At 35.0% G+C, this 133,655-nt stretch overlaps 7 protein-coding genes, 1 long non-coding RNA gene and 1 other non-coding gene across 9 annotated transcripts; 4 read left to right on the top strand and 5 right to left on the bottom strand.

Annotated features, from left to right (window-relative positions):
• Positions 1-46,953: 46,953 nt before the first annotated feature.
• On the bottom strand, positions 46,954-47,026 carry Trnaa-agc. Its single transcript has one exon. It is a non-coding gene; the product is annotated as a tRNA-Ala (tRNA).
• A 7,470-nt stretch (positions 47,027-54,496) lies between these two features.
• LOC123658478 lies at positions 54,497-64,844 on the top strand. The gene is made up of 3 exons (XR_006743883.1): positions 54,497-54,586; positions 64,386-64,396; positions 64,832-64,844. It is a non-coding gene; the product is annotated as an uncharacterized LOC123658478 (long non-coding RNA).
• Positions 64,845-67,408: 2,564 nt separating this feature from the next.
• On the top strand, positions 67,409-73,698 carry LOC123658530. Its single transcript, XM_045593924.1, has 5 exons — positions 67,409-67,494; positions 67,778-67,813; positions 70,640-70,782; positions 72,312-72,449; positions 73,154-73,698. Exons 2-5 carry the CDS (start codon positions 67,811-67,813, stop codon positions 73,329-73,331), a joined length of 462 nt encoding a protein of 153 aa, XP_045449880.1. The 5' UTR covers positions 67,409-67,494; positions 67,778-67,810; the 3' UTR covers positions 73,332-73,698.
• A 160-nt stretch (positions 73,699-73,858) lies between these two features.
• Positions 73,859-75,316, bottom strand: LOC123658616. Its single transcript, XM_045593984.1, has 2 exons — positions 75,241-75,316; positions 73,859-74,984 (listed from the first exon to the last, which is right to left on the bottom strand). Exons 1-2 carry the CDS (start codon positions 75,314-75,316, stop codon positions 74,272-74,274), a joined length of 789 nt encoding a protein of 262 aa, XP_045449940.1. The 3' UTR covers positions 73,859-74,271.
• Positions 75,317-91,869: 16,553 nt separating this feature from the next.
• Positions 91,870-93,772, top strand: LOC123658614. Its single transcript, XM_045593983.1, has 4 exons — positions 91,870-92,117; positions 92,218-92,363; positions 92,454-93,172; positions 93,224-93,772. The coding sequence occupies exons 1-4, from the start codon at positions 91,870-91,872 to the stop codon at positions 93,770-93,772; spliced, it is 1,662 nt and encodes a 553-aa protein (XP_045449939.1).
• A 3,710-nt stretch (positions 93,773-97,482) lies between these two features.
• Positions 97,483-98,936, bottom strand: LOC123658613. The gene is made up of 3 exons (XM_045593982.1): positions 98,688-98,936; positions 98,323-98,373; positions 97,483-98,076 (listed from the first exon to the last, which is right to left on the bottom strand). Exons 1-3 carry the CDS (start codon positions 98,727-98,729, stop codon positions 97,483-97,485), a joined length of 687 nt encoding a protein of 228 aa, XP_045449938.1. The 5' UTR covers positions 98,730-98,936.
• A 1,889-nt stretch (positions 98,937-100,825) lies between these two features.
• Positions 100,826-107,631, top strand: LOC123658572 (superoxide dismutase [Cu-Zn]). Its single transcript, XM_045593948.1, has 4 exons — positions 100,826-101,129; positions 101,944-101,994; positions 105,072-105,242; positions 107,151-107,631. The coding sequence occupies exons 1-4, from the start codon at positions 101,064-101,066 to the stop codon at positions 107,325-107,327; spliced, it is 465 nt and encodes a 154-aa protein (XP_045449904.1). The 5' UTR covers positions 100,826-101,063; the 3' UTR covers positions 107,328-107,631.
• A 1,452-nt stretch (positions 107,632-109,083) lies between these two features.
• LOC123658321 (ribonuclease P protein subunit p40-like) lies at positions 109,084-110,326 on the bottom strand. The gene has a single exon (XM_045593759.1). It carries the CDS (start codon positions 110,106-110,108, stop codon positions 109,086-109,088), a length of 1,023 nt encoding a protein of 340 aa, XP_045449715.1. The 5' UTR covers positions 110,109-110,326; the 3' UTR covers positions 109,084-109,085.
• A 675-nt stretch (positions 110,327-111,001) lies between these two features.
• On the bottom strand, positions 111,002-133,115 carry LOC123658612 (circadian clock-controlled protein daywake-like). The gene is made up of 11 exons (XM_045593981.1): positions 133,049-133,115; positions 129,582-129,801; positions 126,295-126,419; positions 125,584-125,736; positions 121,914-122,053; positions 121,716-121,753; positions 119,767-119,831; positions 118,847-119,066; positions 112,719-112,849; positions 112,420-112,575; positions 111,002-111,408 (listed from the first exon to the last, which is right to left on the bottom strand). Exons 1-11 carry the CDS (start codon positions 133,113-133,115, stop codon positions 111,260-111,262), a joined length of 1,464 nt encoding a protein of 487 aa, XP_045449937.1. The 3' UTR covers positions 111,002-111,259.
• Positions 133,116-133,655: the final 540 nt, after the last annotated feature.

Genomic DNA, 133,655 nt, shown 5'->3' with positions numbered 1-133,655 from the left:
TCCCAGGTTGTAAAAGGAAATTCTGACAATTTTTTTTTCTGTTGAACAATTATACGTAAGATTTATCAACAACCGATAGACAAACCCATAGTAAGATAACATAATATAATATAAACGCTTCATGCCCCCAGTAGCAATTTATCATTTGTCGGGGGGCTGGAAATACACAATACATAAGCACAAACGACCAGACAAACGGCAAACATCTGTATGACTAATACAAATATTTGTCATGATATGAGATCGAACGTGCAACAGCCAGTGCTATGACTTATACCCGTTACGCCAACGTATGAACATTATAAGTTCGGATATACTGCGAAAGCTACAGAACCGATCGGAATAATACTTATACCATAAGATGCAGCGTGTTTCGGAGAAGGTTTTAGTATATAATATGTTGCTGATTACTTATCGTGTAAAACATATGGACGGACAGAGTTCGCGAATAATATATATATCATAGTACGATGGAATAAAATAGCACCTAAAAATGCTTTGACGTGACCGCCTACACTACAAACGACATAGATTCAATGATTAATGCCCGGCTCGTAGTACCGTGAGATCATTGCCAAATATATGTATTTAGTATTTGGTTAAATTAAAGTAAATTTATAACTGGATTTTTCTTGATCTGTGTTAGTCTATGAAAATTTAGCGACACGAAACTGGTTTTTGCTTGCAGACAAGAATGGATTTTTGTTAAATATTCTGTATGTGTGTGTAGTTTTTTTACATTATTTTTAACATTAATTTTGTGTTTTTTTTTTTTTTTTTATAAATTTGGACGTTTCCTGAAGACAGTTTTAATGAAACTTTTCTGGAAAGAAAATATATATTAAACTGAAAATAAAATTTTGCAAGGATATATTAAAGTTTAGATATAGGTAGTAACTTTGTTCAGTTTAAAATATGGGCTATATTTTATTTCTATTAATAACACCACATAGCACTAGCTTTCGATAAAGAAATTAACATCAAAACCAGTACATCTGTAAACAGTTATGAGGTAACACTTAAAAAAAATAACACAATCGAATCGTAAAACTTCTTCTTTTTTTAAGTCAGTTAAAATGCTGATTTAAAAAATTACGTCTAGGTCGGTCTTCGGCTGGGGTCAAAACTTGACCCAGTACTGTCACGCTGTCGATAGAAATCATTTTACATTTAAACGCTTCTGACTGTTGTTTTTTTTTTACCTCACGAAGGTCATTTATAAGGATGGTGTTACACTCAGAAGGCGAAAGCTATGAAATTTAAAAAAAAATTATTTCATAATTAGCTTTATCATTGAGTAATAATGAATTTTCGTTTTATTTATTTTTTTTCTTACTTACTGTCGTGTTAATTTTTATTTTCAAATTCATTATATCTAGGCAAGAGTATCTTTGTCTGATTTCTTTCTGAGAACATAAGAGATTTCTGCCGTTACGCTCCGTAAAAAAACTACTGGATTATTGGTACTACAATTATTTTTACACCCCTTACCGCTTACGACCCTCGCCATGCAGGAGCCATAGCAGGATGTCCATATCTTCCAAACTACTGAATATTTAAGTTTGAAATTTATGTATGGTAAAGTTCAGGACATAAACTATCTTTCATATGTTTCGAAAACACGATTCCATAAAATTTTCTCGATACAAAAAAATCGCAAAGTTACCTCTATTTTTGTATTAAAACCTTAATATCTCAGTAAATATAGAAGTTATGGACTTAAGATTAAGCATGGTAATTGAAATAAGTGTAAAGAACATTTTATATGTTGCGTTTTTAAAAAAATAACTATTGATAATGTTTGATGGGAGAAAATACATATAATTCGCGCGATGAACAACCACAAGCGCTCTCAATTCTCATGTGTATTTAGTACGGGTGAAATCTGAATTCGAGCTGAGGTAGTGTAGCCCCTTAAAATATATTGCAATATCTTTACGATCATTTTGAACGTATTGGTTTTTTTTTTGTTTAGTTAATTATTTAATTTGATTGCTTAACATAACATTTCCTTATTATTGACATAAAAAAATAATTTAATGTAATCTGTATAAAATTTATGTATGTTGTTTGATTTCGATTTCTCGTATTTTATAGTTTTATTGTTTATTTGTGTTTTTCATTGTTTTTTTCGGTTTTTCTTCGTTTGCAAACAAACACAATTATAGTTAATATTTCCTTTAATATTTTTTCGCTGTAGAAATAACACATTATTAAATTATGAATATAATAAACATAACACACGAAGCGATAAGTACTGCGTATTTTTTTAATCAAGATAATTTTTTCGTGATTATATAATAATAAATTTAATTGCTACTTCCATACATTTACGATGTATTGTCAGTTGAGGCACAAGAAGCGAATGAAACAACATTCTTAGAGCTCCACAATTGTACCCAAGAACGGAGGAAAAACGTTAATTCTTCAATGTTTGACGTACGTGTGTGTACATTAGGGGGCGTCCATAAATTACGCGAGGTCTTTTTTTTTTAATTTTCTGTCCGTCCCTCTCTGGTGAGATGTCATGAGATTTTATTCAACCCCCTACCCCATCCCCCAATCTCACGTGAGGTTTCTCAAAATGTGGGTTTCTTACGTAAACGCGTTGGATTGTTATTGTTAAAAGAAAAAAAAATTGCTTCGTGCTTTTATTTACGACTAGTTAAGACTAGTAATCAATATTGCTGAGAGTTTAAATATAAGTGTTATAAAAAATTAACAATAGAATACTTAAATAATACTTTTCAATCACAAAAAAAATGCGTGATATTTGCCGAGGCCCTTTCTCCGAGATTCGACGAGATTTTACTCGACCCCCTTCCCCCCTTAAACATCTCACGTATTTTATGAACGCCCTTATGTTTTCTTATCATGATTACTGAATTCTAATTGTAAACATTATAGTAATTATTGCAATAAATAATGAAAATACATTTTTTATAGAAGCGGAGGTAAACGGTCAGTTGGCTCACCTGGTGTGTAAGTGAAAACAGAGACACCGCTACATCAGAGGATTAGCAGGCGCGTTGCCGGCCTTTCAAATAGGAATATGCTCTTCTTTTAAAGGTCAAACATTGATTAATTATTAATAAAATGAATGGCTCTTTGGCTCAGTTGGCAGTGAATTGTATTTCCGCTCTACCTCTGGTCTTTAGCTTGATTTCCGTCCCGTGTTTTAACGATATTAATTTAAATTTATATGATGAATATGTATATATATTAATTGTTTGTCACCTTAAACATAAGCATTAAGTTGCCTACGTTAGGAACAGTGGACTGTTTGTGTACTATATGTTAAAGATATTTATTTCGTTATTTTAATCGCCATATATGACTTTTGGATTTTGCCTTTCGAAACAATTTTAAACAATACATATTTTTAACACGTCACAGTTTTACAGAAGTCTACTTAAGAAGTTCTTTCCTATTTTTTACGAGATATGTTGTAGATAAACTTGAAAGCAAAATAAATACCGAAAAAAATTGTTTTTAAAGAGTACTCAAAAGGCGGACAGCGGTCAATAAACTTGCTTTGAAAGGAAAAAAAAACTAGGTGATGAAGCAGATTCGATATTATTGCTCAAGATTTTATATATATGTAAAATAGCGATGGGATGATGCAGTATACAAGTTAGTATATCATACGATAGGGTACGAACAGTAGGTATGTGTTGGACACCGCTCTGGCGTAGTGGTGTGTCATGCATCATCATGGGTAGATAATTTGTACTTGTAGAAAATTTGTTTCGGTAATCGTAGGTCTTTACCGAGTCTCGAATGATTTGATAACGATAGTTTCTCATTATAGGGAATGTATCCTCTAACGTAAACATATAAGTTGTTTATCAATTCAACTCTACGTTCAATTGATTGATAGTCTTTTGAACTATTTTGAAATTGCTTTTAATTGTATTTATATTAATATAATTTCCGATTATAGTCTTTATGTATAGTGCTTAATTTAATGAGAAGAATGAGTGTAACACCTATAATTAAGAGAACGCTTAGCTTTTGAGATCGTCTACTGTCAGTGTCTATCTTATATATGGTGTTAAATAAATAAATAAACGCAAAGTGGAGCAACGTGGTGTAAAACTCCGATCCTTTTCCTATATGGAGAAAGAGGCCTATGCCCAGCTGTGGGATGATACAGGATGAATCAATCTATATACAATTTTTTCCTAAGTAACACTTATTTTCACTTAATATCAATAAATACATTTCCAATATATATTTTGAGTCAGTACAAGGCATATACATTTACGAAGTACGCTAACATCGTGACCGGTCGGAGATGTATCTTGAAACGAAAACGCGCGAACATATGTCAAATAAGTCGCATTGATCAAACAGATGTTTTTAAGCCTTTACATAAATGTAAGTCATATGTTGAAAAATGACATTTATTATATATTCTTATGATAAAATACTATTATCATATTAATTGGCCTGTTTTCGTCTGTTATTTTAGTTTAAAGACAAACAAAATAAGATCAGGCTGTAGGCTTGTTTACCAGCTTTGTAGTATAAAAATAATGTTCAGGATAAATGTATTCAGTTCAAGTTTTCATACGAATACAGCATTGGCAATGACATTGAAGCGTGTCTGTATATTAATATGCAAAACCAAAACTATGTAGCCCTTTATACGAAAATTTCGCGGACGAAGGATTAATTTCGCACACTTGTAGTTGTAGTTTATATAGAGAAGGAGTGCAGAATGCTAATATTTTTGACTATTTTGACTAGCCCGTTGGCGCAGTTTGTAGTGACCCTGCTTCGATTCCCACTCCGAGTCTAGGTGTAATATAAATATTTATTTATATATTCATATATGTATTATTTATAAGTATGTTTATCTAAGAAAAAAAAATGTAGCTATACCAGTCGGCTGTTACCTATAACACAAGCATTAAGTTGCTTACTTTAGGAACAGACGACCGTGTGTGAATGGTGCAAAAAAAAATTTTTTTTATTATGCATAAAAAATACATTTAAACATTTAAAAAAAAAAACATTATACATACTACCATGTGTTTGACACACACACGCCTATATACTCTTTTGTTTATTTTTCTAGAAGTACAGTCTTTGACAACAGAACCTTAATAATGTTCAAACTTATAATTTAAATTAATTATGGTCGAATTTCGACAACTGGGCGGACACAAATTTAAAAAAAAAACCAATGACATCAAAAATGCAAAATATAAATATTAAAGTTAATAAAGATACAGTTATAAAAAATGGCTAAACGATTTCCTCAATAATCAAAATAAAATTAATATCAAATGGACAACCGATTAAGGATTGTCGGAGTTTCAATTAAAGATTGATATTTTTATGATATTTGTTTATATTTGTAAACTAGCTGTGCCCGCGACTTCGTCCGCGTGGGATTTAACAACATAGTTATTGTTCAGTTCACAGAGTTATAGGTAAAATAAAAAAAAATCTAAAATAAAAGTAGCCTAAGTTACTCCTTATTACATTAGCTATCTGCCAGTAAAAGTCCCGTTAAAATCGGTCCAGCCGTTTCAGAGATTAGCCGGAACAAACAGACAGACAAACAAAAATAATCAAAACTGTTATTTTGGTATATACACCGTGTGTCAATGTATATATTATATGTATAAATTTAGTACAAAGCGGTTATTCCAATATTACAAACAGACACTCCGATTTTATTTATTTGTATAGATATGTTATAATTTAACATGTATAACAATATCATCTTTATTTATGGGATATTATTACAATGAAGTAATTATTTTAATTTCAGCGTATCCTTTCAAAGTAACAAACAATCTGATTTTTTTTTTTTCTTGGATTCTATTTGGATAAAACACATGAGTTCACGTTATTTTTGGCGTAAACTTGTGGAGGCCTATGTCCAGCAGTGGACTTTATAGGCTGTAATGATATTTGGATAATTTTACTGTTTCCTATAAGTGTGAAAATGGCTTGTGTAAAAAAATATATTTTATAACATTTTCATCGATATGCGAAATTATCATCATTACGTTGAGATTCGCAATATTTCGGTGCCGTTTAACGCCACGGTCACCAGGACCTTTGTATTTATACCTTATTTCAATCCCCTTCTACTAATAAAAATTTTACTACTTTGTATTTATAAACCGCATTGTCTATCTACACTAATATTATAAAGAGGCAGAGTTTACAACTTTGTTTGTTTGTAGGGGTAATCTTCGAAAATACTGATCCGATCATGAAAATTCTTTCGCTAACAGAAAGCTACACTATTCAGGAGTGATATAGGCTATATTTTATTGATATTGAACAAATTTACTGAAAATTAATAGTACATGCAAAAATCAAGTCGGAGAAATGCGAGCGAGATGAAAACTTTACTATATATTTACATCACAAAAATAATAATTAACTTCCAACGAAGTATGCAAGGGGTGGCTAGTCTGTTTTAAAAAATATGTGTTTCATACATTTGAAATATTTAAAGAATACGTGTAAATGTGTTCGCTATGACATGTTATAAAAATAAAAATATAAGAAACTTGTTTTCGTCCTTTTTTGACGTTTTTAGCTACATCTTTATATTGTTTGAAGCTTAATCCGTCACGCTGCTCGAACGCGGGTGGCAGATATTTTTTTTACAAAGAGTAACGATCATAATTAAGTGTTTATGATTGCAACCGAGGCTGAACGCATGACGTGCTTCCTGAGACACGGCAGAGAGACCTACAAACAAATTTTTGAGTCAAACCTTCAACCGTCGATGTTAATAGAACTTTAGCAACTTAGCAACACTACAGCTATTTTGAAAGTGCAAACAAACGTACGGTCTGCACGATGGCAAGCGATTACCGTAGCCTATAGACTCCTAGAACACCAAAAGAAACACAAGTGGATTGACGACCCTATCCCCAATCCCCTCAGGAGCTCTGGTCGCCTACCTCACCAACAGGAACACAACACTGCTTGAAAACAGTATTATTTAGCTGTGGTCTTCTGTAAGGTCGACGTACACTCCAGTCGGGCTGCTCCATATTTTGAGCAGGAAATTGTCTGCTGTGCCCTACCTCAGTTAAAACTATAATTCTCATTACAGTTACTCATTAAAGTACTGGGATATTTTTTTTAAAATTCAAACAATACTCGCCAATTTTAAGTGAGAGGGATTAGAAAGTAAATCTAGATAATGAAGATTAATGTCAAACACTAAAGTGACCATTCAATGATTTTAATACAATAGTATTATTATTACGTAAAACTGTGCGCTGACAGTTAGGTAATCTGTGGAATTACTGCAGAAATTATTCTGGGTTTTTTAGAATTTATTCTGGTGGCTATACTTACTAATAAAACATAATGGAGTATATCTACGGAAATATATAATTATACTAGCTGTGCCCGCGACTTCGTCCGCGTGGAATTTAACAAAAATGTTATTGTTCAGTTCGCAGAGTTATAAAACAAATAAATTTCTAAAATGAATGTAGCCTAAGTTACTCCTTACTACATCAGCTATCTGCCGAGTTGCCTGTTTCAGAGATTAATTTCCAAACTCTTGATTGTCAAATCATATAAAAACGTACACAATTCTTAAATTTAAAACAATACCTCATTTGTCTTCACTCTAATTATAAGAAATTGGTCCACGTCGTGAAATGTTAATCGAAAACAAAACGATGGGAATCGAAGTCGTGTTCACGGAATGTTATATCGATATAATCGTCATTCGTGTCACAATCGAGTAATAATCGATTGAATTGATTGAAAGATTTTGTAAGCAAAACGGACGATGTTGCTTTTAGCTCTATTCATCAAACTTTTACTTATACTTAGAAAGATACATTAGAAAGAAATAAAGAAAAGAGCAGTCCGTACTGAGGAAGTACCTCGACCTTACAGAAGATCACAGCTAAATAATACTGCTTTCAAGCAGTGTTGTGTAAAGTGTTGTCCTGCGGTGAGTAAGGTGAGCAGAGCTCCTGGAGGGAATCGATGATAGGGTCGGCAACGCGCTTGCAATGCTTCTGGTGTTGCAGACATCTATAAGCGGCGGTAATCGCTTATCATCAGGTGAGACGTACGCTTGTTTGCCATCCTAGTTGTTTAAAAAAAAGAAAGAAAGAAAGCTTGTTTATTGGCCATTCACATAAACAGTTTACAAATAAAAAAGTAAACTGATAGGTACGTTAATAACATAAAATGATATTTATTTATTTATTTATTTACACTTTCACACACCAATACAAGGTTTTAACAGTATTAAAATTGATATATAAAAATACAATTTGCATTAGTTGCAACAGGCGGCCTTATCGCTAATACAGCGATCTCTTCCAGGCAACCTTTGGGCAGAGGACTAAATAAGGAGTGTGGGATGGGAGATACAATAAATAATTGTGTTTGCAGGCAAACGAAAAAAAAACCGACTTCAATTACATCGACAAGTAATACAACGTAGATCGACGAAAAAATAGTCAAGTAACAACGCGTTATCAAAGATTACTCAAAAAGTAGTTATTAGATCTCGATAAAATTTTAATGTAACCACATGATAAACATCATCTTTTGATTAAATTAAAAATTATCAAAATCGGTACACCGAGTAAAAAGTTATTGCGGATTTTCGAGAGTTTCCTTCGATTTCTCTGTGATCCCATCATGAAATCCTGGTTTCCTTATCATGGTACAAAACTAGGGATATCTCCTTTCCAACAAATAAAGAATTATCAAAATCGGTACATCCAGTAAAAAGTTATGTGGTATTATAATACAACGTAGGTCGACGAAAAAAGCGTCAAGTAAAAACGCATTATTAGATAGGTATAACTCGGAAAGTAGTTGTTAGATCTCAAATAAATTTAAATGGGACCAATTGACACACACTATCTTTCGATTCAAAAAAATATTGTCGAAATCTGTCCACACGGTCAAAAGTTCTGATGTAACATACATAAAAAAATAATAATAATAATACAGTCGAATTGAGAACCTCCTCCTTTTTTGGAGGTCGGTTAAAAAGAAAAAAATGACAAGGAACACAGATAGCAATAGAAAAGAAAAGGCCAACTAGGTAACAAACATTTGCCGCCAAAAACCCTGTTATTCTGGCAGAACCTGTAGCGGTAACATTACGGTGTAATACAAACAACAATGTGACAGACAACACATACATTTATACAGAGAAGTAAATGGTCGTAATAGATGCTTATCTTTTTTCGGTGTTTTAGAATCGATAAAGTTATGTGGTGGTCCGATGGAAGCCGACGTGTGACTCCATTACTCCGTTTCAGGGTTAGGCTCCTTTTGGTTATCTGCAGCCTAATTCTCTTTTATTATTTTAATATGAAATATTAATTTAAAATATAATTTAAGATCTAAATATTATAGCCTTAAACAATATCGTGATAACAATATCTACTAAGTTTGTAATATCAAAATTACCCGACAAAGCGCTATAATTTGATAATTGTGTGTTATTCGAACGTTTCAAACAATCAGCGTCACTTGAGAGATTATAAAGCGTTTTATTTCGTCACACCTAAAAACCGTCCTCATGATAAATTTAACTTGTCATATTGTAATATATTTATTTTGGAAGAACTTTTTAAATAATATTAAAAAATAAATATATTAAATAAGCACACAGAGTCGTCTGCTTCTACTATCATTCTTCTTAATAATAATAATAATAATAATACTCTTTATTGTACACCATTAAAAGAAACAACAGAGAAAAAAAAAACATAAAACGAAAGATGTACAAAGGCGGTCTTATCGCTGAAAGAGCGATCTCTTCCAGACAACCTTTGGGTATAGGACACGAAATAGAAACTGCAGTTAGGAAGTAAACAAACGATTGGTGTGCAATTAGAATACTCGAACAAAGTACTAATAGACAATATATAATAATAATAAACATACATAACACATACATATATAAAATACACATATTATATATATATATATATATATATATATATACACATAGTAAATATATATTATATCATACAAAGACGATATAGGCGATCATGACGTGCTTAGTGACAAATAATGTAGTTTAAGGTATTTTTTGAAGGAGAAGAGAGATTGAGCTTGTCTGATAGGAAGAGGAAGAGAGTTCCAAAGTTGGACAGCTTTAACGGAGAAGGAGTTAGAGTAATAAGAAGTGGTATGAGACGGAATTTTAAGGATTAAATTGGTGTCAGATCGAAGGGAACGATCATGGGTGTCGCAAAGAAACTCAAAGCGTTCCTTGAGGTAAGAAGGTGAATCAGGACGAAACAAAACGCAATATAGCAGTGAGAGGATATGAGTATTCCTGCGGAAGCGGATTGGGAGCCACTTGAGTTGATTGCGGAAATTGGAGACATGGTCATATTTGCGAAGACCAAATATGAACCGTATACAGAGATTTTGGAGGCGCTCAAGTTTATTTAATTGCTCCTCCTTAAGGTCGAGAAAGCAAGTATCAGCATAGTCAAGAATTGGTAGAAGGAGTGACTGTGCTAACGCAATTTTGGTGGGCAGTGGAAGGAAATATTGTAGTCGACGAAGTGAATTGATTGCAGCAAACACCTTACGGCTCAACTCGTTCACCTGAGGTGTCCAGGAGAGACAGTTATCAAAAATGACACCGAGATTTTTTACTTTGTCACAGAAGTTAATAGCAGTTTTGTCAAAGATGACAGGTGGAACAAGTGACCAATCTATTCGACAAGCTAGTTTTGGACTGCCAATTACAATTACTTGACATTTTTCAGGATTAACCTTTAGTCCAAATGAGGTACTCCAACTATAGATTTTAATAAGAACTATAGATTTCTTCTACTATCTTCTACTATCAAGTCATTGTTTTAGGCGATTACCGTCCTTCTTGAAAACAGTGTTATTTTGCTGTGATCTTCTGTAAGGTCGAGGTACTCCCAGGTCGGGCTGCTCCATATTTTGAGCAGGAAATTTCTTGGTGTGCCCTACCTCTGTTGAAAAGGTCTCGCGCTAATGGAGGCAAGGTTCTTATGGAACGAAAAGTTATGAAAATAGTACAAAAAATTCAAAAAAATTCGAAAAACTCTACGAAAAATCAATCGTTTGACAGTTTGTTGTTTCGCAATTTTTCGACACTCGACTAATACTTTTCTAATCTAAACGTAATCAATGTCATGTATTGTCAATAGAATAAGTAACTCAGAGGATTGTTTATTCGTCATTAATCTGTTTTATTAGCTAATCTTTATATATATATTTCTTGTGTGCCTGTGTATGTCACTGAACTCCTCCTAGACGGCTGGACGGATTTTGATGAAATTTTTTGTGTGAGTTCAAGGGGATTCGAGGATGGTTTAGATTCACAATTTGGTTGACTGGAAAATGTTTATTTAACTAATTAAGTTGTTAATTTTGGAATGTTTTACATTGGATCCGGTAGACTGCGCTACCATCGCAACATCAAATATTAAATATTATTCTATTTTAATTTCAGTTTGTCCCGACAGTTGGTGCTGCGATCAAATTGAGAAAAATATTTGAAATTTTGTGTTATGGCAAACAACGTTTGCGGGGTCAACGAATACATAAAACAGGTTAATGACGAACAAAAAACAAAGGATTCAGGCCGTAATATCCCACTGCTGGGCATAGGCCTCTTTCTCCGTGTACTGCATATGTATACATACACTGCGAGTTGACGGATAGATTACCTAATATGAGTAACATTGGCTATTAGGTATTTATGATAACAACCGGAACCGACAGCTTAGCCTGCTCTCCGAGGCACGGCGAGGAGACACATAAGAACAGACCCGTAAGGACAGAGCGACAGTATTACATCTGTGATGTTATACAGAAAAGAAAAGAGTAACAGTTGAATTACTTGCCAGTGTCTCTCAGCATCTTTATTCCAAACCAAATTGTAGAGGGTAGTAATGGAGTGGGAGGTATCACGTTTTCTGTACTTTGTTGAAGTAAAAATTCTTTGGGCACGATTGACTTGGGAAGTAAGCTGGTGAATGCGAGACGAGATTTTGACACGGCTCCAAGAGCACTTTCGAATCGTCATTTTACAAATTAAAACTTTAAAAATAAATTATTATTTTTGTAAAGGTAAGCTACCACCGACTCGGAGTGTGCGAGGCGATCGGAAGTTTAGAGGGAGATATAAGTTATAAGGGTGATTAAGGTAGTGGAGATAGAAAGAGATAGAAAGAGAGAGAGAGACGTATATACTTTCGTAAATAGGAGTAACTAAAGAAGTTTTACTTCGCACACTGGTTTTTTTTTTGATTTTTTGAGAACATACCTATGTATCAATTATTATTTTTTTAAGTTTATTTCATCCAAACCTTATCCGGAAATAACTAACACAAAAATGAAGAATTATCCAATTTAATGCATAAGATCGGAATAAGTGCGCATTCATAGATTCCGGTTGTTAATTTTTATTTATATAGATTTACATCGTGACTTCTAGTACTCGTCTCTAATAATAAATTAGGTTACACGATAACCTCAGGTCACGTAAATAATACTGTTTATATGTTTTTTGATCTCAATATCGACAGGTCAATAACGTTGATAGATTGATCAACGAAACAAAAAAAAAATAACAAATAATATTTTAAATAAAAAATAAGCATGAATAAAGTATTTACCACAAGGCATCAGAAATAAACTCTCTGGTTCATGAAAGTTAAATCTAATATACATACATATAAAATTCTCGTGTCGCGGTGTTTGTAGTTAAACTCCTCTGAAACGGCTTGACCGATTCTCATGAAATTTTGTGTGGATATTGGGTAGGTCTGAGAATCGAACAACGTCTATTTTTCACACCCCTAAGTTATAGGGGGGGTGAAGGGAGTTAACAGCATATATGGCAAAACGTTTGCGGGGTCAGTTAGTTAACTTATAAAATTTTTAAATTTTGACGACGTAGGGCACATCAGGAAATATCCAGCTCAAAATCTGAATCCCGACTTAGGAAGTACTTCAGCCTTACAGAAGATCACAGCAAATAATACTGCTTTCAAGCAGTGTAATGGTGAGTAAGGTGACCAGAGATCCTGAGGGAATTAGGGGTAGGGTCGGCAACGCGCCTGGTGTTGCAGGTGTCTATAGCCTACGGTAATCGCTTACGATCAGGTGAGCCGTACACTTGTTTGCCACTCTAGTTGTATAAATAATTGTGTTTGCTCGCAAACGAAAAAAACCGACTTCAATTACATCGTCGAAAAAATAGTCAAGTAACTACGCGTTATCAAAGATTACTCAAAAACTAGTTATAAGATCTCGACACACGATAAACATCAGCTTTCGATTAAATTAAAAATTATCAAAATCGGTACACCCAGTAAAAAGTTATTGCGGGCTTTCGAGTTTCCCTCGATTTCTCTGGGATCCCATCATCAGATCCTGGTTTCCTTATCATGTTACCAAACTAAGGATATTCCAACAAAAAAAGAATTACCAAAATCGGTACGTCCAGTAGAAAGTTATGCGGTATAATACAACGTAGATCGACGATAAAAGCGTCAAGTAAAAACGCATTATTAGATATAACTCAAAAAGTTATTGTTAGATCTCAAATAAATTTAAATGGGACCAAATGACACACATCACCTTTCGATTAAAAGAAAATTTGTCGAAACCGCTCCACCCAGTCAAAAGTTCTGAAGTAACATACATAAAAAAAAATACAGTCGAATTGAGAACCTCCTCCTTTTTTGGAAATCGGTTAAAAAATACTTATTATAACTGAGTGAGTAGGCAGTAAAAAGTCTAAAGCAATTGAATGTACTAAACTGAACTGGAGCAACCAATAAATGTAATTAATGGGTTATTAACTGTTACAAATAATGCTTAATACAACACAATGCTACACTTCTAATATGTACTGTAACAGATGGTAAAAGCCATGTTTCTGTTTAAAATCTATCTTTAATTACATAGAAGTACACCAACAAAACACCCAAAAAAAAATTACAATTCTTGTTTATTTTTCGGTTTTTTCCTTACTTTATATTAGTCACCCTGTCTTGAAAGTGGGACGAAATGAGTCAACTGTCTTGAAAACGCATTAAACTGACCTCAAATTATAAAACATTTTTCTTAGAAAAATCTAAACGCGAACCGGAAACGACCCGTCGACCTACGAGCAACAGATGGTGCAAAGTTACGTGACGCGATAAAAAAGATAAGAGAAAAATGAAAATAATGTAAAAGTATATCTATATAGATTTTAAAATTCTAATAGTCATTACTAGCATGATTTATATTTCAAAAGGAATATTTATGTTACCTACATTGAGTGCTTCCCGCGACTATGGCGCGTTCAACAGTTCTAAAATATCAGGGAATAGCTATGCACCGGTCTTTTACACGAGTTTTGAGTAAAATATAACTTTAGCTTTCCTTGGGATCTGGTCTATCCAACACAAAAAGATTTTTTTCAAATTGGATCAAAAGTTCCAGAGAATTTAAATTTAATTTTGCGCGTTTATACAATCAAACATACTTTTCCGCTTTATAATATTTAGTATAGATTAAAAATGACTAACAACAAGCGTGGTATTTTTAAAATCTGTCAAGAAATTTAAATTTCATTGAAATTTCTGACAAGAAATTTTAATTTAATTTAAAAAATGGGTATATTTATATTACAAAAAAAAAAAACAAAAACTTTCGAAAATAGACCTGAAAAATAATATCAAATTTTATCTATTTTTTATCTTAATGACCGTCTTAGAATTAAATATTTAACTTAAGAAATAACCGTCATGTACAAAATATTATTAATTTATTTTAAAAAAAAAAAAATTTAACACATCAAGGCCACATCACATCAGGCCGAGAATTTAATCATTAAAATTGGACAGCATTTTAAAAAGTAATGCGTGGCAAAAATAGTATACGACAAATAGAAAACCTCCTTTGTTTCATCATCAAGATTTCTCGCCTTATCTTATCTATATCTAGAGTTACAAAAAACAATGTTGTTAGCAAATAAAATTACCAAAGATAGACAGATAGGTCGCTAATGATCAAGAGTAGCAATTTATTTCTTTCGCCATTTTCAATTTTGAATTAATAAGGTTCAATTTACGTACATATTGTACATCATTGGGTGATACATTACTAACACATTGATTTAAATTAACGAATTTCGAGATTTAACTTCTGTTATTTCAAACAACTTTGTCTCGCGGGTTCGATTCCCGCTCGGAATAAATATTTTTTCCGGTTTGGGTGTCTGTCCTTGTGGATCTCGCCACCGTGCCATGGAGAGCACGTTAAACCATCGATCCTGCTTGTTATCATAAATACCTGATAGCGATCGTTACTCATAGGGAACGTATCCTTCAACCCGCAGTGGAGCAGCGTGGTGGATTAAACTCTGATCCTTCTATTCCATGGAGAGAGAGGCCTATGCCCAGCCGTGGGTTGTGTAAAGTTAACATGACTTTGTAAACGACGAATAGAATAAAATAGAGGTTCAAAGAAAAACAGAACCTATTCTATTCTGTTTTATATATGTGATGATTGTGTTTTTATACATATAAATAAAACGCTTTATACTCAACGACAGTTCGACAGCCCATAGGATGAGCAATGACCTCAGAACACGGCAAAAAATCTATATAACCTGTACAAATATACGTATTTGTCAATTGCAGGAATTTGACAGTTGCCACAACAGTTGCGCCAACGCGTCGTCAAATTTCAGTACCTAATCATCTTAAATTTATAATTCACGAAGGTTCAACAATTCATTAACTGACAAACGAGTATAATATGCCAATGAATGTATTAGTAGATGTGTGCCACACATTCTCCTCTTTTGATGCGGTATTACGGCAAATAAATGAGTAACTGAATCCGGCCTGTTTGAATTTGCCTTCATAAGTAACGACATTGTGTCAGAAACGTGCTTTTCTTATTAACTTTCATAGAAATACTGAAGCCGTTATGATCAGTAGATAAAAAGATAGAAAAAACATCGCGAGTTCCAAACCCGCCTATGTAGTACCGTTGCGTTTTTACGTTATTATATTTTGTATCTAATAGCAGTGCTAAATGTTCCAGCATAGTTTAGAAGGCCTAGACAATTTGCGTGGGTTCACCCGTGTTGAATTTTACTTGTCCTCTAATATAAGTAAAGTTCACGTTAGCCTAAAAAAGGCGTTTACCGTAGCTTATAGACGCCTGCAACATTGGAATCAGCAGTGCTATTTAGCTGTATTCTATAAAAATTAAACTAAACTCCGGTCAGTTTAAACCATCCATAACATAATGACTATTTTTTTAACCGACTTCAAAAAAGGAGGAGGTTACTCAATTCGACCGTATATATATATATATATATATATATATATATATATATTATGTATGTTCGGGGATAACTTAATCGTTTATGAAACGATTTTGATAATTCTTTTTTTGTTGGAAAGGACATATCCCTGCAGGCCTAGCATGCACGCCACGACAAAATTTTGTCTACCCCTTTTCTCGTATTATCTCTCTATGTCTACAGTAGCTAACATGCGTGCACGCGACACTCTTCTCGTTACGTCAATAGAAGAGATAATCATTAAATTTTAGTGATCTGTGATATTTATCTCTACGGAAGCTAACATGACATCGTAATTTTGTCGAATTTTGTCGTTTTAGGAAGAGAAACTTCTCGTCTTCAATATTATCGACGAGAAAGACGATAAATAAAAAATAAATAAAACCGGGTGCCTATTTTTTGTATACCATGGCGTTTCCCTATTATAATTATATAATTTCGGTATACGAAGAGCGGGAAATGCGAAAAGTCGAGTGAAGTGTGCCATATAATGACACAAAAAACGTATTTGCGCCCTGTTGCTTCTTATTCTAAATAATAATACTTTATTTCAGACCAAAGTATAAGTCCATATTGGGTTAGTACAACAAGACAAGACAACATTCAGAATAAAAAACAAAACAAAATTATATTAAAAACATCAATAAGTAAAAATAAAATTAAATAGAGTAAAAGTAAAATCAATAATCAAAAAAAAAAAAAAAAAAAAAAACAAAAATTCAAAAAATTTTAAAAATTAAAAAAAAAATGCGTGATAGAATTACAATTATCTAATGTGCGACAAGATATAAAGCACAACACGAGCATATTGTTTTACATATATAATTAAATTCATTTACTTACGCCGTTTTATTTTCCATATTAGATTTTTTAAATTAGATATACACTTTTTATCTTAGCCAAAAGGCCGAGAACATTGTTAACCTTTAAGTATGGACGTCATTTTTTCTTAACACTACTGTGGACGTGTAGTCTCACAGGCTCCTATATGCACTCATTTTTTTTGGAGAATTTGATATAAGATCGCTTTAAAACTAATTACATATATAAGTTATGTAGTTTAGCAATTAAATAACGTGCTTATATAATCAAATTTTATTTAAAAAATTATAGAAATATTAAAAATACAAAATTATGGCTCTTTTCAATCGAAATCTACTTAGGTTACATGTTTAGGTAATAAAAGCAGCCAAACTTATTCCTATAACAAAATAAGTCTTTTTTTCTCAAAATATAATGTATAACAAACCAAAAACATAAAAGAACTACTTCATATAACAAGTATAAAAAATTTTGACAACAGTCAAATAACGTAAATTTATTGGCAGTCAGTGCACAAAGGTCTAGAACATTGGAGACACACAGGTTTGTTGCACCCAATACAAACATGGGTAATCATCCTATGTTTTTTCGTGGAACAGATTTTATATGCTCCTCTGGTTCCTTGACTGTTTCTTGATCCTATACATCTTCTGTAACTATATCATTACCTAAAACTAGAGTCATGGTCAACCTCAGCTCTCCTGGCAGTCGTGTATTTATAAAACGCCTTTGCACATAAGGCACCACAAGCACATGTGCTAATTTTTTAAATCTCTTTTCGCAGCTTTTGTTTGGTGCATCTTATATAAAATGTACGCATTCATGCTACTCAAGTCTAGGACACGATATAGCAACACCATAGGCTATCTCTATCACTACAAAATTCTTCTCCTATGTCTTGGTACTGGTCATCATCACTGTCACTTTCATGATTTTGTATCAGTTTGGACTCCAATATAAAAAAAATCTTCAGTACTCTCTTCATTGTCAGACTGATCCGAAGCTAACAACAACTCACCCACTTTACCACAAAGGTGGATCTCCTGCACAAAAATTTTTTCTCACAGGGCCCTGAACAGAACTCGTAGATGGTCGTTTTGATTTAAAACTATCGGCTTTATTGTTTTTTGACATTTGGTACTTCAAAATCTGATACAAACGTAATCACTCTTATAAAACATATCATAGGGCAAAAATGGACGTGTAGTCTGACAGGCTCCGGTCAATATTTTGATGGTCATTACTTAGGTGATATTCATTGGAAGATGCAACCTCCTCTCTCGTTGGTAGTTTTACAACTAAAACAAAAGCTACTGAGCCGCTCAACCGCTGGGAGTTAGGGCAATTAGGTGAAACTAAGAAAACGAAAATATCGAGTAGCCTGTGAGACTCCACGTCCATACGTAAAGGGTTAATAAAACATGTGTCACTCGTTTGAAATTATACAAACGTTGGCTCATCCCGGTTTGGCACGATTGGTCAATAACCTTGTAAATTCAACTTTACGACATAAGAAATAAGAATGATATTCAGTTGTGATTATGGTTGATAATGTTTCTCTACTCGACAAGGCGAAGTCTTCGGAAGAGAATTTTGTCTCTCGTAGTGCGCATGTTAGGGTAATCGAGAAAATACTCGATGTAGACATTATCTCTCTCTCTCGTCAAGAGATATCTCGTTGTACGCATGCTAGGCCTGCAGGTGTGCTACCATGATAAGGAAACCAGGATCTGATGATGGGATCCCAGAGAAATCGAGGAAAACTCCCGAAAATCCGCATAGCTTTTTACTGGGTGTACCGATTTTGATAATTTTTAATTTCATCTAAAGCCGATGTTTATCATGCGGTCATATTTAAATTTCATCGAGATCTGATTACAACTTTTGGAGTAATCTTTGATAATGCGTATTTACTAGACTATTTTTTCGTCTGTATTACTTGTCGATATACCTAATTGAAGTCGGTTGTTTTTCGTTTACCTGCAAACACAATTATCTTTGACTTGTCTGATATTGTACTCCTATTTATCTACTAATACGGAACGATTTAATTAATCTAACACAAAAGCAAAATCAGAAAGATATATAGTTAGAATCGTCTGTAGTTCTGTACGTCAATATTGTTTAGTTCCAACTTCCAACATATCTCTATGGTTTTTGTACAATTTGTCTACTAAGAAGATTAATAAATAGTTAAATAATTTCTTTTATCAATTTGCGTTTTAACGCAACTATACGCTGACAGATTGTCATTTGTTTTAATTTTTAGAATATTTTTTAAGTTATATGTTATCATTATATTTACGAACTTACTTATAACATAATATCAGCCTAAACATTTGTTAAAATTCAAACTTACCATTATTAATATAATAACGAAAACAAAATAACTAAGGATAAGTGAATTATGTAATTTAATTGTAAATGTAACTTCGATCGAATATTCATTAATTCGTTTCTTAAATTATTTTATATTTGGACTGGCCCTACGTATAATATCGAAATTTAAAAAGGCACTTTACATTTTTTACGCTGAATGATTTGTTAAGTATCGATATTGGGTATAAGCTCATGAAAAATGTGATTGTGTGTGTATTTTATAGCAGTTTCTCTTTTTTCTTTGAAAATATACATAAAAAGTAGTTTTTTCATGAAATCAAAAAAATAGAAAATTTTCAGTTTCGATACTGTACGTAGGGACAGTCGATTTAATTTCCACCGTAGCGGTATAAAATACTTATTTGCTTATAAATCTATTCATAAAAATTTCTATCAAAAATTTACCTTTATATCCGAATATACAATGTCCGAGTAACAAACAATTAGACGCATTTATTGTAGCTATATTCAACGCTTTTTTTTTTTATTAATTAAGTACAGTTTCGTAACAAGTTACTCAAGATAAAAAATGTAGTCAAAGTTTTCTAACCTGCGCTCCAGCCACTAGACAGCTTAGAAATGTCCCACACCAAAATAAGAAAAGTTTACGATCCATGGCGACACAGCATTGATTAATAACAGTCAAATTTTCATCACTCCGACCCGCAATGTGCACTTATGACCTGAAAATTTCTTAACACTAGAAACCTTAGCCATTCTACGTAGAAAACATTCAAGAACTTAACAATACATTTATTTTGTAACCAATTGACGTATTTCTATATTTATTTATTCAAAACTGAATGATCATACATTTTAATGATGTTTCTTTCGCATTAAAATGACGCGATTTGATTTACGTAAATTTATTCACTAATTCGGTGATATATGACCAAATAATCAACACTTCATTCATAAATATTATAATTGACCTAATTTAAAAAAGATTTTAAATATCATTATTGTTTTGAATTAAACTACTGTTTAATTTAAGCTAATTCTATGAATATATTTATGAACTTTACATAAATTAATCATAACAAGTTCAATATACAATAAGAATTCCTATCAACGAGGGTTCCTGTACCTTCACTAACCTTTGTAAATGAGAAATAAGGTAAATGCGAATGTTTATCGTAAACGGCACTAGAAATATCGGTCATTCGTTAGTTAAGTGGGCTCCGATTTATGGGGTGAAATGGGGGTGGGGGGGTAAAGGGAGGTGGGGAGGGTGGGTTTTTTAGCCTCCCGTAGTGTGCATTTCACGTAAACCCCGTGGTTTCGAAGATTTCGTGTTTGAAGTTTTGGGGTTAACTTTACGTGATTCAGAGATATTACAATACCTTAGAGCTCCGCGTCTGACTCCACCTTAACTCCGGTGCAGCGGGAAGTGCACTCATATGCTCCATTCACCAACTTTCACACTATTTTCGAACAAATTTACGTAAAAACGATCTCGATTGCAAGATCAACAAACGATACAAACTGACGCTTAACGACTGACAAATCGACACTTTTAAACAAAATAACGCGTCAGACATAATATTCTAATAAAATTAGTAACATTGCGTGCTAGAATATAGGTTTAGAAATTCGAAAAATACCCAAAACCGAATCGGAGCACCCCACTGTCCACGTGGTCTTGGTCTGTCCTACCCCTAGAGTGTTTTTTTGTGCCGCGGAGGCGCGGAGGGAGGGCAGCCCTCGCCCGCCGTGCGAAAGCGCGCGAACGAATGCGTAGAGGAGCGGCTGAGGCTGGTCGCCGAAGGCGACCAGCCTCCGCTGCGGAACGGAGCATGAGTGAGCGTGCTTTCGCACGCAAGGGCGGAAGGGCTGCACTTCCCGCAGCGCCGGAGCCAAGCGTTCCTCTAACTTTCGAAATTCTTCTTCTAACCTCAAAACTTTAACCATGGATATCTCCATAACCATGGGGTTCTGAGGTGTGACAGTGGTACCAGGGGTAGCGTGTCCCCCCCCCCTTCCCCCCACGGTCCCGAAATTCGGTTTTTCCTAATCTAAAGCTTTGTGTTTTAAAGGAAATGCTAAGTGACGCCTTATTTTGGTCAACGGTGTCTATTTGTTAGTCGTTAAACGTCAGTTCGTATCGTTTGTTGATCTTGCAATCGAGATCGTTTTTACGTAAATTTGTTCGAAAATAAAGTGTGAAAGTTGGTGAACAGAGCATATGAGTGCACTTCCCGCAGCACCGGAGTTAAGGTGGAGTCAGACGCGGAGCTCTAAGGTATTGTAATATCTCTGAATCACGAAAAGTTAACCTCAAAACTTCAAACACGATATCTTCGAAACCACGGGGTTTACGCGAAAAGCACACTACGAGGGGGGTAAAAAACCCACCCTCCCCCCTCCCTTCACCCCCTCTCCCCCCAGGACCCCATAAATTCGAGCCCACTTAACTAAAGATTTACCGAAATATCACTTGGTTTTTCGTATTGAATGTTTAAATGTTCGATGTTCGTAAGTCGTTGTTACGCGGCGCGACCGTTTCACTCGTACGTGCGTTTGCAACTGATTGTTTAATAATAGTATAGGTTATTCAATGCGTTCCTTGCCTCGCGTCCTTGATTGTAAATTGTAAAGTTTGGCCGTAGTTAGGTTACTGGTTCATCTGCCGCTAAAATGGTTATTGTTCGATAATTTTTTTCTCGTATTCACCGAGGTTTTCAGCGATAATTTAAATATTTATTGCAATTTTTATGCTATATCAAAGCTTCTAAATTATGCCATTGAATGATAATATGTAAGACCGGTTTAACATTTTTGTACTATGGACATTTTAAATTTAGGAATTTAGACGTTCGATAGTTTTTTTTTTTTTTTTTTTATAAAAACAAACATTTTAAAGATAATTTTTACATCAGACGGTTCGACGGGCATTTTCTAGAAAAATAAATAGATACAAATAAAGGTTAAGATAATGCAAGATAGAGGGGATATTTGATATTGAATTATTATTTTTTAATTTTTTTTTGTGCTTTTGTCTAGACCCTTGGTCGCGGCTTGGTCAGATGCGGCCCGCGAGTCGCATGCGGCCTGCCGCTTATTTTGATGCAGCCCTCTGCTCATTGAATAACTTAGCAATCTACCGTTCTAAACCAATTTCAGTGACAAACAAGTCAAACTTTGGCAAAATGTGGCAAATCATTATGAATGCTTTAAACAGTTCTTCTTATATAATGCTTAATATACTAGTCTCATCATCAACATTCACGTCTTGTAACTGTAGCTGTCTTGAAACCATCAACTTTCTCTTACCTGTTCTGAAACCACCTTTTGTCTTCACGCATAGCGGAATTTTCAAAGTCTCGGCAAAGCCTACCTGCCACTCAGCCAAACTGACTCTTCCTATCGGCGATCTAGTTTGATGGTATGGCCTAGGAAAACATTTTTATTTACAAATTCGATAAAAATAACATCCACTGATACCGGTTTCGGTATGACTTGTTTTCTAACAAGATTGACCTATTGGTAGAATTAATTTAGGACGTTTAACATTTAACCTATCTCCTCTAACATCTCCGCAATGATAATAACATCGTCTGCGGAAAAAAATGAGAAAAATATATTCGATAAAAACATCTTATGACAACAAACATCTATTGCTTGGGTAAACAGTTTTGGAAAATATTACATCCCCTATTTTACCCTGAGACGAAAGACTTGTTCGTTGGTCTTGAATTCGGAGTCGTCGCCTCGAAAGTAGGTGTTCATTAAACGCCCCTGCGATTTATAAAATCTAATTTAATTCCCAAAACTGTTTTATGTAAATCTTTCCGAGTGATGTGCAATAAAGCATATTCTATTTATATATTAAAAAGTCAGCAGTTCGATTGTCATCCCACCGACCATCGCCTTCCGTAATTCCAAGTTGGTAGTGGAACTTAGTTATATCTTAATCTTCTTTTAAGACACCAACAGGAAGAGAGGGCTGCATTTTATTCCACATTAGCCATGGTACCTTAATATTATGTAACAAATATAAAAACGGACCGAATACATTTATGGACAAATCGACAAACGCCCATTTAATGTGTGACCCGGCTAGGATATCTAATTTGTCTAATGCGGTCCTTGGCTGAAAAAGTGTGACGACCTGTGGTCTAGACAGACTTTAATAGAGCTAAGTTAGCAAATGTAGTTTTAAAATACACTAAATTATTACAAAACTATTACGAAAAATTATGCAATTAATTGTTCATGATTCATCTCACGTCTGTACAATTCTTTTATGACGTTCACACACAAGTTTAAAATTTATTTCTAAAACTGAAGTTAATTAAAATTTAAAATATACGATACGTAAAACAAATTTACGATCAGTTTATTATTATTATATCAAACTTCATTAATACTTTTCATAGCATTATTTATTAAATAAAATATATGTTTATTTATTTATTTATTTATTTATTCTTAATGTACACCGAAATACAGACACATATAAGGAAAGATACAATACAAGATGTACAAAGGCGATCTTATCGCTAAATAGCGATTTCTTCCAGATAACCTTTAGGTACTGGACACGATACAGTAGCAGCGGTTAGAAGTGTGCACAAATTAAGGAGGAAAGATAAATAATAAATAGATAATAACATATATATAATAAATATGTTTATCATAGAAAACAAGAAAATGTACAGAGTACAATGCGGTCGCATCATGCATGTATGGCATTATCAAATGTCAACAGATGACATGCAAAAGTGCAGGTTGCTAGTACCTTTTGTATGGATTGTTCGATGATTAAAAGGAGACCATTCCTTGACATCTTTAATATTAATTTATTTTTGTATAATACTACGACTCAAAATCTAAAATAGCTTGACTGGGGAAGTACCTCAACCTTACAGAAGGTAACAAAAGACAAAGCCAGTACTGCGGTCACCAACCCGCCTGCCCAGCGTGGTGACTATGGGCAAAACACATGAGTTCACGTTATTTTTGACGTAAACGTGTGGAGGCCTATGTCCAGCAGTGGACTGTATAGGCTGTAATGATGATGATGATGATGATGATGATGACAGAAGGTAAACAATTAAATAGCACTATTGTTACAGGCGTCTATAAGCTATGGTAACTGATAGTCTCTCAAAACTTTGATTTTTTTGATAGTCCATAGAAGAGTCATTGTGACAAAGCAATATTTTTAACCGACTTCCAAAAAAGGAGGAGGTTCTCAATTCGGCTGTATTTTTTTTTTTTTTTTTTATGTATGTTACATCAGAACTTTTGACCGTGTGGACCGATTTCGACAAATTTTGTTTTAATCGAAAGGTGTTGTGTGCCAATTGGTCCCATTTAAATTTATTTGAGATCTAACAACTACTTTTCGAGTTATATCTAATAATGCGTTTTTACTTGACGCTTTTTTCGTCGACCTACGTTGTATTATACGACATAACTTTTTACTGGATGTACCGATTTTGAAAATTCTTTTTTTGTTGGAAAGAAGATATCTCTAGTTTAGTACCATAATAAGAAAACCAGGATCTGATGATGGGATCTCAGAGAAATCGGGGGAAACTCTTGAAAATCCGCAATAACTTTTTACTGGGTGTACCGATTTTGATAATTCTTTTTTTGTTGGAAAGAAGATATCCCTAGTTTGGTACCATGATAAGGAAACCTGGATCTGATGATAGGATCCCAGAGAAATCGAGAGAACTTCTTGAAAATCCGCAATAACTTTTTACTGTGTGTACCGATTTTAATAATTTTTAATTTAATCGAAAGCTGATGTTTATCATGTGGTCACATATAAATTTTATTGAGATCTGATAACTACTTTTTGAGTAATCTTTGATAACGCGTAGTTACTTGACTATTTTTTCGTCGATCTACGTTGTATTACTCGTCGATGTAATTGAAGTCGGTTTTTTTTCGTTTGCGAGCAAACACAATTATGTATGCTATGTTTTCATTTAGACAATAAACTATTTCTTTGTTAAATTTAATCCAAATCTTTTCAGTCTTTTTTTTATATATACCTATGTCGGCAAACAAACGTACGCCTCACTTGTTGGTACGCGATTACCGTAGCTTATTATAGACGTCTGCGACACCAGAACCATCGCAAGCGCGTTGCCGACACTATCCCAAATTCCCACAGGAGCTCTGGCACCTTGCTCACCAACAGGAACACAACATTGCTCGAAATCAGTATTGTTTAGCTGTGATCTTCTGTATGTCGTCTCGTTCTGTGTAATGAGCAACAGACATCCATACAAGCTATCCCATTTCTAACAGCAGCAAAATTTTATATTACAAAAGATATAATTTAAAACCTACATCAGTGACACCGTATATGTGATGATAATAGACGTTAGAATTATTAGATATGTTTGCTGTTAATAAATATGTTTCCCACGCGATTGCCATTTCCAGTTCACTTGACTGAGATTACTAAAGATCGAGTCATGCTGTTTACTTTTTCAATATAAATTAACAGTCTTAGACGCGATTATTGGAGGCAAAAATAGCCTATAGTCTTGCTCGGTAAATGTACTATTGCAACGAAAATTGCAAACGAAACTGGTAAATAAATGTATGTATTATTTTACTATATAATTATTTATTTTTATATTAACGGCTTATTTGAATTTAATTTACTTATTTTACGAATACTGTATAATATATAATATGTAGGTTAAATAATTAGTTTTTCGTACTATTGTAAGTTTATTTTAACAATTTTATAAGTTTATTTTAATTATTTTTTCTCTATTTTTGGAGGTTGCCTGTAAGAGATGACTATTAGTGATGACTATTAGGGATAATATTGTTTTTCTTTATGTAATTTCGAATGTGCAGTTGTGTTAAATATATAAAAAAAAATCATCATAAAAACCGGCTTTAATTACGTCGACTAGTAAAAAATACAACGTAAGTAGACGAACAAATACTCAAGTAAATATGCGTTATTAGACAAAACTTAAAAAGTACCTACTCGGCAGATCTCTATTAAATTTAAATGGTACCACATGAGCTCCTAGGAGAGAAATGGGGATAGGATTGGCAATCGATTACCATCAGGTGAGCCATATGCTTGTTTGCCGAACTAGTTGTATAAAAGAAAAAAATGCATAATATTATTATTAAGGTAGAAAACGAGTGTGCTTTAGACCACACGACTGAAGTAAAACTTCTTTAGCTCCATCTAACTTATATCTCCCTCTTAACTTCCGTTCGCCTCGCTCGATCACACTTTTCGTAACGCTCTCGTCACGCATTCACCAGCTTACTCCCCAAGTCAAGCTTGCGTAAAGAAGTTTTACTTCAAAATATTGTGAAAGCGCCTTTACGTTGTGTATCAAAAAGAAACAAATTAATTTCTTGGTATGAAAATAATAATGCAATTATTTTAATGCTGTACCAAACCGCTCCTGTATTTGTTGTGATTATAAAGCTATATTTATATGTCTCTGATTTTCCCGCATGACTTCAGACACATGGAATCAAGTATATTTATTTGTTTACTAGCTGTGCTCGCGACTTGGTCCGCTTTGAATTTAACAAAATAACTGTTGTTCAGTTCGCAGAGTTATAAAATAAACGAATTTCTAAAATAAAAGTACTTAGCCTAAGTTACTCTATATTACATCGGCTATCTGCCAGTGAAAGTCCCGTCGAAATCGGTCCAGCCGTTTCAGAGATTAGCCGGAACAAACAGACAGACAGACAGACAAAAGTTACAAAAAATGTTATTTTGGTAAATGTACTGTGTACACACATATGGATTTAGTAAAAAGCGCCTATTTTAATATTATAAACAGACACGGATACAGGCCTCCACAAGTTCGCGCCAAAAGTGACGTGAACTCATGTGTTTTGGCCATAGTCACCACGCTGGGCAGGCGGGTTGGTGACCGCAGGGCTTGCTTTGTCGCTCCGAAGACGCTGCTGCCCGTCTTCGGTCTGCGTATTTCAAAGCAAGCTTTTGGATGGTTATCTCGGCTTTTTAAGTTCCAAGGTGGAAGTGGAACTGTGTTATCCCATAGTTGCCTACGACACCCACGGGAAGAGAGGGAGTGGCTATATATTTAATGCCGTATCCACACAGCAACCGTAACCACACAGCAGCATTTGTATATATATATATATATATATATAGCTTAATCTTTGATTGATAAATAAACCTTCCAACTATCTATACAAAAAAATTGCGTTTTGATACATGTCTGATTTTTTTTTATTGATACACAAATATTTAACCGCTTCCATAAATTATAGCGTGATATTTTACAGTCTACATCCTACATGAAATCGAATGAGACTTGCTTTTAACATATTCACAGTGACAGTCCATACACATTATACATAACTGTTAACTAAATCAGCCAAATCGAAAGCCACAGATTGCGATGGCTTTTATATTGCATAAATATATATTTATATAGATCACATTCGAAAAATAATTTTATTGACTAATTAAAATTAAAAACAAAATGAAGCGATACATTATGTATAATAATTAATTACACATAGATACGGGTATCACTGGTTTTTTTTATAGTCTTGTTTAATAAATATCTTGAAATACAAGCAAATTAATTTTTATACGATTTAGCCGGCAAACAATCATTGGTCGATCTGATGGTAAGCGGTCACCGTAGCCTGCAACATCAGAGGCATCGCAAACGCGTTGCCAACCCTATCCCTGACATTCCACAGGAGTTATACTGTACAAAATTTACTTTTAATTTTAGCTTATATATATTTCCGATAACTTAAAATGTACTTTATAATACAATCTAAGAAATAAAAAACTAAAAAAGGCACTTAAATCATGTTTAATTGTTTATATCATGTTTTATACGGTATACAGGATTACTTGTAAAACACCAGCATCCTCGCAGGACAAGATAGCTTATATTATGTACAACAACATTTGTTCTACGACTTCTGACATAACTCAATACATTAATTTAAACGGAAAATTAAATTAATATTTTTTTTTTTTGTATGACAATAAAATCTAATAAATTATCAAAAGTCGTAGAACAAAATAAATGTTGTTACTTATGATGTTAGCTATCTTGTCCTGCAAGGATGCTGGTGTTTTACAAGTAACCCTGTATACAGACAATATTAATTAAATTCTAGTATTTATCTAAATTCATCAAAATTCCATTCAAATAAGATCACATTCTATCTCTATTTGGCCAAAGCGATAAATATCATTTATTGCGTATAAAACACACGAAGAAAAAAAGTGATCCGGGTCCATAAATAACGACCATATCATATTTTTATATCTAATACCTTGAATTAAAATGAACATCCACGGGCTCTAAATTGTCCATGCCTTTTGTTAACAAAGGTGATTTACTACGTAATACTGCAGATCGACAGTTCTGTGACAGCAAAGTAAAGCTAGGATGTGGTCCGACGCTGATGGTAATTCACTATTACAATGTCTCAAACTTTATTTTATCTGTTCATTTTTCGTTTATTGTTTATAGCATAATAACAAGCGAATTTAACTTTGCAGAGAAGAATCGGCAAGAAACTCCGCAGTTACTCTTTTGAAAATAATATATAAACTGTGTTTTAGTACAAAATTAGTAATATCTTGAATGAAATACAGCGTCACTAAGTCTTTACCATCTATGTAATCCTGCACCAAATAAGTTTTGTCTTTTAATTTCTTTACTTAAAATTTATTTACTTTTACTTTCTACACTTAAAATTTATGCTGTGGGTTTTTATTATGCATACGAATACACAATGAACCAACCCAAGCTCATGGCAGCATATCCCCGTTGAATCGCTGTGCAGATTTTCTGGGCAAAATATGCACCAGCCCGTTTTTCACCAATGGAGGTAATGGTATATCATATCCATCTATAAATATATTTGTATAAATATTAAAAATACTCTTACTGATCTGGACGTTTTGTGTATATTTACATCATCACCATCATCATTTCAGCCTATTGCAGTCCATCGCTGGAGATAGGCCTCCAGAAGTTTGCGCCAAAAATGGCGTGAACTCATGTGTGTTGCCCATAGTCACCACGCTGGGCAGGCGGGTTGGTGACCGCAGGGCTGGCTTTGTCGCACCGAAGACATATATATTTACGATTGTAATCAAATATCTGACACGTTCTTTAATTCTGTTGATTGATTCAGCCTACAACATCTGGTTAAATGGCCAGTCTTTTTTCCTCTCTTTTAAATCTATTTTCATGAGGTTTCATATAAACATAAAAAAATAGGTCTATGTGGGTACGCTACACATAGAGAGATAATATACGAAACTTCAATAGTCAACCAAGGCACTCAAAAGACGACCAAAACTAGATGGAATTTGTCATCACCTCACAAGGGCAGATCATAGTTCACTTGATCCCCCGGGCGCTAGACAAAAAGAGGCGCCTAATTAACATACTAATGTAACCGCTCAAGGTAAGAAATAATTGACAAACGAACAAGCGAGCCGTGATTAATGATATTCTGATTAGGGGCTACGTTTACACTTATCTACTATTAGGTACATATCTAGTCTTAGGTAATAATAAATAATAATAATATTTTTGCCTCGACCTTTCAGAAGATCACAGCTTAATAATACTACTTTTAAGTGGTGACAGCTCCTGGGATTGGGGGTAAGGTCGGCAACGCGCTTGCAATGCTTCTGGTGTTGCAGACGTCTATAAGCTATGGTAATGGCTAATCATCGGGTGAGCCGTATGCTTGTTTGCCGACCTAGTTATATATATAAAGTTCCAAATATATCTGATAGACAGGTTTAAAGCGGTGTGTATACATAAATAGTTGTAACTCAACAAAGTTAGTACTAGACCCTGAAAAGATGATAGAAAATACATAAATTCGGGTTCTACGCCCGCACATGGTAAACATTTGTATTGGCCACATGGTTGTTTGTCGTGGCCTGTGCGCTTCTGTTTCTTTGTTGTATGTGTTTGCTTCACTAAAAGTGTCTATTGTACAATACCTGCTTGTTGATGTAATTTGAAGTCGTTTTTAGGGTTCCGTACCTCAAAAGGAAAAAACGGAAACCTTGTAGGATCACTTTGTTGTCAGTCTGTATGTCAAGACCCTTTTTATTAGGAACGCGTGGAGGTATCAAACTGAAATATAAAAATATTGTTAATAATTTTCTACGGAACCCTCGGTGCACGAGTCCAACTCGCGCTTGGCCGTTTTTTTTTTTTGTTTGAGACCAAATGTAATAATTTTACTTGTCCAACACTGCGAACGAAAGCTTGACATTTACTGACTTTGTATTTGTCCTGATTCTTATTGATGAATGCAACCACAATTAGACAACTTTGATCCGTAACGGATATCATCAAAATTATCTTATCGATCAGAATTTTGTAGATGTTATCACGACATTGTTTGTAAGAATCTAATCGTTGCTAAATAGCCATATGTTGAGAACATTTCAAATCGTTAAAGGTATGAAATTTTAAAAATAATTCTTTTTGAACTGTATGTTTACCCAACTCAACATTTGAATTTCGAATTGAGAACCGACTTCAAAAAGGTTTCTCAATTCGAATATCATTTTTGTTTTTTTTTTTTTTTGTTTTATGTCCCATTTAAAATTGATCGAATTCTTACGAGTACTTTTTATGTTATATCTTATAGTGCATATTTACTTGACCAAAACTTCGTCTACCTACGTCGTATTTACTTGTCGATGTTATTACTGTCGGTTTTTTTCCGTTGCGAGTAGGTAGCACAATTATTTGAAGTCGTTTAAAAATATAGTTTATAATCTCAAAATTAGACTATAGTATGTGCAATGTGTTTTTACTTTTTAATCGCCTAAGTTTTAGCATCAATTTTATACAATATAACTACGCGAGTTGCTACGATTTTTTTATATTTTTTTTTGGTCGTACCAACTTTGAAACCTTTGTGAGCTCATGCACAACACTTTGCTGAAGATCATTACGTGATCAAATGCATAGTTTAATATAAATGAAGAAAAAGAAGAAAATAAACATACATGTTTGTTATTCTCAAATGTAGTGATGAGTTGGCATGAAGGTTTCGAAACAGCACGTTTATACTAACGATTATTACAGAATATTAACTTAAATTATAAAATTACAAATGCAAATTTAATTGTTAGGTAAAATGGCAATTACATAAACCGCAACAGTCAAGCAGCACAATTAGTAACTACCTATACAAAGTTTACTAAGGCCCGAATGATAACATTAAAATAATGGTGTTATGGTACTAATATTGTAAATGGGAAAGTTAAGATAAGTGTGTGTGTGTGTGTGTGTTTGTGTGCGTGTGGGGGCGTTGTTTATTTAATCGTTTATTTTTAGTTTTTTTATTTTTAAAATGTTGCATATTAGTTGACTGATTCCCAAAATTTTGAAAGCTACACGAGAAAAGTCGCGAGATATAGCTAGTATTAAAATTGCTAATCGACCTCATCTCGACATCGAATGCGTGCATCGTAATCGATTAAGTATCGATTATTATCAATCGGTTGCTTTTTACGTAATCGATTATTCGATAATGCCAACAATGTGAGTTACAAATTTCAATTGAGTTAGAACGAGTGCAAACGTTACGTAAAACGTTAGAGTAAAAAAAATATATGTACTGTTCTCAATAGTAAATTTTTTTTGAAATAAAACTTCTTCACGCACGCTTGTCTTGGGGAGTAAGCTGGTGAAAGCGTGATGAGCGTGTTACGAAAAGTGTGATCGGTCGAGGCGAACGGAAGTTGAGAGGGAGATATAAGTATAAACAGAAAAAGAGTTACATGTCGTAAGTTTTATTTCAGTCGTGTAGTCTAAAGCACACTTGTTTTTTTATTGTTAACTTTATGTATTTAAATGAATCTGAAATAAAAAAATGTCTGTCAGCTCTGAAAAGCACGAACGCAGACCGATAAATTGATATATGAAAATGCAATTATCTCTTTTTCGCAATAGAAGATTCAAATTAATAACGAAACTCTCGATGGGACTATTTTATATTCATTTTTTTTTTTTTACGTGTCTTATTTTTTTTTTATAACTAGGTGTGCAAACAAGCGTGCGGCTCACTTGATGGTAAGCATTCACAGTAGCTTATAGACGTCAGCAACACGAGAAGCATCGTATGTGCGTTGCCGACCCTATTCCCATATCAGGACCTCTGGTCACCTTACTCACCAACAGGAACACAACATTGCTTGAAAACAGTATTCAAGAACACAACACTGCTTGAAAACAGTGTTATTAGCTGTGATCTTCTGTAAGGTCGACGTACTGCCCCCGTTAGGCGGCTCCGTATTTTGAGCAGGATATTTTCTGCTGTGGCCTACCTCAGTCAGAATAAGCTTCAAAAGTTGTATGCGTATGTATATTTTACTTACGCACCACTGTACCAAAACGGCCATATTGTTATGGGTTGTAAAAGGCTAGTATGTACATATATTATATGTCGTATTATTTACTTTCACGGAATATCACATATTTTGTAATATATCTCGATACAGTAATGCGCGAGTTGTGTCACGATACTTGACATTTGACCTGAAGTCTGCGCTCTCCGCGTGGACGTCGTCAATTGCGACAGAAACTTACTAGCAACATACTAAAAGATACACCCCATTTCAACCGCGTTGACATTTATAGCAAGTTGCTAAAAAACAACTAAGGTAACATTTATTTGTTTATTTTTTAAGAATTTTTAAGGTAAGTACGTCACACTTTTATAAAAAATAAATAGTGAATAAAGTTTCTATTGAATTGAATTACTACTATAAGTCATTTGACTAGCCCGTTAGCGCAGTTTGTGGTGACCCTGCTTTCTGCTACGAGGGTTGTGGGTTCGATTCCCACCCCGAGTCTGGGTGTTACATAAATATTTATTTATATATTTATATATGTATTATTTATAAGTATGTTTATCGAAAAAATAATATGAAGCTATACCAGTCGGCTGTTACCTATAACACAAGCATTGAGTTTCTTACTTTAGGAACCGACGACCGTTGTGTATTGTGTAGATATTTATTTATTTATTTAAAAAATATATATAATAACAGTTATTACCATTAAACTCGTAGCACAGTTTATAGCGCAACATAAAACTTCTTGAATAATATATCATACATACATCAATACGTAAGTCAATATAATAAACTTAGAATAATTTTTAACTGTTCAAAATCAAATAGGCTTCAAAGCATAGAGCAACACTCCGTGTTGCTCTATGCTCTTAGTTGAAATCATGCAGACATATCTGTTACAAAATTACTATTTTATTTCATTTTTTTTTTTGTTTTTCTTTCCTTTTTTGTTTTTTATTATTTCACTCTTAACCTACTTAATATTAAAATTATGTATGTTATCTTTTGTAGAATTTAATGTAACTTTATAATCTATAATGTAACTTTGAACTCTGAACAACTCGTGGCAAACTATGAAAAGTAAAAATTGTAGAATTCTTGGGAGGCAAATCTCTTCTCCTTAATACAGATAGCTCAGCTACCTAGCTAGGAGAAGTAGAGATCAAAATAGTAATTGCTTTCAAATTAAACCTAGAAACTGATTGTTCCTTTTTTGTCACTTGTTACTTGAATATGTAGTGTAAATACGGAAAAAAATAAAATAATAAAAATAATAATCTTAACATAACAAAACCCGAGGATTACATGACTATAAAAACGACAAACTATTTTATTGTAAAAGGTCTATACAAACGAAAAACGAGTGTTTGTGTGTGTTAGACCACACGATTGAAGTAAAACTTCTTTCCTGCACTGTGTCTTAGCTATACGGAACGTAACTGGCTAAAAGAGCTGGCCATATGAGCGGATTTTTCAACACAAATCTAGATCGGCCTTATGAAATATTACCGGGAGTCAAACCCGCTAACCTTTGACACAAATATCAAGTTTAACTCGTTAATCATCAATTATAAAAGATCGAACACACCTGTAGGCTAATTGTTAAGTACACTTGAGTTCGAGAGCCTATCGCGAGAGTAATGGAGTTATAAAAATATAATATAATAGGCCTTATTGGTACATCTTCAAGTAGAAATTTTAATGTGACTTTAATTATTCCTATGATTATTACTTATTATATGCATTATATTAGAGTTTCAACTATGATAATGAAATGGTATACTTTCCTATTGACAAGAGAAATTTATTGCGTTTCACGTGAACGACGAAAGTGAGAAGATAAGGGGTTCTTCTACTGAGATATGTAGGTCAGAGCAGGAAACATCTTGCTCAAAATCTGGATGGGTCCAACTGGGGAAGTATTAAACTTAGCGAAAAAAGCAGCTAAATAATGATCTCCAGTAACATTGCGTCTCTGTCGAGAGTGAGTAGCTGAGTAATTACACGTACGTGAACACATGAGTTCACGTTATTTTTGGCGTAAACTTGTGGAGGCCTATGTCCAGCAGTGGACTGTATAGGCTGTAATGATGATGTAATTATGATTCATGCGATAATGAACATTGCGTCAATTACCTGTCGCTAAAAGAGAGATATTTAAAAACCGATGATTCATCCGACGAATTATTTTTGCACCTTTCTTGTATACTATGTAAATTCATAGATGTTATCTTCAGAAAAATTCTAAGTCGCATTTTAGGTTCCATGAATCTGAAGTGAACTAAGTGAATAAATTAATAATAATAATAATAATAATAATATCTTTATTTCACAAACTTAGAACTATATTACAATGATAATGTGGCAACAATATCAGAAGTAATGAGATTAGCATCTGTAACCGAACTAGGCATAGCCTGTATCTCGGCTATCAGCACCGTTCCCTTCCAGTAATTATTTATTATACCATAATAAGTGCCAGGAAATATATATCTTATACATTCATTTAATATATACATTAGCTTTAAGTTTGTAAGACGACGATTACATAAACTTCTAATTTATTTCATGAATTGTTTTAATATGTGAGTTTGTGAGTGTGGAATTATATATATAAAGGCCTCACTTCAACGCCCCCCACTAGGATCTACTGCACGCGTTGCTACTTTTTTTTGTCGTACTAACTCAGAAACCTTTGTGAGCTCATGGACAAAAATATGCTTAAGATCATAAACATGAGCAAATGCATATTTTACGATTCGATAAAGAACATACACCTGACTACAAAAAAGGTCAGGCTCAACCAGATCATGTATCTGGACCGGATCAGGATAGAATGAGGCATGCCAGATCCGGCAAGCTCTATCAGGACCAGGTCTGGTCCATCATCAGGATGATGTAAAATATAATCAAGTATGGTAAGGCATACTGGATCAGGACCCGGTCCGGTCCAGATCAGGATAGCCTGAAAGAAATTAGACAGAAAATAGACAAACAGACAAACATTCAATATATAGAAGACTCCTATGCCCAGCAGTGGGATGTTACAGGCTGAATCGTCGCTGAATTTTAATTAATTAGAAATTGTATCTACGATTCGAAATATAATCTTCTGTAACAGATGCATGAGGTAATATATATACGTGTTGAAGGTCTCCTGAAGATATACCGTATCTGTAAACTCCTTCATTAAAAAAAATAAAGTCATTTTCCATAAAGTATAAATGAGACATATTTATTTCATTCGCGTCAGTCACGGTAACGATAATCGTAAAGAAGAATTATCCACGGCTCTTATCGATCGAGGGGCATATTTGCTTTTGGCGATATTAAGATTTATTATGATTTTTTAAACCTTGGTCGACTTGCATCACGGCGATTTTGCGTCGTGGCGTGTACATCACGACCTAATAAATGTTCGGCTTAATTCACAATACATTTTGGTTTGTATCTAAATTGACTTAATTACGGTAATACTGCTTTCAATTAGTGTTGTGTTCCTGTGGTAAGCAACAACGCCAGAGCTCCTGGGAAGGGTCGGGGATAAGATCTGCAACGCGCCAACAGTATTCCCGGTAATGCTAACGACCATAATCTACGGTATTTTCTTACCATCATGTGGTTGCTTGGCTTATTTATGCGCTTCAGCCTGTAATATCCCACTACTGGGCATAGGCCTCTTTCCCATGTAGGAGAAGGATCAGAGCTTAATCCACCACGCTGCTCCAATGCGGGTTGGCGGATTTGGCTTATTTGCCGCCTTTTTAATAAAAAAATTATAAATTATTTGGAGGTTGCATGTCGTGACACCCAGGTCCCAATGGTATCGGTGGGTATTCTGACCTGCCAAACTTATTTATTTATTACTTCTTGCATCTAATAATCAAACACTTTTACGTAGTAAAAAAAGGAAAAAAAAACAGAACAGAAATAAAATTATAACAAAAAGTAGTTACAATGACAGCATGCAAAGGCGGTCTTATTGTTTTAAGCAATCTCTTCCAGACAACCTCAACCCACACAAACTTACAAAAACAAAACTTACGTGCGGTTCTGACGCCAATTTGGAGTCCTACATCGGTACACATGAACGAATTTCTTATCGTTAACCAGGGAATGAGGGGAACCACCAGGGTAAGAAGCAATAACGGTATTACTATTTAGCATCAGACATAGTTTTTTAAATCTTTTTTATGAATATAATATTCATCATCATCATCATCATCATTACAGCCTATACAGTCCACTGCTCCTGGACATAGGCCTCCACAAGTTTACGCCAAAAATAACGTGAACTCATGTGTTTTGCCCATAGTCACCACGTTGGGCAGGCGGGTTGGTGACCGCAGTACTGGCTTTGTCGCACCGAAGACGCTGCTGCCCGTCTTCGGCCTGTGTATTTCAAAGCCAGTAGTTGGATGGTTATCCCGCCACCGGTCGGCTTCTTAAGTTCCAAGGTGGTTGTGGAACCTTGTTATCCCTTAGTCGCCTCTTACGACACCCACGGGAAGAGAGGGTGTGGCTAAATTCTTTAGTGCCTTAGCCACACAGCACATATAATATTCGATATATAATTATTCAATATACTTATAACCAGCAATAACCTTTTTTGCAACTTCGATATTGCTCTATTACAATTAAACTTCTTCTTTAACGCCATTCTGAATAAGTGCACGATTTTATATTTTCTTCCGATACTAACTGGATGATGCTTGCCTATAAGGTCTACCTTACAGTATAAAAGTTGATCTTTCTTATGTGATGTAATAAAATTGTCTTAAATCTATTCATTGAACTGAGGTAGGACACAGCAGGTACCTCGACCTTACAGAATATCAAAGCTAAATAATACTGCTTTCAAACTTTTTTACTTGATCTATGTTTCAAACAATGTTGGGTTCTTGTAGTGAATAAAGTGACCAAAACTCTTAGGGGAATTAGTAAAACTCTATCTAACAATTGGAAAGAAAACCAATAATGATATGTGATCACGAATTTATTTTAATTAACAATGTAACTTTAACAGAAAATAAGAATATTTCATCAAATGTAGAATACAAAACGTTGAGCAAACGTAGTCACCATGTCACTTGATTTATCTGTCACGGTGAGAAGATCAACAGTCAAAGAGCAATAAAACTTAAAAACGTTAGGAGACAAATCGCGTTCTCAGTGAAAATAATCCGTCTACATTTCATTGTTTATCGTTTCACACGCATTACAAAGTGTACACACACATTTGCCAACAATGAGGAATTAAGATTGAAGGTCGAGACAAATTAATTTAAACTAATGTTTCAAAGGTTTTATAATAACCTATTCATCGTGCGTAATAAATATTATTAATTTTTATACACGAAGGCTGAAAATTGCAATAAACTTGTAAAAAAATTGCAGTTCCTGTGCAAAAACCAAAACAAATGGATTTTGTCTTCAGCAATACTGACTTCGAAGCTGCTTACTGAGTCACTTGACAACAGCTTGAAAGTTAGAATTTTGTCAATCTTTTCAGACTAAGTCAAATATTTAGTCAAACTAGTGGTCGCTCAGTTGTCGAAATTAGACCATAATTAAAAATTTAAATTAAAAAAAATAATGAAAATAAAGAACATTTTTAAAAAAAATTCAATTTGACTACAGACTTTGACAATCAACAAAAGATTTAATATTCGTGTGTGTGTGTCAATACATGGTAGTGTGTCTATTTTTTTATTGATTTTTTTTTCGCATAATTTAAAAAAAATATTAGCATTCTACATTTCTTCACTATAAAAACTATAAGGTTGCGAAATTTCATACTCCTCCGTCCGCGCAGTTTTTGCTTCACGTATCACGTAATATATAGATAAATAAGTCAAAATTACTTTTGACCAATAATGTATTATGTCAATTTAAATTTAAAGGAAGATGAATCAAACTTGGGTGATCTCAATTCAATTGAACAAGTCTGTAAACGTCCCAACAAAAAAGACCAAGTTTATTAGAAGATTGAATTTCCATAAAGATTGCAACACAGCAGCAATCAATTTTACCTAATAATCTTTGTAATGTTCAATATTAAAACATAAATTATATACTCATATAATCACGAGTTACTCAAGCCGCTTAAGGCTTCGTATGTATACGGACACCATTAAGAAGTTATTAGCTGATAGCATCAATTTCGTGGAAGTATGGCGTCAAATGGTTTTTAGACCTTCATACCCTAAGGGAGACAACAGATAAGCCTCCAAACGAAATCCAATTTTTTTATACAAAGATGCCTTGACAAAACTTTAATAACGTCATTTCACAAATTATTTTCTTCGTCCTTGAAAACCGTCTGTTCGTCATAAGATATCTTTAGAATCGTAAACGATGCGAAATTTTATTAAAAAATCAGGGCTTATAAAAACAATTCAAAAAATTACAGGAGATCCCCACAGAAGTGACTCAGATCTGATTCGCTCTAAGCAGTTTATGTGACAATATATAGCTCAAGAATATTAGCCCTTGATTGGACTATCATTAAATATTGCTTAAATGGATCTTACCTACAATAGACCATTTACCTTTATTTTATGTGATGCTTACAAACACGATTAATGATATTTTTCTAACGTTTCAACACAAACGCCTTTAGTTATATTTTGATAGACACATTATATTGCACACGCGCACGCTGGATTTACTATAACATAAAAACCCATACTTATCTCAACTATGTATTTATTGGTATTGTATTGAATTTTTTGGCCAATCAGATAGCGATTAAGTTTGCGTTAAGCTTGATAATAAGCAGCTATCTTGGCTTATTGACGAATGTAACATTAGAAGGATCGCAAACGTCTTGCCGACCCTATTTCCGCTGTCATCACATCACATCTCCCAGAACTTCTGGCTATAATACCAAGAATGGTGCAAAGGTCACAGTAACTATTTCGTCGTCTGAATTTATGTCCAGGTGCTTGCCTAAATCATACAAATGTTTATCATTATCTAAGCATTTGTGTATATCTTACATTTTAACCTTCTGAGGATTGTTAAGTTCAGCGTTTGTCTACTCATTGTCTACTTAAGGCGCCCAAGTTTTCTGGAGCTTGAATTTCGCATCAATAAAATTGACCTACATATCGTAACAATAGGCAGGTCCAACAAAAGGTTAGCTAATATCCGAAGCTAATAACCGCTTCTGTCAGAGGTCGTATCCGATAGCGAAACAATTAGACAATTACAAAAGTGAGGTTTTAGAGGCACCATGAGTTTTTAACTCTTTACCATATTTACATAAATGTGTAAAACAGTGTGAGAGTTTTGCATGTGGATTTCTATGGCGTTATCGTTTCATCAACCTTTTTAAAATGCCTTTCAACCTCTTTATCTGACTGTTAATCTAGGTTGATTGAAGTTGATAACAATTTTAAATGGAAACTAATTTATGGAATCGGGTAACATTACGAATAACTCACTGCTGGGTATAGGCCTCTTTATCCATGTAGGAGAAGGATTGAAACTTAAATAGCCACGTTGCTCTACTGCGGGTTGGCGGATATATTCCCTACTATGAGTAACGATCGCTATCAAGTGTCTATGATAACAAGCGGGACCGACAGATTTACGTGCTGTCCAAGGCACGGTGGGGAGACCAACATGGATAGAAAAGCAGACCGGAAAAGAATATTAAATACAAATATCCATCCCGACTGTGGATTGAATCCGTAATGCGTGACCGATGTGTGAGCGCCCAAATGGTGCACGCACCACTACACCAGAGCGAATAAATATAAAATGGCAAATATTTGTCAATTATTCTAAATTCTATACTTGTGCCTGTTTTACATTGAAGTAGTAGTGCAAAATATTAAACCTTAAGATTTGTGGATTCCACCGGTGACAGATGAACTGACTCATTTTTTTTTTAGATGACTTATTTATTATTAATTATGTCTTTAGGAGTTACGAATGAACGGAAACATATTGCTGTTTCGATAATTTTCCGCTTTTGTTTCAGTTTTCTACTATATATATATATATATATATATATATATATATATATATATATATATATATATATATATATATATACATGAGTTCACGTTATTTTTGGTGTAAACTTGTGGAGGCCTATGTCCAGTAGTGGACTGTAAAGGCTGTAATGATTGATATATATATATATATATATATATATATATATATATATATATATATAATAATAAAGCTTTATTTATTCCATACATATCTGAATTACAAAAAGATTTAAATATAATGGTACTGGAAGAATTAGTAAAAATATCAAAACATCATAGGTAATCATCTATATATGACACATTTGATTTTTCATTATTACTTATGTAACCAATTAATACATTCAATCAGTTCATATTTGCAAATAATAATAACAATATATTGTTATTATTATACATTATTCACATTAATCCTCATCATAACCATCAATACTTTACCCATCAACCACAAATAATTACCAAACAGTTATATACTTTAACAACCAGTTATATTATAGAAATATTAATACTGTCACTGACATTTGGTTTTTACAATTTCTCATACAATTATTCAATATATTCAACCAGTTCATGTTTTTATGTTTTTTTTTTTTTTTTTTGTGTTTTTACCAACCATTGATACCAGTACAACTAACAAGCAAAGCAATATATATATATATATATATATATATATATATATATATATTCGTAAAAATACGATTTTTCTTTTATTTTGAAGATAAAATTATTTTTCTCTTCGAGATAAATTGACACGCGTAATTTATACGCGAAATAGTAAACTAAAGGACAGTAAAAATGTTATTAGCTCGACACAAAATTCTGAATACAGGCAAAATAAGTACAAAACAATGTAGTAACTATACACGAAATTCCTACAACTGATGGTCACCACAACACCAAGATGGTGCAGTTCTTAATTAATGCCACCGACCGTCACATCCGACTTTTGTATTTACCATTTGTATCAGCAACGACTAGGAATTGCGTAAAATTAACAAATCTAATAAAATCGTGTTTGTTCTTCTGACCTCCAATACATATTGTTTTTAAATTTTGACTATTTAACCGACTTCAAAGAAGAAGTTCATGACACATGAGTTCACGTTATTTTTGGCGTAAACTTGTGGAGGCCTATGTCCAGCAGTGGACTGTATAGGCTGTAATGATGATGATGATGATGATGAAAGAAGAAGTTCTCAATTAGGCTGTATTGTTTTTTTTATTATTATTTTACGTGTGTGCCCTTATAACCTCTTTCTTATATATTTTCTTAATTCTCATTTTTAATGCTCGCCCAATTAAATTTAATCTCGCTAGCGTAAATTGAGTGTATGCATAAATGATAAATAATTACGCACATTTGAAAAACGGTCAAGTAAGAACTGCTGGAAATAATAGATAGCCATAACTTCGAAATTGTTAGATTTGTTAGTAAGATTTTTTTAGAAAATCAATACGTAGTAGATCGTTACTAGCTTATTACCTGTCTAAAACTGTTTATAATACGCAGTATGGAACGTCCTCCGGGCCGCTGGACCGAAGATCTCCGTGAAATTGCCAGTGGAGACTGGATGACGATTGTGGAAAACCGGGATGTCTGGCGCGAACTTGGGGTGGCCTATGTCCAGCAGTGGACTACGATAGGCTGAAGTGATGATATAGGTATTTAATAAAAAGACTTTCGTACAAAAAAAAACCATTACTTTAGTATATACTAGTATGTTAATATAGATCAAGCTTAGCACATTCCATAATCGTTTCATCGCAATAACTCTGTTGAAAATCTAGATTAGAAGGAAACGTTAAAATATAAATATTCTTAATTAAACATTAATTACATAGATCAATATCTTTATTGTTGTTAATATCACTATAAATAACAAAGTTCCGTCTTATTTTTGATACACTAGCATCCCGCGTTTTGTAATTGATACGCTGTGTGGCTACGGTAGTAAAGAATATAGCCACCCCCTCTCTTCCCGTGGTCGTCGTAAGAGGAGACTAAGGGATAACACAGTCCCACTACCACCTTGGAACTTAAAAAGCCGACCGATGGCGGGATAACCATCCAACTGTTGGCTTTGAAATACACAGGCAGGGCTTTCTTTGTTGCACCGAAGACGGGCAGCAGCGTCTTTGCCGCCTGTCCAGCGTGGTGACAATGGGCAAAACTGACTGTGATAGGCTGAAATGATGATGATGATCCATCGATACGGGTCAGACCTCAGCCTCCACGGTAATTATTAAGAATTGTATTAAACCGGAACGTACCTGTTATGTACGTTCGCCACCACCTTACGTAGACGCCTTGTTGGCGCAATGGTTACAGCCATGGATTGTACCTGTTGCGCTGGCGGTTGCGGGTTCGATCCCCGCACATGACAACATTTTTATTGGCCATACAGGTGTTTGCCATGGTCTGGGTGTTTGTGCAGTCTTTGTGGGTCTCCCCACCGTGCCTCGGAGAGCACGTTAAGCCGTCGGTCCCGGTTGTTATCAAGTACACCTGATAGCGATCCTTACTCATAGTAGGGAATATATCCGCCAACCCGCTTTAGAGCAGCGTGGTGGATTAAGCTCTGATCCTTCTACTACACGGGGAAAGAGGCCTATGCCCAGTAGTGGGATATTACAGGCTGATTTTTTTTACCTGCTATGTTGTTTTAACCGATTAAAAAAAAAGATAATATTCTCAATTTAACTGTACCTATTAATTTTTTACCGGGTGTCCCATTTTAGCGACATCTGACGAATAGTTGAGTTATTCCTAATAATGTGTATTGTACTATACTTGTCGATGTAAATTAAAGACGTTTTTAAACGACTTCAAAAAAGGCGGGGGTTTTATGTGTGTAGGAAAATTTTACTGGGTGGACTGATTTCGATGATTTTTTCAATCGAAATGTGATACCATGCTTGTCATGTGATCTCAAAAACCTCCGCCATTTTTGAAGCTGGCTAAAAATTAAGAAATTTCTTCTGCTTCTTTGTTGCTTATTCACAGTTCAGTTTGAGCCAACAAACAGATAGATATAGTTACATGTTGATTTATTTATATAACATACTGTCAACAAGAATATTAAACAAATACAGAATATAGAAAATAAATATAGAAACAAATTATTTTAATAACTCTTTCACCAATAAAATGATACGTAACACTGAGTGACTTAGGCTAATTTTAACGGGGTATAATGGATCAGCTGAAACTGAAATCCACGACGACCAAGCCATGGATGGTAAATTAGTTTCCTTATACATTTAGATTGACGAGAAACGATGATGTAAGTATATATTGGTACGTGTGAAACGTACATGTGGGATGTGGTATGTTGGGATTAGGCCCGTTTTTCCATTTAAGAGAATCAGAGCTTAATTCGCTACGCTGTCCTATTGCGGGTTAACATAGATATATATGAATAACGATAGCTTTCAAGTGTATATGATAAAAAAATGGGACCGGCAGCGTAACGTGCTCTCCGAGGCTCGGTGGGGAGACCCACTAGGGTTACCAAACCGAAAAGAAATATCTGTACAAATACAATTATCCCGAGCGGGAATCGACGTATATATTAATAGCATATAGGTATGATAAAACATAAACCTCTTCTACCGCAGTCGGGTGTAAAATAACCAGAACATTCATCGACTGACCACACGATCAGATTTTATTTTTTATTAATACAAAAGGACTACATAAATAAAATTATTTGTGGACGTCCATAAACATTGGCTTACAATAAATCTCGGAAACATAAATTTTATGTCCGACGGTAACAATGCAGGTTCGATTACCGGTCAGGGTTAACTTTGAAGGCTGTCGATCAATGAATGGAAGTGTGGCCCCCGACACACTGACAATAAGTTATAACGAATATGATTAAAGGGAGTACACGAAAAGGGGGCAATTTCAGTTTGATTTTTTTAAATTTGGAAACAAATATTCCAAATCGTGTCCACAATGTAACACAAAAAAGAACATTAGGATTGAGAACATCATCCTTTTTTAAAATCGTTTAATGAACATAATGAAAATTTTACTTGAGTGTGTTAAATTAATTTGATAAAAAAAATGAATTGAGAGGGGTGACAAATTTTCGGTTGGGGGACATTTTAATATTACAGTTAAATTTAAAGTGATTTATTTGTAGTTATATTATCTTAATGTACATTATTAGAAAACCGGTCGTACCGTAATGGATTAATATTTAGGTCGTTGTCCTTAGTTGTTGCGAAAGCTAGCGCAACCCCATTTCGCCCCACTCAGATGGACGACTGCTCACACGTGGTGGTTTTACATAACCTGTAAATAGGAGTCTGACATAACCCTCTGGAGCGCCTGCGCCGGAGGGTATCCATGATGGATTTTCCCCACGTAAAAAAAGTGAGGATATAGGCCATAACATATCACGCCTATTATTAGACAACTTTTACCGACATATACTCGTTAATGTCCAGACAGGAACGACGTCGGTGACCTAAATAGAACCGGACTCAAGCAAGAACAGTAGCTTCATCAAGGGAAGATCATCAACAAAAGAGGAAATCATAAGATCTTCCGTTTATTTTATTTTTAACTTAAAAAAATCTTTAATCATTATATGTGTTACCAGAACGATTAGAAATAAAACTATTCCTTTCATTTGAAAAATAATTGAGGTCTCTGCTGCTTCATTGCTCATTCTCTTCTCGCTTCATTGAGTGGGGGGAGGGGCAAAGTGGGGCATCAAACCCCGGGCACTACTCACTATGGAGCGCCAAATGGTCCGCAAGATAAAAAAAATGCTGGACATATATGATTTTCGAATGGGGGTTGGTAGAAAGGTATTGTGCGCCGGGCGCGAGTTAAGCTCGCAACGTCACTGGCACCAGAATTCCAAATCTAACCCTGGATATAACCTACATTAAAAAATGTATGTCAACGATTGTCAACCGCTGCTCACATTCTAATAGTGTTAACTTGAAATTAACATTTATCTATATTGATCACTAAATGTGTAAAAAGCGCATAACCGGAGGACGGTTGGAAAGTTTCACATATTTTTTAAAGTTTTTCTAATACTCGGTAAAATATTTTTACAGAATAAAAAAATGCGAAAATGACATAACGATCATTAAAATTGCTTGTTTTTGACAGCTCGCAAAGCAAAAAATAAAACATCGTGTGTCGGTGTATTTAATATCAAAGCTATGAACAATCACACAATTGTATTTATTATCTAAAATACGATTGTCTAGCTTCAAAGAACAACAATAGACCGTCGGAAATGAATTCCCAGATTTGACGTTTTGACAAATGTCTTTTGAAATTCGCGCAAATATATCAAAAGTTATATAATAAAAAATAATTATATGATATAATAAAACAATGGTTACTTCCTAGTAAATTAAAAAAGGTTTGTTTTTTGGATTTTATTTTTATTTTATTATTATAATACTATAAAAAAAAAAAAAATACAGATGAATTGAGAACCTCTTACTTTTTTGGAAGCCGATTAAAAGGTAACAATAAGTAGGAATTATTGTCATGAATGAAGTTTTTTTTTACAATTTTACATGAAACAGAGTTGAAATGTTTATTGATAAAAATTTAACAATTTTTCAGCCTTCATATTCAACAGGCTTCTAAATTAATAGTTTCCGAACATAATAAAAAATTTGCTTATTTCGTCAAGTGGTTCTTACGTTATTTTGCTTTCATCCGTAGATACATCAAAAAGTTGTCTTCCAACATAATATTTTTTAATCGATTTTCTTACTAAAATAGTATTCAAAAAAGACTGGTATACTATGATATGTTGGTGGGTCTACTTACAAAAGAAGTACCTAAGTTAAATGACACTGGCGTGTTTTTTGTCTACATTAGCATTTTAATGTTACTAAATAAAATAATCTTATAATGTACAGTAGATAACTGACAATATGTAGTAAGTATCAAATAAATGCTAAATAATCGTGTGATATTGCAAATTATAAAATAATTTTTTTAAACAGAAATTTAACAGAAATAAAAAAATAAGAATAAAAAGGTATATATATCAGAAATACAAAAAAATTGGAGGCGCCGGGTATCGATCCCGGTACCTCTCGCATGCTAAGCGAGCGCTCTACCATCTGAGCTACGCCCCCGTTGGAATATTATTCGAAATTGTTATCAGTATCCTAAAAAAAAAACAAATATAAACATTTTATTAATTACTATGTAAATAACGTCTTACGAAATAAAGTTAAAAGTTATACAAATAAGAGTATTAAATGTCCATCTGCCTGTAGAAAAATATTTTAATAATAATTTGCCAGAAATACGCCATAAAAAAAAATTATATATGTAAATACCTAGTTATATTATTACAAATCAATTAAAATTTTACTTTTTAACCAATTTCAAAAATTTAGGGCGGTTCTCATTTCGATTGTATTTTTTCAATGTATGTTACCTCAGAACTTTCGAATGGGTGAACCGATTTCAATGAATTTTTTTTTAATTGAAGGGTGGTTTATGTCCTTTGTGTCAGATCTCAATTATATTAAAACTAGCTGACCCAGCCACGCGTTGCTGTGACTCAGTAATTATAATTTATTTAAATATATGTAAATTCTATATTCAAACGTGCCATCTATAATCTAGAAAGAGAAATACGGTGCCATCTACCGGATATCTGTGCAATTTAGATGCCAAACCGCCATCTATTAGGATCTTATAGAACTAACCGATAAATACACACTAGAGTCGATATAATAAACATTTTTGCAATAACAAATATTGAGATCAATAATTAAGATAAAAACAACCCTATTTCCCATTTTGGACCAAATTAGAGATGCTTACAAAATTGGATAAAAATTGGTTCGGTATTTTCGGAGTTTATCACTAACATACATCGTGACACGAAATTTTTATATATACTGATGGGACTACCCATTTAAATATAATTAATATCTGACTTTTACTTTTTGAGTTATAACTAATAATGCGTATTTACTTGACTATTTAACCGACTTCCAAAAAAGGAGGAGGTTCTCAATTCGACTGTATTTTTTTTTTTTTATGTATGTTACATCAGAACTTTTGACTGGGTGGAGCGATTTCGACAAATTTTCTTTTAATCGAAAAGTGGTGTGTGCCAATTGGTCCCATTTAAATTTATTTGAGATCTAACAACTACTTTTCGAGCTATATCTAATAATGCGTTTTTACATGACGCTTTTTTCGTCGACCTACGTTGTATTATACCGCATAACTTTCTACTGGATGTACCGATTTTGATAATTCTTTTTTTGTTGGAAAGAAGATATCCCTAGTTTAGTACCATGATAAGGAAACCAGGATCTGATGATGGGATCCTAGAGAAATCGAGGGAACTTCTTGAAAATCCACAATAACTTTTTATTAGGTGTACCGATTTTAATGATTTTTAATTTAATCGTAAGCCGATGTTTATCATGTGGTCACATTTAAATTTCATCGAGATCTGATAACTACTTTTTGAGTAATCTTTGATAACGAGCAGTTACTTGACTATTTTTTCGTCGATCTACGTTGTATTACTCGTCGATTTAATTGAAGTCGGTTTTTTTTTTTCGTTTGCGAGCAAACACAATTATTTCGTTTGCAAACACAATCAGTCAGCCTATAAACTCTCTTAATAAACAGACTACAAGGGGTAGGGTAATAGTCTTTTGAACAGTATGTTGATACCTAAGATTAGAGCGGTTAAAGCTATATAACTCATTAGTAATTATACTGGTAGTAAGGTAATAAATAATACATTAAACAAGGCTTCTTATAATTATATTATAATAAATAATTACATGAAAAAATATAATCTATCAAGGCCTCATAATTATATAAATTAACTGTTCGAACTTATATTTTCTGATGTTTCGTCTTTTTTTATTAGGTTCACAAATTGAATGATATTTAATAAGAAACTGAATAAGAAAGTTTATGCGTGGAACAATTTGAAAGGTGTACAATGTTCATTCTTATTACAGTGAACACAGCATCAAATTTTAATAATAAACAAAAATATTTCATAATGAATAACAGCCAGTAATAATAACAGCCAGATTACTAGAATGCTGGGCAAAGAGGAATAACTCTTTTGATAAATGACTCCTTTGTAAATAGGTAGGAGAAAGGTTGCAGTATACCTTACAGAAGACGGCTATGATATTACTAAGTGAGATTTGGTTTGCCAGCGACTTACATTAAATCTGAAATGTACAAAACTCTCTCGTGACAACGTCACAGTAAAAAAAATCGATTTCATTGGCGAATTTTATGACATTGAATATTTAAAAATATATTCTTATATATAAAATGCTCGTGTCACAACGCTAGTTACCATACTCCTCCGAAACGGCTTGACCGGTTTTTATAAATTTTGAGTGCATATCGGGCAGGTCTGAGAATCGACCTACATCTATTTTTCATACTCCTAAGTTAGGTGGGGGGGGGGGGATTAAGAGGGTTAATAACATAATGGCCTTAATAACATATATGGCAAAACGTTTGCGGGGTCAGCTACTTGTAATAATAATAACGACAATTTAATAAGCCATTTAAACATTCCATTGATTGAGTTTTACTCACAAAATCTCCAACCCTTAAGAAGAGAAAACATAATTGTGTTTGCTTGCCATCGAATAATAGTCAAATAAATAGGTGTTATTAGATATAACTCAAAACCTACTTGTCAGATCTTGATTAAATTGAAACGGGAGCACATAACAAGCACCACTTTTCGTTTAAAAAGAATAATCGAAATCGGTCCACCCAGTAAATATTTCTGAGGTAACAAATAAAAAATACAGTCGAATGTGAACTTTCTCCTTTTTTGAAGTCGGTTATAAATAGTCAAAATCGTGTAATCCACGCGGGAGTAGCCACGAGCGAAAAGCTAGTACAGAGTATTAATGTACTATAATAATATACCTAATAAATTTTTATTTTTAGTTCTTTTTTTTAAAGGTAAGTAGGCAATGCGAATACACAACCTTAAAACATCTCTTCCAACCTTCATCTGATGATCATTAAATACAGAGTAATGAGTAAGTTCGCAATTTAGGTACCTAAAAAATAATGAGGGTATCTCTCAAAAAAATATTAACGTATCAAATTTGTCCCTAACTGACGCAACTTGTTTAAAATTGCAGCAAATACATAGAGCGTTGACAAAAAAAAAATGGTTAGAAAAATATTATAGCTACAAAAATAAATTCCCGTCACTATTAAAATATACGTAAGTTCATTCTGCCGTTTATCCATAATCAATTATTGCAATCATAAAGGTCGTTGATCTTAATGACGCCATATTGAAATCACAACAGCATCATCATTACTACAATATAACCATAATAGCATCATCGTATCAGCATCACATTCAAAAGCTTTATACTCTCAATAATCGTCCTTTCATCGACCATTATGACATGATAATAATGATAGACCATCGCCACAGCAAAGAGATCAAATTTAGTGATTAATAAATCTGAGTTTGACATATAGATAGGTTGAGAAAAAATTTGTTTTCGTCATTACAATAATGAGTGTCTTCACTCCTAAATGTTATGTAAGTCAGATAGGCATACGACTGGTGCAGGCTGTCAGATTATTATTTATATTAATCAGTCCTTATTCATTTTTGAAGTTGTACTTCTTTTGGCGATATATTAGAGTAAATTTTTACGTTGCGCGCACACGTCGTTACGAAAAAAGCCGACAAACCTACAACCCTGAAGTTAGACAGCCAACGAAGAATAAGTTAACAACGTGAAGTTACGCTAACAACGTTAGCTAAGCCATGAAGTATAACTTTTTGCTTGCGTAGGTACATAAGTACACACACACTTTTTATTTACTAGATTATCGTAGTTTGAATTCATTGTGGAAATGCTGCCAGCAATCTTACCGACATGACATGAAAACAAATTCATTAAAATATTGTATACAAATTTTAGCATTTTTATGTTATCATTTTTTATTTATGATTATAAGGGAATCAGAGAGTATGAAAGACTTATAAGTAACCTCATTAAAATATGACGTACAGGTTCCACTAAAGTTTTCCAACTTCAAATAAAAAAAAAATTATTCAAATAGGCTTCAAAAGCACTTTCGAATCCACGTTTTACATAATATTAAATTTTTATTACAAAGTGATTAATATTTGTAAAAGATAAGCTACCACCGATTCAGAATGTAGATTCTGCAGAGAAGAATCGCCAAGAAACTCCGCAGTTACTCTTTTGAAAATAATATATAAACTGTGTTTTAGTACAAAATTACTGATAATTGCATGAAATACAGCGTCACAAGTACGCCAGACATCTTTATCATCTATGTAATCCTGCACCGAATAATACGCTTTATCTATTAATTTCTTTTTAATAAACACTTTAAATTTATGTATTTATAATTTATTTTTGAGACAATTGCAAAATTGTATGCAAGATTAACATAAATCAAATCTAATAATTGTAAAATAAAACCAAAATAAAAATATTAAAACGTGGCAAACCGATTGGTACGACTAGTATTTTTAGTTACAACAACAAACTCAAGATTTTTTTCAACATGCCCTATTTACTTCGTAACTCTTGACATTTTAAGAGCGCAAGATCGACACACCCATCTTGAAACAATTTTATAATAAGTAAATTCGCTCGTATTGTAAAGTAATAAGGTATATAATTGTTTGTATAATTTTAAGGTTAAGTACGGCATTGTGTTATTTAATGATACGTGGTCTAAACAAATTGCTATTACAAAGCGATTAGACATTATTATATGGATGATAACTGCTTTTATAGGACAAAAAAACACGTAATTACAGTTAAGTTAAAAAATTTTAGTCGTCTCTCGACCAATTCTCGACCATTAAACCAGAGGATCAGAGAAAAAAAAGTGTGTGTCAGCTCCGACGCACGATTGGAGTTAACTGCTTCAGAGCGACTGTCCAAATAGACACAAAAAAGGCTTACTAGTCTAAGAAAAATATTAATACCGAACAAATACGCCATCTATCGGAACACTATTGAGTTCCGATAGATGGCGTCACGAGAAGCGTAACGAGGTCATTCGTTCAGTAGATTTTACTCCTCATATTTTTTTCATACCGGAGGAATAAAAGATTCTTTATTTTATTAATTGCGATCATTTTCTAAAAGTGTGCGGAAAGTAAAAATATGTAAATAATTCACAGGAGCAGTAAATAAAATATTTATAACAAGGTTAAAACTTCAAGGGTCTAGCTCGTTGGCATAGTTTGTTGGTAACACTGCTTTCTGCTCCGGAGGTTGTGGTTTCGATTCCCACTCCGAGTTTGGGTGTAATTTATATACTTAATAGATATATAACTATTATTTGTATGTATTTACTGGAAAAATAATATGAAGTTGCTTTTCAATTTAATCTATACAAATAATAAAATTGGAGTGTATGTTTGTAATATTAAAATAAACGCTTTTTACTAAATGCATATGGATGTATAAACGGTACATATACCAAAATAACATTTTTCAACATTTTTGTCTGCCTGTCGGTCTGTTTGTTCCGGCTAATCTCTGAAACGTCTGAAGCGATTTTGACGGGACTTGCACTGGCAGATAGCTGATGTAATAAGGAGTAGATTAGGTGACTTTTATTTTTGAAATTTATTTCAATACGATAATTAACGAAGCCGCGGGCACAGCTAGTTGATGATATATTTATTAGTTTATATTAACAATTATTTTTATTGTAATTCTTTGTAGTGCTAAAAACTATGTCAAAATAATTTATGCAAGCTTCATACAGAATCAGTGGAGAGCGAGTGGGCGTGACAGATGTACTCGAAGTATCAATCTTTTATATCAAAGGTCACTTTCGAGACGCTATGGCTGCAGACACAGTAAACAAAAGATTTATTTATTTATTTATTAGATCTATTCAGATTTATTCATAAAAATAATATAGCCCATGTCATCCGCGGATAGTATAGCTTCCCAACAGTGGAAGAATTTTTCAAATTGGTTCCATAGCTTCAGCGCCTATTCAATGCAACAAACAACTAAATCTTTCCTTTTTATAATATTTAGATATAGGTCTACTAGCTGACCCCGCAAACATTGTTTTGCCATATATGTTGCTAGACCCCTAATCCTCCCCCCTTATAACTTGGGGTATGAAAAATAGATGTTAAATAGATGAGCACACAAAATTTCATAAAAATCGGTCCAGCCGTTTCGGAGAAGTAACTAACATTGTGTCACGAGAATTTTATATATAAAGAATATAGCTATTGTCAATTATTGTCAACATTCAGACGACTCCTTAATTTTAATTGTGTATAGGTGAAATAGGCGATCGTGTAGGCCAAATGATGCTGGGCTGATCTAGTGGTTACGACTGCTAGGGATTCATATCGGACTACAAAAAAAAACTGTATAAACTGAATAGACATTTCTTTTGCTTTTCGTTGTGGCCTGTGTTGTGTATAACCGACTACTTATCCTAATACCAGTTTAGTCTAAGAGCTAATTTAAATTAAATTCACCGATAAGGAAAATATTAATATTTTGTGTTTAAGTATCATTCGCTGGGATTTCCCCGTCTTAATTAATACAAAGGAAAATTTTGAATTTATAAAACAAAAAATTTCTGAGAAGAAACGATACTATATTTATTACGCTTCACACTCGACGACCCCCAATACGGTGAAATATTGTGTCAAGTATATATCATATGTATACTATATATATATTAATAAATGGAGAGCCGGTTTTTTTTTGTTGGGTTACACTGCGTAAACTCATTATTAGCCGATAATTCAAAAATTACTTGTGAAGAACTAGTAGATTATTAACCAAGTGGATAAAGCAGTGTCTTCTGTCGCGGGTGACGATATAAATCGCGAGCGTAACGAAAGACTCGAGGTTTACTCCCGAGCGTAGCGAGGTTCGTTCGTGATTTAAGACGAGTCCTGAGTGTAGCGAGGGATTTAAGTTCACCCAAGACTAAGACAGCTTTATCACCGAGGAAAATACTCTACTTTTCGTACCATTTGCGAAAAAACTAACACAATAATAATATGAGATAAGCATTTATTAAAAATAATGACAATTAAAAGTAAAAGTTAACATTCGAAACATTGGTCCAATTATTGATAGAGAGAGTTACATTTTTGTTTGGTAGGTACATTTATTGTTGATGAGTTGATTTGAGTATTTCTCTGTTCTTGCGTCTGAAGAACTTGCGTTTCATTGTAGAGTAACGTATTTTTAGAACATTAACTTATTTATAAAAATAAATTAAAATAAACTTAACGTTTATGTATTTGAAGAAAACAAAAACGCGACAAATTTCTAGACTAATATTTTTTTGTCGGAAAAGCAAAGGCATCAAGCTCATACGGCCTCGTCGGTTTTCGTAATTTTATTTAATAATCATAACTGCATAATAAATGCGTATTCCTTTTTCAAAAAGATTTTTAATGCTTTATATACAAACTCAATGGTGTAAACACAGATGTAGCTCAGTATAAATTTCGGTAAATATTCCAAATTTAAATCACATTCTCCCCCTAGAGGATGAATGAAATTCAGTACAATTTTATTTCCCTGTTTTTAACAGATTAAAAATGACTATTGTTATGTTCACTTTTTGTGGCATAGAATGTCACTTTTTTGAACAAGTGGTACGAAAAAGTAGTTTTTGAGTTTCTTATTCATGGTTAGTGGCTTTTGAAAATTACTTGTTAACCGACTTCCAAAAACACACGAGTTCACGTTATTTTTGGCGTAAACTTGTGGAGGCCTATGTCCAGCAGTGGACTGTATAGGCTGTAATGACGACTTCCAAAAAAGGAGGAGATTCTCAATTCGACTGTATTTTTTTTATGTATGTTGCTTCAGAACTTTTGACTGGGTGGACCGATTTCGACAACTATTATTAAATCAAAAGGTGGTGCGTGTCATTTGGTCCCATTTAAATTTATTTGAGATCTAACAACTACTTTTTGAGTTATATCTAATAATGCGTTTTTACTTGACTATTTTTTCGTCGACCTACGTTGTATAATACCGCATAACTTTTTACTGGATGTACCGATTTTCATGATTTTCAATTTAATCAAAAGCTGATGTTTACCATGTGGTCAAATTTAAATTTCATCGAGATCTGATAACCACTTTTTGAGTAATCTTTGATAACGCGTATTTACTTGACTATTTTTTCGTCGACCTACATTGTATTACTTGTCGATGTAATTGAAGTCGGTTTTTTTTTTCGTTTACAAGCAAACACAATTTTTAGATCTCAATTACATTTAAATAAGATCACATAACACGTACCACTTTTTGATTTAAAAAAAAATCAACGAAATCGATCCACCTAGTCAAGTTCTGAAGTCACATACATCTATACTAATAATATAAAGAGGTGAAGTTTCTAAATTTGTTTGTTTGTATTGTATTTCTAATTGTGTACGATAAGTACAAAATTTATTACGTCATTATTTTATTACGTTATTATTGTGTCATATTAACAGATAATTTTACTGGAGGTTCATATAATAGGTAAATAAACAGCCAGCCAGCTACTATGATAACTGTGCTAACGCGTCATCAATCCTAAGCATCGTTATTTTCCTGTTATAATTACGAGTATTTAAGCATCGAGCCTCTCACGATCCATTTACAGTTACATTTAACTAGCTAGCATTTATTTACAGTATAAACATTAGATTCAATAGATGATTGCCAGTATCACAACTGACATCAACTGTCACGTCAATGACAGCTGTAAGATTTGAACGAGGGCGATGACTGTAACACCGCCATTTTGAAATTGTATCCATTACACGAAGTTATATTTTCGCTAGCAGTGCTCTGCATATTCCAGCCAGAAGTATATTATCAAATAATAATAATTCAGTTATCTAAACAATGTATTAAAATAGTAATCTACATAAATAAAAATTTATCACCGATATCAATCCTAGCCGAATTTCTCATTTAAGTGCTCCAATACTTTGGGGAAAATTCTAACGGAATGAAAATTTAAGAAAATTGTGTAGATAATTGCAAAATTAAAAACAACCGTACCTACCGATTCTCTCAATTTCACGCTTATGACCCGCAAGATATAACAGCGTATGTCGTGTCAGTGTAGTTACACTTCAGATACACCTACAGAACCATCAATTTAAAGGAAAGTTTTTTAAGGAGTTTTTTAGGAGTCGAGCGTTCTGTATATTATGACATAACATCTTTTGTAAAATGCCAATGGACACACCCAACGATTAAATATAAATCAGTACACAAACAAGAGCCGTCACACCGACGTTACAGTGCCCTTTGACCTTTGACCCTTCACCTCTCTGTCCAACCGACCTTGTTCTAACAATGTGTGATTCATGACCGCACTCGAAGGCGCCTGATCGAGATTAGATGCCTTTTTAAGAATCATGAATCATTGAAACGTCTGTGAATAATTGGTGCAATAATTTATTTTAAAAGTATGCATAATAACCTTGTAAGCAGTAATTCAAGTATTGTTGTCGAAAAAGATAATATTGAACTGAAATTAACTGATTTTGAAAAGCTTTTATTTGTTACAATGCTAAGCAAATACTCCCTGCATAGGAAAAAAAATACGTGCGTACAAAGTACACATGTCAAAAGTTAAACTTCTTTGGCAAATTGAAAAATAAAACTTATTTAAAAAAAGGATTGAAAAAAAACATAAAGCTAACGTCACGCGGTGTTCCCAGGCGGTCACCCATCCAAGTACCGACCGCGCCTGACGTTGCTTAACTTCGATCAACTGATTGGACGTAAGCCGGTGTTATTCAACGTGGTATGGACGTTTAAAAATTAGTGACTCGTGACGCCCGGACGCGTTTGATCCGTAAAAAATTTACCCCTCATGCGCCTAAGAAGTTTTACTTCAAAAACAAAAAATAATGTAAACGCCTTACGCTCAACCGCCCCCACTAGGATTAACGCCTGTATCGGAGGTCCGGAAACAATATACAAGCACAAACGCCATTACTCAAATATGTGTATGGCCGATACAAATGTATGAATAACAAAAAAAAAAGGGTGCAGATAATTCCACTGCGATCGTTTACTTTTAGTCCAAAGCTCGTGTTGAGGCATTTATGATAACAGTCAGGTTCAACGGTTTAATGACACTTAAAATCAAAATCATTCAGACAATAATTGTGTTTGCAGACAAACGAAGAAAAACCGACTTCAATTACATCGACGAGTAATACAACGTAGATCGACGAAAAAATAGTCAAGTAGCTACGCATTATCAAAGATTATTCAAAAAGTTGTAATCAGATCTCGATAAAATTTAATTGTGACCACATGATAAACGGATTATGCGGATTTTCGAGAGATTCCCTCGATTTCTCTGGGATCCCATCAACAGATCCTGGTTTCCTTGTCAGGGTGCCAACTAGGGATATCTCCTTTCCAACAAAAAAAAAAAAGAATTATCAAAATCGGTTCATAAACGACGGAGTTATCCCCGAACATATACAGTCGAATTGAGTAACCTCCTCCTTTTTTTAAGTCGGTTAAAAATATATATGTGAGCAGAAACTGCGACTCCGCTGATAGCTCCTGACAACCCTAACAAATCCAAAGATTCTTCTAGAGACAAGTTCAATTTGTAGAACATTAATAAGTACTCTCAATACCAGAATAATTATCCAATAATTAAAAAAAGAAAAAGACAACAACTTTTCTAAGACTGAATAATATGATCATCAAAATCACTTTAGCCTATTACAGTCCACCGCAGGACATAGGCATCCACAAGTTCTCTTCAAATACACACAGTTTTTTGCCACGCTGGGCAGGCGGGTTGGTGACCGCAGGGCTGGCTTTGTCGCACCGAAGACGCTGCTGCCCGTCTTCGGCCTGTGTATTTCAAAGCCAGCAGTTGGATGGTTATCCCGCTATCAGATGGCTTTTTAAGTTCTGAGGTGGTAATAGAACTGTGTTATCCCTTATTCGCCTCCTACGACACCCACGGGAAGAGAGGGGGTGGCTATATTCTTTACTGCCGTAACCAGACAGATTTGAACTTGATTAGTATGATAAAGAAATAAATAATAATAATAAATTAAGCAGCTACAAAAACTAAAACGAACTGTGGTTAAAACTTAAAAGCATTTACCATTAACCTTTATATCATTAACATTTAAATCGTGATGATTATAATGCTTCATTAATTAAAATATTTTAAAGAATAATAATAATAGAGCCAAAATAAGAAATGAAATGAAGATGCGATAATACCTTGATTGACGTTCATGTACGAAGGTTCTCACTAACAAAGAGACTAAAAATTTGACGAGCGATTTTAAATAATACTCTCAATTATCTTAAGGTTACTGTTGTGTGGTATTGGTTCGTTAGATTCTATGGAAATTGAGGCAAGATTTCGAAATATATTTTAGTAATGTATATTGTGCAGTTTGTTTGTAAGATGTGATCGAATTATAATTATTTTAGTTTAAAATATTATAAGTATGTTCGAAATATCGTTATCAGATGTCCCGATTTAGTGACGTATCCCGGGTTTTCCAATTCAATTGTCTTAATACTTGTCTTGATTTACCTTTGATCAGGACACGGTATGTTCCCTACTGTTATTAATTATCCATTGATTAACAGGTTTCCCAAGAAAAATGAATAGATTTGTAGGGGGTCAAACAGTCAACAAGTCAACAAGTCATATATTTTATTCAAAATTTAGAGCAGCCCGACAAGGAAAGTACCACAATTTAACAGAAGTACATACACACGTATAATAATTCCTGTTATTGAGAACTAGGCTACAAGTAACAGAAGCGAAGTTATACCAAAATTTAACTCAGGCAGAGCTACACACGAATTCTAGTTAACAAACATTCTTGAGTGAATTTCTTTCAACAGCAGTAGAACGTGATCGACGTGTAACTATATCAATTACAATTAATCAATTCAAAACTACGCTTAAAACTAATAACGATTAGTTTTACGTGTTTGTTTTGAACAAATTGCTTTCGAAGGTATTATTATATTTTTTTTTTTTTGTAAATTTGAGGAATTGTGAAAGATGTGGCAATAGATGATATTAATAATAATAATAATTGCTAGAATACACATTGCTAAAAATACTAATATTATCGAAAACGTCATGACCTTGTATCCAAATACAATAACGCTTCAGCCTGTAATAGTATATATATTTTAGTAATGAATATGTAGTGTGTTTAATTGTTTATGCATGCCTGTATTATGTTAGTAATGAAATATCCTACCAACAAGGACTGCACAAACACCTAGACCACGGCAAACATCTGTATGGTCAATACAAATGTTTGTCAAGTGCGTCGTCTGATAGAATAAAATGATAAATAATTAAAATATTTACAATAAATAAAATCTAACTGGATTCACAATTATTATAAAACAATTAAAAGCTGCTATAAAAGAAATTAATAAAACTGTACATGTATACATTCACATAACTATTTAGATTTTAATTTAAAAAAAAAGCGTTTACAATATTTTATTATAAATGCCACTAATTTCTCTTAAACACAAAAAAAATATAACGAATAATCATACATTGGGCAACACGCATGAGTTCACACCATTTTTGGCGTGAACTTGTGGAAGCCTATGTCAGCAGCAGTGGCAGCTAGCAGTGGACTGTAATAGACCGAAATGATGATGATGATGACGATGATGATGATGATGATGATGATGATGATTATGATGATGATGATGATGATGATGATGATGAATCATACATTCTATCATCACAACAAATGTAATTACAATCTTAAGATGGTCTAAGATACGAACTAGACGTAATCTTCACCCTTCTGCCTTATGAATAAAAAATAAATCATTATCTTCTTAAGTATGTTAACTGAGTTAAACTTAGAGTTAACTCCAACTGAGGTAAGGCACAGCAGGAAATTTCCTACAAAAAATTTGGAGCAGTCCAACTGAGGAAGTACATTAATGTCATGACGCCATTACCTCTTATTATGTGCTGTGTTACTATGTTGAGGGTAGTTAGCGTTCCTGATGAGGGATGTGGTTTGGACCGTTCGCTCGTTTATCACCTTTGTCGTAATTAAAAATATATGTTTTTTAGCGTATTAGCGTAACAGCCAGCCTCAACAGCAGATTTCCATTACCAATAACGCTAACGTAATTTCTACTTTTTTTTTAAATCCCCACGCCATCTCTCTCCGGCTTGTCTATGTCTGTCAATTATTGTAACAACTATAGTTTTATTAATAATTGCAACAGCGTAACGAACACAATTTATACTAAAATACAGAGATTATATGTTTGCAATTATTTAATGATGGTATATCCGGCGTAGCGTCTATTACACTAATTGGTATAATTGTATTTAAGTTAGTTTATGATGAATCGTCAGGGTTTCGCGTGATTTGTTTGCAGAATACACCTATTCACTTACATTTCATAATTATGAATGAATTAAACTGAAACCTTAATTAATCTAGTAGCCTTTTTAGTTTTTATCTGCTAGGAAAACGAAAGAAAAGAAGGTAGAATGTAGCGAAACTTTTTTTCCTTTGATTCTATAGAATTTAAAGTACATTCCCGTTCACAGCTTTTCTGCAGATGGACGAAAATAATACCAGTTCCAGTCACACCGTCACGAAAGTGTTGGATAGTACATTTATCAAGAATAGCTATATAAGTTTGATATAGCATCAATGTTACAAAAGCAAGAACAATCGGCAGAATTGCAGTCACAAGTTATAATATTTGAGTGAAAGATATAAGTTCATACACGGTTATTATAATTGTTTTTATACCACTTTTTTTATATAAAGTTATGTCCACAGGCTTATAGTGCCCATGCTTTTGTTATTCCGATTTTGAATTTTGTTACTGATCGTTTACTTGTTACACTACTGCAGCTTACATTAAGAAAACTGATTATTCTATCTTAGTATGCCTAATGCAGACGTCAGTCCACCGACCAAAATTATGCTAACATAATTGATATCTTACATGCAAAAAGACATAGATTTTTTTAAAGATTGTTTTTATTTATTAATTTTTTTTATTATATTGCGTCTTACTTTAATTATTGTTGTCATAATTATTATAACTATTATTATCTATGTTTATATATACACTTACTTGCTATCCATAATATATGTACACTTATTGTCTAGTTAACGTATATGTACACTTATGGCCTACTTGGCCTTTTTTATACCACTTAGGTGGCTGATTGTACCTAAGCGCTTATCCTGAGAATATCTGTAACATCAGAAGCTTTACATGAGCGTTATTTTTATTTAATTATACAACGTCCACGTGCTCGTAGTCCGTGCCTTTTTTGAACGCCATTCAATTACTTGCTTATCCACGGGCGTTTTTTAATATTGTGGAAATTCAAATCAACAGCCCCTACATCGCGTAGAAACGCTAGGAATGACAAGAGCGTTGCAAACTCTGAGCTACCTGGGCAATTTTATGTGTATTTGGTGTCTTCTGACCCCATACATTTGTTTCTATAGGTTCGTTGAAGGTAGAAGAGAAATTAGTTCACCCTTGGCTTATTAATAAATTTCACGACTCGTAAAAAGGTTAAGTCAAAAAGGTTTGAAGTCAACAACGTAACATGAGACTGTTCTCTTGTTCGTCGTCATAGAGGTGTAAAAAAACAATTCTACCCATCTCAGTACCGTTTGGTTAAGTATAACCCGTACCGTTTTAATAGTCTCTAAAAGTGTTTGCCTTGTATTGAAAACATTATTACTCCGATGATTTATACTAATATTATAAGCAAAATAGTTTATTTGTTTGATTATTTGTTTGAACGCGCTAATCTCCGGAACTACTGGTTCAAGTTTAAACATTGTTTTGGTGTTGGATAGTCCATCAAGCGAGGAAGGCTAGACTATATATTAGGTACTATTTCAATTAACGAGAAGCGAAACTGCAGGGCTAAACTAGTACATACAATAATCGATTTTGACACTTCAAAAATTACCATTTTATTGTAAATACGTTCTATTATATTAGACGTATTTAATATTCCATCAACACACTTAAAATCGCCTTATCAAAATTACATATAGGTATCAATATACAGAATAGTATATTCAGTAACTCGTTTATGACTAATATTGTTTTAATATCGCAATTATATCTTGAAAATATTTCCGAGAAATTCTTCACGATTCAGATAGTTACATCTTACTACTGATAAGGATCAGAGTCTAATCCACCACGCTGTTCCACTGCGTATTGGCGGATTTATTATCTACTATGAGTAACGATCGCTATCAGCTGTATATGATAACAACCTGGACCGGCGGCTTAACGTGCTCTCCGAGGCACGGTGGGGAGACCCACACGTACTGACATCCAAACCGGAAGGAAATGTTTGTAATTTCCATCCCAAGCAAGAATCGATCCCGCAAACTGCCGGTATGTAGGTGCTGACACGGCATACGCACTACACCAGAGCGGTAGCTAAAACCGCTCTGGATAATTTCTTATGGAGATATTTCCATGGCAGGATCCCGTAAGGCAAAGAATTAAGGAATTCGAAAATAATAGTAGTTTAAACTAACATTGAAAAGCAACATGTCTGCTGCGATTAACAAATGTACCGAAGAAGAAGAAGAAGAAGAAATATACTTTATTGTGCATATTACAAGCTAACATAACATACATCTTTAAAACGGTCATTCTCCAATTCGGCGTTCTTTGCCTAATTACCGTGACGTTTTTTATTTTTCACTGATTTGACTTAAACACATTAAAATATGAAACAAATCAAAAATACGAATTCAATAATCATTTTGGCATGTAACAGTTAATTGTGGTTTTCTAGATAATGAGACTTAAAAAATTTATGGGTATGGTAATTAGAAAATTTTTATATTTAATGTAACGGTAATTAGAAATAATATTAGAATATGCTGTGTGGTTACGGCAGTAAGAATATAGCCACTCCCTCTCTTCCCGTGAGTATCGTAAGAGGCGACTAAGGGATTACACAGTTCCACTACCACCCTGGAACTTGAAAGTGCCGACCGATGGTGGGATAATCATCCAACTACTGGTTTTGAAATATACAGGCCGAAGACGGGCAGCAGCGTCTTAGGTGCAACAAAGCCAGCCCTGCGGTCTCCAACCCGCCTGCCCAGCGTGGTGACTATGGGCAAGACAAGACAAGACACATGAGTTCACGCCACGTTTTTCTTGAAATATATTCTCTCTTGCCAGGACAAATGCGACTGATCTCATCTTGCTCAACAAAAATTTGGACGTCTTGTTTGGTTTTCTCTACAGTAGTCCCTATATTATTACTATGTAAATACTTTGGTTCTATTTCTTTATCATGACTTTGTTTTGGTTTTGGATGTGGCGTGTTTTATATTTCAGTCTTAATGCTTGCTTCCTGTACTTTTCTTTTGCTCTTCTTAGCTCTACTGTTTGGTCTCAAATATGACATTTCTTTATGTGTTTTCTATACATGCCTTCTAAATAACAATAAGAGTGAGATTTTTTTACGTATCAGTTTCTCGACAGTTATCTTTGAAGATGGTGAAGTTGGTGTTGAACACAAGGAAGACGCTCGTTCCGTAATATTCACACTTGTATCTTTATTTTCGGTCAAATGCTCATTATTGATTAATAATAAAATAACATACTTTCAGTAGAAGATGATGACAGAGCACTAGATGGACGCGGCGTTGATGTGGTTAAAGAAGGTTTAAAATTTGGTGCCTTTTTCAAGGGAACTAATTCTTTTTCAAAAGAAGTTGACTGCAGAAAAATTTGGTCTTGCTGATTATCTTCTTTTTTTGATTTGGGATTTTCGGGACAATTTTGTACTCTTTTAGTGTACTTTTTAGTGCAGCGAGTATGATAAATCATTGAGATGTGGTGTGACAAAGTTTCAAGAGGATCTGTTATATTGTTATCAAGCACCTCTATATCTAAGGTCACTTCTTCCTCGATTGTTTTCAATTTTTCCTTTTCCTTTTGTCTTTTATAGTAAGCTCTGAAATTTTCTCTACTTCTTTTTTGAGTTTTCTTCCGGCTTTTGGTGACATTTCGCAGATAGGCAGTATTTTTTTTTTTATTGTACCCTTCTTTCTCCTTTATTTTTTTTGATTGCTAATACAAAAAGGGGCATTTTTAATTCGTTCTCGGCATTGTCGCGCGGCAAGTCTTCTATTTTCTTTAACTTCCTCTTTGTTCTTTTTAGGTTTATCTTATAAATTAAATAATTTGATGAATGGTCAGCATATAATATAGACATATTTACGGACAATAATAATAATAATCTACGAAAACCGCGGTAAACAAGTATTACTTTTTCATACAACGGTAATTATAAACATATGGTAATTAGTATACGGTAATTAGAAAACGATAAATTTTCATGAAAATGTTTAAAACCGACACAGTATACAAATTCTAGCTTATTATAACGTACGGAGGCCAAAGTACTGTCTTCATTTACATGATCAACTTGGGTCTATCTTAAAAATCTAGTATTAAAATAAGAACAACGGTAATTAGAAAAGTTTTTAACCAAGGCTACGGTAATTATATACTTACGTGCTTCATTGGCGGTACACTAACATGAGAGTCATACAACTGCTGAAGGACCTCGGTATATACTGAGGAGACGCGATGCGTACGGTAGTGATGTGCCAAATACTTTTATTTAGGGATGTGCACTCGAGAACAGCAGATGTTACGGTAATTAGAAGTTTCCATTGGACATACGATTACTTCATAATAATTATTTGTAGACTGGTTCTATTGAGTTGATATTTTGTTATGCGATAGGCGCTGCTTAATATCGTTTAAAACGTTTAATGGATCAAAGTAAATCTATACGCTATAAAAATTACAAGCAAGTTTTAAGATTAAGTTGGTGTGCGGACACGCCACGGTAATTAGAGAACAGAGGTTTTTTGAACATAAGTTAAATTAATTTAGTCTTAATTACTTAAAACAGAAGCCAATATTTTTTTTACAGCTAGGTACGGATGCTATCTAAAATATATAAAAAAGTGCATGATTGAATAGGATGATATTACGGTTTAAACAAGCCCGGACACGAAAAATTTGCTAATCGGAGAATGGCCGAAAAATAAAATTTGCAAAACAATATCATGCACAAAGGCGGTCTTATCGCTAGGTAAGCGATTTCTTCCAGACAACCTTGGGGTAAAGGAGATTTTAAAATAAAAAGAGTAAGGTTATCAAAAAGCAAAACAGAAAATTAAAAACAAAGTAGATCCTACAATCTCATAATACAATAATATATACACCGTACCGTTTATCAAAAAGGACGATTGTAGGCTGTAAAATATCTCATCATCATCATCATCATTCCAGCCTATTGCAGTCCACTGCTGGACGCAGGCCTCCACAAGTTCGCGCCAATAATGCGTGAAATCATGTGTGTTGCCGATAGTCACCACGCTGGGCAGACGGGTTGGTGACCGCAACCGGGTTGGTAAAATATCTAAAAAGGGGGATCTATTTTGAGCTGAGGTAGGGCACAGCAAGAAATATCCTAACCAAAATCTTGAGCAGCTCGACTGGGGTAGTACCTCGACCTTACAGAAGATCACAGCTAAATAATATTGCTTGAGCAGTGTTGTTTTCCTTTTGGTGAGTAAGGTGACCAGAGCTCCTGGGGGGATTGGGGATTGGGTCGGCAACGCGCTTGCGATGCTTTTGGTGTTGCAAAAGACATAAGCTATTGTTGTGAGATAACAAAATCCAGTTGTTACAAATAACTTTATTCACACTTGATATCCTCCACCTCACACAACTTACTTCAACTTTACTATTACAACTTCTTTTCCGACTTCTATTCTGTACCGTTGATATCAGAAGACTGCCCTTTTTAATAAGCCAACAACTATTTATAACCAACGAACGGAAACAAATGCTTTTGACGATCCGTATTTAAGAAATAAAAAGACAATCTTCTCAAATAATTATTTTCTTACAATAAGTATGAAAAAATAAAATAAAATAATAAACAATTCATTAAAAAGTAAACACAGATCCATAGCACCGAAAATAGTCAAAATCACTACTTATTGTAAAGATATTTTTATAAAAAGCGTATAAAATATTTGAAATTATTACAAAATCATTACACTATGGTAATCGCTTACCGTCAGGTGAGCTATACGCTTGTTTCCCGATCTAGTTATATATAAATAAATAAATAAATCTATAGGCGGAATTTAAACAACAAACGTCAACTCGGATATATTTAGATTTGGATAGGCAAATGTCCGTATCTTACCTACTGTTGATTACGAATCAACATATTAACCTGTTACATGTAATTAGATGTGGATAGGCAAATCTTACCTACTGTTGATTACGAAACAACATATTAACCAGTTACATGTAAAATATAATACAACCACAGAAGAATTTTATCTAAGTTTGTGAAAAGACGAATGAACTAACAAACAGAAGTTACTCAGTTTTAAGAAATCACAATCCCATAATTCTTATTTTTTTTTTTTACGTATATACTCTTTTTACATTTGTAATTCCTCATTCACATGCGTAACTCTTAAACTAACTGATAAAAAATAAAACGCAGAAAAAAGTGTGAAATTCGTAAAATAAATTTTGCTTATCTATTTTGGAACCCATAAATAAATATTTGTAATATTTTGGAAACGATTTCCACAAAAAATTCAAACGATTTTGAAATATCTTTTTATATAATAAAACTAATATATACCTATTTAAATTTGTACTAATAAAGAAATTCACGAACCGGTTTCGTTAAGTTATCGTAATTACATGCAATCGAGTAGTTAGGAACGATTGAAAATTTTAAATTCTCTGTTAAAGCGTATTGTTATTTCAACAGTGTGGCGTCCTTTTAATTCTTCCTTATTGTTCTATAACATTATTCCGTTATATAACAAACTTGAATCAATTATATAACTTTCAAAACCTTAATCATTTGACAGAAGAAAATACAGAAGAATAAAATTTATTAACATTCGAAGGAATAAGACAGCACGCTTGCTTGACAACCAGCTTTTGAGGTAATGTTGATTTATTATTGACAATTTCTTTATATTATTTTATTATATTAAGGCGTATTTCTTATCTATTTATCTATTTTTTTTTTTTTGTAATTTGTTGTTTTGGTGTAGAATAAATAGGTATTTATTGTTATTACATTATTTTGTATAATTTTAAACCCGAGTACATAAAATGAGTAATAAACTCTCGAACTCGGTTCGTTAAACAAAATTTAGTTAAAACTACCCTCAATAGTTTAAAAAAGTATTTAAATAATAACAGTCATATTAAAATGACTCACAATTTAGTAAAGAAAAAGACAAAAGTATAAGTAACCTATTACGAAAGTTTTGTACATATCAAAAGATTAAATTGTGATAATTCTGAATAAGCACGTAGCAAAGATGTTTGGACACCCTTATCATTTGTTATCTTGATAGCGTCAGTGCGAGCCGCGCGCTCGGGTTGTCAACCATGTCCCCGTACACTTAGTTCTTATTTCTAAAGTAAGTTATTTTTTACAAAATAGTAATAATTATACATTTAAAAAGACGTAAAAATACATTTCTTATTGTATCATATATCTTTTTAATGTTGTAACATTTTTTTTAATAATAATATAGCGTGTGTCTAAACAGTGACGTGGATAAAACGCAATATTATAATTGAACTTTCATTTTCGTATACAATGAATAATTGTGTTTATATTTTAAATATTTAAATTAATATTATGTATATTTTTAGTTTAGCGGATTCAGAGTATTACTCAAAGAGACGTTTTTGTTTTAGGTCGTGTTAAATAAAGGTGTTTGCTTTAACATCATGGTGAGTCCATTTTTTTTTAATTTAAAAAATACATTATTTATACATGTCAGAAGCCATCGCAAACGCGTTGCCGCTTACCTTAACCCCGACCCACCCCAGGAGCTCTGGCCACCTTACCAGTCACCACAGATACACAAAATAACTTGAGAGTAATATTATTTAGCTGTGGTCTTCTGCAAGGTTGATTACTTCCCCATTCGGGGATATTTCCTGCTATGCTCTTCCTCAGCGTTATGTCACAGAACTATTGACTAATATGTTATTCGTGTTTTTAGCTCGATATTTTTTATAGTATGACTACAGCTCAAATATATCGTTGTCGAAATTGGATGGGGTAAAGCTTTAGATTAGGTAAAACCGAATTTCGGGACCGTGGGGGGATGGGGGGAGCGGGGAACGCTACCCCTGGTACCACTGTCACACCTCAGAACCCCATGGTTATGGAGATATCCATGGTTAAAGTTTTGAGGTTAGAAGAAGAATTTCGAAAGTTAGAGGAACGCTTGGCTCCGGCGCTGCGGGAAGTGCAGCCCTTCCGCCCTTGCGTGCGAAAGCGCGCGAACGAATGCGTAGAGGAGCGGCTGACCAGCCTCCTCTGCGGAACGGAGCATGAGTGATGAGTGTCCCTCCGCGCCTCCGCGGCACAAAAAAAAAAAACACTCTAGCTCCGGGTGCTCCGATTCGGTTTTGGGTATTTTTCGAATTTCTAAACCTATATTCTAGCACGCAATGTTACTAATTTTATTAGAATATTATGTCTGACGCGTTATTTTGTTTAAAAGTGTCGATTTGTCACACAATGCAAACAGTACGAGCTCAAAGGTATTATAATAGCTTTAAATTCTTCTTCTAACCTCAAAACTTTAACCATGGATATCTCCATAACCATGGGGTTTTGAGGTGTGACAGTGTTACCTTGTATAGATTCCCCTACACCCTCCACCCTCCACATCCAAAAACCCCATAATTCGGTTTTTCTAATTCGGTTTTACCTAATCTAGATCTTAGCCTTGGATGGTTAGTAAAACGTGTCGTTACCTATTTCACATAGAAACCGGCCTATGTAATAAAAAAAAATTGTAACGAATTTTATTTCTATGTTCTACAGATAACATATAATTTATTATTGCTTATTGCTATATTCATCTACATTGGTGTCAATTTTATTGTTATCCTCATTTACTGTAAAGTTGTTTCCTGTTATGCGCATGCCTCAGATAAGTCTTCTTATCTCAAATTCTTGAGATACTGGTCGTGGATCTATGATATCGTTTTATTATGAGAAATATGTGTATTTTTAGTGACAAATACAAAAAAAGTTGTATTTTTATCTACATATATGTATTAACCCATTTTATTTTCAATAAATAATTTTTTTAAACATACACACACGTACACACGGGCCTAATAAGACAAATGGGAACTAAAACAAAAGTCAACAAATATTAAACGCTTAATTTTTTTTAACCAATACATATAATAAAAATGTAACGGATCACTGTTTGTACATGGAAGATATATGAGAAAATATATCATTGGGGCCTTTATCAACGCAAATAGCACCCAATACAATGATTGTTAGAATTTTTGTCTGTTTATCTGTTTGTCTTTGCGTTTGTGCACGCTAATCTCAGAAATGGTTTATCCGATTTCGATTTAGTTTTCACTAATACACTGTGGTAGGCTTCACTTACCATTTAGTGTTTGTTTCATGTCAATCGCTTCATTAATAAAACAGTTATGCCAATTTAAAGAATCACGTTCAACATGTAGATAAATACCTAAAACGCAAAAAAAATCTTTACATATTTTTATTAAATCTTCGTGTAACTATTATTTTATTAGAGCCATTTAACTGGTTTCTGACGTGTAATGGTATCCAATAGATAAAAGTGAAGGATATTTCCTTTAAGGGCCAGTTTCATCAGTTGTGGAAAACGCTGTTTCACGGACTATCAAATTCGTCAATCAGATCAATTAGACAATTTAGGCTATTATTACAATTGGCTGTGAATCAAAAAATTGTAGTTTTTAAATCGAAGTGAGACATTACTATTAACTGGACTACTACTAACGGTTGTCATGAATGATTTTCATTACTATTTGTTATAAATAAATAGCAAAACTTAGACTTCTGCCTTCTGCTGATGTAAAACGAAAAGGCGTTATTTTAGAACATTGTTATTATAAATGAAATACTTAGGTACATTAAACCGAGGAATTTGCATTAAAATTACTTATAATATAACGCTTCAGCCTGTAATATCCCACTACTGGGCATAGGCCTCTTTCCCCATGTAGGAGAAGGATCAGAGCTTAATCCACCACGCTGCTCCAATGCGGGTTGGCGGATATATTCCTTACTATGAATAACGATCGCTATCAGGTGTACATGATAACAACCGGGACCGACGGCTTAACGTGCTCTCCGAGGCACGGTGGGGAGACCCACAGGGACTGCACAAACGCCCAGACCACGGCAAACAACTGTATGGCCAATACAAATATTTATCATGTTGTCAATCTTTGTTTTAACCTTTTTTTTAAACCTTTGTTTCAACCAATTATATCAAGTTGTGGTTAATACGCTTGCGCTCTCTTGAATTAAAAGCGGCTGTTGTAATTGTCTTAGAACCCCACAACCTTTTTTATCACGACGACTCACGACAGACATTTGTACTGGCTATACAGATGTTTGTTGTGGTCTGGGCGTTTGTGCTCGTGTATCGTGTGTTACCAAACCCCCGACATAGCAGAAAATCCTACGGGGGCTTGAGTGTGAAGCGTTTATTTGTTCTTAATGAGTATGCGTAATTCTCATTCCAGGACACTCCGATGATTATAATAGTGAGCGTGTTTGGCGCCGCGTGGCTGCTGTTGCTCGTAGTGAGCATCGTGCTGTGCGCGCAGGTCGCCAGTCTGCGGAGGAAGGTGCTCGACCTCAGCGCTAGCGGACGACTGCGAATACAGTACTTTTTTTTTTATATATCACTAGGTCGGCAAACAAGCGTACGGCTCACCTGATGGTAAGAGATTACCGTAGCTTATAGACGGCTACAACAACAAAAGCATCGCAAGCGCGTTGCCGACACAATCCACAATCCCGCCAGGAGCTCTGGTCACCTTACTCACCAACAGGAACACAATACTGCTTGAAAACAGTATTATTTTGCTGTGATCTTCTGTAAGGTCGAGGTACTTCCCCAGTCGGGCTGCTCCACATTTTGAGCAGGAAATTCCTGCTGTGTCCTACCTCAGTTAAAACGTATCACATTATTATTTATAGAAAGAGAGGGAGTTACGTTTCTTATATTACTGTAGGAGCTGAAGAAGTGTTACTTCAGTCGTGTGATCAAAAGATCATGATAATAAAAACGACTGTGCTTTATATACCACACGACTGAAGTAAAACTTTCTATCTTCACTAACTTATATCTGCCTCTTAACTTCCGTTCACCTCACCCGATCACACTTTTCGTAACGCTCTCGTCACGCATTCACCAGCTTACTCTCTAAGTCAAACGTGTTTAAAGAAGTTTTAGTTCATCAATTTTATGACAGTTTTACAGTTTACTATCATGTAAAACAGCGAAAAAGCAGTAATGTGTTTTGTTAATAAAGACATACTTTAATGCGAAAGAGAGTAGAAATTACATTCTTAACTTTGAATAAAAAAAAATAGCAAATAAGCTTACGTAAAAAGTTTTGTACTACCATTAATTACCATGAGCATCTTTCATAGCACCTCTCAAACGACGGACTTACAAGTATTTTATTTACTTTCGAGTCTAAATCCACATTCTTAGATATTTTTTTTCAAATTAAATCGAACCAATTTAAATGTTAATATATTTTAAGAGATACTCGTATTACTATAAAAAAAGAATAAATAACTAGCTGCCCGGACAGACTCCGTTCTGACAAAAGTTTATACTAAAAATTATTTTTTCTTCTTTTTTTTAAGTATCAAAACCTTCCGTGAGCCTTAAGGAACAAACAAAAAAAAAAAAAATTAGCCGAATTGGTCGAGCTATTCTCGAGTTAAGCGCTTAGCAATATTTATTTTTATTTACGCTTCAGTCTGTAATATCCCACTACTGGGCATAGGTCTCTTTCCCCATGTAGGAGAAGGATCAGAGCTTAATCCACCACGCTGCTCCAATGCGGGTTGGCGGATATATTCCCTACTATGAGTAACGATCGCTATCAGGTGTACATGATAACAACCGGGACCGACGGCTTAACGTGCTCTCCGAGGCACGGTGGGGAGACCCACAAGAACTGCACAAACACCCAGACCACGGCAAACACCTGTATGGCCAATACTAATGTTTGTCATGTGCGGGGACCGAACCCACAACCGCCAGCGCAACAGGTACAATCCATGGCTGTAACCGTTGCACCAACGCGGCGTTAATTTTTATTTATATAAGATTAAATAATTCAAGTCGGCAATACTCTTTTAAAAATATACATCACATTATTATAATCTTAACAGGAAGTTGAAGATGAGCCCGGAAGGTAATCACGCGTTCCAGAACCCTGGTCTGGTTCCGGACGAGGAGCTCTCTCGTCGCGGCTACTCCATGTACCAGGCGCCGGAGGACGACGTCGAGAGCGGCAGAGGAACGGAACGGTGCGTCAGCATATACCTACTAAAACTCCTGCAAAGCTTAAAATTTCAAAAACAAATCACAATCATATTTTACTTATGTAGGCTTTAAAGGCACTTCTGAATCATCTTTTTTTTTTTTAATACAATGATAGGCTTGCGTTTGACCACTATTTCACCTGATGATAAGTGAAAATGCGGTCTAAGATGGAGCACGCTTACCTAGAAGTAACCTATTCACTCGCGACTTTAATAATAATGTAATGTAAATAAATTCCAGTCTCCCTTTAAATAATTTTTTTAACATTATTAATTATTTAAAAGTGCTGCTTGAATAAATATATTTTTGATTTGATTTAAATGTTGTTAATGTGACGATTGATGATTCATTTCAGCTTGTGTCAACAACAGCATGAATTATTGTAACCTAAAATCCTAGGAAAGAGCATCTACGAAACAGAAGATATAGCTCATTTCGGTTTTTAGATTTGGTCCCTCCTGAAATTAATGCATTCTAATAATACTTTTCATACACTTTCATACATCTATTAAAACTTCTTGTGATTGTCAATTTCTTAATAAATTAATAAACTGTGTAAATTGCTTTGTAAATAAAATACGGATACGAGATAATAATAAATTATTCGTATCATCTTTTACTTTCAGATCAATCACAAGTTTCAAAGTAATTTCAAAAGAAAATACGTATTAATGAAATATTTCTTCAGGCAGACGTCAGGGCGCTTTGTAGATGAGCTAACGAAGGAACTGGATGCAAGGCAGCAACGGCAATCGAGCGCTCCCCCATTCTTGCTACAAGGCATCGAAGACAACAAGAGGAACAACATGCCCAACGGAAAAAACAAGGGACGACAGAGTGATACGAATCCTAACTTCATTTATTAAAATTGCAAAGCCGGATTTATTATCAGGACCTCAGGCAAGAGTGTTTAATTAGGGGATAGATCACGATGATGGTTGATGGATTTCCAATTCACTTCTTTACTATCCGCAAACTTACTGTTTAAATCTATCTTTTATGTTGTGAAAGAATTTTCATAAATTTCCCGACAGATAAAGCATGGCTGCTTTTAAATCCGGCAAAAAAGGTTAACTACATAAAAACTATTCTATATATTTTGGCAGTCTTAAGCTCAGAGGACGCATATTGTGCTTATTACTGCTAAAAGGTACTAATTTTTTTAAAATTAATTTTTAAGTGAAAATGCGGTATTTTTTTCTTTATGCTTTTGATAAAAATAATTTTGAAAAATTTATAAATATCGTTTATATTTATCTGTATTAAAAATAAATGTGTATAAAATTTTTTTTATTGTTCGTTTGCAATTATTATACCTACCCAGTTGTCTTTGTTCATACCAAAAGAAAAAGTATATACTTCCAAGGTAGATATTAGAAGAAAACAAAACTAATATTAACGAGTAAATTTTATCAAATTAAGAACAATAACAAAATATATAAATTCACATAATAATATAATAAACAAAGTCTTACTTAAAGCTAAAAATGGCTTTGATCAAGTAATAAATAACTTAACCTAATAAAAGTCTGTTGTCGGCCCTAGAGAATCCTTATTAATTCAACAGGACAATCAAAATATAGAAATATTTTTTGAATTTACAATCTCTTCCTTTTTGAAGAAGAATGAGATGCCATTCTCTACCAGATTCCATTCCTAAGCTATTCCACAATTTCTAAGCTAGCGTTGTTCTCTTCCCACCTTTTTAACTATAAAACTTTTAATCTTCAGACCCAGAAATAAATAATTCAACAATGGTTAACGACAATGGATATTTTAAAAATGTAAAGAAAAGGCATTCTTAAGTTAACGTCTAGAGTAAATATAATGTTTAATTTTTCTCACATACGGTCTAGAACGGAAGGAGCTTTGAGTTGATCTGCATCTGCCTGAAACACATCTAGAATTCAAACTATTTCCATTCAACGGTCTAACTTTATTCCTGTTCCTATTTCTAGAATATCTTTTTTCATCGTACTGCTTAGATTTAGTTTTAGCGGGAAATTCTTCTTCATGTGAATCATTGTTTTTATTAGCTTCGTGAGCGTCCAATATATCTTGTATACTCCTGTATGCTTCATCTGCTTCGGAATCTGTGTTTAAGCTATGTGCCTTGAGTTTTTTTGCAATTTGGTTTTTCTTTGTAGTCATTTTTTCCAAATGTTTCAAGTAGCTGTACGTTTCTGGATCCGTGGATTCGCTGATTGGCTTGATATCTGAAAAACTAATGAATTGTAATGCAGATGATGGTTTGGACTTTCCTGGATACAGGGATTTCGAGAATAATTTCGCATATCTATCCCCAAACTCAGGCGGATAGTATCCTGAGTCAAGAATGTTCTTCCCGCTCGTTAGGTATTTCTCTTTCTTCTCAGATGCTTCGATTTGGATTGGTACTTTACTGTTTATATTGAATCTGATTGTCGGTGGGAGTGTCGCCCCATATATATCTTTATCTGATGTTTTCCCATAAATCTGGTCAAACACTTTAAGATCGTCTGACCAGAATTGAGAAATCCCTGAAAATAAACAAAATAATTAATAAGGAAGTGAATAGATAGAAACTCTTAGCTTTTTCTGTAATATTCTTCAACGACCATTGTAATATTCTTTTTAATTTCTTACTACAAGCAAGGTATAGAAAGATACTTTTTGCCCCAAACTTTCTTACAGATACCATAGGAGGAAGATGTCTGTCAAAATGTGTAACGAAGACGCGATTACAGCTTGTAAGCGTATCAGCTCGATATTGACTGTTCCGATTTCTCCCATTACCCATCTCATCATCTAAAATATCAATTATTGCCTTTGTGTAGACAATAATTGATATTTTAGAATTTAGTACGGACATTTTAGGCAGATTTAGCCAAAACCTTTCAGTACAATTATTTTAGTAGTGTAGATACTAGAAATAAATGAAAAATTACAGTACATGAAAATAATTTAATTTTTAAACGATTTCAAAAAAGGAGGAGGTTCCAATTCGATCGGATATGTTTTTATTGTATGTTCGCGGATAACTTCGTCATTTATGAACCGATTTTAATGATTCTTGTCTTTGTTGGAAAAGAGATATCCCAAAAGTCGTACCATAATAAAGAAATCAGGATCTGATGATGGCATACCAGAGAAATCGAGGAGAACTTTCGAAAATCCTAGTGGCGACTAGTGCGTTTGTTATTATTTTTTTTTTCATTTACTTACTTTGTATTACTTGTCGATGTAATTGAAGTGGATATTTTTCGTTTGCTTGCCAACACAATATCTACTACTTCTGGAGTTTTGTATTTTTTTAATTTTGCCCCACCTTTAGAAAACGTCGCGCCCAAACGGTACGCCTATGGCTTGAGAAATATATTAATTTATTAAAGATCATTTATTTCTTAAAAGAACACGATACACTTAGATGAAAAATTACATTTATTAAAAGTAAACAAAAATATATATGTTGGGTGCTTTGTAATACAAAAATAATTCATGTGAGACAATCGAAAGACATTGGTGAGACAAGAAACAGTAAGGAGGGTAGGATAAAAATGTCTGTACAGAAAGTTAGCAAAAAGAGGTGCATTTAATGACTTTAATAGTGTTTTTTGCCGTCTGGTAACGAGTAGAATAGCACCACCCCCTTTCTTCCCGTGAGAGTCGTAAAAGGCGATCAGGGGATAAACCTGGCTCAAAATCATCAGGGTCCTGAAGAAGAAAAACTCCATTTGAAACCCGGAATGGGGTCTCCGTCAAGCATTCGTCGCATAGCTTTAAAATGCGAAAGACTCCTGCAGCTGAACTGGCTCCACACGTATCGACTCGTCGTTCCTGTGGGCCTTGCAAGTGAGGTCGAAAGGGTGGCGCAGAGTTTAGGCAACTCTGCGTTTTCCTGTAGTGTCCTAGGCAACACAGTGTCTGTCTGACACTGTCTAAATCGTCTACAATAGACGGACTAAGGCCAATGATGAATAGTGTTTGCTCGCAAACGAAAAAAAAAACAACTTTAACTACATCGACAAGTAATACTACGTAGGTAGACGCAAAATTTGTCATAGATTACTCAAAAACTCGTTATCAGATTTCGATCAAATTTACATGGAACTAAAAGACACGCTATCAGTTTTCGAACAGAACAAAAATTATCAAAATCGATCCACATAGTAAAAAGTTATGCAACTAGGTCGACGAAAAAATAGTCAAGTAAATACGCATTATTAGATATAATTTGAAAAGTACTTGTTAGATCTCAATTTAATTTAAATGGGACCATGTGTCACACATCAACCTTTCGATTAAAAAAAATCATCGAAATCAGTCCACCCAGTCAAAAAAATACAATCGAATTGAGAAACTCCTCCTTTTCTGAAAGTCGGTTAAATAGAAATACTTTCAATATTTTACGAGTAGAAATTGAAACTGTATTTGAAACGCACTCACTCTCTCATATTTACATTACATACAAACGTTAAGCGAACTGGATGTATAACTTTCGATCTTTACTGTTTTATTACCGAACGATTATTACCCGAGTAATTATAATATTGTAGGACTAATTTATACGCTTACTGGTAACGGTCCGTCGGCGGTTTGTTAGTGGCAGAATTATTTTTCAAATAAGAAACTTGACCGAGTATTTACTTTTTTTTCTTTAAGAATTTAAAAGGGCAACACACGTGATTTCACGCCATTTTTGGCGCGAACTTGTGGAGGCCCATGTCCAGCAGTGGACTGCAATAGGCTGAAGTGATGATGATGAATTTAAAAGAGTTTGAACAATGGATTCTTATTTTAGCTTTGTATTACATTATATATAATATAATTATGACAAAGCTCATAGTAGACTTGGGATTAAAAACGTAAAAATGGTACCTAATATAAAATGCGTGTAAACAAATTAGCGTCTAAAATACGATTTCAAAATTTCAACAAATATTATTTTTTTAATACAATTTAAAGTAAGGTAAGTTGATCCTTCAAAACATTAATAAACTAGCTCAGGCAGGCTTCGTTCTGTCAAAAATAAATAGTAAAAAAAAAATTAACCGAATTGGTCGAGCCGTTCTCGAGTTATGCCCTTAGCAACATTCATTTTTATTTATATAGATAAGTAATCAATAATGGTTATGATTTAATGATTTCGCCTCCATCAATAAGTATCTCTAAATTAAATTATAGCACGAGCCAAATTACATATAATTTTATTGAAATATTATATAAAACGAATTTATTTAAACATATAAATTACTATTGTTTTGAATAATGACAAAGATTCTTTATAAATGACTGCCAAATAATACAAAATTACGTAACATCATTATACATACTATCTCTTGCAACGTAACTCTTACCGTGACTCTTAAAAATCTTTGAAAAGGGTGTTCAATATGCATTATCATACATGACTTTCGTGCAATAGACGCTCATTTGTATGTCATAACCTTTACGTAATGAAGAAAACTATAATATTTTTTAAAGTTAAGCGAATAACTGAACGACACTCAACGGCTCTCAATAGTTTGAGAAACTAGTGTGTCACAGCTCCAGAAACATTCACAACACAAACATAAATACTCATACAATGATACTCGTAAATCTAAATGATATATACAATTTATTGTCACGAGTGGCGATCAAAATTAGCTAGTTATAGCAATAGCAAATTGCTATACCGCCATACAACTGACATTGTCAAGTCGTACCTACCTATTAAAATATTGTTAACAAAAACACTACGAAAATTATTTTAGCTAGTTTTGATAACTTTATCCAATGGATGCATTTATTAATTTGAAATAACCTTGGTATTCCTTGTACTTTTTCATAGAAAGTAATATTTCGATTTTCCTATATCTTTTTTTATAAAAATAAAGGATTGGTTTTGAGGCGAAATTCTTATTATTGAATTGTGGAAAGAGCATTTATCAATCTTCATCGGTATTATCGTTATTGTGAACAGATCTAGACAAGCAGATCATTAACATCACGGAAATTTCAATTATTGTTAGAAGTTTTTCAGAAATGTTGATGAACTGAAACTGGGGTAGGGCATAGCAGGAAATTTCCTGCTCAAAAAATGTAGCAACCCGACTGGGGAAGTACCTCGACCTTACAGAAGATCACAGCTAAAAAATATTGCTTTAAAGCAATGGTTTTCCTGTTGGTGACCAAGGTGACCAGAGCTCCTGAGGGCGATTTGAGAAAGGGTCGGCAACGCGCTAGCGATGCTTCTGGTGTTGCAGACGTCTATAAGCTACGTTCATCGTTTACCATCAGGTGAGCGGTACGCTTGTTTGCCGACTTAGTTATAAAAAAAAATATTAAAATAAAGTTATTCCCAATAAATTTTGCCGATAAATATTGTTATACAAAACACATGTTTTGCATTCAATTACAAAAATACTGTTATCGACAGATAAGCTGCGTGGGCGTAAGTTTCAGTTACATATGAATTAATGGCATGCGAGACACAAAGGCCATCTGCAGTATTTGCTTGACGCAATTAACCAAATCAAACCAAAATAACTTTATTCAACTAGGCTTTAAAAGCACTTTTGAATCGTCATTTAAGAAATCAAAATTAAATTTATTTTAATTAATTATAATTAAAAATGAATCTATCACTGATTCGGAAAGTAGATTCTGAAGAGAAAAATCGTAAAGAATTTTGTGCAGTTACTCTCTTTAAAAACGGTTTTATTATTAAATTAGTTAACGTTTACTAAAAACTATAAAAGTGTACAATACAGGAAAAGTTCAATTTTGTTCAGATTATTTAAATTAATTGATTAGTAGCAGGGATGTTCTTGCCGATTATTCTCTGCAGAATCTACATTCCGAATCGGCGATAGCTTCACTTTTAAATACAGTGATCACTTTTGACATTTTAATTTGGAAAATGACGATTCGAAAGTGTTTTTGAAGCCTATTTGAATAAAGTTATTTTGATTTGGTTTGATTTGTTAGGTTTAGAACTACCGGAAACTATCGGATATCCGAAAAAATATGAATATTAGTTTATACTGTTTTTGGTTGCCCAAAACCGTATTATTTATCTGTGATCTTCTGTAAGGTCGAGGTACTACCCCAGTCGGGCTGTTCCATATTTTGAGCAGGAAATTTCCTGCTGTGCCCTACCTCAAGTAAAAAGGCTTGGAAGAAGGGTTCTTGAGTGGCGACCACGTCTCGGCAAAAAAGCACAGGCCGCCCTCCAACCAGGTGGACTGACGAACCAAAGAAAACAGCGGTAGGCCGCTTGATTCAGAGGGCACTGGAACGGAGTGGCGATCATTAGGGGAAGCCTCCGTCCAGCAGTGGACTTTTAAAAGGGTGATTGATGAATGGATGGATAGATTAGTAGTAAGATACTAACCTAAACAGAGAAAATTGCTTTCATAAATGAAAAATTATAATAATAATAATATTTTCGAATGATTTAAAAAGAAAATATCTAAGATTATTTTTTTAATAACAGTTAAGAACTATTAATAAGAATCTTACCAGGTGCTGTTTTTCCATCACCTCTCGTCAAAGTTACCAATACGAAGAAGAATAAAATTGTTCCCTTGATCATCTGGAAAAAAAAACAATATCTAAAACTTGCTTATTTAAAATTTCGTCAAATCATACTTGATATAAAAATTCCAAATTCAAATTTTTAAAAAGTTATAAAAAAATTAAATATAATGTATAGCTTTAAATCAATTGTCCATCACACACGATGAAAAAAACAGATCGAATTTCTACTGTATTTTAAATTTCTGTAATTGGATACCTATAGTGTGTTTTCCTAAAAAACTTTGTTAAATAATGACTCTTGAAAAGACCTACTTTTCATTCACTACGTAAACTTCTCAACTACCGAATTTTATTTACAAAATTCATATTTCTCATTTTTGTGTATCAATACAGTATTTTTTGTAAGGCTTGTAAAAAAAAGCTGTTTAAACTTTAATTGTTAATACTAAAAAGTAAACAATATTTAGTACCAAAAAGAAAAATGTTACTGTCGAACCATAACTACTCTGAAGCCAAGATCCATGAATATAAAGAATATACCAATATTACATAAACAACAAAGAAACTAAAAAAAAAAATTTCATTAACTTCCTTCTTTAAGTTTCCTCAAAAAAATTCTCTCATAATCAAACGCCAGATACAATCAAAAGATAAAGAACCCGTTAAAATTAATGATCCAAAAATCATAACGATCCAAATTTTAATAATTATAATTACCTTCAATTATTGTGCACTTCAATCACTTCACTAGCCGTGGACATTCGTGTAACGACGTTACAGCTCGCCAGCGACACAGCGACGGAGCACGCGAGAGTACAAACCAAGCTATATACTCTCGGCGGGGATAACGAACTTGCGACCGATATCTGCGGGCTTGCTATGACAATTTTCACTGTTTGTTCGAAATAATTTACATAATTATGTGTTTACATAAGTATGGAGAACAAAAAACTGCTTTACTTGTCGTGTTTATTTTTACATTTTTACTATCCCATAGTAGCTTTCTGGGGGGGGGGGGGGGGGTAGGACTGTAGGGGTAGGTAGGAGTAAGTTTAGTAAGACATAGTTTTGAAAAATACTATAAAATATACACGAAAATAGTGTGTTTTAGACCACACGGCTGAAGTAAAACTTATTTAACGATAGACCTGCACAATAGACCTGTCCTGTGTTCTAGACGTAACTGGCTATGAGAGAAAGAGAGAAAGAAAATGTGCGCTCGCACCTCTCTCTTGCTTCGTTCGCCTCGCTCTATCACTCTTTTGATAACGCTCTCGTCACACATTCAACAGCTTACTTCCCAAGTCAAGCGTGCGTAGTTTTACTTCAAAAAAATTAAACATAGTTCCCGTACCCATCAAAATCATTAAAGCTATATTGCTTTTAGTTATTTATATTAATTTACATGTAAGTATATAAGAGAGTAAGCGACCCGTCAATATTTTATGTACCTATATTAAAAAAAAAAAAAAAAAAAAAAAAAAAAAACATAAATAATAATAATAACGAATGTGGACCCAACGACACACAACGTAATTTAAACTTCGTTATGATAAAAAAAAATCCTTTTTATTTTCATCTAAGAACATCACAAAGAATTCAAAATTACACGCTAACCAAAAATCATACAGTAACAAATAACAAAAGTTCGCCGCAGCAAGCCGGCGGCGTACAACGAGTTATCTGCAGCGAAAGTCAGGTTCAAGACTCGCGTCCTGCCACTTCCGACTTCCTTCCATATCAATTACTGCAACTAATTAACGATATCACGATCGGACCAGGAAAAACATTCTCAAAATTCCTGTATCTCTGGTAATAGTGGTATAGTTGACAAACTTGACAAATACCGACGTGCGCAAATGCTAAAAAACTGCTTCTGTAGATACTTAAACTACTTCGACAAATATTGAAGTATAATTTGAGGAAGAATGGCCCACACAAAATAGTTTTTTTTTATACGCACCAGTTGTTTCTAAGATTGGCGCGCTCAAGCAAACAAACAAACTTTTCAGCTTTATAATATCAATATAGATTTGTTCAACATGTTTGAAAAACATGATTTTTCCACGTAAATCCCGATTTCGCTGAATTTTCGGTATAAAAGTAGCCTTTATATTGCTCCTAAATCAGTTTCGGTTATTAAAGTCCCATAAAGATTAGTCCAGCCGTTCCCAAAGATTAGCCCGGACTTATTCCGTATGATACCTTTCGTGAGCGCGCAAGCGCAACTATAATTTACAATAAAAAACATTGTACTAGAATAATAATTCGGTTCCATATGCGGTTCTTTAGTTGTACGAGTATGAGGCTGTTAGTATTAATATTTCACTTTATCGACGTTTTCAGGGCTAAGAAAAATAGTGTTGGACGGTTATGTTGCCATTGCCATTGCCAGAGCATCTCTTATATTAGGACAGAGTAAAATTTAAAAAAATGGCTACGACTTTTTTTCACGTGGAACTTGATCCATAACACCCACGGAACCCCCATTTGAAGCAACAAAGTTAGGAGTCAGACATCCTGTATATTTTATTTGACGGTTTATTTACTGCAAAAGTGGCAAACAAGCGTACGGTCCTCCTGATGAAAAGTGGATTTGGATGATCACCGGATGATGGAGTGGCAAAGCAAGCGCGTTGTCGACCCTAACCACTTACCCTCTCCAGGAGTCCTGGCCACGTTACTCACCAACGGAACACAACACTACTTGAGAATGCTATTTGTGGTCTTCTGTAAGGTTGAAGCATTTCCCAGTCGGGCTTCTGCACATTTTGAGCACGATATTTCCTGCTGCGCCCTACCCCAATAAAATGTCTTACTGATTGCGTGTGTTAAAAAAAACAATGAAAACTCAGCCCTTGAAATATGTACGGGACCATCTTTATAGTAGCATCTGTCTGCACTACCCGCTAATGCCTATGAAAAATAATCTAATAAACCCATAAAAACATCGACAAATGCTAACTAAATTCTCATACCGCGTTATGAGATAATATATATATCACTAGGTCGGCAAACAAGCGTACGGCTCACCTGATGGTAAGAGATTACCGTAGCTTATAGACGCCTGCAACACCAGAAGCATCGCAAACGCGTTGCCGACCCAATCCCCAATCCCCCCAGGAGCTCTGGTCACCTTACTCACCAATAGGAACACAACACTGCTTGTAAACAGTGTTATTTAGCTGTAATCTTCTGTAAGGTCGAGGTACTATTCCAGTTGTGCTGCTCGATATTTTGAGCAGGAAATTCCTGCTGTGCCCTACCTCAGTTAATTAAAAATATGAGAATTTGGTCTGCATGTTCATGTTTTTATGATGTTTGCGATTGTTTTCATAGGTATTATTTGCAAATACTCGTTTGTATTTTCCTGTATGAGTTAAGTGCATTGTTCCCCAAATTGCAACACTTGTAGATCAGGCTACAAATATAGATGTAAGTGCGATATATATAATAAAAGTGCGACAAAATATTAAATAGCAAAAGAAAAAGTATTACGTAAATGAAAGCTGATATAATAACGATTCCATTGCAGAGAAGAAATTGAAAGTGATACAATCGATGATCCGTAAGTATTTTCACATTTATATGCTACTAACACAGTCATATACATACTATATATATATATATATATATATATATATATATATATATATGTAAGCTTTGTGTTGACGTTGACACTGACATTGACTTTTAAGATGTACCTATCAGTTAAGCTACAAGAGGGAGCCACCAGTGGGGAGAATATAAAAGCGTATTTTTTGTTTTGTCCAAATCAAATAGTTAGAATTAATTAGATTACAAATGTTTTCTTTATAATATCTTTAAAACGTAGTTGTTTGTGAATTTGCTTCAATTCAAAGTGTAAAGAACTATTTAAGTTTTTATAATAACAATTGTAAAGCATGAACATCTAATTGTCGATTCTTTGTTTTAGGTTAGTACCTACCTAATTGTTTTTTGATTGTGATAATTGTTATGTAAAACCTATCTGTTTTTAATAAATAAATCTTTGTTTTAGATGAATCAAAATTGTGTTATGCTTTAACAAAAGAATATAACTCATTGGTTTTATAAATCGACAATTCGTATACATGTGAAATATAAATTAATGATTGTTAACCTACACAATGGAGAAATTAAGATTTGAATTTATTATAAAAGCCAAATCGGACGATATTAAGACAAATATGTATGCCATAACCTCTATTACGGATACACAAAACCAAACTTTTGTTGTGCCTACAGAGTATCAATCCGTGCAATTACACAAAGAAATATTAAAGCATGAAATATTTAACAAAGTAAAAAAATCTCTCCAAAAAAGGCATGATAAGAGACAGGTTTGGATAACATTAACCGAGGAAATGAAATCAACATATTTAGATGATGACAACTTACAATTTAATGGGTTTTTACTTGAAAAATTAGAACAAAGTCATGAGTCGTCATCAACAGAACCAACATTGTTAAAAAAAACAGAAAATAAAACGAGATTAGTAGCAGAATTTTCAATAGAGAAGTTTTCAAGAAACACAACAAATGTTCAACAATGGTTAAATACTTTTGAAAGTGAATGTGTACGTTTACAAATAGATACAGATTTACAAAAAATAGAAATTCTAAGATTATTATTAGAAGATACTTGTATAGATTGGTACACCTCAATGATTATCAAACATACTGTAGATTCAAATTGGTCTGTATGGAAGAAAAGTTTAAGTGAAACATTTGCTGATAAAGGCTGGTTACCAATCAGGTACGCTATGAATTTTAAATATATACAAGGATCAATGTTGGAATATGCTCTTAAAAAAGAGAGACTGTTATTAGAAATTAATAAATCAATAGATACCCAAACTCTGATATATTTGATTGCCACCGGTCTACCAAACTTCATAATGGATAGAATAGACAGAGATAGCCTTAAAGAAGTAAATGACTTATTTAACTGCATAAGAGGACTAGAGAGTTTAACAAGGAATAATGTCACAAAGAAAAACTTAAGCACAGGAAATAAATACAATAAACAAGAAATAAAACAAATGGAAAAAAAACCTTGCAGGATTTGTGAAAATAAAGGAAAATTAAATAGAATTCATCCAGAGAATGTTTGCTGGTATAACTATGGAAAAAAAACCACAGATGACAAAAACCTTAATTCTAATTCAATATTAAAAGTTGAACTGAGTAATGAAGATCCAAAAAACTAAAATTCCCTCCACTAATTGAGATTACGGTGATATTAAATAATACATTAGAAGCTAAAGGGCTGTATGACCCTGGTTCACGAATAACATTAATAAATTCAAAATTAGTTCAGGTGACGAAATTAAAGCCAAATTATTGTTATAATACAATAAAAACAATAAGTGGAGGGGGTAAAACTAAAGGGTTAGTTACACTGGATGCGGAGTTATTGCATAAGAAGATTAAAATAAATGCATTTATCTTTGAAAATGAAAATTTTGAATATGATCTAATATTAGGGTTAGATTCAATACATAAATTTGGGTTGACTCATAATGAGAATTTAAATATCCAAATGCATAGTAATAATATGTTTGAAGATAAACGGATTGAAAATATGGAAATAAATATAGAAGAAAAAGAATATGCAGTTAACTTCAATGAAGGTATAGATACAAATAAATTTAATATAGACACAGAGCACTTAAATACTGATCAAAGAAAACAAATAAACATATTATTGGATAATTACGTGGAAATTTTTGCTAAAGATAAATATGACACTGGAAAAGTGAGAAAGTATGAAGCCTGTATAGATTTGCAAGTTGAAAAATATTGTTATAAAAGACCATATAGGTGTTCAGTCCAAGACAAGATAGAAATAGAAAATCAAATCACACAACTTTTAAAACATAAATTAATCGAGGAATCTTACAGTCCATTTGCGGCACCAGTTACCTTAGCTTTTAAAAGGGACGAAGGAAAAAAAAGTAGACTTTGCATAGACTTCAGGGATTTAAATAAAATAATTATACCTCAATCGCAACCATTTCCTCTCATAGAAGACCTAATAACAAAAACAATAAATTGTAATTATTTTACAACTTTAGATATAAATTCAGCTTTTTGGTCCATCCCATTAAAAATTACAGACAGACACAAAACTGGGTTTGTAACTCAAGAAGGTCATTACCAATGGACGTGTTTACCTTTCGGCCTTAAGACATCACCAGCCATATTTCAACGGATTTTGGGAAATATTATAAGGAAAAATGGTTTGACAGAATTTGCAGTGAATTTTATTGATGATATACTAATCTTCTCTAAGACGTTTGATAGCCATATCACACACTTAAAAAAATTGCTAGATGCTATTCGCGAAGAAGGTTTCAGGCTAAAATTAATAAAATGTAAGTTTGCATGTGACACTGTAAAGTATTTAGGCCATATATTACAAAAGAATACGATTACACCTCTAAAAGACAATTTGAAATCAATAAAAGATTTTCCTGCTCCTCAAAATAGAAAACAAATACGACAATTTTTAGGGAAAATAAATTTTTATGGAAAATACATCCCGAATGCCTCAATATTACTTGATCCTCTACATAAATTGCTGAGAAAAGATCAGAGCTTTAATTGGACAGAACAGTGTGAGGACGCATTCCGGAAAGTTAAGGATTATCTATGTTCCAAACCAATACTAGCTATTTATGATCCACAAGCACCAATATTTATTTATACAGATGCCAGTGCCATAGGAATAGGAGCAGTTTTGAAACAAATTCAGCACAATGGCGAAGAAAAACCGGTAGCATATTTTTCTAAAAAACTAAATGAATCACAAAAAAATAAAAAAGCGATATTTTTAGAATGTTTAGCCATAAAAGAGAGCATAAAATTTTGGCAACATTGGTTGATTGGAAACTATTTTACTGTCTACACAGATCACAAACCTTTAGAGAAGTTAAATATAAGAAACAGACCTGACGATGAATTAGGGGATATGTCACATTATCTGTCACAATATAATTGTGAAATAAAATATTTTCCAGGAAAAAATAATACAGAAGCGGATTGTCTCAGCAGAAACCCAGTATTGGACATTAATGCAAATAATGAAGATAACTTAAAAACAGTAAATATTATTGATATTCATGACATAAAATATGATCAAGCACAAAATTTAGAAATAAAACCACTTAAAAAGAACATTATTTTTGAAGATGGAGTTTATTATAAAAAAGGAGGGAAAAAGAGAAAAAAAATAATTCTAAGTGAAGATTACAGTAAAACCATAATAAAAAAAACGCATGAAAAATATTGTCATACTGGAATAAATCAAACAGAATCTAAAATAAAACCCTTTTATACTGCACCGAATCTATCAGAAAATATTAAACACATATGCAAAAACTGCGAGATATGCATAAAAAATAAGACAAGGTTAAATAGAAAATATGGCTTTATGTCGCAATTAGGTCCAGCTAATAAACCTTTTCAAATAATGTCACTGGACACAATAGGAGGATTTGGGGGTCAAAGATCAACAAAAAGATATTTACATCTGCTGGTAGACCACTTTACTAGGTACGCATATATCCTATGCTCTAAGAATCAACATGCTCGAGACTTCATCAAACTTATAGAAAAAATTCCAAAAGAAGAAACAATAGACATCTTACTCTCTGATCAATATCCAGCTATTAATTCGATTGAATTCAAAAAATACCTTGAGAACCGAAATATTCAATTAATACTTACAGCGGTAGATGCACCGTTCTCAAACGGTTTAAACGAAAGGCTTAACCAGACAATTGTGAACAAAATAAGATGCAAAATGAATGAATCAAAAGGAAAAACAAATTGGTCAAAAATAGCAGAAGAATGTAGAAATAGATACAATGAAACAAACCATTCTGTAACAGGATTTTCTCCTAAATATTTACTATCAGGTGAGTCTACAGACTTGTTACCACATGAATTAAAGGGAAAACAGTTATTATCAAAAAATTTGGAAGAAGACAGGAAAATAGCACTACAAAGGTCAATAAAATCGCACGAATATAATAAAACTTTATTTGCCAAGAATAGATTACAACATGAATTTAAAAAAGGAGATAAGGTATATGTCGATTATGGAAACAAATTAAACAAAAAAAAGATGGATGAAATTAGAATTGGTCCCTTTGAAATTGAAGAAAAAATATCAGATTCAGTTTTTAAAATAAACACCGGTCGTGGTACAAAATCTATTGGATTGTATCATGTCACAAAGCTCATTCCTATGCTTATTGATTATTAGATTTCACAGCTAAATTTTACTCAACTTAAGTTGGAAAAATTTGCATTTCGAAGGAGGGTGATGTAAGCTTTGTGTTGACGTTGACACTGACATTGACTTTTAAGATGTACCTATCAGTTAAGCTACAAGAGGGAGCCACCAGTGGGGAGAATATAAAAGCGTATTTTTTGTTTTGTCCAAATCAAATAGTTAGAATTAATTAGATTACAAATGTTTTCTTTATAATATCTTTAAAACGTAGTTGTTTGTGAATTTGCTTCAATTCAAAGTGTAAAGAACTATTTAAGTTTTTATAATAACAATTGTAAAGCATGAACATCTAATTGTCGATTCTTTGTTTTAGGTTAGTACCTACCTAATTGTTTTTTGATTGTGATAATTGTTATGTAAAACCTATCTGTTTTTAATAAATAAATCTTTGTTTTAGATGAATCAAAATTGTGTTATGCTTTAACAAAAGAATATAACTCATTGGTTTTATATATATATATATGTTTTAGTTTACCTGATACTACATACTACTTATTTATAGAATAGAAGTTGTTAAAGCTGGAGTCATACTTATATTTCATTGAGTTACCTCCAAAACTCTCAAAGAATGAAAGACTGAGTTAAATCGTTAAATTAAATAATTTAAATATAGAAGCAAACAACTATTTCCGTATATAAAAAAAAAAACGAGTATGCTTTAGACCACACGACTGAAGTAAAACTTACGAATCGTAACTCTCTCTCTTTCTATCTTCACTGACTTATATCTCCCTCTCAACTTCCGTTTACCTCGCCCGATCACACTTTTCGTAACGCTCTCGTCACGCATTCACCAGCTTACTCCCCAAGTCAAGCGCGCGTAAAGAAGCTTTTAAGCTTGTATTGTACTTGTGCAGTGTCAAGTGTGAATGTTCGACGTTTATTTATTTATTTATTACTATGATTATTATTAATAATCGGTATTAAAACAAAAGTCGTTTGTTTACATTCACAGTATGGTTAGGCTATGAGTCCTAGTAATAAAACACAAAACAAATTATAAAATGGAAATTTTATTAACATCTACTTAGAATATTTACATCTAGTATCACAATATTGTAATATTACTAAAAGTTGACAAAAAAAAAAACAAAATAAATCGCTTCTTTCATACATAAGAAATCTTAGATCTTTTAACAGAGGTAGGGCACAGCAAGAAACTTCCTGCTCAAAATATGGAGCAGCCCGCCTGGGGCAGTAATTCGATATTTTATTTTATGTAACTAGATCGGCAAACAAGCGTACACTGATGGTAAGCGATTACTATAGCTTATGGACGTCTACAACACCAGAAGCATTGCAAGCGCGTTGCCGACTTCATACCCAGTTACCCCCAGGAGCTCTAGTCACATTACCCACAAAAAGGAACACAACACTGCTAAAAACAGTATTAAGCTTTGATCTTCTATTACTACCCCAGTCTACAGTCTACAGTATCACAAACTTTTGTCTGCTGGATACTGTCATCTGTCAAATAGCATTATCCACAACCTATGAAACAATAGCATGGTCAAAGGGGCATTTCAGTGCAAAAATAAAAATTGTAAATATCCCAACTCGCATACAAACCATAGTAGGTATTAGTGGTTATAAAAGTTTTATAATTAATATATGTATAAGTTAAGTTCAATATATACATTTTTTACAGATAGAACGAATCATACACTATGGTTACCAAACTGCAAAGAAAAAATCTAAATCACTACATAGTATAAAACAAAGTCGCTTTCTCTGTCCCTGCACATGTATGTACGCTTAAATCTTTAAAACTACGCAACGGATTTTGATGCGGTTCTTTTTAATAGATAGATTGATTCAAGAGGAACGTTTATATGTATAATAACATCCATTAAATAGTGGAGAAATACTGTTATTTTTGAGTTTTCTAATGTTATGTCGTAAATAATAATTATTTTTTTCGCTTAAATTGCAAACGCAGGCTGAACCCTACGTGATTTATCAAAATAATGTACTAAGTATTGTACACATTGAAAAGGTCTACAGAAAACTCCGCGATGGTATATGTCTATCTCTTATGGATATCCCACAATAACATTTTTTTGTCATTTACTTTTTACGACAAATAATGGCTAATTTTCGAAGCGATTTTAACCAATACAGCATTGATCCTTATCCAATTAAATACCTTAAATATATTTTTTATTTAATATAGATCTATATGGCCCTTTACAGCAAATGATTTAAATGGATATTTTCGAAGATATTACAGATTTAAAAATCGCGGTACGTAGCGTTTGCGGCGGTTCCGGCCGGCTTTACTCATAAGTTAACGCGTGCGGGTCACGGGCAGTAATGAATAGATCAAAACTACTGGATCGATTTTAATCATTTTTTCAGTGAATGACATAGGCTATAATTATATTTTATACCCGTGCGAAGCCGGAGCGGGTCGCTAGTATATTTATATAATTAACGTTTGTGACTCGCCTTTATCAATACATATGATAAAATTGTAACGGATCGCTATCTGTACATCAAAGATATATGAGAAAAAATATTATTAGGACCTTTATCAACACAAATAGCACATAAACCATTGATTATTAGAAATTATGTCTGTTCGTCTGTGTGTTTGTGCAAGCTAATCTCCGAAACCGCTTCTCCGATTTAGATATAGTTATCACTAATTTATTGTGGTAAACTCAACTTAAAATTTAGGGTTTGTTTCAAGTCAATTGATTCATAAATAAAAAAATTATGCCAATTTAAAGAATCGCGTTTAACATGTAAACACCGAAACGACGGTGTTTGTAATCGAAAATAAACCAAAAGATAATTATATCCAAGAAATACTGTCTAGAGTCACTATTCCACGCGGACGAAGTCGTGGGCACAACTAGTCTTCATAAATAAATAAATAAATAATAAATACATAAATAAATAATAAATAAATAAGTAAATAAATAAATAAATAATAAATAAATAAATAAATATCATATAAGATACACACGCGGTCGTCTGTTCCTATGGTAAGCAACTTAATGCTTGTGTTACAGGTAACAGCCGACTGGGGTGCTTGTCGGTGACCTCCTCGTGGTGCGCCCTGGGCAACGGGGCGGGCAGCAGTATGACAATCGCGGCACTGCTGCCCGTCGCGGCTGACGACCGACGCGTGTGGGGATGCATTCCGGCGCTCTACATTAGAGTTGTCCCGTGAGCGCATCAGGTGGCACAGCGCTCGCGCACTGTGTCACCACCGGGGGGTGGATGGGTTCGGCGTGCGCTTACCCCGCCGTCGGACAGAGTGGACAGGAGTCCTGTTCGCTCACCGTCCTATTATCGTAATCCCATTTGTGGTGTCGTGGTCATGTCTCGCGGCCACGAACGGGACCGAGGGTCTTGCCTTAACCGGCCGGACCGCGAGGAAGAAAACCTCTATAAAAAATTACCCCGAATCCCAAGCGGCGACGCAGCGCGAGGGCATGCATGCATGGCTGATGGGTAGTTCAGTCTCTACTGCGATCCCCTGCTCTGCAGCCCCGCCGAGGCCAGAGTGGGGTTACGCGAGGCTTGCCCAGGTACAGGGGGTGTTACCTGGGCGGACCACCCTTTCCCCCTTACTCGTGGGAACAGTAATGGAATTCAATAAAAACAAAACTTCTTTTGACGTTAGTGGTGGAGATGACGAGAGGCCCGAGAAGGGCGGAGTAGAGGAGAGGCCCGAGACGAGCGGTGTTACGGCAGGTGACGAAGGCTCCGACGCGGACATGCGGTCCAGGTCGTCTCACGACTCGGACTCGTCGCGCAAAGGCCGCCTTTGGAAGCGCAAGCGTCGTGAGGAAACCAATGCGCATCGGACGAAAGCGACTGTGTGTCGGGCAAGGTGCACACAGCGCGAAGAGGTCGTGGTAGACCGCCTACGACCGGGAAGTACGTCGGTCTCGCCAAAGCCAAGGCCGAATACATCAAACAGTGTGAGCGAGAGCTCGAGCTCGAAGCGGCGAGCGAGGCGGTCGAAATCATGCGCCAATTGAGGGCGACGCGATCCGCGACGAGCTCAGGAGGAACGTGCCCAGCAGAAGAATGCTCAACACTGGACCTGCACAGGAGGGCTCAGGAGTGTGTCGAGGTGATTCTCAAACTCACAAAGTGCTCAAAAAATCTAAAGGGTACGTTCAAAAAGGCCTCTAATTAGAATTCTAAGAGGCCATTGGCGAAGTGCTAGGAGCCCTTTACTCCCGGACGACGACAGATGAGATCCGTCAGCTGCAGGAGGCGAACGATCGTCTTAAAGCCGAAAACGCCCAGCTGCGCTCGGAGATTGCGAAGCTGAGGCAGGGCGTGGCCGACTTGTGCACGACGCCTGCACAAGTCCCCTCAACGTCGAGGAAAGAAACCGATGACGACTCGTTCGTCTCTAAAATTATGGACGGGGTCGGGAAAATGCTCGACGCCCGATTCAAAAATTTGGAGGCTTCCGGCAAGCTCCTGCCCGAAGCGCGGGTGCGAGCAGTCGAGGCACCGGCTTCTCAGCCGGCGGAGACCAGTGCTACAACGCTGGCCCCGCCGGCGAACCCGGCCCCGAGGCCTGCCAAGGCAGGCCAAAAGAAGAAAAAGAAGAAGAAGGCGGGTGCGGCTACCCAAGTCGCTGCGCCCAACGAGCCTCGCCCCCTACCACCTGCTCCGGCCGCTCTGACGGAGGGGTGGAATGTGGTGGCGAGGAAAGGAAGGAAGGTGGGGCCGCCCAAAAACCAGCCCCAGCCCCAGAACAAAGGTGGGCCGGCTAAAAAGCCAAAGACGCCGAAGCTGCGACTGCCGCGATCGGCGGCGGTGCAGCTGACGCTGCTGCCGGGCAGCACGAGAACCTACGCGGAGGTCCTTGGTGCCATAAAGGCTGACGGCCTTATAGCGAGCATGGGCGTCGAGACTCGCTATAGGGTCTCTCAGACCGGCGCGTGAAGGTTCGAGCTGCCCGGCACCGGCAATAAGGAGAAGGCCGAGGAGCTTGCCCGGCACATCAAGGCGGTCGTCGGCGAGGACGTGGCGGTCACCCGCCCGGAGAAGTGCGCCGACCTGCGGGTGGCCGGGTTGGACGACTCGGTCACTCCCCAGGAGCTGGCCGGCGTGATCGCCAAGGCGGGAGGATGCCAGGAAGACTCAATAAAAGTCGGCGAAATACGCAAAAACTTCGCCGGCGTCGTTTTCGTCGGTTTCGTGTCGGCGAGTGTGTCCCTGCTGAAGACGAGACCGCAGCAATGTTATCGCTGCCACGAGGTTGGGCACGTGGCAGCGAAGTGCGACAAGGGGGTGGACCGCAGCGGCCAGTGCTACCGCTGCGGCAAGGAGGGGCACATTCGCCGGCAGTGTACTGCCGAGGCCTGCTGTCCTATATGTCAGGCGGAAAACAAACCGGCTGGGCACAGCCTAGTTGCGTGCCCGCGCAACAAAGCGGGTAAAAGGAGAAAAAAGGCGGCACCCAGGGACAAAACCCGCGCACCGCCCGCCAACCGAGCCGGGGAGGTGACTATGGAGACCTGACTGTAACATGGCACTTAAGGTCCTCCAAGCCAACCTGAACCACTGTGCCAGGGCCCAGGACCTCCTCGTCCAGAGCCTGGTACAGTGGTCCGTGCGGGCGGCGGTGGTGGCCGAGCCGTACTCGGTCCCGCCGAGGGATAATTGGATCGGCGATAACGATGGCGTGGTGGCCATCGTGACCCAGGTCGCCGCGGGCGCCCCGCCCTTTACGAACATTGTGAAGGGCTCGGGTTGCGTCGCGGCACTGCTGGGAGATATGGCCATCATCGGGGCATATTTTTCCCCGAACAAGTCGGTCGCCGAGTTCGAGGCGTTCCTCGACTGGACCGAGTCGATCTTGAGAAGATTTTATCCGGCGGAGGTGCTCGTGATGGGCGATTTGAACGCCAAATCGCAGCTGTGGGGGTGTCCTGCCACAGATGCGCGGGGGGCGATTCTGGAGGAGTGGCTCGTTGCCACCGGCCTGACCGTCCTCAATCGCGGGACGGCCAACACGTGCGTGCGCAGGTCGGGCGGCTCGATCGTGGACGTGTCGTTTGCGAGCCCCGGCCTTGCGCGCCGCGTTCGGGACTGGCGAGTGCTGGACGACGTGGAGACTCTCTCGGATCACCGCTACATCCGCTTTGAGATCTCCGCTCGTCCGGCGGTGCCGCCAAGCTCCAGCCGCGCCCCGGCGGAGGAGGGTCCTCGGTGGCAGCTGAAGCGTCTCGACCGGGAGCGACTCGACGAAGCGGCGATAGTGGCGTCGTGTCAGCCGCGCGTTGACGGTTCACCGGAAAGGGTGGCAGACTGGCTGGTGGCCAGAATGACCGACGCGTGCGACGCGGCCATGCCGCGGTCGAGGGGTCGCCCCCGGCGGGCTCAGGTGTACTGGTGGTCGGAGGCGATAGCGCAGCTGCGCAGGGAGTGCGTGGCCGCCCGACGCCAGTACACGCGCTGCAGGAGGCGCATCTTCAGGACGCCCTCCACTTCGCAGGACAGGACACGGCACGAGGAGGAGGGCGAGCGGCTGTACGTCCTTTACACGGCAGCCAAAGCCAGCCTCCGTCGTGCCATCGGCGAGTCGCAGGCCGCGGCCAGGGAGGAAATGCTAGACGGACTGAACAGCGACCCGTGGGGGATGCCCTACAAGCGGGTACGCAACAAGGTCCGTCCCTGGGCTCCTCCACTCACGGAGACCCTGGACGCCGAAGTGGTCCGTAAGGTGGTCGCGGCCCTGTTCCCGATGGCGCCGGCCGAACACGAGCCGCTGTCGATGGCACCGCGAGGAGTGAATGAAGACGTCGGAGAGGAGGCACCGGAGGTCGGAGAGTCGGAACACGAGGAAGCAGTCGCGCGGCTGCGACGGAAGAACGTCGCTCCAGGCCCGGATGGGATTCCGGGGAGGGCGTGGGCGGTGGCGCTGAACCACCTGGCGCCGCGAGTTCGAGGACTATTCTCTGCCTGTCTGGCTCAAGCCATAATTCCACAGCGGTGGAAGACAGGCAGGTTAGTCCTCCTTAGGAAGGAAGGCCGGCCGGCGGAGTCACCGTCGGCGTATCGCCCCATCGTCCTCCTCGACGAGCTCGCCAAGCTGTTCGAGCGCGTCGTGGCCGCGCGTCTGGTGGCGCACCTCAGGCGTCGAGGACCCGACCTCTCGGACGTGCAGTTCGGCTTCCGCAGTGGCCGTTCTACCGTGAATGCCGTGCTGTGCGTCCGTGCCCAGGTGCAGGAAGCGGTGGCCCAGGGCGACGTCGTCGTGGCGGTGTCTATCGACATCGCCAACGCCTTCAACACGTTGCCCTGGGGCTGCATCAGGGAGGCGCTCCGCTACCACGTCCGCTACGCGTCGCGTGGTCGGTGCCTACCTCTCCGACAGGTGGGTGGTCTTTCCCGGAAGGGATGGTCGGGTTGTAAGAAAGGAAGTCGTGTGCGGTGTTCCGCAGGGGTCGGTGCTCGGCCCACTCCTGTGGAACATCGGGTACGACTGGGTGTTGCGTGGCTCGCTGCTGCGCGGCGTCAGCGTCGTCTGCTACGCCGACGACACGCTGGTGCTGGCCCGCCGACCGACGTATCGGGAGGCGGCAGTGCTAGCGACCGCTGGCGTCGCGCAGGTCGTGGCGCGAATCCGGCGTCTCGGCCTCGTCGTCGCGCTGGACAAGGCGCAAGGCATCGTCTTTCACGGCCCGAGGAGGGCGCCTCCCCACGACGCCCATCTTATCGTGGGAGGCACTCGCATCGGCCTGTCGGGCACGATGACGTACCTGGGTCTCGTACTCGACGGCCGGTGGAAGTTCCGGGCGCACTTCGCGCGGCTCGTCCCGCGCTTGTTGAAGGTGGGAGCCTCGCTCTCGTGGCTTTTGCCGAACATCGGCGGTCCCGGTGTGAGCTGCCGCCGGCTCTACACCAGCGTCGTGAGAGCGATGGCGATGTACGGTGCCCCCATCTGGTCCGACGCCCTGGACCGCGAAAACATCACCCTGCTGCGGCGCGCGCAGAGGGTGATGGCGAACAGGGTCGTACGCGGGTACCGTACGATCTCGGGAGAGGCAGCGTGCGTGCTGGCTGGAGTCCTGCCCTGGGACCTGGACGCGGTCGCTCTGGCGTCGTCATACCGGCGGCGTCCAGTCTCAGTCCGGCACCACGGCTGGCAGAACACCTTAGGCGAGAGCGGGATGCCGCGATCGCGGAGTGGACGACGAGGCTCGAGCGTCCGAGTGCGGGGCACCGGACGATCAACGCGGTTCGGCGGGTTCTTCGGCAGTGGCTGGATAGACGACATGGCGTCCTAACCTTCCGCACCACGCAGGTCCTCTCGGGGCACGGTTGCTTCGGGGGGTACCTGTGTCGGGTCGCCGGGAGGGAGCCCTCTCCTCGTTGCCACCACTGCCAGGATTGTGACGATGAGTCGGCGCAACACGTGTTGGAAGAGTGTTCGGCGTGGGCGGAGGAGCGCGAAGAGCTCCGAAGCGTAGTTGGGCCGGACCTTTCGCTGCCGGCCGTGATCTCTGCCATGGCCGGCAGCGAGAGGTGCTGGGACGCCGTCCTCGAATACTGTGAGCGGGTGATGGCGCAGAAGGAGGCGGCGGAGCGGGTGAGGGAGGACACCACCGACCTCCCCCTCCACCGCAAAAGGACCGGGCGTCGGAGGCTGGCGCACGACAACCGCCTCCCTCCCTAGACGCTAGGCAGAGCAAAATCTGCCGGGTGGACGCGCGCGGTGTCCCCCGCGCGCCACCCCCTCCACGAGGACAGGAAAGGGCCTGACGAGGCACGCCGCCGGGGTTTGCAGAAGAATTCGGATTCCTGCGACCCCGGCACGGGCGACGAAGGTGGACACCGTTGGTTTTTAGTGTGTAGTCCGGCATTGCACCTACCGCCGGGAGCCCCACACTCTAGCTGCCGAGCTCGGCGGCGGGGTCAGTGCGTAAATGCATTTTCCAACATAAAAAAAAAGTAACAGCCGACTGTTATAAGTATTTTTTGTTGATAAACGTACATAGAAATAATGCATATATAAATGTAAATATTACATTACACCCAGACTCAGGCGGGAATTGAACCCGCAACCCGCAGAACAGAACGCAGGGCCACTACAAACTGCAAGAACGGGCTAGTCATAATAAAGAGGTTTCATTTTATTGTAAAGTTAAAATACTAAATAACGAACCTAATATCTAAATGAACACATATACTGATGGTAGCTCAGTACACAACATCGTTTCAAAGCATTACTCAGCTATCTGTATATTTATTGAAGACATAGTATTATCGTTTGTGTCGATGTCTATTTTCAATTCCCTTTCATCTTGCTTCACGCATTTCATTTCCTCCGGCTTCAAAAGCTTAAAACCGGACTTACCTTGAAGGGTCATTAAATTTTTAATCCATTTTTCGTTCTTGATAATTTTATTCGATTCAGATATCTCCATCAACTCCATATTGAGACATTTTATGTCTTCAACGTTTTTGTTGATCTCTATTTCGCTTACTTTCGAGTCCTTTTTGATTTTCTTTTTGTTTCTTTGTAAGTGAAACGAGCGAGGATCTAGCTGGCTTTCCTCGGATTCATATATCTTGTTCATTTTGTCTATTTCCGACCAGGCAGCAGTTGATATAACCGATCCAGTCGGCATAGGTGATGCTCGGGTGGGTTTTGTTTGTATGGAAACAACGTCGCTCATATCTTCGTCGTTATCAAGTTTTATAAACTGAAGCTCCTCGAAGCCGAATGGAAACTCACATTCCATGTTTTCACACATTAACATTTTCTCATTTAAGTTTATAAAGAAATATCTTATTTCCGAAGAACATAGAGGACATACCTAAGAAAAAGAATAAGTATATATATACTTTATTGCACTGTACAAAGAGAAGTTTAAATCACATTTACTAAAAAAGTTGGCAAGGATGCACTTAGCTCAATAAGAGATATCTACCAGTCTACCCAGATTGGTCAAAACCAATATTAGCGCAGGACACATATTTTTATTTTTACCATATAATAAAAACTATATAAGTACCTTCTCATATACAAATTCATTAAATTTGCATATTTTTAATCAACTTACCCTTGGACCTTCTTCAATAATATGTGTAGTTGTAACTTCAGAGGGAATTATCTGTAAATTAAAATGAAATTAATTATTTACCATCCTCAAATAATATCCTAGTACATTAAAAATTTACTACAAATGTTCAATAAACTTAAGCGGCTGTTGTACACCGATCTTTTACTTTATATAGATTGTATTATTATTTTGTACAGTAAAAAGTAAATACAATATTTTATTAGAACTTATTAATAATTTTAACCTACAATAATACTAGCGTACTATAATACACGGTGTATTAAACAATAATAATTCAAACTATTTAACGTAATTTAATCTTCGTGAATTGATAATTTATTTTAAAAAATGTAATATCAACATACCGAAGTTGTTGAGTTCGATGCAACAAAAATATTCTGCTCCATAATTTGTTTACATATAAAATTCTTATTGTTTTATCCCACATATACATTCAATATATATGCAATAAATTGGTAAAACAAATGAGCTTTAACCAATATTATCACAATAGGCACCAAATAGGCACTGCTGCGCAGGCGCGAAAATATATTTTTTTTTAATTTTTCATTTACAAATTAGGTAGGCGGACCACGGACAGACTTTGAAATTTTGACATATCAAAAATTTCATATTATTACGTTTCATTATAGGTAAAAATTACAAAAACTTACTTAAACTGTATTTACATTGTCTTTGTTAAAATTGTATTAAAATAATGTTAAGTACAAACTCAATATATTTTTTAAAAGTTTCAAATTTTATTCCTTGTAAATTGTAAGAGTATTTTTATAGAATAAATAATACCAGTGTAGCTTATAGTTTATTCTTTATGGAACACGATGGTAAATTAATGTTTATACACATAATGTTTGAATAACATGAATCATATTTTTTTGTTCAGCAACAAACGTTTTTGCGTTCTTTTTTATTTATATATATACAGACGTTGTTCTGCCCTTAAAACAGCTACCTACCAAATTTGATAATTTACATACTGATAGCAGCGCCACCTACCATAACCGATTGAGATAAAAACTACCCTGTGTCCCAAGTTGGACCAAATTGCAGATGCTTACAAAATTGGATACAAATTGGTTCAGTAGTTTCGGAGTTACATACAGTTAGTAGCGCCACTAGTAGCGCTACCTACCGGGTCCAATTGAGATAAAAACTGCCATATCTTCCAAGTCAGATTTAATTACAGATACTTACAAAATTTGATAAAAATTGGTTCAGTAGTTTCGGAGCTACATAAATTTTACAACATTTTCATTCTTAACGCCCACCCCCGCAATTCTCACTGGGGATGAGTTATCATAAAATCCGCTCATTGATCATTTCTACATCACATATAGGAGATTCCTACCAAATTTGGAGTCGATAGGAGCTATAGTTTAAAAACGGGAATTTTCCATTGTTAACGCCCCCGCAACCCACTCCTGTGTGTGGAATTTCTTAAAATCCGTTCTTAGTTGACCTCTACTTGGTGAAACGAATAATCTTACCTAATTTCAAGTCTCTACACCTTATGGTTTCAGAGATATCGTGATGAGTATAGGTGGAAATCTCTTATATATATATATATATATATATATGTAAAGAAAACACAACATTCATTTTATATTTTGTTACTTTTTTTTTAATTAGAACCTTTTTGTTTATTTTATTGTCAGGACAGAAAAATAAAACTTTGTTGTGATGACAGAATTATTTTTACATTAAGATTGTAAGGAAATTAGTTTAAATAAAGGCTTTAAATGTTGTTTTATAATAATAGTTATACTTTTTCTGTTCCTTTTAATAGAAATCCCAAAATAAAGACTATATTTGCGTTTCTCTAAAACAATATATATATATATATATATATATATATATATATAACTATTAAAATAATAATAATTATATATGTAATAATTAACCCCTTTAATCCCCCGCCCCCTTATACCTTAGGAGTATGAAAATAAATGTTGGCCGATTCTCAGACCACACGATATGCACACAAAATTTCAAAAAAATCGGTCTATCCGTTTCAGAGGAGTATTTTAACTAACAACGAGAATTATACATTTATACAAATAAATGTAAGTCTGTATGTCCTTTATAGAATTAGAACTACCTATGCATTAGATCATGTTATGATTTTTAGCAAAGTGTTTAGCAGGAGCTCACAAAGGTTTTTACGTTGGTACGACAATTTTTTTTTCATTTGTACACAAAACAATTTTTTGTTTAACATCTGAGAAAAAAGGTGCAAGCATCTATTGATGTTATTTTTCGAAATATTTGTAATGTTATTTTAATAATCCATTGGTTCACTTGCTGTAACATAATATATTTGATGTATTAAAGACTTCATTGATACAAAATATTGCTGGATGATAATTAAGTTTTTGGTGTGCATTTAAAAATATCCCTTTTTAAGTTTTTAAGGGAGTTTTGTGTTTCGTTTCACGTAATATCATTTGAGAATTGTAATTATTATTTTTCAGATTACTTCATTCATTTACATGTCAGAATCAGTGTTTTAATCTGTGTGAATATCGGAAGAAACCGGACGACGCACTTTACCTTTTATATTTTATTAAATTATAATAAATTATTGTCTTGTAGACTGTAGCGCCGTGAACATCAGTGATTGACGGGTTTTTGAAACTATCGCAATAATTTATATCCGCATTAGCTATATATTTGATTGATTGTCAATATTATAATCTTATTAGAACTCTAATTGCATAACAATGCCGGCCAAAGCAGTGTGTGTATTAAACGGTGATGTTAGCGGCACAGTTTTCTTCGACCAGAAGGTATTTTTTTTTAAATCATTATTTTTTTGTGGCATGTCATGATAACCTTGAGCGCTGACGTAGTTTGATAGGGTACGTGCAAAGGAAATTATGACTTGTTTATAGAAGAATGTATGTGATTATTGAAGTGCGGTTCTATATGTAGACATATTCTAGAAGCTACTTCAAGTTTGTATAGTTTTAAACTGGGTGTAATGTTTTTAAATTATCTTATTTTTCTCTCTTATTTTTTTATTAGATAGGGCAGATATTACGTAGATTGTTATATGTTATGATCGGATTAACTTTAATGAGGTAGAGCACAGCAGGAAATTTCCTGTTTAAGAAAATGGAGCAGCCCGATGGGGGTACTACCTCGACCTTACAGAAGATCACAGCTAAATAATACTGCTTTCAAGCAGTGTTATGTTCCTGTGGTGAGTAAGGTGACCAGAGCTCCGGCAGTAATTGAGAGTAGGGTAAGCAGCACGTTTGTAGGCCACAGGCCACAGTAATCTCTTAAAATTAGATAAGCCGTAGTCGTGTATATAAAAATAGGGTTTATGGATTTACTAACTATATTTTATGGAAGATTTTAATACAATTATAATAAAACAATGTTTTTTTTTTACAAATACTAAATACTGATTGCTGGTTCTTCTATGCAGAATATACATTCCGATTTGGTATATAGCCTTATTTTAGTTTTAATTAATTTTTAATTTGTAAAATGAGAATTCCAAGTTTTTGAAGAAAAAAGAAATTAAGCTGCTCTTAAAATTGTCAAGATAAATCAATAATAAGCTTATTAAAATTAATTATTCTTTTATTACAGGATGCTAATTCTCCAGTCATCGTTAGTGGAGAAGTCTCTGGCCTGTCAAAGGTTAATTATTGTTTTTTATTTTTCATAGTCTAATGCACACTAAAAATGATTTACATAGGAATGTAAAAATATGCTCAAGAGGACGTCTTATCACTATAACAAAAATCTCTTCTAGGCAAGTGTTGGTAGAAGATGGCTATAATAATGGTGTTTGCTTGTAAACGTAAAAAAAACCTTTTAAATTTACATTGAAAAGTAATACAATGTAGACAGTCAGAAAACCAGTAAATTAACTACACATTATTAGGGATAACTGAAAAAGTATTTTACAGAACTGATCAAATTTAAATGGCACCACTTGAGAAGGAACATCATTCGATTAAAAAATATATAATGAATGTAATTTTATATTTTCATATATAATTATTTTTTTCTGGGAAAAAAATATGTTATGCTATAACAGTTTGCTGTTATCTATAACACAAGCATTAAGTTGCTTACCTTTAGAACAGACAGTTAAGGATTTTTAAATTTATATTTAATTAAAGGTTAATAAAGACAGCTGCTTTTTAAATTTATATTTAATTAAAGGTTAATAAAGACAGCTGCAAGGAAAGATTGGAAGGAAAATTTATTGAATCATGCATATACATACACATACTTAATATATATTACTACGCATTGTATATTTATAATGACTTGCAACTATTACTTTTCTTGTAAATATTTATTTTATTCAACCCTAATATGAGTTAAGGGCCTGCTTCACCTATTGTGGATAATGCTATTTGACGTATGACAATACAAATAGACTGACAGCGGGAGGTGGAATAGGCTAGTAGGACGTTTCTCCTCAATAAATAAACTGCAACTTTAAATTTAATATATAAATGGGAATATAATATATACGATTATTTTAACTGAGGTAGAGCACACCAGAAAATTTCCTGCTCAAAATATGGAGCAGCCCGATTGGGGTAGTACCTCGACCTTACAGAAGACCACAGGCTAAATAATACTGCTTTTAAGCATTATTGTGTTCCTGTTCACCAACAGAGGTGACTTGAGGTGACCAGAGCTCCAGGGGGAGATTAGGAATAGGATCGGCAACACGCTTGCAATGCTTCTAGTGTTGCAGACGTCCATAAGCTATGGTAATCGCTTACCATCAGGTGAGCCATACGCTTATTTGCCGACCTAGTTATATACATATAAAAAAATTGCACTATCCACAATTGGTGAAACAGAACCCCAATGAAATTAAAATTACAAAATAAATAAATTAGTAATTACAAATATTCAGTATTATTAAAAAAAAAAAAAAAAAAAAACAATAATTTTATGTGTTGCGAAATAAAAGTAAACATAAATAAAATGTCTTGAAAGTATAATATTTAAAATGGAAGTAACGCTTAAATACAATTAAATAATGCTCCTGTTGTTTTTATAATATTGTGCAATAACAAAACATACCTATCTGATATAAGACTGGGTCAGATGACCTTGCTTTCGTGATAATGAAAAAATATTTAAGTGCTACTGTTAATATTGATCATTGTGTTATTTGTAAATAGTTATCTGTTATCAGTTCAGAAATACATACCTACATACAGTACAGTTCTTTATTTCAATTAGGGACCATCCATAAATTAGGTCACATGAATGTCACGATTTTTTTGACACATCCTTATAATTACAGATGGTCACATTTGTGAGACCTTACCTAGTGTGATGTCACATTTTTATTTTTATTTTACACCTATAAATTATTATTTAATAAATTGAAACATCGTTTTTAAGAATTTTTATATCCGTCAAAATTATTTTTCAATAACATAGCGTTCATTTCACTTTTTTTTTATTATAGGTATGAAAGTAAAAATTATTTCAATACCATCAATTATATCTATACTAATATAAAGCTGAAAAGTTTGTCTGTTTAATAGCACTAATCTAAGAGACTATTGGTTTGAATTGAAAATTCTTTGTTTCTCTCAGTCGATAGAGCAGTAAAACTACCATATACCCGGAAAACGCATAGCAATTTATTAAAAATATTCTTAAACTATATGTAATTTAGAAAACGAAACATTAGCATGTTTAAACATAGGGCAGCGCTATCTAGTTTTATTTTTTAGAACTATTCTAACAATTATAACTAAATAATATAATGATTTCCAAATTATACACTTTGTGTTAAATAACTTATTTACCGAGAAAGGCTAGTAGGCTATTTTTTTCTTCAAATTAACACGTGTGAAATCTAGAAGTTTTGAAACGTGATGTCAAACAATTTTTACTGCTCCCCACCCTTCATCTATTATATATCATCATCTATATATTCTATGTCACAATTTATGGATGGCCTCTTGCTATCGTCTACTCACGGTTTCGACCGCAGAAAACTAGGAAAATCATTTATATAATATATAGTAATAGTACTGACTACCGACCAAGCTCTCTTTCGCAACATTTCTCAATAATACTCCGAAAAAAAAAAATATTATAATAAATTTAAAATCACCATTTAGGTACAAGAAATAACAATTTGTTACATCGTTACTACTATAATTCATAAATTTAACCATTATTTTAATGAAACTTATTAATTTAATTAGGTTTTATTAAAACAAGTGGTTGCCCTGTGGTCGAAATTTGACCATAATTAATTTAAATAAAAAATTTGAACATTTCTAAGGTTCTGTTGTGAAAGACTATACTTCTATAATAATAAACAAAGGAGTATAATTATGTGTGTGTGTCAAATAAATGGTAGTGTGTGTGATGTTTTTTATTGATTTATTGTATTTTTTATGCATAATTTAAAAGAATATTAGTGTTTGCACTCCTCTATATAAGTTAGTCTGCGCAATATAGATAATTTCTTTTTTTGGTTTCAAGTGGTGAAAAATTCCTCAAATGCAAAATTATTATGTCAAAAGTAATTTTCCTACGTCTTTACAAATATAAAACTTAACCAAATTATTAATAATGTCGTCTAAAAGAGTTGCTCTCCTAGCGATAAGACCACCTTTTTACACTGCTCTTTATTTGTAATATGTTATTGGATTTGATTTTACAATGAAGAGTATAAATGAAATAAATAACAAATTAATTAATTAATTTTCACCATTCAGGGTTTGCACGGTTTCCACATCCATGAGTTTGGTGACAATACAAATGGATGCACATCGGCTGGTCCTCACTTCAACCCTTTGAAACAAGACCACGGAGCCCCCGACGCAGCAGTCAGACATGTTGGTGATCTCGGTAACATTGAAGCTACATCGGCTGGTGGTGTTACAAAGGTAATTTATTTGTTTTCTTCCAAGTGAATAATAGTTAAAAAATTCTTGTTTATTGTTTTTTTTTTAACCGACTTCCAAAAAAGGAGGAGGTTTTCAATTCGATTTTTGTTGGAAAGGAGATATCCCTAGTTTAGTACCATGATAAGGAAACCAGGATCTGATGATGGGATCCCAGAGAAATCGAGGGAAACTCTTGAAAATCCGCAATAACTTTTTACTGGGTGTACCGATTTTGATAATTCTTTTTTTGTTTGAAAGAAGATATTCCTAGTTTAGTACCATGATAAGGAAACCAGGATCTGATGATGGGATCTCAGAGAAATCGAGGGAAACTCTTGAAAATCCGCAATAACTTTTTACTGGGTGTACCGATTTTGATAATTTTTAATTTAATCGAAAGTTGATGTTTATCATGTGGTCACATATAAATTTCATTAAGATCTGATAACTACTTTTTGATTAATCCTTGATAACGCGTCGTTACTTGAGTATTTTTTCGTCGATCTACGTTGTATTACTCGTCTATGTAATTGAAGTCGGTTTTTTTCGTTTGCGAGCAAACACAATTATTTAAGTAAAACTTCTTTACGCACGCTTGACTTGATGATTAATGCATGATGAGAGCGTTACGAAAAGTGTGACCGAGCGAGGCGAACGGAGCTAGAGAGGGGTGTGAACACACATTTTCTTCCTCTCTTAGCCAGTACGTCTCGTGTATCTAAGACACAGTGCAGGTCTATTGCTAAAGAAGTTTTACTTCAGTCGTGTAGTACAATAGTTACAATCGATTTATGACGCTTTAGCACACTCAAACACTTTGTTTTAATTTTAATAATTCTGTTGTTAGGCATTCGGATAGTCAAGTGTAAAAATATATATATATTTTTTTTTACATAATACATCATGATAATAAAAATTATGAAAATTGATTAAACTTATTAACCAATAAGCCTTTAATAATAACAACTATAGTTAATCATATTAATATTTTATTTATTCTATAATATCTTGAGAATATTAAAAGGAATATATTGTTTTTGTTAACATTATGTTTAAAATGTTTCCTCGGTCACTAAATAAAATATTAATATTTATAGGGACATGCTATTTGCCCTTTAATGTATCACGAATGTCAATGCCAAAGAATTAATTAATTAAACAAAAGAATAATTATGTGTTACGCGCCTGACATTAAGTGTGCGTAAATAACTCAGAATAACTTATTAGTTGTAGTCTCAATTACTTTTGTCATTTATTTTAAAACCAAAAATGCTTACACAGTTTCGGGGAAGTCTGTAAAATCAGGTCACGTAAAATATTAGCATTTTGGATTCTTCTCTCCCCTTTTGAAGTTAAGGTACACTTTCAGCCGTCACCAAAAAAAATTATGACAAAGGGAATAATAATTGTTTGGTTGTAATAAATGGTTGGATTCAAACAAAAAAAAAAAAAAACCCGACTTCATTTACATGGACCAGTAATACAACGTAGGTAGATGAAAATATAGTCAAGTAAATACGCTTTATTAGAGATAGCTCAAAAAGTACTTGCCAGATCTTGATTAAATTGAAATGAGACCGTATGACAAGCACCCACCTTTTGATAAAAAAAAAAAAAAGAATTATCGAAATTGGTCCACAGAGCAAGAAGTTATGAGGTAACAGATATAAAAAAATACAGTCGAATTGAGAACCTCTTCTATTTTTGAAGTCGGCTAATATAATAAACTGCAAACATGCATTTCATTTGACCGTTGCCACTCTTTGGCATATCTCATTACCCTAAGCAAAGTAAAACTCCCTCCTTCTATTTGACAGCGTAATTGGCAAACTCCTAAACTTGGAATTTTAATTAATTAAAACGAAAATTTAAGTATGCGTGTTCTAATAACAAAACTTGGTTTTTCAGGTAAACATCCAAGACTCCCAAATCTCCCTAACGGGACCGAACAGTATCGTCGGACGTACGTTGGTAGTCCACGCTGACCCAGATGACCTCGGAGTAGGAGGTCATGAGCTTAGCAAGACCACAGGAAATGCTGGGGCCCGTATTGCTTGCGGTGTCATTGGACTAGCCAAAGCATAAATTTTTCATGTTTTTTTTTTTAAATACTGCCCCTTATTAATAAAAAAAATGTTAAGTGCTAATTCTCTTGCAGATATTAGCTTATAAAAATAATATATCTCGTCTCTGAGAAATAAGTAAAATGATTTAATCATTTAAATGTAGTGTTAACAAAGTCTATTCCAAACTTTGCATATTCTGTGCATTCCGGACGTGTAACAGTAAATAGTTATTATGTTGGTCTAGTTTGTATCCGGTGCAGGGAATGTTGGTATTAGAAATATCAGTCTGCAGCTTGGTTATTCAGTAAATACTTATATTTGAATTTGCTTTTTATTTAAATCGTTGTTTCCCAAACTTTTTTGTCCCATCTTTAAAATTATATTACTTTGATCACCACTTCTTCTTTAGAGACTATGGCTCCATCAGCTTTTCGCCGATGATTTTGCCTATGGCAAGTGCTTAAAGTGAATTATATTATAAAAGTCCGGAGACAGCCAGTTTTTGACAGTACATCAGTGGGTTAATCGGCGGTTGATTGAAGTGGTTATTCAATTCCTTCTGGCCAATTATAGTTTTATATCATTGATTTTAATAAACTTAGAGTAGACAACACAAAAAGAAATTTGCCGCGTTGGCGCAACGGTTATAGCCATGGATTGTACCTGTTGCGCTGGCGGTTGCGGGTTCGATCCCCGCACATGCCAAACATTTGTATTGGCCATACAGGTGTTTGCCGTGGTCTGGGTGTTTATGCAGTCCTTGTGGGTCTCCCCACCGTGCCTCGGAGAACACGTTAAGCCGTCGGTCCCGGTTGTTATCATGTACACCTGATAGCGATCGTTACTCATAGTAGGGAATATATCCGCCAACCCGCATTGGAGCAGCGTGGTGGATTAAGCTCTGATCCTTCTCCTACATGGGGAAAAAGGCCTATGCCCAGTAGTGGGATATTACAGGCTGAAGCGTGTGTACGATCACCAAATTACAGCAATTGTAAATATCGACAATTCTAAGGACATCAATACATCGTAGGTGTACGAAAGTTTTATAAAGAGTATATATTGATAATTGCTAATCTCATAAAGCAGTTTTAATAAAATTTCTATGTTTAATAATCTCATAGTATTCGTAAAAATTACTTTTGAGTCGTGTTTTTCACAGAAAAACAGAAAATACCTAAGTCGGTTAAGTATTCTGTGGAGATTTTGATATACAAGTTTTCGACTTCTAACTATGTTCCTTGAAATGGGGTTCTGTTATAGGTGTAATAGATTGCATTCCTCGTGAAAAAAAAATCCAATACCATTTTTAAATTTGACTTTAAATAGATGAGCAAGGTAGGTTATTTTTATCATATTTTGACACTGTCTAAATCTTCTGCAATAGACGGACTAAGGCCAATGATGATGATGATGAATGATTTTTATCCAGTGGAAAGGGATTTATAACACCTATCCTATGGAAAAAATCTCATAAAACATGGACATATGCAGGCCAAACTCTCATACCGAGTTATGAGAGCATAAGAGATTTTGTAGACTCTGTTTGAAGAAACGTACTTAGTAGTCGATCACTATATATCATTTTTATTAAATAAACAATGATAGTATTAACGTTTTAAAAAAAATCCTGTACTGGAATTTTAAATTTATATCAAGTATTACACTTCAATTTTAGTTTTTTATAATGTTCAATTCATCAGACTTAGAGATTTATAAATAATTTTATATAAATTTAATAAGATGTTCTATTGAAATAAATAAAAAAAGACAAATTTTATGAATACTTTAATTGTCCTATTGAAAATAATGTACAACCATCTTTACAAAAGAAAATATTAGAAGAACAGTTATGCGCTTGAAACATTTTGGGACTACTCGGGCTCCATTGCCACAAACTATTTTCCATACTCTGTATGCTAATCGACGCCCAATAGTTTTCTAAATCTCGAGAAACCACATAATCAGATAGAGATTTACACACATTTGATAATATGTTGGGTGTTAAGAATCCTTTGATGATGAGTAATGATATCCGTGATGATTGTAAAGGCGCTGAGCATTCTGGTTCACAGTATAAGCTTACATAGCCCTCTGTAGGACGTAAATCCCCCTCGTGTGCCAACATCCCGACCCATTCTACCATTTCCTCAATATCGGTGTCCACTAATGTCGGTATTGATTTGATATCTGGCGTTACTTTCTTTACTTCAAGGCTGTGGCATGTGACTTCTAAATTTATGTCACATAAATACTTTGCAATTGAAGATGGACAAACGGTATCTGTATCTGGCTCCCAAGAGATGTAAAAACTGAATGTATGAAGTTTTCTTAAAGCTTTTCTAGTTTTCTCATAGTTTTTTAAATTAATTAAGTCAATTTTAACTTCATAATAGTTGTGAGGGCACTTTCGTCCTTCTAAGCCTAATGTCTGATATATCGGCTCCAGTAAATGTAAGGTTAGTATCCCGTTCGGAGTTACTGCGGCGCAGTTGTGTACTATGCAGTTTGTGTCCGATGTTAAACAGTAAAGCTTACCCGCTTTGACGAAATTATGAATGAAAATCGGGTCCAAAAATTCATCCAAAGAACAATTGTTTACTTTATAATAATCACTATCTTCTAGTAGAATGTCAGATATATGTTGAGGCGTATGTAATTCATCTGGACAAGTTATGATTGCACTTTTATAAAAGCTGTTTAATTCTACATTCTCTGTAACAGCTTCTAAATTAATACGTTTCTTGTACGACGTTATCACTTTGGGGGATGGGAAATTCCATACTTCGGGACAAAGCATTTTTACGTTTTAAGTAATATTATAACATGGAAACAAAATTACTTTTTATGTATTAATTTCAATATCAATGTTATGACAAAAACCAATCTCAAACACCGCATTGACAAATGTCAATAGTCAACTGAAAACAAGTGCGTTCCACTAAAGACGCAAAAAGCCATCGACCACGACCGCCAAAATTCCTGTTCCACTAACGTAAAAAACGCCACGGGCATTTTACTTGTAGGCGAATTTTATAAGTGAAACGCATATTTGGGCGCTATCAGGTATTAGCTGTGTACTCGCAATATGGTGGCATCATGAAAGCATGCAGTTGTGAGGGTTTTGAATAAATATTTCGCATGGATTGGTCTAAAATTTATTTCAACATGGATTGCTGAATTTATCGTTGCGTTTTTGCTGAATCGGTTGAGAGATAATATGCATAATTTGAAATTTGATATTGACAGTTGTTTTTATTTAATTCCCGCCATGTTTTTGATTTGTATAGTTGATATTTTGTAGGCAAAGCGGGCGCGATGTGGTCGCGGACAGTGACGTCATCTGTGACGTCGAGCGATCGCTCACGCCGACCGGTGGAACGATAGAATGTTGCTGTCGCTTAGTGGAGCGCGGCCACCAAAGTATCTATCCGCTATCAACAATTGACAGTAATCAGTCAATTTGCTTCAAACTAAAAAATCGATTTAATGGAACTTTTTTCTCTCGGATGCCATCACCGGCCGCAAGTAAATCTAATCTTTTGGTTTTTGAAATTGTTTAAAAACAGCTAACTATTAAATTACTACTAGATTAGATAATTATAGCATTCCGTAGAGACGAGTTGTAAGAAGCTTTGAGAGGAGTCGAAGGGGAATAGATAAGCGTGAAAATATCTTAAAAGAATTCAAACCTTGAAATGTTTAAACAACTTTATTTGATAGTTATTAATATAAAATAGCTACCTATTTGGAGAAATAGATAATAGGTTTCAAAATAGATTTAAACATTTTGGACTATCCTTACTGTAGATATGATACTCCAACTTGATAATACCCAAATAGAACAATTTTAACGCATTAAAACAAAAATAAAAATTAATAAATAAAGATTTCAAATTTCATATTTATTTAACCCATTTTAAATTATTATTTATGAATTGTTCTATTTTTCTACGTATGCAACTCATCCAGAGGTACAGATTTGTACAAGGCTTCAACAGCTAAAACAACTTCAGAAACGATGGCGTCGACGACAGGCGGTGCTATTTCCTGCATCACATCTTTCCAGTTCGTGTTTGCGAATTCTAACACTGGCTCAGCTGAAATTATAAAGCAATTACGTTTTAAGTATATTAAGACTAGCTTTGCCCGAGGCTTCGTCCGCGTGAAATTTAACAAAATTGTTGTTTTTTAGTTCACACTTATAAAAGACCGGGATGTCTGGCGCAAACTTGAGGATGCCTATGCAAACATGTATTTATTTTACATTTTATTTATTTGTACCTATAGATAATTGATAAAAGATTTCAGAATAACAATAATGGTGCTGCCATATACGATACGAACAGAACGACCGATCTACGTTACATTTTTATACATTACTAGCTGACCCCGCAAACGTTGTTTTGCCATAATTATATGTTATTAACTCTCCTTAATCCCCTCCCTTCCCCTTATAACCCTCTTATAACTTGCTGTATGAAAAATAGATGTTGGCCGATTCTCAGACCTACTCGATATGCACACAAAATTTCATAAAAATCGGTCCAGCCGTTTCGGAGGAGTACTGTAACTAACATTGTGACACTAGAATTTTATATATAATTCACTGAATTTTTTGTTCAATCACAATAAAATATAGCCTATGTCACTCCTGAACAGTGTAGCTTTCTGTTAGTGAAAGAATTTCCGTGATCGGATCAGTATTTGCGAAGATTACCCCCTACATACAAACAAAGTTATAAACTTTACCTCTTTATGATATTAGTATAGATTTCATTTAAATGTAAGTTTGTCATACATTTTTAAGAAATAAGTGATGCATTAATTTCCAACACTCCCACATTGACAAAAAGGCCTTAGCCCTACTGTGGGATGTTATCATCATCATCATCACATCGGCCTATCGCAGTCCACTACTGGACATAGGTGTCCACAAGTTCACCCCAAAAATGGTGTGAGCTCGTATGTTTTGCCCATAATCACCACGCTGGGCAGGCGGGTAGGTGATATAGGTGCGGGATGTTATAGGCTGAATTAATCAAAAAGATGAAGTTACTGGTAAAAGTTACTTGAATAGGTTAGAATGAATATATTTCAAAGACCATTACCAAGAATTTTGTTTCCATTAAAAAGATTCTCGAAGTCGAAGGTTGTGCCAGTGAGAACTTTGAAGGATCTGTTCCATTTTGTTATGTGCCAGTGAGGCTTTCCGTCCTTGCCAGTAACCGTTGTTAAGTCGACGGTAGTTTTAATTACCATGTCACCTGAAATCATAAAGAAAATTTCAAAAAAAGAATTTAATATTTTATGCTACTATCTGAACTATTATATACCTATATACGATACTTTCAGCAATTATCATTTTGTTGCAGACTCTATGGTCATAGGGTTTAAATAAAATACTAACGTATATCTATTTTATATTTGCCATTCCCTTGCGTGGTCAAAATCAGTAGTTGTCCGTTGATATCGTAATCTCCTGTCAGCACCAGGTTACATTTAACTATGACGGTTTGCTTTATTTTAGAAGAATCGTGTCTGAAAACAATTGAAGAATATATTTTTAATGAATATTAGAAATATTCTATCAAGCAATTTCACTCGCGTTTATAGTTACCATAGAGATATTTTAATGGCTCATAATTATGCACCAATAAAAAAACATATATTATACATGTCCTTGAAACAAAAACGTTTCTTACACAAATAATTGTATTTGCTCGGAAACGAAAAAAAAACGATTTCATTTACATTGACAATACAACGTAAGTAGACGAAAAATATCGAATAATCAAAGATTACTCAAAAAGTAGTGATCAGGTATCGATCAAATTTATATTGATTAAAAAGAAAACATTAGTATCAGTATAATAGTACTAGGTCGACTAAATAATAGTCAAGTAAATATGCATTATTAGATATAACTCTAATAATCGTATTACTTATATAAAGTACTCGTTATATTTCAATTAAATTTAAATGGGACCACATGACACGCACAACCTTTCGATTATAAAAAAAAATAATCAAACTCTGTCCAGCCAGTCTAAAGTTCTAAAGTAATATACATTTAAAAAAAAACAAAATAATTGAGAAACTCCTCCTTTTTAGAGTTCCGTACCTAAAGGGTAAAAACAGGACTCTATTACTAAGACTTCGCTCTGTCTGTTTTGTTCACTTCGTCTGTCACCAGGCTGTATCTAAAGAACCGCGATAGCTACAGTTGAAATTTTCGCAAATTATGTATTTCTGCTGCCGCTATAACAACAAATACTAAAAACAAAATAATAAAAATATATTTTAGGAGCCTCCCTACCCCATAGAACAAACGTGATTTTTTTGCCCTTTTTTGCTTAATATCAATAAATGGTATCAGAACACTTGAAATATTCATAAAATACTTAGTTTTATGTATGTACTTTATTAATAAATAATAATATTAAAACAAAAAAATGACATAGTAAGGAACCTTTCGTGCGTGAGTCCAACTCGCACTTGACCGTTTTCAAGTCATTTAAAAAGACTAGGATCTCCGTAGTTACGACAGCTGAACTATCCATTTGAAATGTTTTGTAAAAATTCTCAAAAATGTCCTCTATAAGATCCTGAAGTTAGAGCGTTGATACATAGTATTCTTAACGACTATTATAACAATACTACCTGACCAGAGGGAATATGTATCTCCATATTTTAAATATATACGTACATTATTTTGGTAAAAATTGCCAATTGCCATTCTTAAAGCTATCGCTACTGTACTAAACTGCCGCAAGTGACTACACGGAACACAAAAATATAGTTATAAATCTCTAGCACGTGTATTACACATCAATTATCTGTAATCACTCGATTGTATTGTTAGCAAGTTTTCTATAAAACTATTAGTAATAAAAAAGTTAATAGCCACACTAGAGGTAGGTACTTGGTAATTTATCCGGCTTATGATTGAGTGAATTATTTCGTGTCATCGCTTTCGCAATTACCTATATGTAAAAAGTTAATTCTATGTTATTATAGCTATTCAATGGGACAATAGTTGATGCTAAAATACTCAATTACGATAAATAGCGTTTAGATAATTAACAATATCAGTTTTTGTCGAATTAACCCAATATTTAGTGGTCCTTCGAGCTGCATCCAAAAACTTTTTTTTTATATCACTTTGTCTGCAAAAAAACATACGGATCACCCGATGATCGAAGATCTCGATCAACTTTAAATAGAATCACAAAACAAGCATCAGCTTTTGATTAAAATAAGAATCATCAATCATCAATTTATGAGGTATATATACTTATATATACCTCATAAGCGTCGTATACGACGTACGTCGGCGAAAAATTAGTCAGATTTCAATCAAATTAAAATGGTACTATCCCCGTGGAAAAACTCCGATATAAAATTTTAAGTTACATTGGGGGTCCTGATAGATCTATCTGGATCGAAAAATGCCCAGATAAAAATTGTATTTTAACGTATCCAATTTGAATAATACTTTTTTATTATTTCAATAATATTTATATTTATGGAATCCCTGTTTCAAACACAATTGTTTACAATAACTGCCGTAAATCATCGTTTTTATTCGGATCTATCTGTAACTTTCAGCATGGATATGACAAGCACCACCTTTTAATTAAGAAAGGAACCATTAAAATTGGTCTACCCAGTATAAATTTCTGAGGTAAAATACATTTAAAAAAAGATTCAATCGAATTGAGAACCATTTTTGGAAGTCTGTTAAAAGAATAATATAATATTATAAGCTTTTATCTGTTGTTTGACAATGCGTTGGTGCAGCGTTGACGGCACTGGCTGTTGCGCTGGCGGTTGCGGGTTCGATCACCGCTCACGACACACATTTGTATTTGCCATACAGATGATTGTTTTGGTCTTGGCGTTTGTACTTGTGTATTGTGTGTGTTTCCGGACCCCCGACAGGAGAAAATCCTACGGGGGGCCGCGTGTGAAGCGTGAACTTTAGATATCGTCTACTGTCAAATAGCGTTATTCACAAACGGCGAAACAGATCCTAAATGTTTTATTTAAAATTATTTAATCCACAACGCTGCTCCCTGCGGTTTGGCGGATACTATGTGATCGCTATCAGGCGTCTATGATAACAATCGGGACCGACAGCTTGACGTGCTCTTCGAGGCACGGTGGGGAGACCCACCCGACAGACACCCAGACCGGAAACGTATTTTTTACAAAAACAAATATCCATCCCAACAGATATAATATATTAAAATACTAAAATTATATTATATCATATGAATGCAGATATCTACAATTGCAAAACTAACAAGAGAATAATCACAAGACAAATATTAAAATCTCAACACAAACATTAAAGATAAAAGCAAAACATACAAACGCTTTGACACATAGCTGCTAAGTGTTTCCACTTCATAAAATAATTTAATAACACAAATATCAATTTCAATATTTCCAACCAGTACGAATAAGACCTATTCTATAATTTGTAATGATTTAAACAATCGTGAGCAAGGACAAAATAACCAGCCGTTTGAATGCAATGATGTTTACGTTTACTAAACGTAATATTTATTTTATAATAAGTTGTTTAAATGTTGGTTTTCCTGGATATACGTATAGTTTGCTAAATTAAAAAAAAACATAATTTAATAGAAAGATTACATATATTAGACGCTAAGTGGCTACGGCAGTAAGAATATAGCCACCCCATCTCTTCCTGTGGGCGTTGTAAGAGGTAACTAAGGGATAACACAGTTCCACTATCACATTGGAACTTAAAAAGCCGACCGATGGCGGGATAACCGTATAACCGCTGGTTTTGAAAAACACAGGCCGAATATGGGCAGCAGCGTCTTCGGCGCAGTAAAAGCCAGCCCTGCGGTCACCAACCCGCCTGCCCAGCGTGGTGACTATGGGCAAAATGATGTGATGAGCAGCAACCGCTATCAGGTGTACATGATAACAACCGGGAACGACGGCTTAACGTGCTCTCCGAGGTACGGTGGGGAGACCCACAAAGACTGCACAAACACCCAGACCACAGCAGACATCTGTATGGCTAATACAAATGTTTGTCATGTGCGGGAATCGAACCCGTAACCGCCAGCGTAACAGCCACAAACCAGTGCTGTTACCGTTGCACCAAAGCGACGTCTATCTCTGTCTACCGTATATGCTGGGCGCACATTATGCCAAAAATACTAAAGGAAGTAAAATGAAACTACTATAAAGAATGATGATCCATTAGACTAAACACTGCATACCTTTTATCCTAAAACTTAGCACAGTTCAATGATATTTATTTTTTTAAATAAATATATTAAAAAATAAATATCATTATATATTTTATATATTATCTGTATTATTACAGCAAAGGTTTGTTATGTAATGTGAAATCAATTAGAATTTAAACATGACAGCAACATTAAACTTGACATGCGTTTATGATAATGAGCGTAATAATAAAATAATGAAATGACTGTTATTAATAATAGTTTTTCCTTTTCCTACACGTCGATCCATTAAAGGAAAACAATAGATCTTTATTACTATATACTGATATAATGAACTTAAATCATTCGTTACTTTTTTTATTTGTCAATAATTCGATTGTATTTTTTTTGGTGGTTTGCTTTAGCCTGTAACATCCCACAGCTGGGCATTGGCCTCTTTCCCCATGTAGGAGAAGGATCAGAGTATAATCCACCACGCTGCTCCAATGCGGGTTGCGGATATATTCCCTACTATGAGTAACGAACGCTATCAGGTGTACATGATAACAACTGGATCGAACCCGCCACTGCTAGCGCAACAGGTACAATCCATGGCTGTGACCGTTCATAAGCTGGTGCTTGTCGTGTATTCTGTATTCTTTTAAATGTTGTCTTTTGAATTATCCTAGTAATTTTAGTTATCATTTTTAAAAGACTTCAAAAAAGGAGGAGGTTACTCAAATTCGACCGTATATATACTCGTATATATCTATCCATACATATATTATTTTTATGTATGTTCAGGGATAACATCGTTGTTTATTAACCGATTTTGATAATTCATTTTTTGTTGGAAATCAGATATCCCAAGTGTGGTACCATGATAAGGAAACCAGGATCTGATGATGGAATCCCAGAGAAATCGAGGGAAACCCTCTAAAATCGTAATGACGACTACTGCGTTTGTTAATTTTTTCGTCTACTTACTTTGTATTACTTGTCGATATAATTGAAGTCGGTTTTTTTATTTTGCGAGCAAACATAATTATATTACTAGTCGTTGGTTTTTTTGTTTGACATTAAACACATTATTCAAACCTCATATCTATACATATAATAAAATGGTAGGAAAGTCAAAACTGTACATTGAATATTTTTTTAAAAGAATACTTGGGGTGTGATCTACAGTCGATACCGAAGCCAAAAGTATAGTTTTTAGAATTTTTGTCTGTATGTCTGTATGTATGTCCGGGATAAACTCAAAAAGTACCGCATGGATTTACTTCAAATTTGGCACGAATATTATTAAGAAGCCGGGTCAACATATAGGCTAGTATAAAATAAATGTGTGTTCGCGAACGACGTCGCCAGTGTAGCTACTCGTAAATAATCGAAGACGGTTTACGACGGTACAATGGCGTGAAAAGTTTAGTTTTTCCTTCAGCGCTTTCCACAGTAGATTTTGATTTTAAGATTTCCCCAACGAGACTCACAGAGCCTTATAAATATTATTATTATCTATACATCTATACAAAGAAATAAAATATGCTTTTTACTAAATGCATATGGATGTATATACGGTACATATACCAAAATAACATTTTTTACAAATTTTTGTCTGTCTGTCTGTTTGTGACGGCTAATCTCTGAAACGGCTGGAGCGATTTTGACGGGACTCTCACTGGCAGATAGCAGATGTAATAGGGAGTAACTTAGGCTACTTTTATTTTAGAAATTTATTTATTTTATAATTCTTCGAACTGAACAATAACTTTTTTGTTAAATTCCACGCGAACGAAGTCGCGGACACAGTTAGTTTATCATAAGCTTCTGAAAGTTCTTGTTAATCCTAGTGTTATTATGTATTTAGTAATTCCCAGTGAGCAGTATGATAGACTAAGCCAACAAATTACTTTTATGAATGTTACTTGATTATTTCTAGAAAGGAAATTAGTCGCCAATTTGAAGTGAAGTTATTAATGGAAATATATAATCACTACTCCTGTATTTAAAACTACCTCCTAACTAAACTATGCTTCTGGTGTTGCAGGCGTCTATAAGCTACGGTAATCTCTTACCATCTGGTGAGCCGTACGCTTGTTTGCCGATCTAGTGATATAAAAAACCACCTCTTTCACCTGTGTTAAGTCTAGAAAAAAATATCAAAAAAAAAATGTTTATAGCCTAGTCTTCCTCGGTAAATGGGCGCCCTAACACAAAAATAATTTTTCAATTCAAACCATTATTTAAGCGCGCTCAAACGATATAACAAATAAACTTGTCAGCTTATAATATTAGTATAAATAATAAATTTTTCTCTTACTTAATATTTTCCAAATGGCAGTTCTTTAGTCCAGTCAGCGTGGAGTCCTTAAAGGTCAACTTGAGCCCGCCCTGGTCGCTCTTGATTAGTGGGAGTGAGAGAGGATCCAGGGGTTTCATGCCGAGCTCCGGGACTCCACTGACGAAGAACGGGACGGCGGAGACAGCGGATGACATAATGCACGCGGAGTCATCACCGTTGCACGGCTTGATGAAGGGAGCTTGGAGTGATACGATATTTCAAAGTTTATTGATAGTAAAATTGGAAACAAATAATAATCTACAGATATAATATCAATCGCCGAAACGCACGCTCATCATTGTCGCGACAAGGTTTATACTAAAAAAAAATGGCTTTATAAAAAAGGTAGTAAAAAAATCGATATTTCTAAGCAAGTGTAAAAAATTTAGAAGTAATTTACTCTTCAAACTCTTCCGAAGTAATATGAACCATTATGTTTTGTTATAATATAATATTATATATTATATATCACTCGTATAAAAATTTAACAAAGGCTTGACGCACTGATCACAGCAACCGAATGATGCGCTCGAGGTGACGGGTTCCGTAAAAATAACTATAGCTCCTAGATCCTAGATAAATTTTATAAACAAACGTTGGATCTTAATAAAGCATGAAATCAATGATTGAAAGTCTAGATTTTCATCATGGTTATGATACATTCCAAATTTTAAGATATTAAATTTTGTAAAACAATCAATAACTCACTAATAATCTCCTTTTACCTGGGGTTTAATTTTATTTTCGTACTGCTGTTTTTTTTACTTTTTTTTTCTACGTAAAAGTGTTTGACAATATTTATGCAAGAAGTAATAAATAAATAAATAAATAACTCAAATTAAAATACAATGAACATAAATCACATAAAAAATATTTATATATTTATTAACATTTCATACCTGACGCGCTGTTGGCCGTCAGAACTAGCGACAACAGACAGACGACGCGTATCATTTTAGAAACTCTACGTACTTATTAGCTTGAGTGTGGACGGACGATCTCAACTGTGGATGTGGAAGTTGAATGGGAGCATTTATATGCAATTTTACGTCACGGTAGCTAATAACTGTAGCTAATTGTAATAAAGATCTTATGGTGAACATTTTTTCAACATCTTTGACATCGCTCAGGTGTAGTTGTGCGTGTGCCGTGTAGGCGCTCAAACACCGGCGAAGCGACCTGATTATTTGTATTCGTACAAATATTTTTCTCGTTCTGGGTATATCTGTGGTCTGCCCACCGTGCCTCGGACAACACGTTAAGCCATCGGTCCCGGTTGTTATCATAGATATCTGTTTAGTGATCGTTGCTCATAGTAAGGAATATAATCGTATCCACCGATGATACCTAATAACGATCGTCAGATAACAATCGTCACAGCGCGGGGGATTGAATTTCATTTTTAACCGACTTCAAAAAAAGGAGGAGGTTACTCAATTCAACCGTATATTTTTTTTAATGTATGTTCGGGGATAACTCCATCGTTTATGAACCAATTTTGATAATTCTTTTTTTGTTAGAAAGGATATCTCTGATAATGGGATATCTGATGATGGGATCCCAGACAAATCGAGGGAAACTCTTGAAAATCCGCATAATTTTTTACTGGGTGTACCGATTTTGATGATTTTTAATTTAATCGAAAGCCGATGTTTATCATGTGGTCACATGTAAATTTCATCGAGATCTGATTACAGATTTTAGCGTAATCTTTGATAATGCGTATTACTTGATTATTTTTTGGTCTACATTACTTGTCGATATAATTGAAGTCGGTTTTTCTTCGTTTGCCTGCAAACACAATTAACCTACGTGGAGAATGAGACCTAACAGTACCATCTCACTGGCTACGGGTTAAAATTGTCGATTGAATTAATGCATAAGATATTTTACATGATTATTATTTACTAGCTATACCCCTGCGAATAATTCGCACCAAATAAGTATAATAATTATCACTTTACAAAATTACAAAAAAATATTTATAAGTGAGTTGATTTGAAATTGAACAAAAAATTTACCGACTGTCAATCATGTTGACGTTGTTTCAAAATTAAAGCCGTTAGATGGCAGCATTGCTGTATTGTGTCTGAATATTTTCTTGTTTATTAACCGACTTCCAAAAAAGGAGGAGGTTCTCAATTCGACTGTATTTCTTTTTATTATGTATGTTACTTCAGAACTTTTGACTGGGTGGAGCGATTTCGACAAATTTTCTTTTGATCGAAAGATGGTGTGTGTTATATGGTCCCATTAAAATTTATTTGAGATCTAACAATAACTTTTCGAGTTATAACTAATAATGCGTTTTTACTTGACGCTTTTTTCGTCGACCTACGTTGTATTAAACCGCATAACTTTCTACTGGATGTACCGATTTTGATAATTCTTTTTTTGTTAGAAGAGGGATATCCCTAGTTTGGTACCATGATAAGGAAAGGATTTGATGATGGAATCCCAGAGAAATCGAGGGAAACTCTCGAAAATCCGCAATAACTTTTAACTGGGTGTACCGATTTTGAAATTTTTTAATTTAATCGAATGTTTAAATATATCTGAATAAATCTGATGTTTATTATGTGGTTACATATAAATTTTATCGAGATCTGATAACTACTTTTTGAGTAATCTTTGATAACGCGTAGTTCTTGACTATTTTTTCGTCGATCTACGTTGTATTACTCGTCGATGTAATTGAAGTCGGTTTTTTTTCGTTTGCGAGCAAACACAATTATTATATTTCATGTTGAGGATGGCATGTAATGTTTCATAGAGACGGAACGTCCGTCCATAGAAAAACGCAGGTTTAATTGTGCGTGTAATCTTGTTAGTTAGTTAGCCTAACTACCTAGTTTTAACTAGTTTTAAATAGGGCGTGGTCCGACGCTGAGGAAAAAAATATATAATGTGAAGAAATAACTTTATTAAAATATGTTCAATGTGTGTATGTACAAGATAAGTCCCGTATTAGAAAAAGTGTTAATAATAGAAAAAAAAACATAAAGTAAAAATAATATAATTCATTCGAATTGACAGATCAGAGGACGAGCTCGCTGATGGGTGTCTTCTCGAAGAGCTTGGTGGTCTCAGCAACGATGTGGGAGACGATCGTGTGCACGATGGGCGGCGCCACGTCATAGAAGATCTGCCGCCAGTTCGAGTTCGCGAACTCTAGGACAGGGTCAGCTATGGACAAATATAAAACTAGATTTTATTTCAACATAGCTTACGCTTCTAATTTCATCTGTTTTCTGGCGCTGACTTTGTTCTAATGGGAAGTAGAAGTGACTTTTCATCTGGTCCCCAGTAAGAAATTGCATATCGTTCAATACGTAGTGCTCATATACTTTTTTTAAGACTTTGGTTCTCTATATCTATATCCATATGCCCTAGGTTTTGCACGATACGCGGACAACAAGCACCCCGAATCAAGAACTTGCTTTACTCTCTTAAATCCAGGAAACTCTTCGAGGGACTTTAATAATTTAACATTACCTTTTTGCAAAGTCAGTAACTAAAAATGTTGCTAAAATGTATGTTGGCTTCTGATGGGCTTACTTGCCATAATTGGTATTGTAAAGATGAAGGTAGGCTTTCTCTGCTTAAGAAGTCTGGTTTTATTACATGTGCAAAAACAGAATAAATTGTTTTGAACCAGTTTTTGTATGATCGAGGTTATTAAACATTAATACTAATAATAATACACAAAGAAAGAAAAAAAAATTAACAATATATTCATTCGGTACAAAGGTCGGTCTTATCGCTAAAAAGCGATCTCTTCCAGGCAACTTTAGGGCAAAGGAAATGGTCTAGCTTCAGAATAGGTGTACAAGTTACAACAAATTTATAATAAATATTCAAATGATTAAACATATACATACATACGTATATACATACACTCATACATCTAATATATATAAAAGCGAAAGGTCACTCACTCATCACGAAATCTCCGAAACTATAACACCTACAAACTTGAAATTTGGCAGGTAGACTCCTTATAGGACGTAGACATCCGCTAAGAACGGATTTTACGAAACTCGACCCCTAAGGGGGTGAAATGGGGGTTGGAAGTTTGTATGAAAGTCCTATGTTTTTGAAGTAAGAGACCTGAAATTTAAAATGTATGCTCTATAGATGGTAAAAAAGTGTCCAAATAATGTATCTTTAGAAATCAACCCCTTTTTGGGGTTGAAACGGGGGATGGTACGTTGACTCACTAATCACGAAATCTCCGAAACTATAACACTTAAAAACTTGAAATTTGGCAGGTAGGCTCCTTATAAGACGTAGACATCCGCTAAGAACGGATTTTAAGAGAAACGACCCCTAAAGGGGTAAAACGGGGGTTGGAAGTTTGTGTGAAAGTCCTATGTTTTTTTAAGTAAGAGACTTGAAATTTCAAATGTAAGTTCTATAGATGGTGAAAAGGTGTCCAAATAATGTATCTTTAGAAATCAACCCGTTTTTGGGGTTAAAACGGGGGATAGTAGGTTGGCTCACTGGTCACGAAATCTCCGAAACTATACCACCTACAAACTTGAAATTCGGCAGAAAGGCTCCTTATAGAGCGTAGACATCCGCTAAGAACGAATTTTATGAAATTCGACCCTTAAGGGGGTAAAACGGGGGTTGGAAGTTTGTGTGAAAGTCCCATGTTTTTGAAGTAAGAGACTTGAAATTTAAAATGTATACCTTATAGATGATGAGAAGGTGTCCAAATAATGAATCTTTAGAAATCAACTCGCTTTTGGGGTTAAAACGGGGGGATGGTAGGTTTACTCACTCATCACGAAATCTCCGAAACTATAACACCTACAAACTTGAAATTTGGCAGATAGGCTCCTTAGAAGGCGTAGACATTCGTTAAGAACGGGTTTTACAAAACTCGACCCCTAAAGGGGTAAAACGGGGGTTGGAAGTTTGTATGAAAGTCCTATGTTTTTGCAGTAAGAGACCTGAAATTTAAAATGTAAGCTCTATAAATGATGAAAAGGTGTCCAAATAATGTATCTTTAGAAATCAACTCCTTTTTGGGGCTAAAACGGGGGATAGTAGGTTGACTCACTTATCGCGAAACCTCCGAAACTATGACACCTAAAAACTTGAAATTTGGCAAATAGGCTCATTATAGGTCGTAGACATCCGCTAAGAACGGATTTTATGAAATTCGATCCCTAAGGGGATAAAACGGGGGTTGGAAGTTTGTATGAAAGTCCCATGTTTTTGAAGTAAGAGACTTGAAATTTAAAACTTGTGCTCTATAGATGATGAGAAAGAGGCTAAATAATGTATCTTTAGAAATCAACTCCCTTATGGGGTTAAAACGGGGGATGATAGGTTGACTCGCTCATCACGAAATCTCCGGAACTATAACAGCTACAAACTTGAAATTTGATAGATAATTTCCTTATAGAGTGTAGACATCTTTTAAGAACGAATTTTACGAAACTCGACCCCTAAAGGGGTAAAACGGGGGTTGGAAGTTTGTATGAAAGTCCTATGTTTTTGAAGTAAGATACTTGAAATTTAAAATTTATGCTCTATAGATGGTAAAAAGGTGACCAAATAATATATCTTTAGAAAGCAACTCCCTTTTGGGGTTAAAACGGGGGATGGTAGATTAACTCACTCATCACGAAATCTCGGGAACTATAACACCTACAAACTTGAAATTTGGCAGGTAGGTTTCTTATAGAGTGTAAACAGCTACGAATTAATTTTACGAAAATCGACCCCTAAGGGGGGATCGATCCAAAAAACGGGGGTCGAAAGTTTGTATGAAAGTCTTATGTTTTTGAAGTAAGAGACTTGAAATGTACAATATATGCTCTATAGATGGTGAGGAGGTGTCCAAAAAATGCATCGTAATCTATATATATATATAAAAGAGAAAGGTCACTAACTCACTCATCACGAGAACTGAAAAACCGCTGGATGGTCTATCCATCCAGGTTGGACAAAGATAAAATTTGGCAGGGAGGTATAGTCAGCAGACGTCCGCTAAGAACGGATTTTACGATATTCCACCGCTAAGGAGGTTTAATTGGGGTTGATAGTTTGTATGAAACTTAAACAGCCTGAAAATAAAACTAAAAATGTGGTGTATAGAGAGGTTTTATAAAAATAACTATTAAATTATACTAAATTGTGCCTTTTAAAAAGTTACTCAGTTTGATAAGCGTTTCGATAAGTGACTGAAATAAAAAAATAATTTGCGTTAAACATTTTAATAGTAATGCATATCTTCATAACCACGCGGACGTAGTCGCGGGTAACAGTTAGTGTATTATAAAACAAAGTCCCCAAAAGTGTATGTGATCGATTCGCTAAAAATCTACTAACGGATTTTCACGCGGTTTCACCATTCGAGAAAGGGCTCCACCATTGGCAAGAGGAAGGTTTACGGAACGGCTAAGCCGATTTTGATGAGAGTTTCACTGGAAGTTTGCCGGGAAAACTTTGTGATACACTAATTTCAACGCGGGCGAAGCCGCGGGCACAGCTAGTATATAAATATATATAAATAAATATATACTTATAAATTACTTTACTACATTACGTCCCTCTGATTCACTTTTGCCGGGGGTTTTGAATTAGACCAAATTTTCTGTCACATCAAAGTCAGGGGGCACAATTTATTGATCACCATTTTCAAACCTAAATAAGTACAGCAATGATCATAGCATAAGCTTCCGTCCGTAAATAATACTGACCCATTTGTCGGTTGCCATTAAATAGATTCTGAAACTGGAATTGAACTCCGCCCAAGACCTCAACGCTGTGTCTAAAGCCGCTTACAGTCCAGTATCGTTCACCGCCGGCCTCCCGCTCGCCTATATCCAGCACCACTTTTACTACAATATCACCTAAAAAACGAAATTGCATTTTTTAAATGACTTCAAAAAGCTAAGGAACCGCTTATAGGTTCTCAATTTAAATGTAATTTTTATTTTATGCTCGTAACTCTTTACTAGGTGTACCGAATTTCTTTTTTTTAAATTCAAAAGCTAGTCGTCGTGTGACTCCACTTAAATTGGAGTAAGACATTTGACGAATAACTTTTATGCTATCTCTATTGTACTTGTCAATTTAAATTGTAGTAGTTTTTGTAACTGAGAACAAAGATTAGTTTGTTTTATTTATTTGATTGATTAGCGAAACGCAATTATATTTCATTAGGCAACACATATTAAGATACAGATTGTATAAAAAAAAAATATATAACAAATTTCTTTACCTCGGGTTCTTTCAGGAGAGGCTTCGATTGTACGACATTATTTTATGATTTAGACAACCTAATATCCTAGTCTGTCTGTCGTGTGTGTGATGTAGTTAAAATTAAATACTTAGGCAGATTTCTTATATTTATGTTAGCACCAGTACACTAACAGTTATGTTGTGTTTAGTTTTATCAAAGCACTTACGAATTTTGATTTTATATTTCCCATCACCCTCAATAGGTAGAATGAGGAGCTGCCCCCCGAGGGTGTAGTCACCTATCAGCACGACTGAACATTTCAAATCTATCTCAGTCTTGCGCGCGAAACGCCTGGAAATTTAATTATTCGTGAGATTCGAGGGTACATAAGTTTGTCCGAAAACGTACCAGAAGCTTATTTATTAAATAGTTAAATTTATATAAATCTTATTGTTGTGATACTAATAGTATCCCAACTCGCATTGCAGGAACGTAGTGAATTAAGCTCTGATCCTTCTCCTACATGGGAATAGAGGCCTATGCTCAGTAGTGGGATATTACAGGCTGAAGCGTAACGTAAGCTGCAGATTAGTTGGTATAAGAATTTTTTTGGTCAAATATATTCAAAATTACAATAAGTAACAAATAAAAAGAGTGTGTGTGTGTATGCAATTCACACACGCCATAAAAGAAACTTCTGAAAAGTAGTTTTTTTCAACGAGAATATAAAATACTTTGTAATATATTTACCACATTTCATTCTCTCGCTGACTCAATCCTATACATTTATGCGTTCTTTATCGCGACATATTTTGATTTCATCGAGTTTCAAATCACAACGATTTTAAAGAAGTTTTACTTCAGTCGTTCAGTCTAAGACACACTCGTTTCCAATGTTGGTTACTTCATAACTTTTTATTAAGAGTATCGATATTCACGATTCTTTCGGAAGCTGGCACTCGTCATGTAGTACCGTTTAAATTTTAGCGAAGTGTTGTCTGTCGATTAGTTTTTGAGTTATCCCTAATAATGCGTTCTTATATGAAGTCGGTTTTTATCATTATGTCGTTCCTTAAAGAGGTACAAATAAAAAGCCTTATATTGTGTCTAGTGTCTTTAAAGTCTTAGGGGATATCGAAAGCGGAATTGACTGTGTAGGAAGGCTTTAAATTTAAAACAAATTATACTAGTATTAGGTACATCCACCTAACTGTGGTAGGGCACAACAGGATATAGCTTGTTCAAAATCAGGATCAGCCCGACTGGAGAAGTACCTCGACCTTACAGAGGATCACAGCTAAAAAATACTGCTGTCAAGCAGTGTTGTGTTCCTGTGGTGAGTGAGGTGACCAGAGTGCCTGGGGGATAGAGGGTCGGCCGCGTGACAACAATTATAAGCTACGGTGATCGCTTACCATCAGGTGAGCCGTACGCTTGTGTGCCAACCTAGTTGTATAAAAAAATAATCAACATTACCACCAATTACTAAAATAAACTGATTTGCTTTTTTACATATTAAATAATTAAAAAAACTATGACTCAACATCTTTTTAATAATAACTTGATAAGATAATAAGCAAAATAGGAATTATTAAAATGTAATATAATAATTATATAAATATAATAATCGTGAGAAAATATATAGAATTAGTCAGTTAAAGCATAATTTCATAGGATTTACGGAATCTTAAATATGTATAATAATGCTCAAATGTCGGATATGTCATTTTAAGACTTCTGCCTAGACAAGTAATTAACGGAATATGGTAATGGCTTCAGACAGACTTGTATTTATATAATGTTTCTTTGTGCCGTGATTTCCTACTCGGTAGAAAATACAAAAACAACCGTCTTGGGTAAAATTCATATTTGGATTATCAAGAGCTTTTTATATTTATTTTTAAGTTTTTAAGCTAGCCCTTGGTCGTAGCAGATTTTACTAGGATTGTCATTTTGATACACCCGATAATTCGGCGACGTTGCAGATGTCATGGACACGATGACTCGCCGAAGAATCGATATTGTAAAACACATTTTCTATGTAACACGACATTATTTTGTCCAGCAATAGCACTTGACAAATTTTAAAACTTGTATAATCACTCGTGTATACTAATACCAGCGTAAACTACAATATTTTAATTAAAAAAAAATGTCTATGAGCCTCTTCATTACTTCAATGGCCTGATATTATTATAATTATTAAGGTCCTTAAAATTTTCTGTTATTATACCATTTGAGACATTAGTAAAAAAACTTAGGTTACAGTCTTATTTTTTCCGAGTATCACGTTCATATTAAAAATAAAATACATACTTAAGGGGCTACACTACCTCAGCTCGAATTCAGATTTCACCCGTACTAACCACACGTGAGAATTGAGAGCGCTTGGTTGTTCGTCGCGCGAATTATATGTATTTTCTCCCCGCAAACATTATCAATAGTTATTTTTTAAAAAACGCAACATATAAAATGTTCTTCATACTTATTTCAATTGCCATGCTTAATCTCAAGTCCACAACATCTATATTTACTGAGATATTAAGGTTTTAATACAAAAATAGAGGTAACTTTGCGATTTTTTTGTATCGAGAAAATTTTATGGAATCGTGTTTTTGAAACATATGAAAGATAGGTTATGTCCTGAACTTTACCATACATAAATTTCAAACTTAAATATTCAGTAGTTTGGAAGATATGGACATCCTGCCGAGTGGAAAATAAGCAATTTGAGGTAGCATACACTCTTAATAAACTGTATCTTTCGGTAATTAATATCTAATATATAAAATTCTCGTGTCGCGGTGTTTGTAGTTAAATTCCTCCGAAACAGCTTGACCGATTTTCATGAAATTTCGTGTGCATATTGGGTAGGTCTGAGAATCGAACAACATCTATTTTTTATCCCCCTAAATGTTAAGGATAGTCCACACCTAATTTTTTTTTAATTTTTAGATAAATTATTAATTTTTTATTTTATTATGATTTGGCGTTGAAAAATACATACAACCCTAATTTTCACCCTTCTACCACCAACCCTTATTTTTAAATAGCGTTTAGCTGCAAGAAAACATTTGCCGAGTCAGCTAATATATATACATATATCAGTTAGGTGGGTTCAGCCTATTGCAGGCCACTGCTGGATATAGGCCTCCCCAAGTTCGCGCCAGACATCCTGGTTTTCCGCAATCCTCATCTAGCCTACACCGGCAATCTTACGTAGATCGTCGTTCCAACGGGCCGGAGGACACACTGCGTTTGCCAAGACGCGGTCTCCACTCCAGGACCGGTCTGCTCCAACGGCCATCGGTCCTGCGACTTCAACTTGCTAATTCTGTGGGCTATGTTGGTTACTTTCGTTCTTTCGCGGATAGTCTCGTGTATATCGCTCTCACACATATATTCATATTTTTGTTAAGTGTAGTTTAGAATTCTAATTAATAATTTGTGCCTATTTCTAGTCCGTTCATAACTTTATTTGTTTATATAAATAGAATAAAATAAATATTTTACCTTAAATCTAAAACTTCACACTTCCTTAACCCTTTAACGATGGTGTTCCTAAAATCCATCCTAAGTCCTGCCTGCACTGCTCGAACCCGCTCCATTACCATGGGGTCCAAGGATTCCATTCCGAGACTTGGGATCCCCGCCGCTACAACAGGCAGCGCTTTCTGGGCTGATGCTCTTAAGCAGTTTGAATCAGTCAGGACACATGGATCTATGAACGACGCTGGCAAATAAAAAAAGATTTTTAATCTGTTGCTGTAAAAATAAAATAAAATGTATTTTACTTAAATATGATAATTATCAACTGAAAAATAGGAATAAAAATTCAAATCTAATTAAGGATAATAAGTAAATAAATAAAGAATTATTGATTTGGTTTGATTATGATAATAATCTGAAATGGTATATTAATTCTTTGTTAAATACCCGTGCGAAGCTGGAGCGGGATGCTAGTTCATAATAAAATGCAAATAGATTAGCAATAGAATACTGTAATAAATAGAGAATAGGTATTCCGTCAATCAATTAGTTGGCAATAAATATGATAAACGACGTGATAGATTTTAAGATAAACACTGTAACTTGTTCTGGTTTATGATTATGGTAATACTCATAGAATTAATTTTCCTTAAGCGCTGAGAAGGCAAATAAAAATAGTGCTATGATTTGCATAAGATTCAGCTATGGATCCACGATTTTTCTACTGTACGAGAAAGTTGAATTAGGGCAGAACATGAAATATAATGCTAAAATGTAAAGAAACCCAACTGGCGAAATTCTCAACCTCATGGAAGATCAATATATATATAAGTCCCATAAAACAGCCAGAATTTCTGAGAATGTGCTGTGTTGACAGCTGTAGTCGTTGAAAACTACTTGTTGATGATGTTATTGGTTTCGAAAACTGTTTGATATCCAGGCAGATCGTACGCCGTATGAAAAAAAATGGCATCCTATATCGTTAAAAACTCCCAAAATCCAGGTCTGATAATGGATGGAATTCACTGTCATACCTAGATTGATATGTGTATGTGTATATTGAGATTTAGTACTTGTCTGATTCATTCACATAATTTATTTTAATTTTGATTGCAATATTAAATAAATGGTTAATATTTTATAATGCTGTGGCGGCATCTATCTTCCGACAAACAAACTAGAGAAAACTGACGTATCCTACATCGCGATATCAAAGTTATCCGAAGATTCAACATATCGGGGCGGTAGCCCACCAGACACAACACCCGTCTGGTCGGAGGATCCTCCCTTTTCAATGATGGATGAATTTTTATTAATGAATTCAAATTAAAATAAATGAATGAAGTCATGCACATAATATACATAAGTCCTGTAATGACCAAATGCTGTTTTTCAAAACACTTTCATTTCACAAGTGCATAAAAATGAAATAGATCTTCGTCCAGAGAGAAAAATAAAAATAAAAATAAAATAAAATAAAAGTGAAATAGACCTTCGTCCAGACAGCGCATAATTGACTCGTATACGTTATAATTACACAAACAATTACATAACATAAGTATACCTTGCACTTACGTATTTAACATAATATGTATTTTAAAATAAAAGTTAATTATATAAATCGGTACACGTCATATTTTAATATTTATTCAATTCGACATTGAATGAGATAACTCCTCGCCTTATTACCTCTATTGGTGACAAGAGGACTGGTGCATTTTTTGCCCCGGGAATCGGCATAGCGATTCAACGGGGAAATGCTGCCAGCATTCTTGGCACAATTCCACGCGGACATGATTTGTACCAAAACTCTCTGTAAAATATTTATTTCTTAAGTTGTGAATTGTAAGTAAGTCTAATTTTTAATAAACTAATGTAATTTGATAGGATATAATATTAAAAGTATTACATTAATTCGACATTTGCTTAATACTTATTTGATGGGTGAAAACCGGACGCTTGAATACTTTACTTATCAGCATCTTATCATAATCGTTTACAATAAATGTCATTAGGTATATCTAATAGCAAATTAAATTCAAGTTATTGGCTTTAAATTAATCTGTACTAGTTACATCTGCGACGTTGTTCTTGATTTCCACTTCCCTTTAACTAACCTATACAAATTTCATTACTCCTTGTAATATAAAGTACGGCTGCTTAAGGTAGGTTCATTTCATACCAATACATTCTCTTTCGTTATATATTCCAGGTTTCAAGTTACTTTGGTCTTTATACACAGGGTTTTGATGTTTGTATTTTGTTGGTTGAAAACCAAAGAAATATATACGAAGCAATTTTTTTTTCGTGAATGAATTAAAACTAAGTAAGTATAGGTTTTGACTTTTCCTCGATTTCGCTCTGAATTTCGGTATAAAAGTAAAGTTGTATTTTAATTGAAGACACATAGCTGGAAATTTCCTGCTCAAAATCTGGAGCAGCCCGACTGGGGAAGTCCCTTGACCTTACAGAAGATTACAGCTAAATAATACTACTTTCAAGCATTGTTATGTTCTTGTTGGTAAGGTGACTAGAGTTCCTGAGGGAAATTGGGGATAAATGCAACGCGCTTGCGATGCTTCTGCTGTTGCAGGCGTCTATAAGCTACGGTTATTGCTTACCATCAGGTGGGCCGTATGCTTGTTTGCCCCATTATCGTCATCGAGCATTATATCATCGGCATACATCATTAGACATGGAGGTTTGTCCTGGACATCTGGCGAGACAACATCACGAACTACAATAAACAAGAACGGGCTAGCAGCCGAGCCCTGGTGTATACCAAAAATAATCAGAAAACACGTTTCGCCAACAGCGGAAGCAAGATTGCGGTACATGTCTCTGATTATGTCAATATAGGTTTCAAGGACGCTTTTCAATCGTAGCGCCCGCAAGATATGTCAACGAACCACATAGTCAAAGGCCTTTTGTAAATCCAAAAAGTTCAAAGTTCTGAAGGCGAAAATGGCATCTACAATGGCCGGTCTTGGCTAGAACATATACGGACAGTAAGAGACAGCAAATTCCTATCGAAGCCTGAAGTCGATAACACATTCGAAGAGCTTCATGGTGTGTATTCGTTACCATGATTCAATTCCCCTACAACTACCGAAATCTAAGACACAGCCATTTGACATTGAATTGAACTGATTGACAAATAAACCCTATGCAATAACAAAATCAATTTAAAAAACTTTTTTAGTTATTATTATTTATTTTTGTGCTACCCACACATTAGGGAATTCATCACATTTTTTAATATCATACCATAAATCGACCGTTCCTTCATTTTTAATTGGTACAGTATATTCGACTAACATTTGAGATACGGCCTGAAAGATATAAACGTGATCTTACACATGTACTCCACGTTCAACAACCCTTAGAATTTAAATCCCGAGTCGAGGGTCTGGAAACACACAACACACAAGCACAAACCCACATAAAGGTTTATAGATTATGTAAAGGTTACTTTAGTACTAAAAACTTACCAGTTAGGCTATTACTACTTTCCGTACTACTGAATACCGCCCACAAAACCAACAATAGAAAACTCATTTTGACACAATCAACAGTATGATGACACAGACGAAATAAGGCGCACGACACGGCGACCACCTTATATAAAATCAAATACAACTAATGCGTTTGCGGTTGGTAAAATCTTTACTAATATGTGTAACAATAAAAGAGTACTTATTGCAGTGGAATTTTTTTTAAAGAATGAAATATATATCTATATACCTATCTATATTTATTCGGTTATACTGCGAAAACTGCCAAACCGCTCGCTTTTTTTATTTATTTTTTATTTTTATGTCACTAGGTCGGCAAACAAGCGTACGGCTTACCTGATGGTAAGCGATTACCGTAGCTTATAGACGCCTGCAACACCAGAAGCATCGCAAGCGCGTTGCCGACCCAATCCCCAATCCCCCAGGAGCTCTGGTCACCTTACTCACCAACAGGAACACAATACTGCTTGAAAACAGTATTATTAAGCTATGATCTTCTGTAAGGTCGAGGTACTACCCCAGTCGGGCTGCTCCATATTTTGAGCAGGAAATTCCTGCTGTGCCCTGCCTCAGTTAAAATCGC

Source organism: Melitaea cinxia, chromosome 12 (genome assembly GCF_905220565.1).
Source record: "Melitaea cinxia chromosome 12, ilMelCinx1.1, whole genome shotgun sequence".
Taxonomy (NCBI): domain Eukaryota; kingdom Metazoa; phylum Arthropoda; class Insecta; order Lepidoptera; family Nymphalidae; genus Melitaea; species Melitaea cinxia.
The sequence above is the reverse complement of the archived record's forward strand: the minus strand, read 5'-3'. Positions and strand labels throughout refer to the sequence as shown.

Coding starts and splice junctions, on each gene's coding strand:
- LOC123658530 (XM_045593924.1), top strand. Junction 70,783..72,311: donor AGCGGACGACTGCGAATACA/GTACTTTTTTTT, acceptor TAATCTTAACAG/GAAGTTGAAGATGAGCCCGG. Junction 72,450..73,153: donor AGCGGCAGAGGAACGGAACG/GTGCGTCAGCAT, acceptor ATATTTCTTCAG/GCAGACGTCAGGGCGCTTTG.
- LOC123658614 (XM_045593983.1), top strand. CDS start 91,870: ATGGAATTCAATAAAAACAAAACTTCTTTTGACGTTAGTGGTGGAGAT. Junction 92,118..92,217: donor GCGACTGTGTGTCGGGCAAG/GTGCACACAGCG, acceptor AGTGTGAGCGAG/AGCTCGAGCTCGAAGCGGCG. Junction 93,173..93,223: donor GCGTCGAGACTCGCTATAGG/GTCTCTCAGACC, acceptor ACCGGCAATAAG/GAGAAGGCCGAGGAGCTTGC.
- LOC123658612 (XM_045593981.1), bottom strand. CDS start 133,115: ATGAGTTTTCTATTGTTGGTTTTGTGGGCGGTATTCAGTAGTACGGAA. Junction 126,420..129,581: donor TGTGAAGTTTTAGATTTAAG/GTAAAATATTTA, acceptor TTAAATTTCCAG/GCGTTTCGCGCGCAAGACTG. Junction 122,054..125,583: donor TAATGGCAACCGACAAATGG/GTCAGTATTATT, acceptor ATTTGTCCATAG/CTGACCCTGTCCTAGAGTTC.
- LOC123658616 (XM_045593984.1), bottom strand. CDS start 75,316: ATGTCCGTACTAAATTCTAAAATATCAATTATTGTCTACACAAAGGCA. Junction 74,985..75,240: donor TATTTTAGATGATGAGATGG/GTAATGGGAGAA, acceptor GTTTATTTTCAG/GGATTTCTCAATTCTGGTCA.
- LOC123658613 (XM_045593982.1), bottom strand. CDS start 98,729: ATGGAGCAGAATATTTTTGTTGCATCGAACTCAACAACTTCG. Junction 98,374..98,687: donor CATCGAACTCAACAACTTCG/GTATGTTGATAT, acceptor TTTAATTTACAG/ATAATTCCCTCTGAAGTTAC. Junction 98,077..98,322: donor TTATTGAAGAAGGTCCAAGG/GTAAGTTGATTA, acceptor TCTTTTTCTTAG/GTATGTCCTCTATGTTCTTC.
- LOC123658321 (XM_045593759.1), bottom strand. CDS start 110,108: ATGCTTTGTCCCGAAGTATGGAATTTCCCATCCCCCAAAGTGATAACG.
- LOC123658572 (XM_045593948.1), top strand. CDS start 101,064: ATGCCGGCCAAAGCAGTGTGTGTATTAAACGGTGATGTTAGCGGCACA. Junction 101,995..105,071: donor AAGTCTCTGGCCTGTCAAAG/GTTAATTATTGT, acceptor TTCACCATTCAG/GGTTTGCACGGTTTCCACAT. Junction 105,243..107,150: donor CGGCTGGTGGTGTTACAAAG/GTAATTTATTTG, acceptor TTGGTTTTTCAG/GTAAACATCCAAGACTCCCA.